Source organism: Primulina huaijiensis, unplaced genomic scaffold, assembly GCF_012295235.1.
Source record: "Primulina huaijiensis isolate GDHJ02 unplaced genomic scaffold, ASM1229523v2 scaffold42537, whole genome shotgun sequence".
NCBI lineage: Eukaryota > Viridiplantae > Streptophyta > Magnoliopsida > Lamiales > Gesneriaceae > Primulina > Primulina huaijiensis.
The window spans coordinates 1-107,177 of record NW_027360215.1 but is presented as its reverse complement, the minus strand read 5'-3'; the positions used below and the strand labels follow the sequence as shown (position 1 = coordinate 107,177).

The 107,177-nt window shown below is 34.2% G+C and overlaps 13 protein-coding genes and 2 pseudogenes across 20 annotated transcripts; 7 read left to right on the top strand and 8 right to left on the bottom strand.

Moving 5' to 3' along the window:
* Positions 1 to 851: 851 nt before the first annotated feature.
* On the bottom strand, positions 852 to 5,571 carry LOC140969698 (alpha-1,2-mannosyltransferase ALG9-like). Its single transcript, XM_073431127.1, has 10 exons — positions 5,212 to 5,571; positions 4,408 to 4,495; positions 4,146 to 4,305; positions 3,702 to 3,919; positions 3,241 to 3,536; positions 2,571 to 2,685; positions 2,348 to 2,486; positions 1,560 to 1,756; positions 1,355 to 1,444; positions 852 to 1,290 (listed from the first exon to the last, which is right to left on the bottom strand). The coding sequence occupies exons 1-10, from the start codon at positions 5,475 to 5,477 to the stop codon at positions 1,156 to 1,158; spliced, it is 1,704 nt and encodes a 567-aa protein (XP_073287228.1). The 5' UTR covers positions 5,478 to 5,571; the 3' UTR covers positions 852 to 1,155.
* A 541-nt stretch (positions 5,572 to 6,112) lies between these two features.
* LOC140969679 (phosphoenolpyruvate carboxylase-like) lies at positions 6,113 to 11,676 on the bottom strand. The gene is made up of 11 exons (XM_073431104.1): positions 11,491 to 11,676; positions 11,028 to 11,235; positions 10,006 to 10,397; positions 9,805 to 9,889; positions 9,133 to 9,355; positions 8,861 to 8,964; positions 8,662 to 8,749; positions 8,315 to 8,469; positions 7,213 to 8,211; positions 6,735 to 7,121; positions 6,113 to 6,655 (listed from the first exon to the last, which is right to left on the bottom strand). Exons 2-11 carry the CDS (start codon positions 11,190 to 11,192, stop codon positions 6,362 to 6,364), a joined length of 2,892 nt encoding a protein of 963 aa, XP_073287205.1. The 5' UTR covers positions 11,193 to 11,235; positions 11,491 to 11,676; the 3' UTR covers positions 6,113 to 6,361.
* Positions 11,677 to 16,178: 4,502 nt separating this feature from the next.
* LOC140969687 (EP1-like glycoprotein 4) lies at positions 16,179 to 16,978 on the bottom strand (annotated as a pseudogene).
* Positions 16,979 to 18,634: 1,656 nt separating this feature from the next.
* Positions 18,635 to 21,544, top strand: LOC140969711 (multiprotein-bridging factor 1b-like). The gene is made up of 4 exons (XM_073431146.1): positions 18,635 to 18,845; positions 19,748 to 19,831; positions 21,026 to 21,108; positions 21,212 to 21,544. The coding sequence occupies exons 1-4, from the start codon at positions 18,713 to 18,715 to the stop codon at positions 21,329 to 21,331; spliced, it is 420 nt and encodes a 139-aa protein (XP_073287247.1). The 5' UTR covers positions 18,635 to 18,712; the 3' UTR covers positions 21,332 to 21,544.
* A 438-nt stretch (positions 21,545 to 21,982) lies between these two features.
* On the bottom strand, positions 21,983 to 26,305 carry LOC140969710 (tubby-like F-box protein 7). Its single transcript, XM_073431145.1, has 4 exons — positions 25,756 to 26,305; positions 25,350 to 25,437; positions 24,402 to 24,531; positions 21,983 to 22,877 (listed from the first exon to the last, which is right to left on the bottom strand). Exons 1-4 carry the CDS (start codon positions 26,302 to 26,304, stop codon positions 22,307 to 22,309), a joined length of 1,338 nt encoding a protein of 445 aa, XP_073287246.1. The 5' UTR covers position 26,305; the 3' UTR covers positions 21,983 to 22,306.
* Positions 26,306 to 36,622: 10,317 nt separating this feature from the next.
* LOC140969694 (protein GRAVITROPIC IN THE LIGHT 1-like) lies at positions 36,623 to 42,674 on the bottom strand. Of its 3 annotated transcripts, none has more exons than XM_073431120.1 (3): positions 42,442 to 42,674; positions 41,877 to 42,000; positions 36,623 to 38,428 (listed from the first exon to the last, which is right to left on the bottom strand). In XM_073431120.1, exon 3 carries the CDS (start codon positions 38,426 to 38,428, stop codon positions 37,067 to 37,069), a length of 1,362 nt encoding a protein of 453 aa, XP_073287221.1. In that variant the 5' UTR covers positions 41,877 to 42,000; positions 42,442 to 42,674; the 3' UTR covers positions 36,623 to 37,066. The 3 variants fall into 3 exon arrangements, with proteins under 3 accessions (XP_073287221.1, XP_073287222.1, XP_073287223.1); XM_073431121.1 differs by having other exon boundaries at positions 42,516 to 42,664; XM_073431122.1 differs by lacking the exons at positions 41,877 to 42,000; positions 42,442 to 42,674 and adding an exon at positions 40,967 to 41,869.
* A 6,522-nt stretch (positions 42,675 to 49,196) lies between these two features.
* Positions 49,197 to 53,767, top strand: LOC140969704 (uncharacterized). Of its 2 annotated transcripts, none has more exons than XM_073431138.1 (7): positions 49,197 to 49,550; positions 49,765 to 49,836; positions 50,342 to 50,509; positions 51,025 to 51,195; positions 51,414 to 51,623; positions 52,262 to 52,350; positions 52,754 to 53,767. In XM_073431138.1, the coding sequence occupies exons 1-7, from the start codon at positions 49,466 to 49,468 to the stop codon at positions 53,408 to 53,410; spliced, it is 1,452 nt and encodes a 483-aa protein (XP_073287239.1). In that variant the 5' UTR covers positions 49,197 to 49,465; the 3' UTR covers positions 53,411 to 53,767. The 2 variants fall into 2 exon arrangements, with proteins under 2 accessions (XP_073287239.1, XP_073287238.1); XM_073431137.1 differs by having other exon boundaries at positions 49,198 to 49,550; positions 52,751 to 53,767.
* Positions 53,768 to 54,076: 309 nt separating this feature from the next.
* Positions 54,077 to 55,135, top strand: LOC140969702 (uncharacterized). Its single transcript, XM_073431136.1, has 3 exons — positions 54,077 to 54,425; positions 54,605 to 54,718; positions 54,794 to 55,135. Exons 1-3 carry the CDS (start codon positions 54,395 to 54,397, stop codon positions 54,976 to 54,978), a joined length of 330 nt encoding a protein of 109 aa, XP_073287237.1. The 5' UTR covers positions 54,077 to 54,394; the 3' UTR covers positions 54,979 to 55,135.
* Positions 54,706 to 59,574, bottom strand: LOC140969701 (uncharacterized). 3 transcript variants are annotated; one of them, XM_073431134.1, is made up of 9 exons: positions 59,412 to 59,574; positions 59,146 to 59,201; positions 58,926 to 59,050; positions 57,856 to 58,015; positions 57,106 to 57,542; positions 56,462 to 56,953; positions 56,258 to 56,357; positions 55,560 to 55,725; positions 54,706 to 54,927 (listed from the first exon to the last, which is right to left on the bottom strand). In XM_073431134.1, the coding sequence occupies exons 1-8, from the start codon at positions 59,478 to 59,480 to the stop codon at positions 55,590 to 55,592; spliced, it is 1,575 nt and encodes a 524-aa protein (XP_073287235.1). In that variant the 5' UTR covers positions 59,481 to 59,574; the 3' UTR covers positions 54,706 to 54,927; positions 55,560 to 55,589. The 3 variants fall into 3 exon arrangements, with proteins under 3 accessions (XP_073287235.1, XP_073287236.1, XP_073287234.1); XM_073431135.1 differs by lacking the exon at positions 54,706 to 54,927 and adding an exon at positions 55,295 to 55,454; XM_073431133.1 differs by lacking the exon at positions 54,706 to 54,927 and having other exon boundaries at positions 55,309 to 55,725.
* A 6,042-nt stretch (positions 59,575 to 65,616) lies between these two features.
* On the top strand, positions 65,617 to 69,338 carry LOC140969697 (uncharacterized). Of its 2 annotated transcripts, XM_073431126.1 has the most exons (8): positions 65,617 to 65,700; positions 65,788 to 66,660; positions 66,858 to 67,097; positions 67,377 to 67,466; positions 67,949 to 68,098; positions 68,331 to 68,455; positions 68,682 to 68,811; positions 68,942 to 69,338. In XM_073431126.1, the coding sequence occupies exons 2-8, from the start codon at positions 66,100 to 66,102 to the stop codon at positions 69,065 to 69,067; spliced, it is 1,422 nt and encodes a 473-aa protein (XP_073287227.1). In that variant the 5' UTR covers positions 65,617 to 65,700; positions 65,788 to 66,099; the 3' UTR covers positions 69,068 to 69,338. The 2 variants fall into 2 exon arrangements, with proteins under 2 accessions (XP_073287227.1, XP_073287226.1); XM_073431125.1 differs by having other exon boundaries at positions 65,654 to 66,660.
* A 3,261-nt stretch (positions 69,339 to 72,599) lies between these two features.
* On the top strand, positions 72,600 to 74,212 carry LOC140969712 (protein trichome birefringence-like 42). The gene is made up of 5 exons (XM_073431147.1): positions 72,600 to 72,871; positions 73,006 to 73,177; positions 73,334 to 73,497; positions 73,578 to 73,736; positions 73,826 to 74,212. Exons 1-5 carry the CDS (start codon positions 72,600 to 72,602, stop codon positions 74,112 to 74,114), a joined length of 1,056 nt encoding a protein of 351 aa, XP_073287248.1. The 3' UTR covers positions 74,115 to 74,212.
* Positions 74,213 to 77,770: 3,558 nt separating this feature from the next.
* LOC140969707 (B-box zinc finger protein 22-like) lies at positions 77,771 to 81,567 on the bottom strand. Its single transcript, XM_073431142.1, has 3 exons — positions 81,255 to 81,567; positions 79,197 to 79,625; positions 77,771 to 78,275 (listed from the first exon to the last, which is right to left on the bottom strand). The coding sequence occupies exons 1-3, from the start codon at positions 81,435 to 81,437 to the stop codon at positions 78,006 to 78,008; spliced, it is 882 nt and encodes a 293-aa protein (XP_073287243.1). The 5' UTR covers positions 81,438 to 81,567; the 3' UTR covers positions 77,771 to 78,005.
* A 1,779-nt stretch (positions 81,568 to 83,346) lies between these two features.
* On the top strand, positions 83,347 to 87,057 carry LOC140969700 (zinc finger BED domain-containing protein RICESLEEPER 1-like). 2 transcript variants are annotated; one of them, XM_073431132.1, is made up of 4 exons: positions 83,347 to 83,571; positions 84,192 to 86,215; positions 86,304 to 86,369; positions 86,879 to 87,057. In XM_073431132.1, the coding sequence occupies exons 2-3, from the start codon at positions 84,226 to 84,228 to the stop codon at positions 86,354 to 86,356; spliced, it is 2,043 nt and encodes a 680-aa protein (XP_073287233.1). In that variant the 5' UTR covers positions 83,347 to 83,571; positions 84,192 to 84,225; the 3' UTR covers positions 86,357 to 86,369; positions 86,879 to 87,057. The 2 variants fall into 2 exon arrangements, with proteins under 2 accessions (XP_073287233.1, XP_073287232.1); XM_073431131.1 differs by lacking the exon at positions 86,879 to 87,057 and adding an exon at positions 86,472 to 86,763.
* Positions 87,058 to 95,125: 8,068 nt separating this feature from the next.
* LOC140969692 (alpha,alpha-trehalose-phosphate synthase [UDP-forming] 1-like) lies at positions 95,126 to 103,897 on the top strand (annotated as a pseudogene).
* LOC140969693 (trifunctional UDP-glucose 4,6-dehydratase/UDP-4-keto-6-deoxy-D-glucose 3,5-epimerase/UDP-4-keto-L-rhamnose-reductase RHM1-like) lies at positions 103,600 to 106,933 on the bottom strand. The gene is made up of 3 exons (XM_073431119.1): positions 106,750 to 106,933; positions 104,419 to 106,003; positions 103,600 to 104,313 (listed from the first exon to the last, which is right to left on the bottom strand). The coding sequence occupies exons 2-3, from the start codon at positions 105,988 to 105,990 to the stop codon at positions 103,861 to 103,863; spliced, it is 2,025 nt and encodes a 674-aa protein (XP_073287220.1). The 5' UTR covers positions 105,991 to 106,003; positions 106,750 to 106,933; the 3' UTR covers positions 103,600 to 103,860.
* Between the last annotated feature and the right edge of the window lie 244 nt (positions 106,934 to 107,177).

Genomic DNA, 107,177 nt, shown 5'->3' with positions numbered 1-107,177 from the left:
TATATATTTATTGAAATGTCAGTAATTTTCTTTGAGAAGGTATTTTATCTTATCCCTTAACGTTTCATTTTCATCAAAAATATTTTGGTACTTTTTAGTAAAGCCAGCGTAGGATTTATATCGTTTGATCATTTTTTTCATTTAAAACGATCTGACGCTTAAATTCTAAATTTGAGACAAAATCTCATTTTCGAGAACTAAATTGTAACCAACACATAAAAGGATTATTCTATGGTTAGACTATATATTTGATTAATAGACAAATCGACTTGATACATATATAGTGTTATTTTATCAATTATTTTCACAATTTGCCACATTATTAAAAACATCGACAATTTCCAGCAATTTTTTTTATCCTATTAAAACATTCATTAAATTAGATTAAAATCTAACTTTTATTTCTAAAATTAACTTTTCTAATAAATTTCTTAATATATATAAAAACACACACAAACCTAAATATATGGAGCAAAGAGAATACGAAAAGTTTAATATGCATAAACATAGCGGTTCAATTACCTATTCTTTGCTCCGTCAGAATGGCGTGCATCAATTTGGAAAGATATCAATTGTCTAAATTAAATATGTAAAACAACAAAAGCAAACAGGAGTATCAAACAATTGATTCAGCCATAGGAGATGCAAGATATCATATTTGGATCACGCAGAATGTGAAATATCGATATTTGGATTGATCTGGACAGGCTTTTCTATAAAATCCAGTTGCAATGTATGAACAATCTATATCTTCATGATTAATTTGATACCTTCTCTCGCATGGTTATACCCAGTGTATTTGTATTATCATTTTTTAGTAATATGCCTTTTGATTTACTGATTAATAATAATAATAATGTTGATGATAGATAGACGGGCAACAGTAAGCCTGCTTGCTTTTTCAGTTTCATAGGATGAGGATTCTTTCAATTTAGTTTCATACTAGGAGTGTCGCCAAATCTAATCCTGTAACTCTAACAACGTCGTACGTTAAATCCCGTAATTCTAAATCGGACACAAATATGCTCATCTGTTAAAGTTTTGACCAAGCACATCTCTTGACACGCAAAGTGCCCAATGACTCTCAACTGCTTCAATGGCATCGTGGCAACATCGACACAAAATCACATATACCTGCAAAGAGGCTGGACCACGCTATGATTTTGGTATTCTCTTGAGGAGTTTGTACAGGCCAAATACATTTTTCTGCTGCCAAAGGTATGGAACAAAGAATGACCGGTACTTGGGAGGTGACAATTCCCGATCTAGATATGGTAATGCTGCAACCACCTGCAGATGAAGTTTAAGAAGATTGGCAAGTGTTTTGAGAGAGAGACAGGAGACAGACTTTTACCTCCCATGTATTCAAGTCACTCCCTCGATAAACATGAGGTCTTTGGAGCTGTAGTTCCACGAGGAAAGTGCATTTATCTAAATCTTGGAGCTGCAAGAATATTGGTAGAATGAACGAGGAAAGAAAGCCATCACGAGTCAAATGAATATGAAGCAAAATGAACCATGAAAAAATGTCAAAAAACAACTAGGTAGAACTGAATTACATATTGTTCGTGCGATGCCTGATTCTTGTTGTTGAAATATGGTGGAGCTGCAGATGTTCCACCCAATGTGGAGTTGAATGGAAAGGGGAGAAGACCTCTGAACCCATCATCAATCCATCGAACCTCTCCCACGTAATCAGGAACAAGAAAAGAAGATGGGAATCGATGCCACTCGCTTCCAACACAGAGGACAGAACCTTAAAAGCACATATAAGTAAGAAATGGGTGTGGATCATAAAATTCATCATTTTAGGATCAGCCCAATCCCAGGACAATACATACACACAGCGGATCTGGACCAGCTGTATGGCACATTCTAGAACTTTTTAACTCCCCCTAAATACAAGGTTGAGAAGCCGCCTTTTTCTTATTCATGATCCGATACTCACCTTCAACTCATTGGACACACATCATGTCAGAAGACTCAAGAGCCCAAAATAAATTTTGGTACCTTGAACACACAAATCAAATTTTATTTCGATGATCCTTGAAAGTAGGTGACAGGACATCATCACATGGATGAACTACCAACACATACATTGGGAAAAAAGATGAACCCAAACCTTGACAATAAAATAAATATAAAGGAAACAAAAGAAAATGAAACTGCAGGAGAGTTAACCCGTAAAAGTTCATGTCATCTCTCTTAGCACACATAAACAATGAACTACATTATCACTTTCAAAATCTGTTCAAACTGATCCTAGTAGACAGAATAATATGATATTAGATAATATATCACCATTTATGATCAGCATTAAAGAATTATGCACATAACTGCTTCTTACCTTCCCCTGCATTATCATGGTGTTCCAAATGCTTATAGATCTCCAAGGGAGCTGAATAACCATTAATAATGGAAAATGTCCTAGCATGGGAGAAACATAAAATGAATCCAAGAACCAGAGGGCGAAGGGTCTTAGCAATCTGCAGAGACAAAGACAAAGTAAGTTCTAAGCAGCATATATCTATTGAATCTACCAGAGACTTGTGTACGAGTATGTAAGTTACCATAACAAGTAGAGAATTATCATCGGGATTGTACTTATCATGAAAAAAATCGGGGAAACTCTCAATGACAGCTGAAGCAGCAACACAAATAAGTGGGTATATAGGATAAAGGAATCTGTAACATCAGAAGATAATAACCGAATTAGCAGCAGCCATTTTCATCTACATGTTATTTCGACTTAGTAATATATCTCTCTTTTTTACGAGTACAGAGTAAATCAGAAGATTTCCAAGAGGTTATCACTGGCATTTGAGATTTAAGACTTTTTTCCAAGTTTAATTACACTGAGAAACCAGATGCACGATTCTCATATCTGGGTTGGTCCAGAAACTTTTCAAAAAATAACATGTCCACCAAATTGAATTAAATAAAAACTTCAAAAAGGCCGTTTGTCATGACAAAAACTTCAGAAAACATATATTGGCAACAGAAAATTTTATCTAACATTTTCCAAATACCTAAAAAATATAAATGATGATGTTTGCATCTACAATTGAAGACATGTCGAGTCCAACACTGCATTTATTTAATCACCATTTATGAATTTAAAAAAGTGATCAATAGGTGTTAGCATTGGCATGTGAATCTTCTAAAAGGCTATATGTTGATAAAAAGTTTGAAACTCGACCGTCAGGACTCTGGGAGGGAGGGAGGAAGAATAAATTTTACCTTTCCTCCTTGTGTGGCTGTAAAGACATGAAAGCTAGCCAAATATAGATAGGTGAGATGATCACCAGGAACTCTGGAGCATACTTCTTCTTTGCAATGGGAAGAATTGCAATGAAAAGCAAAGCAAGAATGAAACATAAGTTAAAGTTATTAAAACCATTCCTCAGGTAAAATGTTGACCCCTCAGTACCATACAAATGACTCTCCCCACCACCTATGACGTTGTATATTAACAGATTGAGAACGGAAGAGGTCCACTTTTTGTAGTAGAAGTGGTCGGCCAACAGAGATAATGCCTGTAACATTGTTGAAATATGTGTTACACAATATGCAATCATACAAAATTTGAAAAATAAATAAATAAATAAAACCATAAGTATGGGATAAGTGCCATATTTGATGCAGGCAGACAGCAAAGAATCCCAAAATTCAGATGCTCCGGTGGTTGATAATTAACTCACCAAAAGAGTAACTGAAGTCACTACACCGGATGCAAACGCATAATTAAGCCTTCTATAGAGAGAATAAATGGTAACTGGAAGAAAGGCCAAGATAGAGAATGGCCAGCCAAGAATAACTCCACCCGCAGCAATAGCAACAGCAGCTGTTGGCTTCTCAAAAAGAAAAAGTGCTGATGATAGAGACATGGCATACATAGAGAACGAACTTGGCAGGAAACCTGCATGTGAAGTCCAAGCAACAAATTTCAAAGATTTAAAAGGGGAATACTATGAGACCCCCCACAACTGCCCCCATAACTGCATGCATATCTAAACTGTAAGTAAGAGTGACTCCTAATCCAAACCACACGGACCCACAACCCCTATTTATAAAGGGGCATGAACAATTGTCAACATCCAGTCTCTAGTGAATTAAAAACAATAAATTACAAAAGATCTACTTACTAGTGCTTGCGAAGAAACAGCCACTGGCTAAGCATAGCATTGCAAGTGTGTATGAAGCCAGACGTTTCCCATACTTCCGGGAAAGGGCTACAACGAGGGCAGCATCTGCAATAACAGAGAGCAGACCGAGAAAAATCCTAATAGCATAGAAGACTCTAACCTGAAATTTTAATTACTTATTCAGCACAATGGATTTTGTGTTGAGAAAATTGAATTTTTTTCAGCTGAAAGAATGAACTGTCAAAGACAAACATGCTCTTACTTTTTCTTCACCAAACCACAGCGAAGCAGGCCAACCAATTAAGTTGTGGAAAACTATATACAAATAGGACCGTAATGCAAACTGGGAGCTGCAGTAGACAGACATCCGATATTAATATTTGACAACAGTATTTTAAGAATCAGCAACAATTATATCAGAAAGATCCCTCACAAGCACTATATAGCTCCCGAAGAATCTGGAGCTAATACTTTAACCCAAGTCCAGTTTAGCAAATATTACTATATAAGCAAGCACAATATAGCACCCCGAGAATCTGGAGTTAAACTTTTAACTAGAGGCCACTTTAGCAAATATTACTGAATACCAACTGTTAGGGTACACAGAACATGCAAACAATGTTAGCTCAAAAAAAGAACATGCAAACAATGTTAACTCTTTGCATGCGTGTTCCACTTGCATATAAATGACACGGCTGGTCAAGTGAGGCTGATGTATTATTCAAGTTTAATGCTATGATGGCCATATAATAACAAGAAACAACAAACTCAAGAGGAAATACAAACTAATTGCACCAATTGGGAGCATAAATGGTGAGGCATCGATCCAAAAGCAATGCGGCATCCATTTATAAACTCTCTACCACATTTTCTTATGGATTTTCAAGATTCTTAGACATTCCAGAAGGCACCTACAACTAGCCTACATCAGACACTAAAAACTTCCAGCTGCAATTGATCAATATATCTTGCACTCGTTCCATAAGTAAACCATCAACGCGGAATTTTACATCATATTCCCACAGATCAAAATCAGAGCTTTAATAGACCAAAAAAACTACAGAACCTGTATTCCCATGTTTGAAAGCCAGACTTGTAGAGGAGGAAATGAAGTGGCTCCCAGTAATTAAAGACCTCGTCGCAATCGTGCAGGATGTTTGATGTGGCGCTCATATACCGCAGCATCCCAAGCGACACTAAAGGCAAAAACCACCTGAATCCCTTTTGGCCGCCCGATTTTTCCGGCTTGTCGAGCTTCGAGTACGGACGAGGAGAGGACGTCGTATGCAGATCCATCGGCGATGGGCGCCGCTGCCTTGTTGTTTGTGCCATATCCTTTCGCCGTTTCTCAGTGAGCAAATTTCTTCTTCAGATTTTCCAATTTTGATTCCTTCTCTTTTGCTTTTCTCTCACTGTACTTTGTTGCCTCCTTTTATGGGAACCTGAAATCAGTCGGGTCATTTGAATTCTATAACCCGCTTGATTTTGGATCCGACTATTTTTTTATATATATTTTTTATAATTAGCCCGCTTGTAAGTTTTTTAATTTTACTGTCAGATCAGTTATAAATCATCGCAATCACACTCGAGTTTGAGTTTGATTTTACTCTCAGATGAGTTATAAATCATCGCACTCGAGTTTGAGTTTTAAGTCAATCTAAACTTGAAAAGCTAAATCAATTTATATTTTGATTCGAGTTTTGATTTAATAAAAATAAGTCAAAAACTTATGTGAGACGGTCTCACGGGTCGTATTTGTGAGACAGATCTCTTATTTGAGTCATCCATGAAAAAATATTACTTTTTATGCTAAGAGTATTACTTTTTATTGTGGATATAGGTAGGGTTGACCCGTCTCACAGATTTAGATATGTGAGACGGTCTCACATGAGACCCGCTCTAAAAATAATAGAGATTGCCATTCTTGGAAAGAAAAATTAGATCATACCGAAAAAGAAAACTGGAACTAAATAAAATGGATACCAATCCACCATTATTAAATCATAGCGAGTGTCAAAAGTACACGACAGTAAATTATTAAAATCTGATCAAAGGGCTTGCATTTAGCATAGCAATGAGATCAAGATTTATATTATAGTATGATCATAGAGCATAGGTGTGTCCAAATTTTCCAAGACTCGGAAGATCACAGCCTCTGTGATGGATCAGTTGGAGAGAAGTGTGGAGCTTAAACGAAAAAAGCGAGTTCGGACAAGTTAACCAGTGTTCTGCAGTCCTGCTGCGATACCCTTCATGGTCAAAATGAGTGTGTCTTCCAGTCCGGGGGCATATTCGCTCGTTGGATTCAACTTCAAGAGGTCATTAGCCGATTTGGATTCCATGTACTCTCTCGAGATATGGGGCCTCAGCTTCACAGGGTAGTTTGGGTCCCGAATTCTTCTCAGAGTGTAAGCTTGGCACACGTTTAATGTTGTAATGTACGAGTCACGTAATCGGAGTCGTTGCTTCAAGTGTGGGTCACCTTCTAAGAGATCCTTGTGTCCAGCAATCTGTGAAAAGAAGATGGTTTGTTTCACCGTATTCAAGTTCAATTTTTGACGAAACCTTAGATAGAAAAGAAGTAATTACCTGGAGAAGAAGAGTCTTTGTCTCCTCGTAGTTGGCCCTCAAACGCTCACCGAATGACCACAAATCTTCTGAAACGAGGAGTTTGTCAAACAATGCAGCAATACCCGGGTCGCCCTTGGCGAAAACCATTTCCATGAGATCGATTGTGACTCTAAAGAAAGGCCACTTGTTATACATTTCCCGCAGCATTTTCAGGTTTTTAACATCCTTCTGCAAGGCATACTTGAATGCTGCTCCAACACCTAGCCAAACAGGGAGATGAAATCTGGTCTGTGTCCAGGCAAAGATCCATGGGATGGCTCTTAGAGATTCAATGCCTCCACTGGGTTTACGCTTGGATGGACGACTCCCGATGTTCATCCGACCATACTCCAATTCCGGTGTGGCCTGCAACGTTTTTTGCATGAATACTTTCAGTCAAACTAATACTAGACCAGGAATAAATATTATTCAATAATCAATATGTTGTAGTTATTACAAGGCGGAAATATTCAACAAATCGTGGTTCTTTGAAGACGATTGACCGATACTCCTCGGTGGCAACAACAGTGATTTCGTCCAAAAGCGCACGCCATTCGGGTTTGGGGGCAACCGGGGGATGCATTCCATGTTCTAGTGTAGCAGCTGTAAAACGTTGAAGTGTTCTGAAGCACAAGTGCTCCTCCCCAAACGACTGCTCAATAACTTCTCCTTGAACTGTAACACGGAGAGATCCATGTATGGTGTCTGGCGGCTGAGACAATATAGCAAGATGAGTTGGACCACCTCCTCGTCCAACGGTACCTCCTCGACCATGGAACATCGTCAGTTTCACCCCGAATTCTTTCGCAACTTCTATAAGTTCCTCCTGAGCCTTGTACAATTGCCAAGCTGCGGATAGCCGACCAGCATCTTTTCCAGAGTCTGAATACCCAATCATGACTTCTTGCTTACCATTGATTCGGTTTTTGTACCAATCAATCGAGAAAAGGCGTGAAACAGCAGCAGGAGCCGCCTCTAGATCAGCTAATCTCTCAAAAAGTGGAACGACTCTCAACGGCTGCTTCACATGGCACTCACGCTGTAAAAGCTCGACTGCTAACACATCAGACGGGGCAGTAGCCATCGAAATGATGTATGCACCAAAGCAGTCAGATGGGAGTTCAGCCAAAACATGGAGTGTGTTCAAAACATCAGAAATCTCTTCAGTTTTTGGAAGATCGTGTCCAAAGAGGGGCCGCTTGCCCCTGAGTTCAGACAGGAGCCAATCTTGTTTACGTTCTTCAGTCCACTCTTTATACGACCCAATATCCAAGTGCTTGGTAATGGCGTCTAAAACGTCTGTATGTCTGTCTGACTCTTGCCTTATGTCAAGTCTCACAAGAGACAGCCCAAAGGTGGAAACTTGCCTCAGAAAATCTAAAAGGGACCCATCTGCTATTGGTCGGTCCCCACAAGCACAAAGAGATCTATAGCACACCTCAAGGGGCTCCAAAAACTATGTAAAAACAAACAATTCAACGTAAGTAGATAACTAACGTCAAGAGTGCTGGTTTGTGTGAATCTTGCTATGATATGATAATGGAAATTACAAAAAATACCTGCTCTACATTGGTGTAGGTTGCCTCCTCTGGGATATCAGATGTTCCCTGAGATAATAAATGGCGAGAACGCTCGCGTGTCTGATAGAGCCTATCCCTCACATCCCCAAGAATGACCCGATAAGGCTCGTTTGGTGGAATTGTTTTCCAAAACTCTGAGAATGATACATTTGAACACATCAAAGAGTGCTTACAAATACATTAATTCTGCAGATTGCATAACAAAGATCTCACGTTCATTTGCAGTTGTAGAAATTTAGCAGAAGTCACTTTATCTATCTCTGGTGCAATTCTAATTAATGAGAAGTACATTGAATAAACTATACAGAAAAGGCATTTTTCGTCACCTATGAAATGTTTTGCATCTCTCCTTGAAGATCTGTGGAGTACATCTGCCCGAACGCGAAGTTCATCATTGCATCGCCACATTGACAACTATAAGAGCCAAAGAAAGTTTGAGTATGAGCCACATATACATCGTACGGATGGATTGATTGTCAACTTAAAAAAGATCAAAAGTTTTAAACATATTTGCAGCGTACGTACCTCAAACATTAAATCCTCTATCTGGGAATAGTACAAGTTAGCAGCCATCATCCTGGCCAATAAGCAAACATCCCTTGTTACCTCAGGCGTTACCCTTGGATTGCCTGCAATAAATTATTAAACAATCACTGTAATCCTTGAAAATAAAGAATATAAAAAATGTACTCTGAAAAATGATACCATTAGTGTATGTATTCTAGTTCCTAATACATAAACTTTTAATCATTGAGTATATAAATGGATCTAAATATTTTGGAAATTCAAAACTATACCATCACGGTCTCCACCCATCCAAGAAGAAAATTGGATTAGAGGGGCGTTGTATGGAACACGCTCATTAATTCCTATATTCTTCAGTGCTGTATCAACACGGCGCAGAAACTTGGGGACCCCTTTCCAGATTGTTTCGTGGAAGTAACTCATCCCTGCCCTCATTTCATCTTGGGGAGTAGGGGGAGTCCTTCGGATTTCATCAGTTCGGAAAGCTGCTTGGATCTGTGGACAGACATGAGACAAAACAAAGGCAACAAAATAAGCAAGGCATGTCCCAGGATAATTCAACAGAAATTACATCTTTGAAATCTACAAACACAATGATAATGGTTGATCGGTTCAGAGAGGATTGTACGGGAATTCAGTTATTTATGCCAAATACTCAAAGCACCGCATATCGTTATTATACATAATAAATTTTGCGAAATGATTATCATTTCCTCTGATTCATCAATATCAATCACCCCAGAATCTAAGATGGAAATGCAGTAAATCATTTGTACTAACTTGAGTGGCATTTGGTTAACCATAACAAGATTAAGTCCATCAAGGAAAAATGTATGAATTCAAATGAAAGGGCTTTATCAGTTCTTGCAAGTCAAGAATCCAAGGAAAATATACTCGGCATACATTAGTGTATAGATATGGATTCAAAAAGAAACGACAAATACCTCCCTCTGTAAAGCCTCATCGAGCTCCTGTTTATCATCAGGCGTAATATCTTTGGCATACAACTGAGCTAAGCAATTCCGAATCCTGACCAAGTGAAAGTCAACACAAGCAGGGAAGAGTTGAACAATTTGGAAAAAGTAGGACCAAACTTAGCTATTTATTCGACTAAAAAACACATAGCAAGTAATTAGAGAACTGACCTTCCATGTTTCTGAAGCAACGATCTTCGAACAGATTGAGTGGGGTGAGCAGTGAAGACCAGATCCACAGTTTGATTCTTCAATTCATCAAAAACTTCTTGAGGAGACTTCTTCAAATCAACGACAAGTCTTTTGAGAGTCTCTTCAATGTCTGATTCAGTAGTCGCCGAGCTCTCATCTGTATAGTCTCCTTTTTTCAGCTTGTTCCTTCGACGATGAGCAATTTGAACCTCCTCAGCCAAGTTGGCCAGGCTAAGCATATGAGAAAAAGCCTTTGCAACGACAATTGAATCCCCGGGATCCAAACTCGTCAATACATTCCCAAGTTCTTCCAACTTTTTAGGATCGCGCTTGCCTTCATACTCGGCGGAAAGTTCATAACATTCTTGCACCTAAAGTAATTATGGAAATTAAAGATACCATTTCTTCTATCTATCAAAAAACACCAACAAATAAATCATAAATCCGATAAGATTCAAATAATGATGTAAAAGATTTATGTTTCTACTCAGTTCAAACTTCAAGCACTATATCAGTCACTTTTACTCGGTGAGTGTGGAGTTGGAGAAAGGAAGCAACCTTTGATCAACCCGCATGGGCATCTTTGAATACAAGTGAAACCCAATTCTACAAGACACGTTTCAAATTACAGTTACATTGACATAAGAACTAATGCAAAAATCCCAACAAGCTCTTCCAGGGGAGTTCAATACAGTGGTAGTGCCAGGAATGAGGATTTGGTTACGCTGCAACTTAGTATATTAAAGGATATCAAGACTTGTGCTTCAACAAAAGCTTGGAACTCAATTTTTTACCCCTGCTTGAACATTATAATATTTGTAGAACATGAATCTCAAGTTGGGTATGTGGTATGCACCAAAATTCAAACTGAACAACGACATTAGTTTTTAATCCTCACATCAAGATTGAATTTTTCACAATAAAATCTAAGCATATACACATTGCACTCCAGAAATAGGATGTCTTCAATCCCACAAGACAATAATTACAGTAATTCATACCGTTTCTCTCAGATCCTCTCCATGCAAATCCTGAAGAATATCAAGAAACCGATCCAAAAGCAAGGCGTCATACTCAACAAGTTTATCATCCTCTGACACTTTTCCAGGAACCAAAAGCCTCAACTGGGCATCAATTGAAGCCAACTTCTCCAAATTCCTTGCCATTAATCCTTAAACTCCCTATCTGAAATCTTGATTCTCAATAACCCTGCAAAAACAATTGAGTCCAAAATCACAACCTTGAATCAATGAAACAAGCCCATAAAATTCTGATCAGGACCCAGAAAATAGGACCATATAAGGATTAGAAAGTGAGCGAAAACAGAAGCTTCATAAAAAGTCCCGAAATCATTTCACATGCAAAAGATTGCGTTTTAAAAAGGATGGCCCTTTAATTCATTTTCGTAAAACAGCCATAAATTGAAAGTTAACAGTGAGCGGTTCGCGTGTTATGACAGTGTACCTGAAATCTGAATCTGATGTCGTTGAGATTTTTGGAGAACGGAGGGGAAGAAAGATGGGGAGTGGGGACTAGCAAAGAGTGAGAGTATTGTGATCCAAACAAATGGCAATAGCCAATCTATATATAGACAAAGCAAGAAAAATGAAAATTGCCTCGAACTCTCTTCATCGAGAGAGCGATTTTAGCATGATACGCTGGACGACGGATGTTACCAAAACCACACTCTAGACTTCTAAAAATTCGTTGGAAAAATAATAATTAAATTATTATTAATACACGACACACTAGATATTATATTTAGGTTTCTTGTGAGATGATCTCACGAATCTTTATCTGTGAGACGGGTCAATCCTACTGATATTTACAATAAAAAGTAATACTCTTAGCATAAAAAGTAATATTTTTCATGAATGACCCAAATAAAAGATCTATCTCATAAAATACGATCCGTGAGACCGTCTCACACAAGTTTTTACCATATTTCTTTGTACAGATTTCTTAGTAACTTAAACAAGAAATTTATATTTTGGCCGCTAGTTTCACTTTACAATGTTTTAAAATAAAGGAACTTTTATAAACATGAAATTAAATCTCTGATTCGTAAAAAATGAAAAAACGAAAAATATAAAATTATAATTTTAAATAATTGAATTTTTAAAGTTAATCTGTAGGTTTAATATATTGTTTTAGAAAAAAAAAAGAACATATTTTTTTATTTTGGGAAAAAATTATATTTATATATTTAACAAAAATCAAAATATACAATATTCTGAAAAATAATAAAATGTCAAAAGGGAAATAACATCAATATAGAAATGTCTAAAACCGTATTAAGTATTAAATATTTCGATTGTATAGTTAGTTGATTGAAAAATTAGGGAGGGTAAAAAGTGGTGAAATTATAAAGGGTTTCATTAGGCCATTGACCTGAGATTGTTTTTGAGAGATTGATTTGAAATACATAGATTTTGATTATAGTTTATAATAAAACTATATATCAAATATTAAATTCATGCATTACTTGTCATACATTAGTAATACAAAGTCGAATATGTTTCAAATGTTATCATTTTCTGAATTTCCGATATTTCTAAAAGTTATAACAATAAGATTATATTCATCGTGTTAAAATTATGTGTTCATGATATTTCTCAAAGTTACAAAAAGAAATAAAAGGTTAATATCATAAAAATAAAATTATGTGCACAAGAGTGTAAGATTGTTTAAATCCATGAACACAACTCTCGATAAATATTTGTAAGATTGTGACTTAGACTTAACTCAACTCAAAGCGTTAGCTCAAATGAGAGGATTGTTTAAGTTAATATATACATCTCCCAATAATTTAATCCAGTTGATGTGAGATATAAAAAACAAATATAGCTCCCAATAATTTAACCCAGTCGATGTGAGATATAAAAAACAACAACAACAAACACGATTTAAATTCAAAAGAAAACGAATAACACATTTGATTCCGAGATGCTGCAAATTACAAGTAAAGCACATTAAATGCTTGACAAAATGCTCCCAACACCACAAGGCTTCGATTAAAGAATAATGATTGTAGGTATAGAACAAGCCATTTCCACTGCATGCATCCCTTTGTTTAATTCTTTCACGGCAAAAAGTAGCGTGATTCATGGGACCTCCACCACGAGCTTTGAATGAATTCCTCCAAATTAATTCATTTAATAAATTGTAGCAAAGGAGAACTTAAACTTCATAAGAAAAAACTCAAATTTTCGATATCAGTCACATCGTCTGTTAATGATCTAAGAACTAAAACTTCATAAGAAAACACTATGAAATATCATTAACAAAAGCTCGTCGATTGAGATCTTCTCCTGAAAGTTACTTATTCTTTATTTATATATGAAAAAAGATATTTGTCGGATAAAAAAAAAAGAAAGAAATAAGTATTTATATTATCCATTGCAGCTTGGTGCAATCCAGCAGTTGACAGTGGCACGTATTCGATTGTGCGCGACACTTGCTATGAGTGGAGCTTTTTTAAAGACAGGTTATGGGGTATGGGATTAAAACTTTATAATATCTACTCTTACTATTAATAATATACGAGTATTTTATAAATTATCTTTTTATTTTATAAACTAAACGTGGATTTACTATATTATCATTTACTAACAAATACACCTCCGTCGTATATATTATTATTTCAATTTCAAAAATCGATTCTAATTTCTTCCATAAATTACATGTATCGTAGAAGTTTTTGTGTTTTTTTTTAAGGACAAATGTTTGTGGCGAACTTTTCTATTTATTCGACCATGTGGTGAATATAATATTCTCATTATATATCCAACGATTTAAAAAATCATTTACGGTTCATACATTTTTTTCATGTGATAAATGCGTTGAACAATTTCTATGAACCATTTGATCCGTTGGTAGTAGAAAATATTCCATTGTAACATCGAATGAACTGACATTGTAATAATAATAATAATAATAATAATAATAATAATAATAAGTAAAACACCTTTGTTCCCTTGGAAACTTATTATCGTAGCAACTCTAATAATTTATTTTTTAAAATTCATTTTCAAATCAAATTATTCCATTCAAATGATTTTTTTGGCATCAACATTATTTTTTAGTCGTCGGTATTTAAGAAAGGGTGGATTTATACTTTTCTTCTAGAAATATTAACAAAATATGGGACGACTGCTCGACAGAATTCCCTTTTAACACCGAGCTATATATTATGCATAATCTTTTAATAATTAAATTGATAAATAATTCATTTATAAGAAGTCAAACAAAAAAAGCCAATAATTTCCAGTGTTCATATCGTTTTTTTCAAAGAAGAATATTCAATCAGCCGATGTAGATTCCACAACAAGATGCTTCTCATGTTGTGAAGTAGAATCACGTAGTTATATCGGTGTGACGAATAGTTTCGTCTATATCTATAATGAAAATTAAAAAAATTAGTATGACAGTAAATCTCTTATGAGACGTTCTCACGGGTCTAAATCGGTCCATATTTTACAAGAAAAGAAATATATCTGACATAAAAGTAATATTTTTTTGATTTTGGTCGTATCGGAAATCCGTCTCGTAAAATTGACATATATGAGACAGTCTCACAATAATTTTTGTATTGGTATATAACATAATACATTTTTATGTGTCGATTGAATAGAAAAGATCCATCTCATTAATTAACATGTGAGAAGATCCCACAAAATTAACAAATGAGATTCTCTTACGTTATTTTTTTTTTAAAACAAAAAAACGTAACAGAATACTGATAAAAACAATTTTCCGAACTTTGAAAAAATCATAAAAAATTATAGAAATTTTCTTCCCATGAAAATTCAAAATTTTCATAGTCAAACAGTTGACGTAATGCTTATTAAAAAAAAAACATAGAGGAAGATTATTATCCTTGTTGAATGAGAAAATGACCAAATACAATTTTCGAATTTGACTTTCAAGGAAAAATAAAAGCTTAAAACGAGACTGAACCGTGGACTTGTGTATTATTGTGGACTTTAAATACAAAGCGTGGCAATGACTTCGACTTTGAAATGTTGATAAGTTAGTGCAATTATTACACGCATGGCTTATTAAATCACCTTTAATCGTTTATTTAACTAATGGCAGAGACACACATGATTGAGTTCATCATCTTTAATTTTCGATATAAATTTTCAGTTTTACACTTGTTTAATAAATGTTTTTATATATTAAAAAAATAATTGAAAGTAGTTAATATATTTAACGATGGAAATTGATATATTGGTAAAAGAATAAATTAAATTAAAAAAATATTAAAAAATAACTAATAATTAATGACTCTACAACATAAAATAGGATATTTTATATTTCAAGAATAATCCATTTTAGAATTTAAATAACTTGACCATGTATAAAATCTGAACGTTTTAAATTATATGGTATTTCAATAAAACGTGCTTTAATTATTGTATCGTAAATAATTTATGATGCAAACACAAACTTATTAGAATATTTTTGCGAAATGTTATACAACAAAACAATTTTAAATTCACACATTAATTTTGACCAACATAAGAAACAAACCAACCACAAAAAACACGAGGTTTAATTAATTCAAGCCTCTTTTATTTAAATAGTGTACATTTATTGGAAGATATTTAGTTTTTTAGACTTGGTCAACATATATAAATACGATTATTTATTTTGAAAAAAAAATTGACCAAATCTAAACAACTAATAGTAGGTTCTACGGTCTCACAAAAATATGTGTGAGACGACAGTTTGACTCGATTTTATATTTAAAGTAAAAAATAATATTTTTGACATAAAAAATTATAAATTTTCATAAATCGATCGGATAGGCCACGTCAATCTTCGTGAACATCTAAATATATATGCTCAGGGACGGAGTCAGGATTCATAAGTACCTAGGGGTGGCTTCATCCTGTGTTAGACAGTAATAGGTTCAGTTAAAATCGAACCGAATTTTCTTAAATCGAATTAACCGAACTTTTTTTCCGACAAACCGAACCGACCGAACTTTTCTATCAAAACCTAACAAACCAAATCGAAAAAAGCTATATTTCCGTAAGTAACACAATTAACCGAAGTTTTAGAATTTTTTTAAAATAATCATGTTTTAAATAAACCAAACCGACTGATATTTTGTTCAGTCATATATTGTAATTGATGTTTGTTCGTTATTTGTTGAGTTTAAAAATAACTTGATATTTTTGATTTTCGAGTTTTGATTTTCGAGTTTTATAAAAGCCCACATGTGGCGCGTTGTCCACCTTGGTGAGGGTCTTTAAATAGTTCACAACCCAGCACCTAGGCTCCGCCTGTTTAAAGAAAAAGCCCGCACACTTGCAATCCGTTGTACATTTTTTCTGCCAATCCGCCTGCGCGATAGGCCCAGTTCCTCAAGTGTTCTTGCTCAAAGAATGGTCAACCCCTTCAATTTTGTAGTACTTCACATCTTTACAAGATGTTATCTTTTGAGGTGCACAAGTCTTTCTCCAACCCAATAGCCCATTGGGGGATGACCAGGCCACACATTGGCTATCCTCGCAAGTCACAAAGCCCAAATTGCCGAGATCTATCAGGTATTTGGCATTCTTCACCGGAATCTCTCTAAAAAAGAGTGAGAGTTTCTTCCCACGCTTGAACTTTTCTCCGACACCGTCGATCCCCAGTCGGAGAAAAGTTTACGGTAGCATTGTCATTAGCTCGAGATAAATACAATCAGTTGGCATCTGGGTTTTCAAGTCTTAGTTCATATGGAAAGCCATCGTACGTGTCGGGATCACTGATGAGTGTCAAAGGATCGATATTTCTATCAGAAGAGAAGGGATAATATAGCATAGGCCTGGGAGAATGTTCGCTTCTGTAATAAAGTGAGTCTCTTGGATTCAAATACCAAACTATAAGGCCCATTTTTATTTTCATTTACCGAAAACCGGCTCACGAAGAAAGGCGAGATGTCCGATTTTATCGGCATTGAATTCTCCGATAATCCTTTTTTTTTCCCTTTTTTATAATAATCTCCAACAGATTTTAAGATTATTTTTCATTTATAGTTTCTCTGTTTCTTCTTCTACTTCTTCCTTCTTTCTTTCTTGTTTCTTTTTTAATTTAAATTTATAAGAATTGGATTCTTGATTCTTACTTCCATGGGTGGGATCCGCCATTGATGTATATTTAGGACGTGGATGGCAACAGATCTTAGTTTCAAGAGTATACTGGTTGAAATTTGAGTAGAGCGTGTTTGATTCCTACACCATTTTTGCAGACTTCAGAACATCAAGCAATTCTCGTTAGGCTCACTTTTTTTAATTTGCTAATGTGGAAAAAATTCCATTCCATATAAGTTGATAAATAACAAGATGAACTTGAATACTCTTTTATACATACATGAATATGAAAGTGAAAATGTAGGTACAAGAAAGCGAATTCGTTCAATGAATGAATCGACTGAGAACTGATATTTGACCACAGTCTCCATTCAGAAAGAAAACTTCCAAGGGTACGTACGATGATGAAGATGACATCGCTGAAGTAAATCTGTACGTGGGCTGTAGTATTTTACTACCCTTGGGACATGGAATGGTGAGAAGCCGAGGCCCAGTCCTCATTTGCCAAACCTGCGAGAACAAGTTTCGTTAATCGGTGCCAATACAAGCCGATGTAAAACCTTGTCCATCACAGTCAAAAAAGATTTTGCAAATATGATTAATTTTGAGGAAATGACATATCAGTATTTTGCAGGTTGTGTTAAAAATTGCAGACGGAAAAAAATGTCATACTCAATTCAACAAATGCATGTGGTTTCACACTTCAAAATTCGATAGAGACACAATTCGATCATTTCATTCATCTTTTTTTCGAATATTCTCTCATCTTATAGCATTTGAGTGCTTAGTTCTATAATATTTGTGAGCTGTTTGTTCTCTTGTATTAAGTGAATATGTGTTCTCTATGGAAACACAGTGAGTGGGTTGTACACCATAAAATATTATAGTGGAATTCTTTTCATCTTGTCCGTGGTTTTTACTCTAGTAATTTTTAGGGGTTTTTCACATAAATCTAGGTGTCCAATTTATTTTTTATTTTCATATTTATTATCTCAAATTGCCGCACGTGAGACCAATGATTTTGAACGGTTTTAGGCGGTTGCGGTCGGTTTACGATTTTTTTAATAAAAATATTAGAACATATATTCTAATTTATTTGAAAACAAAAACACTATAATGTCTTCAAATATAAAATATAATACAAATATAAATAAATAATGTGATTCAAATCAAAAGCGATGTGAACAAAATTAAAAATAATAATTACTTCAAAAAATAATATAGAAAACCCAATTTTACTTTTATTATTTTTTTTTACAATAACTTATTGTAACACATTCTATGTTATTTTAAATTTATTTCTTTATTTAATTTTTTTTAGTCATTTGTATGATTTTATTTTCTTAAAAACCAAAAAATAAAAGTTTTATCGCCATGAGAAAGTCAAAATATACACAGATGATAAAGTCAATATACATTTACATGATTTTACGGATTTATCTATTTAATCATATGAATTCATTTGATTTATATTTAAGTTAAAAATTATAATATTTTTTTAATAACTTAAATCAGAATATTCACCTGTCATCAACGTCTCGGACTGAGTTAGCAGCTAACAAACATAGAAGATATTTTCCACAAGAAGAAATCACTGTACAATGGCAGGAATCTCTCAGGACTGGGAACCGGTTGTTATCCGCAAGAAAGCACCCACCGCCGCCGCGCGTAAGGATGAGAAAGCTGTGAACGCCGCCCGACGTGCCGGCGCTGATATCGAAACCATAAGAAAAGGTTTGGATGAAAGGCACTGATTAAATTATTTATAAATGCGTGAGCTAGGTTTTTATTATTATTATTATTATTATTATTATTATAATTTCTTTAATCTTGTGTAGTTTCTCTAATCTTTTAGGTGAATTATTTTGTATGTGTTTTCTTCGTTGGCGATACACCTCAATCCTTGTTTTGGGAGAATCACTATTTAACAATCGAGTTTGTGGAAACTCCTTTCTCTTTATGCGGTTATGACTATGATCTTCAATTTACATCTGCTCAGTATTTTTTATGTTTCCTTTTCTTTATTGGGGAGGTTTTGTTAGTTTTCCGATCATTTTGACGAGTAACGATTGGTCATTTTGTAAGTTGGTTATGTAATTCTTGCATCCTTTCTATTTCTTCGTAGTAGTGGCTTCAGAAATATTTGAACTGGTTACTGGAATTGATAAAATTAGGCCCATGAGATGCGATTCGGTAGTAGGTTAAGACTAAACTGAGGTCCTGGGAGATAGTGATTTCTCTCGAATTAGATGCTAGTAGCAAAAGCTTTGTAATTTCTCAGGTGGTATTTATGTTGTACCTTGTGTTTAAAATTTAATTAGTTTAACCTTCGTTGCCGTACACAACCATATATAATGTTTACTCTTAAGATTTGCTGAATAAAAATGTTTATCTTTTGGGCAGTTTTTATAGCATGCCATTTTCTTTACAGTTTTTGAGGTTTTCGTGGGATGCAGTTTTGTTCCAGCAGCATAAAGTGAAATGTTTGAACCCTCATTTATTTTGATTGTGTCTAAAATTACGTTCTTTTGTTTCTCTGTCACTGGTGCGCATAGTTATTTGTAAACTATCATCACAAAATTGGATTCAACAGATGAAGCTACTTTTACTGCTAACAATTATATGCTTGTCTGCAGCAAATGCGGGGACAAACAAGGCTGCATCGAGCAGCACATCTTTGAACACCAGGAAGCTTGATGACGAAACAGAAAATCTGGCTCGTGAGTTGGATATTTCCTCTTGTGTTACATTCTGTTGACTAGTTTTATTAGAATACATGAGATATCTACATCAGAAGTTCATTCTCCCTCAGATATTCATTGAAGTATCATGTTGTTTACTTTTCTTGATTGTTCCTCCAGAGATACCATTTGTGTGTTTATCCCACTCTTGTCAAAATTAAGAGAAAGGACCGAGACAGTCTAACTTATTGGGCCTTTTTTAGTCTAGGAATAGGAATTCAAGGGAAAAGGAAACTTAAACCTTGAATTGATGTTATGAACATATGTGCCCTCACATTTCTACCCATGTTTTACACAATCGGGATCGCAATTATGTGTTTTCTTATCCTATCTCTAGTACTATTCTTATGTGTGTTCAATGATTTATCATCTACCGCATTCGACTCTTTAAAAGGATAAATTGTTGATCCCCGCTTAGACATGTTTAGATTACACAATACTTTTTGGCAGAAAGTTGACTGTATGTGAAGATGTTTTTACACTCTTGACAGTTGACACATGTTTCTTATCAAAAGATTTGTATACAATATGGGTGACTGGCCTGTGGAGGTGTTTGTCACTCCACCCAAGTGGGTGAAACATTTTATTTCTATGTAGAAATTGGCAAATATGAGATCATATAAGTCTGACCTCACTTCTCCGTAGAACTTTTCCAGTGAATCACGGCTATCCATGTTACAGAGCACAGAACACTGTTGAAATATGTGTTAATGTCTCTTTTGTTTGATACCGCTTCAATGAGGTTGTGGATAGAATGGCCCTATTGTGTGAAGGATTTTGCCGTAACAGTACCTGGATTTGCTGTCCCAAATATGTGTTTGGGCACATGAGAGAATTATGGGATGGGATTTTGATCACTCAGTGTGCATTGAATTCCCGAAAATGATTTGCTCTTTCATCTTGTGGATAGGTCTTTCCATGTTGTTTATTTAGTAATTATTGGATACTTGAGTTTTGTTTCATAATTGGAAATTCGCTTCTCTGAGTTAGTGTTTGAATTTTAGGCTTTTAGCATGTGCAAGAGCCCTAAGTTTGTTTGTTTCTCCTTAGCATTTCACTACCCTTAAATATGATTATTTATCCATTCATAACTGCAAATTGTTCCACTTTATATTGCCACACGTCTGCGATATAGCTTGAGTTTGTTGTTAGCATACTTTCATTTTATAACAGATGACAAGGTTCCCTCCGAGTTGAAAAAGGCCATCATGCAAGCTCGAATGGATAAGAAACTGACACAGTCACAACTTGCTCAGGTTTGTTATTTCAACCCTTATTTCCAGTTTCTGCAATTTGTGTTCACAAAGATTCACTTTCGTACCTAGATGGTCCTGATACGAAATGACATTCGAATTGCAGCTTATTAATGAGAAGCCCCAAATCATCCAGGAATATGAATCTGGAAAAGCAATTCCTAACCAGCAGATCATTTCTAAACTGGAGAAATCTCTTGGTGTGAAATTGCGTGGAAAAAAATAAAATAAGCGACGAGGAAAGTCGATCTTTGAATTCATAGTGTCGTTTGAGTTCTGAAAGTGGTTGTATAAATGAACCTGTTTTTTCTCTTGTTTTCACCTTTGGCCACTGGTTTTGCTCATATGTCAGAATTCTGGAAAATGGATTTGGCTTTCCTTTTGATACATGAGAGTATTTTGTTGCTTAAAATACATGAACCCTCCAATTCTGATGCTTTCCTCTCATTTGAACCCATTAACGCTCGCTACTCCTCATCAATTACACTTATCCTAACCATGGAATCATCGGAGATGGTCTGGTTCCAATTTAATCGATCTCATTGAAAATTACTTTTTAAAAATATAATGGTACCACGTTCAGGGGTTCATCCGATCCTTGCGTTCATCAAGTTTGATTTTTTGTAGGAAATAAAATTGTGCAAGTTGTTTGTCCCGTGACATTTGAACCATATTGTTCGCTTTCATATGTTAAATGGAAAAACTGGCTGACCTGTCGTGGTTTTTCTCACGTTTAATTTAATCATCGTGCGACCTTCTAGATCTTAGTTTCTATCTGGTCAGGGTACCCGATTATTCATTTTACTCTATTTTGAACCAAACAATTCAAGGATCTTCAAATCTTGAAGTCGTGAATAACTTGTATCAACATTGAACGTGTACGTCAAGAGCATCTCATATGTTAAGTTTTGCTGCCCTTCCAAAATCTACAACTTGCTCATATGTAATTCATAGAACTTACACTTCACGAAAATTACAATATAATTGTATCAGCAAAATTTACATCACAGGCTTTTTTGAAGCCCCCAGAGTAAATTCTACTATTGTCAACTCAAAGCGATCCACTGATTCAAAATCAAATATTGTAACAAGCAATCCACACGACAAGATTAATGTACACGGCATACTTTGACCAATCAAACAAGGGCACGAGAGGAACAATCTTCAACTCATTAGCGGTTTTAGCCTCGAAAATCTTATATTACTCGCACGCCAATTTTGTCCCAAAACTGGTCAAACAAATAGCGAAGGCCTGGAAAGCTGATAGGGGCTGCCTATAATCCATTGAGAAGGTGTCATCACCAACTTTCCCAAACTGAAGCAGCACGGTCTCCTCATCACCCTTTCCTCCAGGCTGACTTTGATCCATAGTAGCAACGAGTTGAAAATTCTTGACCGATGCGACAGTTACTCTGCCATGGAAATTCAAGCACCAGCATTCCAAATGTTCATGCCACCGCGGGGCTTTGTTTTTCAAAACTGTGAGCTCTGGGGTATAGGGCTCGGGCTTCTTTGTTGTAACGTCTTGATTATTATCAGTTGATTTCTCCAAAAACAGGCATTTAAGGGAGCACGTCATCCTTCTAGGACCTCTTGATTTCAAGAGATTGAACTTGTATGACACATGCCCCACTTCAAAGTTACCAGCTGGGACTTGGGGACTTATCTGCTTGCTTGCAAAACGGCGGCCAGCTCTGCTACTTGATGGCTTTGCTCCGCTATGCGGTGGTTGGCTGTCATAGATGGTGAAATTTGTACCAAGGAAATCTGACCTGTGACACAAATATTTTGGTTCTTCAAATATATGAGATGTCACAGATAAGTTGAAAAATATTGAAAAAAAAAAGGGAATAGTTTAAAAGTCCTTTAAGAGTGAGACTTGACACGGATAGAAATTGTTAAGTGATATTAGGTACAACCACTGCTGGTTCCACAATCACCAAATTTGTTGTCACCCAACCTAACCAACAGCCATTCTAGCATGGTTTTGCCACATATGACATACAATTGCAGAGTCACTACTGCCCTTGGCCACAAAATGCCTCCTATTTCTGAGCAATCTTTCACAATAGATGCAATTACCAAGTCGACCTTCTCCAGCTTCTTTATAAAGCCACACCATCCATTTTTTGGAAAATTTCAAATATAATTCAACTAGCTAAGTTGTCTGCGTCTCAATAATACTCAGTACAAAACCCGCATCATCCCTGGTTTTATCAACTAACTCCCCTTAAGCCTCAAAGTTATTGTTATGGTTAGGACGGATTGATATAATGTCAAGGAATTTCCTGTTGAATTAGGGAGAGCCAGTTTGGGTGAAAACGAAGTTGTTGTTGTTTGCTGCAACTGTGCGAGGGGAAGGAGGAACAGTGGTTTTTTTGTACATATGGACAAGATGACAAAGGAAAATCAGAGGTGCCATCTTCACAATAACAAGTGATCCATGTATTTTCATTTTATGACGCATTCTGACACAGGGACCACAAAGATTTCGTTCTCAAAACTAGTTTAATAGAAAATGAAAACTACTTCAGGTCCACAAAGATTTCGTTCTCAAACCAGTTTCATTGAAAATTCCTCCCCGAAAGGTATCAAACGGATCCATGCCTCCCCTTTGTTAATTTCTATCAAATATACATTATTACCACCACAAAATATTTACGCAAATATGAAGCCACCAAGAATTAATCAGCAATGGCATTGGTATGGGTGCCATTTTTGTTGAATATATTTATGTCGTTGCCAGTTTCTAACACAGTTTTTCAGAAATTTTCAAGCTATATGAAATTAAATATTCACCAGCCTCATGCTAACCCCCTTCAATCTCCAAGAATGGCCCAATAAGACTCGTTCTTAAGTAGAAAATGTCATCGCACAGATTAAAGCTCCCATTCCCTAGAAAGATGCGGCCTGCAGTACAAAGAGCCATAACATAAAGCCTCTTCTTCATCCTATTCCATTGTCCTCACTTCTCTTTTAATCATATAAATTTATGTATCTAAGCCTACCCCGTATTAATTTAGAGCTATGTGCAGTGTGCACCACAGCTAAGATAAGCAACTAATGAATATGAGTTCATGTCAGTTGGATCACCCAATAATAATATTGATGCATCCGTTTAAATGTAACTTCATAAACATGTAGTTGAAATCATGTCAATGAAAGCAAGCTAGCTTTTTTTATCAAAAAGAAGTTGTGGATTTTGTTCCCTTTAATTGCAGAAACAATCAACCTACACCCTAGTTACATCATAGAAAAAGTGAGACGCTTCAGAACTGTCAGTTAGGGATTCTAACCTTAATTTTCCAACATAAGCTTTACTACCTTGAGATAGATCGTCAGCATCCAGAGATATAATGTACTCAGTGTGGGCACCATTTCTATGGCGTTGTGCTGCTAAGAGAAACTTGCCTTTGTCCGTAAATGCTGCAACAATACAAGCCTGAAAACATCAGCTTTTAAAAAATTGCAAAGCAGCAAAAAATCAACAACAATAAATAGATTAAAAAAAGAGACATGAATCTCTAGTCTAGAGACCTTTGACTTGAACAGTCAATTTACAGCTATCAAGAGTTTTATTCGTTTAGTGCAATAAGCATTGAAACAACCTTCTATATAGATATCTAAAAGCTAGTGATATTCAGAATTCGATTCTATTCACTTGGGGCATGTTTCTGCAACTTGATATAGGTTGGATTGCGCCTTACATATAATGATACCAGCATTGGAAACTTGCTAAGCCAGGGCCAACCATCAAGATTCAGTGATACCGATAAGAATGATTGATAAATAAATTCCAAAGAACCCACCAAATAAATGGACATAGTGAGTATTTAGATATTCTGCAATCTATATGCCATGACAAAATTTTGAAAAATCACAAACATAGTAATCTTATCTTACAAATTTACTTTAAAATTTATTGACACTGGGAACTTGAATGGTGATGGATTTCGTTGCACTACGTCAAAGAACTTGAATGATTGGCCAATAAATCAGAGATAGGTACAGAGGATAGGTATATCTATCAATCTAAGCGGAGTTGACTTCACAATTTTTAAAAATGATGGCCCTATTTGATTAATCAAGAATAATTCGAAAAAATCATGAAGATACCCTTATCTTGAAAGTCAGTCGAAAGCTATGTTCACTCAGAATTCATAGTTAAACTGCTGGTTAATAAACAATTTATTAACAACTCAAATCACTATGCAGGTTATCTTCAAAAAAGCAATCCTACTTACATGGTGAGAGGGCCAGATAAAGGTAAAATGTTGCATTCTTCTTGTCACGTTTTATGATACACTGAAGCGGAGAATCTCGCGGCCCTGGCTGCAGTAATGCAAAAATTTTACTAAGAACACTCAAAACAAAATTCGAGAAATTTTCAGCACAAAAAGCCAGGGAAATTTTGTCCATCCGATTTGAATGACGCAACGAAACCACTAACGACGTGATCAACATATGTAATCCGATTTTAAATTATAACGCAACTCTTTTACGAGAAATCAGCCAATCCTGATGATAGATGTCGATTTCCCACCATGTTGAATGTTCATAAATCCATGACTACTCAGATCACACACACAAACTATAACAGTATATGCAAAAACCAAATCAATATCGTAGAAAAAGAATTGAAAAAACGACCCTTTTTAGGGAGGAAGGGAAGGTAATTTTCCCGGGGTGATGTACAGAGGTCTTTTCCACCACTTCTTTCGTTGCTTCTCTCCACCGCTTGCAAACGCATCCGAATACGACGACGTTTTGGCGCTGGGGCCATTTGTCTTCACTCGCTTCCACCCTCTGTATTATTTCCCCCAGCAGCTCCGGAAACATACTCGCCCATGTAACCGAGTCCAGACAACCCAATTCACGACAAGCCCCACCGTCCCGCTGATGCTGCTCGTTTCCATCATCACCACCGATCCCTTCCTCTTTTCTGCCCTCTTCCCGGCGGATACCGTTATCCAAATCGCAGATAGATTCGATTTCCGATGACTTTGATGCTTTGCAAGATTTGGATAGTGTGAAGGACCGATGGATGATTCTTCGTGGGAGGAAAGATCGTCTCAATGACATCTCGGTCAGAGATGAGTGAAGAGAGAGAATCGAGGGATCTTTAGAGAGAGAAAATAGCTGGAGTCCATTTATATGCTTTGCAGAGAATTTCATGGACGATTTTGGTTTTACGGACATACGTCTGTGACGGAGAGATTGGCGACAGACGAATGAAAGTTAATGTTAATTTAAACGGGAGACACGTGTATCGATGCTCTTGGTTGGTGTCGATGATTTTGGTAAGGCTTGGTTATTTTTGTCATCAAGTGGCTGGAGACTAGATAGAAACCAGATGCCGTTCTTCTTTTAGTGCACTTTAGAGTTCCAACAGTATATATACATATATATGGGTGTTACATAATTTTCATGTGAAAAATATATTGAGCTAATATTAAAATCAAAAAATTTATTTTATTAAAAAAATTATGTTATGAGTAATATGATCGTTTGAAAATTTTAAAATACAGATAATATAAAAAATCTTATTAAGATATGATAATTATATATAGATAAAAATTTATTAAAATATGTTGTATGATCTTGTCACCAAATGCTCATTAAATGTCCAACACCTTTTCCAACCTATTTCCTCTAATAAATAGAAAATCATATATTTTTAATCCTTGCAATTAATTTAAAATATTCAATCTATTGGCTATTGATATATCCCATGCTTAATCAGTGTTATAAAAGACTTCACTTAGGTATATTTTAATATAATGGATAACAGAAAGATTGATAAATAATCTTCTTTATTCCACATTTAGTATTTTTTTAGAAAGCACATGATAATACCATGGGCCCGTAATAAATAATTTTATATAAAGATAAAATATCTCTTTTATGAGATGTGATAATTTTAATTTAATGATAAAAAATATAACAAATGACTCAATTGTCATCAATATATAAAAATCTTAAATCATATCGTTATCTCATTTCACCGTCCCATCAAATAAACATTTTTATTTATTTATATATATATCATATAATATGATAATTATATAAATAAACTCGATATAATTATATAAATGATTTTTATGAATCTCAATAAAATTATTAGTATCACTTGATTAACCTTAAAAATTAATATTTGACTCGACTCACAAAATCAATGGCTCAATTATCATATTATATAATACATAAAATTAGGTAAAAATAAATAAATCATGCAAGCACTGTCGGCGCATGAACAGATAAGAAATATGAACTAAAGCAACAACTTTGAAATTATAAAATTTATTATTACAAGGTTAATTTTGTCATTACAATATAATATATAAATTTAATCACTCTTATTAAAATCATACCAAACTTTAAATATAATATCATGCATCTTATTTATCCTTAACTTATCTCGCAGCTAGGAGAAAGGATTCCATTGACGCAGCTAAGCCCATGCATATTGTATGGACTTCTGGTCGCACAAATTACATAGTATCATAAATCGCTAATCCGGCTATTACCCATCCGCCAGGAGAGTTTATAAACAAATACAGATCCTTAGTATCATCTTCGATACTGAGACGATACTAAGGATCTGTATTTGTTATAAATTATATTATATATCACATGTTTATCATATCATGTNATTAAAAATTAGTTGTCCCAAATCTATTAATTCAAGTATGTTTAAGTTTCAATTAATAACAATAATAAATAAATAAATAATTTACGGTCAACATGTTTAAGTTTCAACTAATAATAAATAAATAAATATTTCATGTGATTATTGCAGTCTCGTGAATCTAATAAATGTATATGATAACCGTCTGGATATTGCATTAACTAATGATATAACAAATACCAAAGAAGTATATTCCCTCAAAATCGTGCAATCCATACCACCCAAGGCGTTAATACAAAATTTTCTAAAAAACTGAAAATGTAATAAGCTCCAGTAGCTCGACACGCACACTAAAACTTGAATAATATGTGCTTGAGTTGCTCAAGAAACCGAAATTGACTTGAGCTTTTACCGACTGACCTCCAAGCTAGCTACTCACATGCAGAGGGGTTAATTCATTTGCACCCCATGCACCCCTATCATGAAGGCAAGTTCGAAACTAAAAGATTGTTAATTGTTCCAAATCTGGCTACCCTCCACCTCAAGCCAGCAGGCAATGAATGTGCTTCATTCCAAGCTTGCTTATTAGTCTTTGGAAAACAATCCCAATCGATCCTTTGAAGAGTATGTCTGTAAGACGTTGCTCTTTTGTGGAAATGAAAGGAATGCAAATCAGTCCACTATCCAGCTTTTCTTTTATAAAAGTGTTTGTCCACTTCAACGTGCTTTGTATGGTCATGTTGTACCGGATTATGAGTAATATTAATAGCTGATTTTTTGTCACAATAAAGTTTCATTGGGCCTTTCCATTGAACTTAAGTCTTCTAAAACAATTTTCAGCCACAATAATTCATATACCAAGAGTCATAGCTAGCTCTATATTCGGCTTCCGCACTGGCTCTTGCCACAACTTCCTGCTTTTCACTTATCCATGTCACGAGATTACCTCCTAGAAAGATACAGTAACATGAGATAGATCTCATATCGACTATAGATCTTGCATAGTCTGAGTCTGTATTTGCTTCAAAAGCAAACTCCCCTTTCCTGAACAAAATTCACTTTCTCGGTGTGCCTTTCGAGTATCGAAGGATCCAATCATCACCTATCAGTATAATGTCATAGACATAGACAAATAATATGGTCACTCCCCCTGAACTCGAATGTTTTACAGATAGGGTGTGATCACCTTGGCTCTTTTTGTACACTACATTGAGCATTGACTTAATAAATCTCTCAAACCTAAGCTCTTGGGGATTGTTTCAATATATATAGAGACTTCCTTAATTTGCATACTTGTACTGTATTCGAGGCAAAACCCAGTCGAAATCCTTTGCATACCAAAGGTCCCTCTCCGGCAAACTCGATCGAAACTGACGTTGTTGGCATTCAAATGCAATTCCTGTCTAAAACACTGACAACATAGAAATTACAGAAGTAAAACAAATCCACAATGAAATGTATTCTAAACAACTTTTTGTATGAATGTATCAACCAATATGTAATCAAACTTTAAGCAACTTTTCTTAATAAAGAAACGATCAACCTGCGCAGCTCCTTGCATTTCGCAATTCCCGAAAGGGGGAACAATCCAAGAGAAAACGACGCCGCAAAGGATCATTTGACTGAATATATTCACTTTTCTAAACATCGAATTAAATTAAATAGATCGATTCAATATCTACCTTGTAGCATGTTACGTTACGCAACTTTTTCACATTTATACGTTTTTATTATTATATACTATGTAGCATAATGATATGGTTGTGTGCGTTGGCCTATATAATATAAGATTAGACATTATTTGAAATTAAATATAGGATAATAATGTTGAGATAAACAATCTAATATGATAAAATAATAATAATAATAATAATAATAATAATAATAATAATAATAGTTAATATAGTATTTANTATTAATATTTTTGAATACACATCAAAGATATATAAACCATGTCGGCAACTTTTAGATATAACCTATTTAAAATAATATTAAGGATTACTATATTATTGAATAAAAATCTGACATGTGAAAGGATTTGAATGATAAATTTTAAGTGATATGCATATTGGATGTATTATGAAATCAACTACAATTATTATCGATGGTATAATTTGATATGAAGTTGATTTGAAACTAATTCAATTTTGTTTATCTAAACAAATCAAGAAATTCGAAATCAATTAAAAATTAGTTGTCCCAAATCTATTAATTCAAGTATGTTTAAGTTTCAATTAATAACAATAATAAATAAATAAATAATTTACGGTCAACATGTTTAAGTTTCAACTAATAATAAATAAATAAATATTTCATGTGATTATTGCAGTCTCGTGAATCTAATAAATGTATATGATAACCGTCTGGATATTGCATTAACTAATGATATAACAAATACCAAAGAAGTATATTCCCTCAAAATCGTGCAATCCATACCACCCAAGGCGTTAATACAAAATTTTCTAAAAAACTGAAAATGTAATAAGCTCCAGTAGCTCGACACGCACACTAAAACTTGAATAATATGTGCTTGAGTTGCTCAAGAAACCGAAATTGACTTGAGCTTTTACCGACTGACCTCCAAGCTAGCTACTCACATGCAGAGGGGTTAATTCATTTGCACCCCATGCACCCCTATCATGAAGGCAAGTTCGAAACTAAAAGATTGTTAATTGTTCCAAATCTGGCTACCCTCCACCTCAAGCCAGCAGGCAATGAATGTGCTTCATTCCAAGCTTGCTTATTAGTCTTTGGAAAACAATCCCAATCGATCCTTTGAAGAGTATGTCTGTAAGACGTTGCTCTTTTGTGGAAATGAAAGGAATGCAAATCAGTCCACTATCCAGCTTTTCTTTTATAAAAGTGTTTGTCCACTTCAACGTGCTTTGTATGGTCATGTTGTACCGGATTATGAGTAATATTAATAGCTGATTTTTTGTCACAATAAAGTTTCATTGGGCCTTTCCATTGAACTTAAGTCTTCTAAAACAATTTTCAGCCACAATAATTCATATACCAAGAGTCATAGCTAGCTCTATATTCGGCTTCCGCACTGGCTCTTGCCACAACTTCCTGCTTTTCACTTATCCATGTCACGAGATTACCTCCTAGAAAGATACAGTAACATGAGATAGATCTCATATCGACTATAGATCTTGCATAGTCTGAGTCTGTATTTGCTTCAAAAGCAAACTCCCCTTTCCTGAACAAAATTCACTTTCTCGGTGTGCCTTTCGAGTATCGAAGGATCCAATCATCACCTATCAGTATAATGTCATAGACATAGACAAATAATATGGTCACTCCCCCTGAACTCGAATGTTTTACAGATAGGGTGTGATCACCTTGGCTCTTTTTGTACACTACATTGAGCATTGACTTAATAAATCTCTCAAACCTAAGCTCTTGGGGATTGTTTCAATATATATAGAGACTTCCTTAATTTGCATACTTGTACTGTATTCGAGGCAAAACCCAGTCGAAATCCTTTGCATACCAAAGGTCCCTCTCCGGCAAACTCGATCGAAACTGACGTTGTTGGCATTCAAATGCAATTCCTGTCTAAAACACTGACAACATAGAAATTACAGAAGTAAAACAAATCCACAATGAAATGTATTCTAAACAACTTTTTGTATGAATGTATCAACCAATATGTAATCAAACTTTAAGCAACTTTTCTTAATAAAGAAACGATCAACCTGCGCAGCTCCTTGCATTTCGCAATTCCCGAAAGGGGGAACAATCCAAGAGAAAACGACGCCGCAAAGGATCATTTGACTGAATATATTCACTTTTCTAAACATCGAATTAAATTAAATAGATCGATTCAATATCTACCTTGTAGCATGTTACGTTACGCAACTTTTTCACATTTATACGTTTTTATTATTATATACTATGTAGCATAATGATATGGTTGTGTGCGTTGGCCTATATAATATAAGATTAGACATTATTTGAAATTAAATATAGGATAATAATGTTGAGATAAACAATCTAATATGATAAAATAATAATAATAATAATAATAATAATAATAATAATAATAATAGTTAATATAGTATTTAATTTGATTGATAAATAATAATTTGTTTGATTTGATTGATTAAATTTGAGATAATGTGATAAATTACTATCTTGTCATTTTAATAATTAAGGGTAATATTGTAATTTAAATTTAATGATGTGATTGATATAAGATAAAAATAATTTAATGATTTTATTTATGTAAGATAATTAACTAGTATATGGATAAACGATATGACAAATTAAACATGAGATATGATAGATAAATTATCAATTGATTAATAATATGTCACTCTAAACGGTTAGAGTTTTATTATGTTGTCTATCTCTTTCTTTCTTTTTTTTTGAAATTTTAGTTTTGTTATATATGATGATGATGTATTTAGTGATCGCATAAGCATTCTCATGTATAGAAGATTAAAATTGTAAAAAAAAATGACCAAAATCTTCTAAGAAAACAAATTGGAAAAACATAACTAAAACTCATTTTCGATAATATAAAGAACAAAAATCGTAAAACGAAAAACATAACTAAAACTCATTTTCGATAATATGTGTTTTCCGTAACAAGTTTAAATTACTAATGAATGTGGCTATGTAAATTATGATTTTCAATTAAAATAGGGTCGATTTTGTGGTGTATATGTAATAATATATCGTGTTCAATTGATCGTAAGATATGTAATATGAGTAGGTCTTATGTGACACCGTCTCACGGATCCTAATCTGTGAGACGGGTCAACCCTATCGATATTCACAATAAAAAGTAATACTCTTAGCATAAAAAGTAGTAATTTTCATGGATGACCCAAATAAGAGACCCGTCTCACAAAATACGACCCATAAAACCGTCTCACACAAATTTTTGTCATGTAACATATATTTTTATTTAGAATGCAGACAAAGAAATGTCAATTTGGAGTACGGCTCTTTCATTGATAAATTTGCTTATAATAACTTTTTTATATTCGTTTAGAATTTGTTACTTTTTCTAACCTAAGCTTGTTAGGATTTTGAATCTGCCTAACATTTTGTCTTATTTTCTTGTCTGTATCCCTACATATCCTATGCATGAGAAAGTCAATCTGAATCCATCTAATTGTTTTTTCTTCTTTTTTGCTTGCATAAGATGATAAAAATTGTCGGGCGACTTTCTTTTTTCTTTTTATTTATTTTTTATTATGTAGAGATATAAAAGGGTAGACTTCGAATTTTTTTTATTTATTGATTATAAATTTCTGGGAAACGGTGGGTGGTTGTTATTTATTTTATTTTATTTTTATTTTGAGTTATTTTCAATTTGAACAACAGGCGGTCGGTTATAAAAGCATTCATGTGAAAAATAATGTTTGTGGTTTATTTACAAGTGATTGCGTTATTGTCCACGTCACATCTATTTTATTTTATTAAAGTTGAGGACATGAGAGTAACCACCTAAGAAAGACACCAACTTTTTCTTCAAACTTTACCTTTATATGATACTAATATTACACTTTTTTTTGTTTTTTTTTTTTAATTTCAACGAGTACTTTTATTTTTTTTAATTCAACAATTCAAATATCAATTTAGCCCATTTATAATTTGTCAAATTTCACTTTAGTCCATCGATAATGATAAAAAAAAAAACTATATATACACGCATCGCGTGTGCAAAGTAACTAGTATAATTGAAAGCTAGACGACGTGAGGACAAACATTGTTCAAAAGATGTAATTTCCTTGATATCTCCTGACAATGCAATTTCATACAAAGGTTCTGAATAATAATTCCATGTAGAGATGAAAATTTTGGTCGAGAAATTATTCATATTATATTTTTTTTTGAAAAATGAATAATTATAAATTAGGAGAAAAATCAATTAATTCTCTAGACATATTATATATGAGAATCTTAATTTGGAATTCATACAAAATTTTGGCAACATAAACTAATTTTTTTGTTCCATTAACTTGTTTGCTTTCTCAAATTTTGATTTTACTGCACTAACTTTTAATTTTAGAATATTTTGTATGACAATGGAACCCTCAGTCGCTATCATTCGACGTGCACTGAGCAAACTTTTAGATTTATTAGCGCAGCAGCATGCAAAATACGTTAGCTAGGTAAACCGCATTGGAAAATCCTTGTGCGCTCGCCTAAGAAGGTGTTGCTAGGGGAAATCAAACACGTGAAAATTGGTCAAATGCTGATATACTATACTAACTCGGACATTCCGATAGTGCAATTTTCAGCACCACTTCAACATTTCTCGTATTGCGTCAGGACTCCGTCGAAATAAGATTAAAAGTAAAAAAATAAGACCGGGCTTGTAGCCCAATTAAACACAAAAACTTGAATATATTATCTCCATTAACTCGGGAAATGTCACCTTCCTATGGAAGGTAGTTTTCCACTTAGTGATTTAATACCCTGAAAGTTAAGGTCTAATGAGAGTGCATGGATGGATCAAATGCATCGAGGGGCCTTTCCTCCATTGAGAACACTCCCTTTCACTTTCCTTCAATATTCCAAGTGAATTGAATGTGCTCCAAAAATTCTCTGGTGGCGAAGCATTTGAGAGCCTTTTTTATCAAATACCAATTTAATTTGTTTTCTATGTATACTTCCCAAGGAATGGATCGGAACTTATTATATATCCAACACGAGCAAATTAAATTAAAAAATTTCAAAAGTACTCTTGACTCAGCCCTACAAACGTGTGCATACATCTATAAATACAATCATTCCAGTTGAGTTTATAATATTCACACTTGCAACGGGTTTTGAACTTGTATCTTTCTCCATTTCTCAAGCTCCCCCTTCTTCATTTTCTATTCTTTGTTGGAAAAATGGATCGATTCGGCACTCGCTTGCTTCTGGTTTTTCTTGTTTCGATTTGCTTGTTTCATCATTTCTTGGGAGTTAGGAAGCTTTTGAGCAAGGAAGGGGTCTCCAAGGTTATAACATCTGTTAGGGAAAGCTCGGCGCAACCAACGGATTCCCCGAACGATACAATCAATTTTGCCGGTGAAAAAGTCTCAATGAATCAAGAAAAGGGTGTTGATAAACCTTTAGATCGTCGTAGTTTGGAGTCTGTTCCAAGTCCTGGAGTTGGTCATTGAATAAACATAGCTAGAGCATTAGACTACGTACCCTTTTTCCCGACGTTTAATTTCTTGATGGTTTTGTTTATTTATTTATGATGAATGTATAGTATATACAATACGAGATATATTATAAGATATGTCAGTTGAATTTGTTTCTTGATCATGAAAGATGAGGAAAAACTAAGATTTTTGGGTTGGTCTTTTATTAATTAATATAATGTTGGAGTTGTTTTGTTCTATATATATTTTTGGATATTTTTTAGGTGGAACCTATAATTTAATTTATTTGATCACGAATCACCAAGGGAATCCCAGTTCCTTGATTCCTTTCCGCATGCATGACGTACGTGCCCTTTTCTTTCTCTCTTTTAATTTTTTGCACCAAGCTAGCTTTCCAAAAAAATTATTCCAAAAAATTATTATGCAACGTGATCCACGATTAACAATAAATTGTGGAGATTAATTTGTAAAAGCATTAATCTTTTAAAATATTCACGTGTTTGTATATATAACATGCAAAAGATCAGAATGTTATATATAAAAACATGTGAATATTATAAAAACTCCGCAATTGATAAATGAAAANAAAAAAAAAAAAAAAAAAAAAAAAAAAAAAAAAAAAAAACCAACTTTTGGCTTTATATAAATAATCGAAAGCATGCAACCAATTGATCAGCTAAGTTGATAATTAGAAATCCAGACAATCTCGGAATTAAAATCATTTTGTCTTAAAAATCATTCATGCATTGTATGGTTTTGATAGATAGATTTGGAAAAGTCGTAAGCTTTATTTCTTTCTAATTTATCATAGTGTCTATTTAGAATCAGTTTACCTATTTAATATATCATAATATTCCATTGTTCAATGAAGTAAAATTTATAAAGAAAACGGACATTAAAAATTGTATGTATTTGGATGGAAGAATTTGAAACTGAATTTCAAATTCATAATAACAAATTCATTAGTTATTTGATAGAATCAAAATGACAATGAATTTCAAATTCTAATTATTTTGTGAGTTATTGTATGAAGTTATTTCTAATCCAAATCGTTCATTTCAAACGTAACCTAAGAAATTATCATGCATGGAAGAATTTAGAAGAACTCACTTGCATATATACAATGTGATTCTGCACATATACAAAGTCGTGGGAATCTGCTTGAAGTTTCGTTTGATTTCGGTCTATACACGATTTTTATCCAGTTTAATTTGCAGATTGAAATTTCTGAACACAAATAAACCTGAATTGTTATTGTTTTGATTGATAGTCAAGTCCTATTTTCGATTTTGTCTCAGTATATATGGATTTGCCCTCAATATATAATAGGCACAACTCACAAACCACATCGGTCATATTCCCTTGCTTCGAGTCTAAAACTAAGGTAGAATTTGGATTCATGAATTTCAAATGTATTTTTGTCATTTTAGAACTTCAAACTCACCCTTACATATTTATATAGTATTTCATGTCTATTAAAATGGACCAAATTCTTCGAATGATAATATAATTTGAAATTCATTCTAATAAGTATAACTTTTATGTAAATAAATAATATATGAAATATTTATCTTCATATGATGCATGTCATCTACGACTCTATCAGCTTTTCCATGTATAATGATTAAATATTTTTCAAGAATCTTAATAAGTAATACATGGCAAACATACTACATATATATAATATATATGGGTTGAGCCGATCTATATCCTGTGATGAATAGATTAATCATGATCACACATCAAACGATGATTCATCCACTCAACACATGTTAGTGGATTAAAGACACTATGGGTGAAATAGACATTTCACTTATATATGATACAAGATTCAACAAAACTTTCTGAGTAATGAAACAAGCGAAATCATACTAAAGAAAGAAATATAACATAATCTACCATGTGCTTAATCCGAAAAACAAGAAGAAAAAAAAAAAGAAAAAGAGTACAAGAATGTACAGTTTCCATTTCCAACACTTGCCAAATATATTAACACTACTTGTGAGAACTCCCCACGTCCCCTGTGATCTTAAAAGTCACGAAAGGTTCTGACGCCCAGCAAGCCATGTCAATCACTCTCAAGGAATCATTCGGTACCAATAAAGAATAACGATAGTCACAAACCCAAAGATCTCCAATGCAATCTTTGGTGGTATGACTTATGAGCACGTGATCGAATCTTATGGCATCGCACCAGGCGTCATTCCATTCATCATGATCAGCAGAGATACACAAGGCATTGAAGGATAGTATTTCCGATCTTGAATCCTGGAAACACATTGAAACCCACACGCGGATCAGTTTCAGGAGTGCCATCGGATGAGAAGAAAGCCTCCTCATTTACGCTCTCCATTAGAACTTCCGAGAAACGACACCCCTTTTTCACTTGATAGACAGAGACCACGGGATCAAAAGATAAGGCCAAGCAATGAAGGAGCCAAACACGTTTCGCCATTTCACTGAACGCAGAGAAGAATGGCGTCTCTGGGATTTCACCCGAACTCACCAGATTCCTCATGTTCAAATGACCAAAAAGAGAAGCTTCCATTTTGGGATGCACAAGTTTCAGGTATTTTGCACGGCAAAAAGATGCAAACACTGATTTAGGCTTCCAAGCTAAATAATCCGCTGTTCTCACAAATTTCATCTCTAAAAACATGTCGAAATTTATGTTGGGTCGTTTCTTATGCTCGGACAAGGACTCGGGAAGGGTGGAGAAGTTGGGGTAATTGAAGCCATCGAACATTTCTCTACATACAAAAGATTCAAATGCAAAGCATTTATGATTCTTTTCCCAAAACGAAACCCCCGGTTCAATAGAGCTAGCTGCAGCATCCAAATCCCAGTTTGCGGATTCCATTTCGCTTGCTAGCAACCGCACAAAGGCCCTTACCGATTTTATCATTTGCCGAGTATAAGCGATGAAATGGCTTGGCCTTAAGCTTGACAACTGATTATTTTCAAGTTCAACGAACTGCCTGCTTGATTTTATTCTCTTCTCTATTGACTTGTTATCCCCATTCGCTTCCACCAATTTCTCTTTCAAAAAGGTGATTTCAGAGTCTTTAAGTTTAATTTGAGAGTCCAATTTCTTACTAGTAATCTCGTACGTTTTCAGAAGACTGTTCTGCTCCTGGATTTCAGACAAAAGTAGACTGGTCTCTAGAGAAGTTTCCTGCAACTGTTTTTTCAAGTATAATTGCTTCAATTCGGACAAATTCTTTAGCTCCAGTACGATTATTTGATCAGCAGATTGAATCCCCTCGACATCGTATGGAAACTGAGAAAATTGCAACTGAGCATATGCAGCTTTAAAGGAAGATAAACTAGCAAAAAGCTTCGCAAGAAACGCTTCCTTAACTGCCCTCTTCTGCTGTTCCTCATCATCATCATCGTCACTACGTAAAGAAACAGACATATCCTTCTTTGGATTCTTCTTTATCTTTTCATGGGACTTCGGCTTTTGGAATCCATCATCTGATGATACCCCTACCACAGCTCGAATGTGTAAAATCTTGGCGAAAGTGCGTGCCAAACGACCCTTACTCGGGGTGACTGCTGAATGTTTGACCGAATCCATCTGAATCAAGAAAATGAAGACAAAGGCAAAATTTGAATTAAGCATACAACAACCTTTTAAATAACTCAGAGGTGCAATGATGACAAAATGAAAAAGAAATGTGTGATATGATGATGACCACGTAACTATGCATAATGAGTATTTTCAAATAAAAGGTGAAAGCCACAAACTTTAACTCCTCAACCAAGAACATTAAAGGAAAATGGAATTTCTTTTACCTTCCCCCCCTCAGGAAATCCCTTGATCACAGGGAAGAGGAGAAAAAGATGGATAGAAGAATGATGACAAATAAAGAGGTGAAACATGGTCAAACCTTTGAAACGCGATCTCGCACGATGTTTAAAATTACGGTTGTACATGAGAAGCCAAAAATCAATAAACAAATCCAAAACCAAAAAGATCAGTTTGGTTTGCGATTTGTAGATGCCAATCTGTGCTTTGTGTCAAAAAAGAACCATATTCAACTTTTTTCGGTTTAAGCCAAAAGACTGAGCTAAACCTGGACCAAAACTGATTTAAAACAGAATCAAAACCGAAAATTTTTATACCATACACATGCAATAATCTAATTTTTTTGAAGAGAGGAAGTCCAATTTCTTTGATAAGGTTTTGTTTTGGACTTCAAATGAATAAAACAATTATTTAAACCAAAAATCAAAGATTTCAGTTTAAAATAATATTTAATTAAAAATAGAATTCGATTAACTGAAACCAAATTGCAATATTTGGTTTTTCATGCAATATTCTAGTTTGGTTTCCTTATGGAAAATTACTCGATCCGAAACTGATGTTTTTTTTATATTTACGAAACTGAGAACACTGAAACCAAACCGATTTACACCCTAGCTTTAAATTTTGAAAAAGATAGATATGTCTCAGCTAGGGATGTAAATGAGCCGAACTGTTCGCGATCTTTTCGGATCTCGGCTCGTTAAAAAGCTCGTTCGGGCTCGTTCGTTAAGCTTATCGAGCCGAGCCCGAGCCTTATTTTGGGCTCGACAATTTTGTTGAGCCGAGCTTGAGAGTAATGATGTTCGGCTCGTTAGCTCGTGAACATGTTCGATAATAGGTTCGTGAGCTCAAAATTGAGCTCGGCTCGTTTAGCTGGCTCGTGAGCTCGAGCTCGAGCTCGGCTCGTTTAAGTGGTTCACAAGCTCGGGCTCGAGCTCGGCTCGTTTAGGTAGATCGTGAGCTCGAATTTGAGATAATTAATGAGTTATAATATTAAAATAATTATGTATGATAAATAATAATAAATTAAAAATTAAAAATTATATTAAAAAACGAGCCATTAACGAGCCGAGCCCGAGCCAGGCTCATTAAACAAGATAAACGAGCTTGTTTAACGAGCCGAACCCGAGCCAGGCTCATTAAACAAGATAAACGAGCCATTAACGAGCCGAGCTCGAGCCGAGCCCGAGCTTCATAACTTCCGAACGAGCCGAGCCCGAGCTTCAAACCAAAGGCTCGTAACGAGCCCGAGCCGAGCCCGAGCCGAGAAAATATTTTAACGAGCCGAGCCCGAGCCTGATACTGTTCGGCTCGGCTCGGCTCGGCTCATTTACATTCCTAGTCTCAGCAAGAGAGTTCTGTGAGATGGATGTGAAATAAAAAAGAAGTAGCAAGAGGAATAAAGGGCTTGTGAAAAGTATGTAACCATCATTTGAAATATTATATTACAAAGTTTGAAGCAACACATACCCATGCTACCAAAATTCATTCTTTATACACACATGATAACAAAAGAACAATGGGTTTCCTTAAATTTGGTAGAAAAGTTTATTTCGATCTATTCAGGACTACTAGACTCTAGAGCTAACTGTATACAGTATATTCATATATAGTATTTCATCGATTGTACATATTATATTCTGGGAGGTAATGGAGGTTATCCAATATTCATTGTATTACAAAACAAGTGAAGTGAAGTACATTCAGGCACAACTGAGACAAAACTTAATCTCCACTAAGCACCAATAGGTCCCTTACAAGCTTCCATCTAGGTGATGAACAAATCAAATACCTTGTATATTAGCTAAATTAACTAAAAACAGCGTAAGTAACACTGTAATTGAATTGTTCCTACGTTACTTTCACGTAATAAATTATGTCAGAGGTGTGACAAATGCAGACCCTAACTCGCCCCGAGCCCATACGTCCATGCAACAAAACTACACACGACTGGATTCACCAAGAATAGCTTTGCATTCGTTCTAATCTTGTAAAAATAATGAACCCATGGCCAAAATAATCCTACATATGATCTTATAAAACTATCAACACAAGTTCAACAATTCACCGTGGGACGGGATATCACAAAATCAAAACTGAACACGCATAAACAAAAAAAGATGAACACGTCAAAAGACAAGTATCTTAGCCTATTTCGAATGAGTCAATGAGTAAAGTAGAACCGCCGAATGGCGCTGGTTCAAAACACCCAAGGTATATCGAAAAACAAATGACAGAACCACAAGAAAAGTGCGATTCATTCACATCATATAGCGACTCGAAGTTAATTCACATCATATAACTGACTCAAAAATGTTGCAATTGCCCTTAGCACAACCACGAACTAATAACGGGTATAACACAAGTGTCAAACAGAGCTAGGTCATGAAAGTCGCGGGAAAATCAGTTAAATGAGTAATCCAGTTAATTCAGAACAAGCCACAATTTAGAAACGTGGTTTTGGCCACTGGCGCCAATCATATCGATAACGAGGAAAGCACAATTGTCTAACAGAGGAAGTTCAAAAGAGGAAACAGGGCATTATTAGGCAAAAAAAGGTTCGAGTACTCAATAATGGACAGTGCACAATCAAGACTTCACATAATTCATTGGATTCCCATGGCCCAATACACAACACCATAAATCATTCTACAATTACAGGGCAAGTGAAAACACACTAGATGGCCACTCTAAAAAGGAAAAAAAATCAAAAGCGCATACAATCCCCCAGAGGACCCACAAAAATTTCTCGGCATTTATCTTATGTCAGCTATCCAACTGCAAGAAAACAGGTGCCTACAAAGATTTTAATCAAGATTCTTGACCTGCAATTCACATCAACGGTCCAAATACATGAAAAGACGCACAGTGTAACTTGTGCCAACCACATAAAATCATCCAACGGACAAAAACACATCTCCAGAATATCTTTCAACAATGGCAACTTGTGGCCCCACATCATATTCACTCATATTGGTGGTCATTCTCACTCACGTGAAAAATGAAATGGGTACACGTTAGCAATTGCAGGATTGTTTTCCCCGGGTTATAAAAACTCACTGTACTCCCACCAAATGGGCAACACACCATCATCACTATAAGAAACGAACGTCAAAAAATAACCAGTTACTGCTACACGATAAACAGTATTCATTTTTTAGCCATTGGACCAAAAATTACCGTTACCCCATTCGGGGGAAAATGTGAAATACTGTACCTCCGGAAAAACGCAGAGAAACAGCAGATTTAGGCTTCTATTCACAGCAATGTGAATCCCAAGAACCAGTAAAACACCAACATCATTTCATAATTGTTATTAGATCTCTGGGAGACTGGAACCCCTGAAACCAACGAGCAGAAATCCGTTAGCAAGATTTTAAACTTAATAGATATGCAGATTATAGATACACAAGCGTATGGGTTTTTGAAATTTGTCCAAACAGGACGGAGAAAGCTAAAATCTTTACGCGGAATAGAAATGTTAAATTAGCCCAAGGAGAAAACTCAATTGAAAAATCAGAAAGAAAAACCAGAACGCAGAACGCCAAGAGCTTGACTACCAAAAAAAAAACAGATCTTTCGCTGGTTCTATAAATAAATAAATAAAAATCTAATGCAGATGATACATGGTACGAAACAGGGAATAAACAAATAAGAGAGGAAGCTTCTGAACAACGACCATTTCAAATTTTCTACACACAAAATCCCTTAGAAAAAAACACGCCTCGCGTGTGATGAATAGAAACCCAGAACTCGAGCATAACAGAGAAAAGCACGCCAACCTTGGCTGTGGCGTAGATTTCTCAGAAATAAAGAACCTTCAAATATAAGTTTCCAGAGAGAAAAACGACGGAACTTTTAATAAAAGGGTTGGGATTTCCTGGAACTGCTAGCTCGTAAACTGGTTCCAACAAAATGAGATGAGAAACATCAGAGTTTCAAAGAATAGTACTTTTGTTCTTGCAGAGCGGAGAGACGAATGTGACGTGAAAATGCGGGACAGAGGAATTAAAAATACAGGGATTAATTCTTTTTTAATCGTTGTTATCATCTGGACATTTTTGTCATTTGGGTTCGTCAGACGCGACTGTGGAGAGCGGCCGGTTTATGACATATGGAGATTTATTTCTAGTCTGTTTTGTTTATATAAGATGATCCGGGTTTATCGTTTCATTGTAAAATAAAAAATATTTAAAGATTTCATATTTTTATATTCAATTGATATGATCGATGGATCATTTTATACAAACAAAATTGGAAAATCTACTTTTAATGTAACGTAGACTCGACCGAGGAAGAGATGGTCATTTCGTAAGTTCCGATGGCTTTGTCTGAAACACAGTGGGTGCACAATGTAGTCAAATGAACGAAGTGGACGGTGGATATTTTAAGTTTCTCAGTACGGCCTGATTGTGAACCGTTGAAGCAATTGATTGGAAAATGTAGCCAAAAGTTTGTACACGTAAGTGAAGCACGTGGAAACGCGAGGTACAAAAATTAATGATAAATCCAAATAATAGATATATGAGGCGGTGATTATTTTTATTTGGTTATGAAATTGAAAAGAAATGTGATAGAGGGGAGATTATGTTTAAATGTTTTTTTTATAGGCAAAAACTTGTGTGAGACGGTCTCACGGGTAGTATTTGTGAGACGGATCTCTTATTTGGGTCATCCATGAAAAAGTATTAATTTTTATGCTAAGAGTATTACTTTTTATTATGAATATAGGTAGGGTCGACCCGTCTCACAGATTAAGATCCGTGAGACGGTCTCACATGAGACCCACTCTTTTTTATAATGTTTTTTAACCTTGTAAAACAAATACGAGGATATTTATTATATTTTATAAAAGGTTCTGGTTTTATTCTTATACCAAAAGTTAGTCAGTCATCTATCGTAATATTTTTATTCAATTATGTACTTTTTTTTCAAGTTTTACCAATTAAATACACGAGTATTAGTTAAAAGTCCGGTAATGAACATCTAGAATAGTTTATAAACGACTCAATTATAACCAAAACGGGGCTTAACTATGACTTGTCCAATATATGATGAGAGAACTTGAGCTCTAAAAATATGTTAAGATTGTGACTTAGACCTGAAAAACCCAAACAGTTAGCTAAAGCGGTTGATTGTCTGAGTCCATACATGTAACTCTCGTAAATTTTATCCAACGATGTAGGACAACTAACAAACTAACAATTATAAACTTGGCTAGTTCAATTTCGATTCACAAAAATTTCTATTAGATAGTATCACTTGTCAATTTTGTAAGAATTATATCTTATTTGACTCGAGCCATGAAAAAAAATTTATATGCTAAAAATATTGACTTTTACTCAAAATATGAATAAAGTCTACTCATATTGCAGATATAGATCAGCGAGACCATCCAATATGAGACGTATTCATTTCGAGACCACTCTCCAAATTATGGGTGGCATGATCTTTCTCGGTTAAAAGGTTTATGCAATCATTAACTTTCAAATAAATTTGTTTTTTTGTTTATGGAGTTGATCTTTTATGTTATCAAAATTTTTGTTTTAATATGTTATATTTCTTACGATTTTAGTACTTTTCTCGATATGGTTCAGACTTATGTGTGAGACATCAACATTCTGGTAAAAAATAACTAAAATTGTAAAAAATTGAAAATATAAAACTAAGACTTAAATTCGATAAATATATTGCCAAAATTGTAAAGTGGGAAAAATACAAAATCAGAATATCATTTTCCCTGATTTTTTAAACTAACTCATCGCTTTAACTTTATTCTAGATTTCCTTCAAATTTTCAAAATTTCGGTCAAAAATTTTTTTTTTCATTGATTGGAAGACATTAAGATTTTTAACTTTTCTGTTCGATTTTCATTGAAACTTCGAGGGCATTTTGGAATTCCACAACAACATAAACTTAAATAATAAAAACTCGCATAATCTCAAAATATTATTATTTTTTTTACAAATAAAAAATTTAAGATTATTAAGTCAAGCTCGCATTTAGATTTTATCTCTTAATTCCATTTACCAATATATTTATTTTAAGTTATATTTCTTCATAATATTTACAGTTTTAAAGGAAAAAATACATCATCATTTATTTAATAAAATATAATTACAAAATTTTATAAAGGTAAATAATTCAAATTTATTTATATTTCCAACAAATCTAACACAATCCATCAGTACATTATATATTTCTTTCTCAATTTATATATTATTATTTGTGACCTGATCTTACATATTTTTCTTAATTTAATTTAATTAAATTACCATATATTAAATTTTATATATTATAATAAAATTTAAAATATAATAAAATATATACGCAGAATGCGTGTATAAAATAGCTGCTAAAAATATATAAATTACAGGCTTCTCATCCGAATGTACTCAAAGAAAGAAATCTCTAGATTTTGAGACACTGTGTGAATGGGGTATGGGATAATTGACTGACTCTCTGCTCATTGATTTCTTATATTTATAAAAAGAGTAAGTCTTTTGTGATATATTCTCATGAATCTTTATCTGTAAGACGGATCAATTTTACCGATATTCACGATAAAAAGTAAAACTCTTAGCATAAAAAGTAATATTTTTTCATGAATGATCCAAATAAGATATCCGTCTCACAAAATACGATCTATGAGATCATCTCACACAAATTTTTGTCTTATCCAAAAAGGAAAAATATGTTGAGCTAATTATTCATCCATTTAAAAAATTACTTTTTTATATATAAAAATCAAATGATGGCTTAATTATTTTCCAAAAAAATTAAGAAATTTGACTTAAATTGTGGAGTTCAATCTTGAATTACTATGGATGGTTCGATTATTTACTCAAATTGGCTAGACTTGTCGAGTCGAGCTGTATCGCCATGTAAAATAGATGGTTTTGGTCGATAATATATCGCCACGTCACGTCAAAATAGACATTAATTAATTTTATCCCAAACTTTATTAAAATTGGTAAATCAAAATTCAATGTTCCGCGATATTATAAATATTTTGTATACCTCCACTAAAGCTTGTGACAGAGTACAAATTAGAATATTAAAGTCTTATTTTTAATATTTTTATAAATAACAATGTTTTAAATAGAAATATCTTAATTGTTGACATGCAAGTATATTATTACAATTGAGTTAATTAAGACAAATCAAAACTTTGTAACATAAGGAAATTAAGGTAGCCTTGTCCATAAAAATCAAAAAATAAATAAGGATATAATAAATATCTGTTAATAAATTTTCTATATTTTCAAAATAATTAGATTTAAATATATAATTTATGGTCCACGTTCTCCTTTCGGTTCAAAAAAAGAGGTTAGTCATAGCCACTATTATTAAATGAAAATGTTTCTTGTTATAATATCTAATGAATATTTATATTCTTGAGATATGTCCATTATACTCATAATTATAATAAAAATTTATATTTTTTCACGAGTGATTGGATTAGAATATCTGTATTACAAAATCCATCATATCTCAAATAATTAATTCCGTCTTTCTAAAAAATTATTATTATTATGCTCTACTAGTCGATATCTACCAAGAATTTTGTTATTTAAAGACAATAAATATGTATGGCCCTCGTGCAAATAATGGTTGATGTAATGTGGAAAAAAGTTCTTATTATAATATTGTTGAATAAATGGTATATCACTTCATGTCAATATTTTCATGTATTAAATATACGAAGATCAACCAAATGTCATCGGATATATAAAACCGTTCATTTTGTTTCGAATTATAATCATTTGGCCCTCCCGTAAGTTGGAAATCGAAATCGAGATCGAGATCGAAACATCTCCAAAAATTAAAACCATAGCTCTGAAATGGGAACCACGATTAATAACTTGCAGTTTAATGTTGATTTTTCAGATTGAATGAATGAATATAAACGATTTTGTATCCCCAACTGTATATCAATATTAGGTTTAAAGATACCGAAATATACATAGATAATTTAAGGGAAAACTACATTTCTGGTGGTGTATTTTTTTCATTATCTTCATTTAGAGTAGGTCTTTTGTGAGACGTCACACGAATCTTTATCTGTGAGACGGGTCAACCATATCGATATTCACAATAAAAAATAGTACTCTTAGCATAAAAAGTAGTACTCTTTCATTGATGACCCAAATAAGAGATCCATATCACAAAATACGACTCATGAGACCGTCTCACACAAGTTTTTGCCTTTCAAAAACTAGAACGGTGGATTTGAATTTTTAGCCCTACAAATTGTATGATTTTTTTTATATATATTTTTGGTCTTATTGGAGGTGAATTTGTAATTTTAGCAATTCAATTTGCATGGTTTTTTTAACGTTTTTTTTTATCTAAATATGTCGTGTTTTCCGAAATTATTTTATATGTCGTGATATTTTTAAATAGTTATTTGAGAAAAAACATGACAAACTTTGACAAAAAAATGACTAAATTCAAGGTAAAAGACAAAAAATGCAAAATTTTCATTAACGAGATAAAAAAAAATATCTAAGTTACGAGACTAAAAAAACAAATACAAATTTACTATAGACAAGAATAAAAGTGAAAAATGTGTAAATTATTTATTTTTGAATGGAAATATTAAATTATTGGAAAGAGAAAGTTTTTTTTTAAAAAAAAATCATAGATTGCCTAGCTTTGAATATTATAATAACATGTTGACAACAATTTCACCTTTTTCACCTTATCGGTGAATTTGAATTTTTAGCCCTACAAATTGCAGTTTTTTTAAATATTTTATGTCTTATTAAAGGTGAATTTGTAAATTTAACAATGTAATTTGTATGTTTTTTTCATTTTTAATTTTTTTTTGCCTAAATCCGTCGTGTATGTCGAAATTATTTTATATGTCGTGATTTTTTAAAAATATTANATTATTTGGAAGGAAACATGACAGACTTTGATAAAAAAAAAAAAAAGACTAGAATGCAAGTTAAAAGATAAAAAAATTCAAATTTATCGTTAACAATATTAAAAAAAAAAATTTAAGTTACGAGACTAAAAAACAAATGAAAATTCACTATTAACAATGATAAAAGTGAAAAATGTGCAGATCATATAATCAAATATGTAATTATCCCAATAATTTAATTTAATCAAATTTAAATGTTTGATTTATATAGATCAAAGTTGGCCATAATTTATTTTTGAACAGAAATAAATCTTTATGATATTTTATAATGCAACTATTAAATTATTAGAAGAAGGAGGTTTATATGTTTAAAATCATAGACTGCCTTGCTTTGAATATATTCTAATAAAATGTTGACAACAATTTCATCGAACTGTCGAGGAGCAGTTCGTGTCACATAAATAGTTCAATTTTATGTGATGACGTTCACTTCTAGCCAATCGAATATCTCCAGGAACTCAATAATCATGCGATCATTTATAATTTATATATATCCCACCCAAAATGTAGATGATTGGGATTTAAAATACTTAATATCAATTAATATTACTGTATTAAAACTTAAATATCATGCTTAAATCCCAACTCAAAACTCGAAAAATATTTTTCGCCCTCAGAGTTAAACTCAAGTTTTAATCTGAATCCGAACTTGAGAAATTTCCTCTTACATGAGCTAATAATCGAGTTTTATATTGTTAAAATTAAACAGTGAATTATATAAATATGTTGATCGTTTTTTTTTTAATTTTGGGAAAAAATATTTAATTAACAAGACACAGAAAAATAAATAATATCATGCAATAATTACAATTTATATATTTCCATCTCTATTTGCATTTATGAAAGTGGAGCCCCGAATAAACACACCTCAATGTCTTGATACAATATATTTTTTTTAATTTCTGAAATACCCTTTAATAAGCCAACGACTTATAAGATCTTATATTTGTGATTAGATATAACATCTTCGTAACTAAAAAAATTATCTACTTTGTAATTATAAATATATTTTGTTAATGTTTAAAGTTATTAAGTCATGTAGTATAACATTTGTATAATGAAACATTATACAAGTGTTTTAAAAGGCGTCGCTTAAGATCCGTCCACACGGTCGTATGTCGATTCATTTTTTAGAAATGATGCACCTGGTTGTAAAAAAATAATCCGTCTAAATTAGTATAAAGTTTTTTATTTTTAAATTTTTTGTTAAAAAGATTGTTCAACATATTTTTCAATAATTTGTATCAGATAAAGATGAATAATATGTTTTTGGTCGAGTTTTGAATCTGGGAAAAAAAAATTTATTAAAAAAATATGAAGATGAATAAAAATAATTAGATTTTTATCTAATAAAAATTACGTAGTTGGTGGTGAGTAGTCGTCCACCTACCACTTACCTATTTTTCACTCAAACAGAATAACAACGATAATAATAAACCAAACCCCCATCTAATTTAAATGGGCTGGACCCTTTATTTGGGCTCATTGATGAGATAATTATGAGAACAAGATTTGGGCCAACATTGTTTTCTGGGCATACCCGAAAGTTCTTGTTTGTTAATATCATCAGCGGAACTGTGGCACAGTGCGAACTGAGTAGATTTCGTACTGTTCCCCGAAAGATTCACTTACTTTCTGTACTGTGTTTTTCGAAAAAGAGAGAGAGAAAAGGCAGTGTAAAAAAAGATAAATGCAGGTGTTATAATTTCCAAACTAACACCCAAATCATGACGGATTGAAGGGTTCAAGCTAAATGCAGGATTAATTAGTTGTCTTTAATCTCCGTAATTTACTTGGGCAGAGAAAATCTAAGCGGTCGCTTTTTCGGGGATCTCCTAACTTTTGTGGGAAGCTTTAACCAGGGTGAAAAAGTTATGGGGTCTGCCCTTCTTTTTTGCTTTTCTTTAGCTTCCATTGTTGTCTTCGTGATTCAGTTCCAAGCTCATGCTGCTCCTGCGGGTACTGATTTGACCCACGTTTCTTTTTTTGTTTAGCTCTGATTTTGGTTTGCGCTTCTAAGTGGAAAATCGTTTGCTCCCTAAATTTGCGAGAAGGAAGTTCGAACATCTTGATTTTAGTGATTTTTGGTGGGATCTTAACGTGTTTATGATGGTGGTGTGGTGTATTGTATAGGTTGATTGTTATTTTATTTGGTTTGTATCAAATATTTCAGGGCCATTGATAAAGCACTTATCCTCTATTATGAAATGGACCAAGTCCTCATCCAAAACACAACACCAATCGGGTAAAACTATCGGCGCCGTTGTTTTTTTTTTTATTTTTTTATTTTTATAATTCTTATTTAAATAGTTAAAAAATATTTAGGGCCATTGTTCTATTTTCAGTCTCTGTGTTGCATATGGACATTTTTTTAAGAAAGAGAGACGCATGTTGACATTTTAGGAAGCAAGAACCATGTCTAACTTTGCTTCGACATGGAGGAGTATAAACCGGGGATTCTGAAAGCTAATTCTAATGGTTACTTGAAAGTATGCTTGAACATGAAGCATAAACTAATATTTTAAAGGCCAATCCTGATTGAAAACCTATAGTCTATAATTACTTTCTGCTTTGTGGGATTCCGCTATCCTCAAAAAAGAGAATATTATTAATTTTTCAAATTTAATATCTCCATTTATTGTATGGTTGGAACGGGACTTCTTCTCTTGTTTGATATCATAAATGCTAGTTAAAAGGCAAATATAATGCCTGTATGTGTACATTATCAGTTTATTTTGGTCTTTTTGCAGATGTCAGTGTGCTTCAATTTGAAGATGGATATCTGGTTGAGACAGTTGTTGAAGGGAGCGAGCTTGGGGTTGTGCCATACTCCATCCGAGTCTCACAAGATGGAGAGCTCTTTGCTGTGGATGCGGTTAATAACAACATCATGCGGATTACAGCACCACTATCCCAATGTGAGTGAACCTCTTGTTTTCCCCCTATTGCAAAATTCAAAGCTCTCCCTATCCTAGATAAGGAAACAAGACAGCTTCTCTGTATTATAATGTTTCATCTCTGAGAAGCTGACGGTTCATTGTCTGTTGCGGTTGTTGCGGATGTATATATTAGGAGAAGGGTAGTTTGTTCTTTTGTATGGTTGCCTTCTCCTTCCAAGGTTGACTGCATCAACACCCTATCAAGTAGACATTATGGAAGTACAATTATGTTGGTTATAAAAAAAATTCTTTGTTTATTTTTACTTGCTATTCTCATTCTCTTTCATTGCATATAGAATTGTTCTTGGTTAGGATTATGCCTGAGACAAGGGCTGTGTGTTGCATCTATGTGAATAATAGCTTTTATTCGACACTGATAAATGAGAATAGTACTTGAACTGAATCTTTACCTTCCCTTGAAAAAATATTGAACTGTGTCTGTAAAGTGATTCTTGTTATCTTAGTTTCACAGATCTATTTTTCAATTGATGCAGATAGCAGAGCAAGATTGGTTGCGGGATCATTTCAGGGTCACACTGGCCATGTGGATGGAAAACCAAGTGATGCTCGTTTCCATCATCCAAAAGGAGTTACTATCGACGATAAAGGGAATGTTTATGTTGCTGATACGTCAAATCTTGCCATTAGAAAGATTGGAGAAGCAGGTTTATGCAATGTCAAGTTATTACCTGAGTTTGTTAGAGTTTTTTTTAAAAGACAAAAACTCGGGTAAAAGGGGGACCCATTTGGGATCGGAAGATTACCTGAGTTTGTTAGAATTGAATGTTTACCAACTATTGTGGTTGAAGTTTTATGTTATAAGATTGCTTCTGAAAGAAAATTGATAGACCTTAAGAAAAGCTAAGTGGGATTGTTACTACAGGTGTGACAACTATTGCTGGAGGAAAATCAAATGTCGCTGGATACAGGGATGGACCAAGTGAAGATGCAAAATTCTCTAATGACTTTGATGTCATATATGTCAGGCCTAGTTGTTCTTTGTTAGTTATTGACAGAGGTAATGCTGCTCTTCGCCAAATCTCTCTGAATAAGGAAGACTGTGATTACGAGAACAGCTCTGTTTCAACTACAGGTTTGTGGATTGCTTCCAAATATTTGTGAGCCCAAGTGTTCTTGCTTTTTTTTTTTTTGGGTCAAATGTTATATTCTCTCTATATTAAGTTTTATTGATCTCTGTTGTGTTCTCTCTTTCAAAGTAAAATGAAGGAAGAATTACTGCACTGGCAGAGTTAATGCGGGATGGGCAGGGGAAGTAACCCCCAACCTCATAATATTTTCAATAGATTCATTTTTTAATATTATATGTATGAAAATATCATTTCATCAGTTAATGTTATTCGAAATACTGAATCACTGTCATATTACTAGTAGTGGACAAATTCATTCTGTGGACAGCCTTATTGCTTATCAAGGCTGCCGAGTATGGAGAAGGATACAGGAAGGTTAAATATAGAGTCATAATATATATATTTTGTCAAGATGCTTGCAAATAACTAGGTATTTCATATTTGTACCATGATACCAGCATACGAGATAGAAATAGCTTGTGTATAAAAGGAAAAATTTATGTTGCAAGGAAGTCTTAAATGTAGTTAGGAAAAGAATATATTTCTTCAAGTTGTGCTTATCATCATCAAGCTAGTTGTTTCTAGTTATGTTTTTTTTGTAAATTTTGCACATTATATTCTGACCACATGGTATTTCATGCAGATATTTTGATGGTTGTTGGTGCTATCGTAGTTGGGTACACTTCATATATGCTTCAACGAGGATTTGGCTCCTCAATATTTTCCAGGATGGTACATTCTTTAATTCTCTCTTTGCTTTCCACTTATACTTGGTAATTAGAATGGGAAAAGAAACATTTTTTCATATATTCTTGTTAATCTTCTCTAAGTTGGGATGGTTTTAGCCCCACCTACTCCTCTGCTTAATGAAGGATTCATCTTTCTTAGGCTAAATCAATGACTCCGTGGAGTATTGGTTCCATTTTTATGAATTATGGTTTGTGGAAGGTTTAATTAATGTCCATCACTGTATATTTTAAGAAAATTGATTTTGAAGCCCATCTGACAGCTGTCTAACTAAGTGATCGAGTTTTCTGGGGACATGAATTTATAAGACGTGTTTTCTCTCCATGTGGAGGTATATCAGTTGGTATTGTTTTGCATCTGAATCTATCATTAAATCTAACTGCAGCAGTGGACTAGCGGAACCACACTTGAAGAGCAATCGGAAAGCCAGGAGTTGTCAACTCCTGTTGCCGTGCCCGTGAAGGATGAACAAGAAGCCGGATGGCCGTCTTTTGGACAGTTATTATGGGACCTATCCAAACTTGCCCTGGAAGCACTAGGTGGCATTTTTGTTCAATTCAATCCATTTGGCTCGAAACGAAATAGTTCCAAAAGAAACCTTACTCCATTGAAAGACACTCTTATCATGCCTGAAGATGAGGCCGATCCATCTTTAGCTCGAAAACAGAGAACTCCAACTCCCCTTTCCGAAACCAGGCAGACTCATGTTCCGGTGCCTAATGAAAGAATTTCAGAAGCAAAGCCTCCTAAAACTCGCTCCACAAGCTTTAAAGATCCAAATTCATCAAGCAAGCACAGATCTTCAAGGAGACAAGAATATGCTGAGTTTTACGGGTCAAGTGAGGTTCCACAGTATGGACAAGTCAGGCCTAAGAGCCAGAAAGAAAAGACAAAGCATCGTGTGAGAGAGAAAGGCATAGAGATGAATTTCGGAGCATCCGTGTTGGAGTCAAAGCCTGCTGAAATCAGTGCAACCACCTATGAACGTACAAAGTATGATCCTTTTCACCTCAGGAGCAAATATGGGGATTCATATCGTTATTGACATAGATCGTTGATGTATATGCCTACCTATTTGCCAACCCTCTAATACCAGGAAGAGCTACATCTTCTGGACGTTGCATTGGAAAAAACAAATGTTATAAGCGCACTCAGATGTTTGTTCAAGATTTTCTGTGTTCTGCCTGTGCTGGCTATGTACCTTATTCCTGATACCTGTTTTTAAAAGAATGGTTACGAGAGTTCCATTTTGACAGGTTCAGTTTCTTGTAAACCCTGTGTCCTGGTCATGACGATCCCTTGTGAAAGTTCAACCTAACTAATTGCGGGAAATTTTTTCCCAGAAAACAATTTTGCATCGGTTGGCCTCATCGTTTAAAATGTGGCGACCGCTGTTCCTTGACTCCTGTCATAAGTTTTTGTTTTTGTTTTTGATTACTTATATTATGACAAGTTAGTACCTCAAGAACTGGAATTTTTTTCAAGAACCGGATCTTTAAAAAATGGAACATTTCAATTTTTATTTTTTTCAAAGAGAAAGTACTAGGACATAATATGTGGCAGACCTAGTGAAAGATGATTGTATTAGACCACTTCCAACAAATACGTTTTTTCATGCTAATTTAGCATCTAAAAATACATTCGGTTCTGTGTCAAAATTCGTAAATCCGACTTTCATGAGCTAAAATTTCTATCAAATAGAAGTGGCACATTACATAATATTATTTAATAAAAATACATCATTTTGTCGACAACATGATTCGTTTGCTTCACAAGCTTCCCAAATTCAACCGAGACGGATAGATAACATTAACAATTGTTATCACGAGAGTGAAATATGACAGCCAACCAACTATTCCACAACAAGAAGCAAATTCAATCAATGTCTTCACATTTGGCCTTATCAACTTAAATTCACACGTACTTTCCAAGAACACTCGCTGCAGCTTTCTACGAACTCCATAGATACAGCATCCATTACTGTTAATTTCATTGAGATTCATTTGTAATTCAAATTTGATCCTATCGCATGGGGTGTGCCGGATCCAAGCAAACTAAAGGTAACGATGCTGAGATTCCTTCAATTTAAGCACATTTCTCCTTAATTTTCAGTTGCTCACTTGTTGTCACGACAATAACTTTAGATTAGATATAATTTATTAAAGGAAAAGTCTACATATCTAAAAATATAACAAATATAAGAATTGGTATTGATACAATTTTTGTAATTTTACAACAGGAAGAGTTAGAAAGCCGAAACCTTGGAAGCATCCACAAAAACTTACAAAGACTCAGCTTATACAGCTTCAAGAAGAGTTTTGGCATACTGCTCCTCATAATGGTGGCACCAAAGGTAAAGTTAGCCATGAATTAACAAATTGTAGAACTCTTACCCCATTTTAAAAATCTTATTATTTGTGTTTGATAGAAATTTGGGATGCGCTCAGAGAAGCTGCAGAAGCTGATCCAACTGTTGCCCAGGCAATCTTAGACAATGCAGGGATCATAGCTCATAATCCTAATATGACAGTTTGCTTTGATGGAGAGGGCACGAGATATGAGCTGCCAAAGTATGTTTTGAGTGACCCAACAAACTTGATACGAGATAGATGAAATAGTTAAGCAGACTTGTATTCAAGATGTAGAGAAATTTGTGCAAATTATCAGTGTAAGATCTACTTTCATCTAACTACACAAGCTTTACTGATCACTTTATGTTTCCGCACAATATGCACTGTTTTTCTAACATGTGTAACATATAATAAGTTTATATTTGACAACGCAATCTAGATTCTGGAAGATATTTTTATTTCAACAAATATAACTTTACAAGGACCAAATAAATAAAAGAACCAAAATTAATTTAAAAAGGGCTCAAAAGACAGCAGTTTGTTCGATTCTATGATCAAGATTGCAATTAGCAATATTGTGTTTTTTTAGATTCACAACTCAAGAAAGGGAAAAACATAGTTGATCGCATGAAACCACAGGATTACAATGATTTGTTGAGCTGTGCTGCAGATTTCATAAATCTTTAGGTGGTCTCAAATTAGATGGTTCAAAGATGCAGGTGGCCCAGTTCAGTAGAACTGAAAGGAGCAGTTTTCAAAAGATTTAAATACAACAACAAAAGGCTACTTCTCTAAATAACTAAAGAACTTGTATACATGAATATGAGAGTTTTGCAAATCAACCTGCGATTTGATATGGATAGAATTGTTTCCTCAAATCTTCTTGAAAAATGAGAGCATATTTCCTTGTTTAGGATCCTTATTTGCTGCTTTTTTGTTTCCACCTTTCCCTGCTTTGTTTGCTGGAACATTGCCTACCACAGAAGGTGACTTCCTGGCCACATGTGGCCTAGAACGCCACAGTTGACATGGGAAATCAATCAGCATCACAAGGAAGAGATTGTATTAGCAAAATAACACCAATCAATTGGCAACAAGGTAGAACTTGAAGGACTTCAAAGAGGCTAGAATATAGTACAGGAATTTGAAATTATAGAACATTACACATTTTCCCCATAGATTGTCGAAGTATAGTTTCTGTCAAGACCTTAAATCATACACATTGCGGTGATTTTCCTTATGGGGAAGATGAGGTAAAGATTCCATGAAAGAAAGTTCGACCTTTAAACATAGTTCGTCGATCAATTTAAAAAGGTAAAATGAAATCCATGCATGAGGGCACTCGACATAAATAAATAATTAAATCATACATCATCTCCATGACCAGAATTCACCATATAAAGTAAATAATTACTGAACAAGATGGGGACATCTAATGTATGTTACCATAGCAATGCACACATATTTAATCTATAATCACAGAACATGATTAAAGCAACTGAAGACACGAAAAGAAAAAGCCGAAAATGTGGGTATTCAACCTGTCAGTAGAATTATTCGCTGCAACATTTCCCTCTTTCTCGACAGATTTATCATCAGATTTTGATTCTGGCTCATCACCTTCCCAAACAACTTCGCAAACTGGAGCCATAAGTGTTATAGGTCAGATAGTATAACATGGATACAATAGCAAGGAAATAAGCTTAATTGTTTATACAGTATCCCTAAAAAACAAATAGAATTACCTTCTCTTCCACGTTCATCAATCCGTGTCTTCAACACTTTTCTTCTCTTAGATGCAGCATCAGCCACTTTATCCCTCATACTTACATCAGCCCCGCGAACATGGCTTACGGTCTTCTTCGATATGGGAGATTCATCCTTCTCGACTTTGACTATAGTTTTATCATCCACCGGCTGTTTAGGTTTTGCATCAGCTTCTCTCACTTCCTTGATTTTGGGTTTATTTTCCTTCTCATCAAAACTTAAGTTGCACTCCATGCCTGAAACGCTTGACCCCTGCTTTGAACCTAGAGTAGAATTTTTTGGAGAATCAGGAGCTGCCAGGCTAATTGTATCTTGATACTCATCTTCTTCATCTGACATATCAAATACAACTCTCCTCTTTCTATTTCCTTCACCATTAGAAGTTCTCTTTACATTAAAATCTTGGCAATCGTCATCACTGCTCGCATGTTCTTCTGCTTCACATTCACAAATTTGAGCCTCGGCACTAGCTGATTGCATTGAAAATAACAAAATTGAGGACATTAGAAATAGTCAGATAACACCAATAAAGGCTGTTAAAAGAATAACCAGTAGTTTAAGTGTTCTTACAAAGTAAGAATCAAATTTTACTATTCAAATGGATAAAAATAAACAGGTTTACCAGCAGATTTTTGCTTGGCGCTGTCAGCTTGTGCCAAGGTAACATCTGGATTTGACTTTGCAGATGCACGCCCCCACATGCTAGCCAGAGAACCTCCTGTTCCAGAAGAATTTTTATCATTTGGATCCTTTTTCTTTTTAGGAAGCAGCTGAGGAACTTTTTCTTCACTTGCAACAAGCTGCGGATCCTGTACCGGATCTAGCTTTACATCACTTTCACTTTTAACATTTTTTACAATGCCAGGAGATGTCATCCCAACATTAGGACTTGAGTGCTGGACCTTTTTCTGCTGAGGGCGTGGAATTTCCGCAGTACCATGCGAAGAATAACTCACAGACAACCCTGAGATTTTTGCTGCCTTTGACTGCATGGAAGCAGAGGCCAAAGGTGTTTTCCCAGCATTTCGCTTAACAAAGGAATTTGAAACACCGGAAAACCTATTAACCAAAGTTCAGTTAATTTAGAAACACCAGAAAACCTATTAACCAAAGTAATGTTAATTTATAAATAATACAGGAACCAATCAGGTGCTGCACATCTCATCATTGTGAAAAAGTAGAGCTGCAACAAGCATGTATAATAATTATGAATGAGACCATAAGGCGATGAAGTATGAACGCCATTGCAATTTATAATTCATCACAATGACCGCTATTGCAGTTTATATTTCATCATGGCAAAATTGTCAAGGCATTTAAACTTTCAATGTTTCAAATAACGAATGTCAGAACAAGTGCTGCACGCCTGCACCTATTATCTCGTAGACAATTATCATCTTCCAATGGCTGCGTAAAAAAATCCTCAGCTTGGACAAACTCATGGTTCCAAAGGGTAGCTGGATCCTTAGGAAGGCAGGCTTGTACACTGTAGACATGAACAGAGCAATGTCCATCGAACTCTTGTTTTGCATCTGAAAAGTTGGCAAAAGTGTCACGAAATGAAAAACAAACGCTTGAAACAAAACATGAGAACCAGGTTAACCAAAAAATGGGGGGTACTTCCAGAAATAACTAATAATCAAGGGTAAAAACTATTGGTAAATAGTTAAAATTGTTTCCATGTTTCAACTTTTTCCACAAATAAAATAAAGCATCCTTAATGATAACAGGAATTCACAAGATAAAAAGAAAACATAAGTATTAACTAGTACAATAAACACAAATGTTAAGATCATTGATGTTATATAGGTCCCGTTTTGTTGAAGGTAGATATCAGACCATAAGGCTTCCATACACAAATGCACATTGGAACATTATCAGTGGAAAAAGTTCTGTTGGAACAAGAAAGAGTAGCCATAATGGAGAAAGTTGTGATAAACTGTCAACCAGTTCCCTAATTAATAACAAAATACAAATATGACTTTGGTTAAAATTTGATAAAAATGAAATAAGAGCACTCCAATAATCACTCACATACGCAGATAAAGTAACATATCCAACAACCCCCGTCCACAGGAGTACGAGTACGATCAACTTTCTTGCACGTGGGTAATAAAACAATCATTAGCCACATGATATAAAGTTTTTAATCTCACTGTGTACATGGAGGTGCATGTTATCAGCATAGGATGTCTGAAACACCATACAAATTAAAACGGAGACACCCGGTTAGCCATAACCATAAATATAAATAAATAGCAAATAAGCCACTGCAGATTAACAGAGAACTTGCAGTTGATTGACTTCTGCGTTTCATCTTGTTGCAAACTTTACTTATGTGCTCTAGTAGGTGAAAGTTAGAAAGTCGGCAATCAGTTGAACGAGTTGGTGAATTACAATTTCAGTCAACAAAAATCTAGCAACGTGTTTCACAATAGGAACCTGTCAGCGTATTCTTGGAAACGAGCTTTATGTGGTAAATAGAGGGTTTATCCTTCAACCACCCCGATAAAGAATATACCACTTCTAATTCGCTTGCATATTTCTCAACGAAGTCTTGTAGCAACCTACACCCAGAAATTCACAACCAAGTTAAAGAACGGACAACATAAAAAACACTAAGAGAATAACGATGGTCACTACACCGTTTGATCATGGTTACCTCTTTGCAGCATTAGAAGACACCAAAAAATTTCGACTAAGCCATTTGTAGGAAACCTACGAGAGAAAGGAACTTAAAAGCAGCATCGACAAAAGTGTTTTTAAGTAATTTAAGCTAATTTCGGCAGTCGATCTCTTCTTTTGCCCTTGAAAAATGAGTATTATCATATAAATACAGCCCAATCATGTCAGCAATTACCCTAAATATTAAATCTCCGGCTGATGTAATAATTTGGATTTAGATATAGAAGAGAGAGAAGGATTTACCACTTGAAGCTTGTCGGAGACGATGGATCGAACCTCGTCGAGGATACCTAGGGTTTCGATCTCGGCCATTTTTGTGTCAGAAGAAAAAAATGAATCGGTATTTTTCTTCCATCTTATTTTCCCTCACAGAAAAGCTTCCCGCCACCAATTTGGGACTTTGGTACGGTGGACAAATATTTCAGTGGTGTATCCAATTCAAAATTTTGATGATTTTTAACATTTTTTTAAATGATAGATTTTTATGAATTTGATATATTTTTATTGATTTTTAAAGAATCTCGTATATTTATAAACAGATATTTATGTGGATTCATGAAAATTTTTTTACAAGATTATTATAAATTTTTGTGAATTTTTTTTTAGAATTTTATAAATTTTGTATTTAATTATAATATATAATTTTTTTTAATAATTTCTTTGAATCAATAATTAATTGACATATATAACATATTCAATTTGAAATAGTTTTTCAATATTTATATTAATAAATAAATTTACTTAATTAAAAGTTAAATCTTTTAATCCTTACATGTGTATATATGTGAGTTTGTATGCATGTTTGTATGTTTTTTAAAATACATCAATTGATTAATTTGTAACCTTGTTTTTAAATTGATAATATACATGTGAAAAGAATATTATCTAGCATAGTGTGGATATAATTTTGTATAAAAATATAATAGCTTACATATTAATTGAAAATGCTAAAAAAATTAAAAAAATCATGGTTGTTGCGAGACTATTCAATTATTAAGAATTAAACGACTTTTTTTGGATCATCTTTCATTATTATTGAATATTAAATTAATTTGAATAAATCATAAAATCAATTCTAGAATTCAAAATTTCGATATTAAAATAAAAAATTATTAAATGAACAATCAGCCAAAAAATGAAAATTTTTAAAATGAAAGATGAAAATATATATAGAGATACATTTCGAAAATTTGAGAGAGTGATAGAGATAGATGAGAGAAGAGAAGATAACAAGAAAGATGATGTGAAGCGACGGAGAGAGAAATAAATAGGTTGTGTATGATTTAGAAGTTTTAAAAATCCATCCAAATCTTTGGGTTGAACCAAATACAAATTTTGACAATTTATAGTTGTACCTTATGCTTTAATGTTGGACAAATCTATCCTAATCCAGGAGATTTACTCCCTGTTATTAAATAATATATATGTGTCAAAAAATTTTATTTTATTATCAATTTATTTTGGTTTAATTCCCTCTTTTTATTCCCGCCACTAATAATTATTTTTGCCACTAAATCATTTTTTCTTAAAATATATCACTAGTTAACATAAATTAAAAAGTTCGGAGATTTTGAACCACAATGCTAGAACATGTCTTTTGTTGATTCCAGATGAAAAAGTTTTGCAATTTCAATTATTTGTTGAGAGAGATATCATGTCTTTGGTATTTCATTTATGATTTGTGATATCATATTTTTACGTGATTTTGATACACATGCTTTATACTTTATTGAAGAAACATAATGTATTTTCTGTGTATGCTTAAAATTTTTATATTGTTAGAATGAAAGAAGCAAGAGAGAAATTTTTATTTATTTAAGTATAAGCTTTAATCTTATTAGCATTTATAAATGGGTAGAATATTTATTTTTATATAAATTTGTTATAATAATTAAATTTTAAAATATTTATTTTTGACGTTTTATATTATTCTACCACAAAAATAATAATAATAAAAAACGAAAATTTTAAATCTCAAACGTAAAAGTTTTACTATGAAATAAAAATTTCATGTAATTTTTAAATATAAAATATTAAGTTTTAAAATTTGAGAATAATAATAATAATTTAATAATAATATGACACATGTTATATACATGAAACGAAATTAGTTTAATGATTTTGTGTGATTATGGTTAAAGTAGTGTCAAATACAATAATAATTAAGAAAAAGAAAAAGAAAAAAAGACACGTGTAATGAAAAATTTAATGAGGTGTAATTCACCTGGTGTGGGATAGAATTGGCCTTTAATGTCTGTATGTTAATGAATTACATTTAGTTATTAAAAGTCTTTTGAAATTTTGAATATTTTTAGACTTTGATAGAGTTGTTAAAAGTCAATGTTGAATACCACTTAACTTTTTAAAACTCTATGAAAGTTTATTTTGAATATCACTACACTTCTATAGAGTATGTAAAAGTCTTAATTGAATACATCTAGACTTTTAAAATCTACAAAAGTTATTAAAAGTCAATAAATCTCCTACATTGAATACACCATCGATGACGATAATGAGGAAGGTATTCTCTCTAAGAAAAAAATGGTCTATATCAAAAGAAGAATAAACGTGTAGAAAATAACGACAACCATAAGTTTGCATTTTTTGACAAACGGTGCGTACATCGCCTCAACTTTAAAAAATTGAGACACGCGTATGTCTCTTCTTTTGACTCTCGAGCTCCCGAACTCATTGATGCTATGAAAAATGTTTATAAATAGCGGTGATTTAGGTCCCTAAACACACACCTCATAAAAACATAAATACACCATCTACAGAGAGTTTTAGTGCTTAGAAGGTTTCGATCGAAGGAAAACAAAATACTTACTAATTATTCGATGGTCGGAGGTGACACTCTATCAGTTTCCGCGTAGGGTTTATCATATTCATAAATTTGTAGAAACATGATTTTGTTGAAAAAACTTTAACATTCTCGCCCTCGTCCCCGTTCCGTCCCATTGTCATCTCTATGTGTAACAGATGATATGTTTAACATAATTTTATACATAAGAAAGCATGAGTTTACTATTATGATTTTTTTAATAATTTATATTAGAATGAATTATAAAAAGTCAAAATTAATCAAATAATAATTAATAATTTCCTTATTTTAATTGATAATTAGATGAAAAAGTTTAAGTATAATATATAAATTTAATATGTTTGTTTTATCAATATATTCTACAATAATTTGCAACTGTTGGTAAAATATATCTATTTCTGTTATGAGGGGAACTGATTTTTAGCATTGAGAAAATCTGGTCAAACATGACGAATGAATGGTTCATTCGATTTCCTAAAATATCTTTTGCAGTATTTTGGTTGAAATTTGTAATGATGTTGCCTATATAAACATCTTCAGCACCATTTGGTAGCACCAACTTATAATTAGAGTAAACCAAGCAAGTGCTGCACTGGTGTAGTTTCATCCAATTACTTCAGTTCATGCACGCACCAAATTCGAGGGAACAATTTTAGGTAAAATGTAAACTTCATCGAGCTTGAAGAACTCGACTACTGCTCAAGGTGTCACCTTACAAGACAGGCGGTTTTCTTTTCTTTTCTACTTTTTTCGAAATAAAATCTTTTCTCAAGAGGTTTGATGAACTGAGGCAGAAGTGATTTAACTAAACAAGCATTGATGAAAAAATGTAATTTAACTTGTAATGTTTGACAGACGAAGATGAAAAACTAGAAATTACTATATTCACCATAATTTCATAGAATGACAATTAATACATCAGCTTTGATTAGAAAATTACCCAATAAAAAATTTGCGACATGTTGAGTCGCTTGAATTGTTGCTTCTGAGTGTGGAGTAATCGATAAGCCCCATTCAAAACATTTTTCTGTCACAAAGCAGGTCTGTAAAAGCCAGGATTTTGATGTATATGAAGGAGAGGAAATATGACCATGTCTAAGGAAAATGGAGTACTTGAAATGGTAGGGAGAAAAAAATAGTCTCTCGACTTTTTATCGTGAATCATGAAGATAGTCTACATGTCATTTAGATTGTATTAGCCGAAGGCTATGAAATTGTGTTTATCGTGTTTGGGGTATTGATGTCAACTACCAACCTAAATATATATTCAATTCATTAATTTCTGATAAGCTATATGTATTTTTATTTTTTAACATTTGATAAATAAATATTTTTACATCAAAATCAATAAAATTAATGAGAAATTTCTTTTTTCAAAATTTATTAACTTCGTCAAAATCTTCATTCACAACCAATTTTGTGACAAGCTACGTGTTAGACACATTTAGAAAATAACAACAATTGCTTGATCGCTCGATATCTTTATCCACAAAATCTACCTACGATGTACACGACAACATGTTATTCCTAAATAAAAATGAAACATGTGATTATAATAAATTATATATAAATCATAAAAGTTATTTTATTAACATTTACTACGTGTCTTCCGAAACAATGCCAATAAGTCAATAAGATGTGCACTTTCTTTATAACTGGTTTAATCATTTCCTTTATTAAACATTTTATACTACTATTATCAGTGAACCTTGTAATATATAAGAAAATTATCACATTAACAAATGTATAATAGTTTAAATTTTGTACAGATAGGACTTAGGAGAATAATATATATTTTTTACTTATTGATCATGAAAGACACATTCCAAATTACTCAATGTCTCGTTGATTTTCACGTTGTTTTCATATGTAGGTAGTTTGTAACATCGAATAAATCTAAGTTTAAACGTTCATTGCATATTGGAAGTATTCAACTCACAGATGGTGCTAAACAAAATAACTTTTTTAGAATTCAATTTTGGAGTACAAAAATTTAGTAAGATAAATAGAATAAAATTGGTTTCCAATATGATATGCAACATTATTTGAATATGCTGGGCTGCATTATTTATAATTTAAAATTCAAATAAGTCAGCCTAATTGACAAACATTATATGACATGTGCTTTTTATATAATTATATCATGCATTAATTCTTTCGAATTATGGAAATCTCCAATATTGCATGCATCGAGTGTCAAACATTTCTGATTATTGAAGGTAATTTAATGTTTATTTGAAAAGATTTTGAATCTCCCTCTTTTAAATCTTTAAGTTGTTTTATTTGAATTTTAAGAAGACAATTCAAAAGATACAACATACAGCTGGTTTTAGAAGAAAACTATTATGCATTAACTTTTTCAAATTAAAGTAATCTCGAAATAACATGTATTTTAAGTCAAACATTTATGATTACTTAATGATAAATTTAATATCCACTAGAAACCTATGTTTAAGTGATAACTTTTAATATTCAACAAATATTTTTTAGGAAAAATCAAATAAACTAATTAAAGATTGTATTTCATTTGTAGTTAATAATTTGTACAGAACATTTTCTATTATGTCAAAAACTTAGCAGTCTAAATACATGATAAGCGAATCATTGAAAATCAATAATTTTTTATCACATACATCAAACAATGCTTACTCCGCTCAATTTTAATCTATAAAATGAAACATATTATTATTCAATATTCCTCAGTTCATCACACCATTTCAATAATCATGATACATTTATCCGTAAATGGTATCATTGTACACGAAAACCTAATAAAACATACAAGTGCATTATATCAATGCATGCAAATTAATCCTGTCAATTATATCAAATTTAAATGAAATTAATGAAATGTAATTTAAATTAATCAACTATAATTTAACCTTATGGTTATTAATTTGACCATTTCTAATTAAATTGCCAAAAATTGGTCCCGCCGATACCTACCCAATTAATATATATCATCTTTTTTTTTAAAAAAATATATATTAATATTAATATTAATCTTCCAAACATAGATGTTACCCAACAGAATTAAACTGGAACCAAATGAATTTTATATGATATCGGATTATGAATATAACCCGAAATCATATTGAATTGGATTAAAATATAATTGTAATCAATATTTTATTCTTTTTCTAACAACTATTTATATAAAGAAGTTATTAATGACTGGGTTAAAATGAGTCGGTTCGTCCTTGTTAGTTTTCAATCAACCAAATCCAATTCGATATTAATGGATAAAAACTTATGTGAGACGGTCTCATGAGTCATATTTTGTAAGACAGATCTCTTATTTAAGTCATCCATGAAAAATTATTACTTTTTATGTTAAGAGTATTACTTTTTATTTTGAATATCGATAGGGTTGACCAGTCTCATAAATAAAGATTCGTGAGACCGTCTCACAAAAAATCTCATCAATTAAGTTCAATCTCGAACTACCACCAAAAAAAAAAAAGGTTCAATCTTGAACCCCATTAAATTAAAAAAAAAAAAAAAGTTCAATCTTGAAACCCATTAAATTGGATCGGATTTATTTGTATCGGGCGGGCCACGGGGGACCCGACTTCATAATTTTATCTTGATTCATGGCCCTAAGTACTTAATGACCATCGCGCTCGGCATCTCACGCGCATTTAACCACGCAAAGTGCGATTGAAATGGCTCACTCACCGCATTTCTTATTGTTCGTTCGCACGCTTTTCGGTAATAATAGCTATCTCTCAATCTCAAACCCTTGATCGACGGATTCCATTTTATGTTTCTTTTTGCTTGTTTTGTGTCGTGTTTCAGTTAATCGGATGAAGTAGATTTTAAATCCCACAAGTTTGGTTCCGTTCTGGTTACGGATAGATTAGTCAAACTCAGGATCTGGCGTAATTGCTTAAAGTTTATGGGGAAAGCTTTGCGTGTGTCTGTGTGTAGCAGTGGTGAATCGATCTGTACAATTTGGCTGTTCTGTTTAGGTGTATTTTTTAGCGTGAATACTTTGAGTGACTTTTCGTGGTTCTGCTGTTGATATAGTTTCCGTTTTGGGATTACCCGTGAGTGATTGACAGAGTTTAGAATTGGGATTGAGAGTTTTGAAACTATAATTTAGTCCTGATGTTGTCCGTGGAGAGACCATTTGAGGTCTGGGAGGAGGTGCAGAAGCAAGGGCAGGATTTAGCTGACAGGCTAGCTCAGGGTTTTACGGGTCTGATTCATACTCATATCACTCCACCCTCGTTTTCATGGCCAAATCCTCCCACGCCGAATCTATTCGAAGTTGATTTCCAGCCGCTGAATTTCATGAAACCAGAGTTTCCACTTGCAGTAGATAATTCTGCAATTAACGGCGTGACTGCGATTTTTGATATTGGGAACAGAATAGGACAGGTGGGGGTTGATTTCGGGGCATGTGTGAACGGTGTGGTTCAACAGTTTTTTAGGCGTTTGCCTGTGCCTTTTTGGCACGATGAAAATACCGGGATGCCACTTGGTATGGAGGGTAATAGTCCGAGGACAAATATGGGTATTGCTCTGCAGGAGGATTTGGGATCGTTGGCGGAAAGGTTCAAGGATTATGGACTCCAAAAAAACGATGCAATGGCGGTAGATGAGTCAAAAGAAGATGAGAATTTTGGTGTGACTACCAAATCATTGAAACATTTGGGTCAATCGCAGGTGAAATTTGGATATCACGAATCTTTCGTTTTTGTTTATGCACCTTAACCCAACCTAATGCATAAGGAGCAAAACTTGACCATAAAAAATCTAAAAATAATTGTTTGATATTTTTTTAAGACGAGAAAGGCCTTTCATACGTCCCCCCCATCATTCTCCATATATGTCTTTTGAATTTCACTGTTCTGCACATGCAGGGTACTGTCAATGTGTCGTCAACCTATGACAGTAGAACAAAAAAAGTTGAAAGTTCCTTGGTTGCTCGAGGAGAGTTATGGAGAGTCGAAGCATCGCAAGGAAGTTTCACATCAGGAAATGAACGTTCATCTCTGTTCCTTGTCCAGCTTGGGCCTGTATTATTTGTTCGCGATTCCACATTGCTTTTGCCTGTTCATTTGTCAAAACAACACCTATTGTGGTACGGTTATGATAGGAAGGTATGACAGACCTATCGAGCCTATGTACTACGTGAATACGATTCAGAAATTTGTATCACTTGCGTGTTTGAACATTGGTTGATTGAGTAAATGAGATTTCCATGTTATAAAGGAAAATTTGAAACTCTGAGAAAAACATGTTCATAACATTCCCATAGAATATTAAATGGCCCAAGAAAGACTGAATGACAAAACAATCTTCTGAACATCAATAGCTACTAATACATATCCTGTTTTCTGTAATGCAAAATTGATCAGATTCTTTTTTATTTTGTACAGAACGGAGTGCATTCCCTTTGTCCAGCAGTGTGGTCGAAACATAGACGGTGGTTGTTGATGTCTATGATATGCCTTAATCCTTTGGCTTGTGTAAGTATTATTTATTATATAAACAGCGTCACTGTTATCAGAAGCTGTGGCTGTAGACATGTTGTTGAGTCCCCAAGTCATTTTACGGGGAGAGTAAAGCGAACTGATGCAAATTTGGGGAGAAAATAACAGTTTACATTGAGGAAAATTTTCAATTTGTTGGTTATGTGCCTGAAAATGCATCGTTGGGGAACCTCAGAATCTTATATGCTTTCTCTTAGTTTATTTCGATTTAATCTCAGTACGGCTTCCTCATGTTTCTGATTGCATTAATCTCAGCTTTTTAAATGAATTGGAATTGCCTAAAAGAGAGATTTTTTAAATTCCTTAATTGTGCTTTTATTGGTATCATGATTCTTTTATTTATAATTTCAATGAAATTCTTCCATAAACAACTTGCCTCAGGTTATCGTGGTTTATCTAAATTTTCCACTCTCTTGTGCTGGACCGATTCTTAATGTCGTCATTTCTTATGTATGCAGTCATTCATGGACATGCAGTTTCCAAATGGCCAGGTCACATATGTATCTGGTGAGGGTTTATCCACCAGTGCTTTCCTGCCTCTGTGCGGGGGTCTGCTTCAAGCCCAGGGTCAATATCCAGGAGAAATGAAGTTCAGTTTCTCTTGCAAGGTGAAACTGCAGTTATCTATTGAGAGATTGATTATGTTGCCAAAATTTTATGTTCCTTGTAAGCTCTTATATGTATCCGTATTTTAATAAGCCATGGCATCATCATGAAATGAGTCTTCGCAAATATTGTTGAATATATGGACTCTCGATTCACGTGCCCAATGATTAAACAGTAAAAGACTTTACCCGATTTATTGAGCTTCACTGCTGATAAAGTCGTTAATTTATGAAGAATAAATGGGGAACACGCATAACACCAATGTTGCAGTGGCCTGAGAAATCATTTGCCTTGGGCCTGGAGCAGGCCTTAGCTTGGAAGCGATCTGGCCTTCTGGTGAGGCCAACAGTACAAGTCAGGTGATATTGATTACTTATCTTGTTACTCCTTTGTTTTCCTCTCACTGTTTTCCCTTTCTGTTCTTTTTTAAAATGCTTCTATTCGTCCTGGATATCAGTGGAGCAGCTGAACTTTGCTGTGTTAGGCTGAATATTATGGATCTTACTTTCCTTTGCCTACCATGTGCAATCTGGGAACATTGGGATTTACAGTCGACTTATTTTTACTTGTTCCCTTTATATTCAGCGTATGTCCAACAGTCGGTGGTAGCTGTCCGGGTCTGCGGATAGAACTTACTCGTTCAGTTAAGGAGCAACTGAATCTTAACCTTGGTTGTTCCCTTGTCGCCAATCCCTACGCGTTTGCATCTGTATCTGTAAGTTACTTGTTCTTTATCTCGCAGGTGTCATAAGTATGATGTTCTTACCATACTTGTGCCAGTTTCCTATTTTCTGTTTGAAAATTCCAAGTAGTTTCTTACGCCCTCTCTCAAATTCCAAATTAAGGTTGGAAGGTCCAAATGGAATGGAAATGTGGGGAACGCAGGTGTAGTCCTTAAAGTTGAAACTCCTATTGGCAATATCGGCAGGCCTTCTTACTCCGTTCAGTTCAACAGTGGTATCGAGTTTTAGCCGTTTGTTTTTCGTGATCCTATTTTGTTGACACGCTGTGTTATTAGATTGTTTATAGCCTTTAGCTAAATTTGTGATCATTGTACTGACTTTCCAATGCGGCTTCAGCACGTTCCGCTCTAATTGCAGTTGTTTCGGGAAGTCATGTAAATGGAAATATATTTGGTCTATAACTCGAAGGATTTCCTTTTCCGAGAAAAATGGGGAAAAGGAAGAAGGAACAATGGGCTTTTGTAATTACGAAATCAGCTAATGTTTTTGCTGTTGTTTATCATGATTCCATATTTCTATGCGACACGGGTAGAATTTCATGCATTTGTTGATTTTTTTTTGGACATCAATTAATTTTTTAGTAGCACAGCGATAACTAACGAAATTTGGTGCAATTCATTGGATGTGACATCAAAATTCCAAAAAATTCTTTAGATCATGGAGTTATTTTACACGAGGGTTGGGATCTGGTTTTAACCCAGCAAAAGGAATCAAGAAGACTGACTAGCTCTTACGACTTTTCGAGTTAAATTTGTATTGATTGAGCGGTCGCCCAAGATATCGTGTTTCATGAGTTATATTTAGTATTTTCCAATTCAATGGGGCTTCTTCGCACTTCTTTCAATTTTGGTGATAAGGTCAGTCGTTTACAAATTTCTAACATTGTTTTCAAGAAAATTAAAAATTCAAAACAATATTTTGTGAAAAGTGAACAATGTAGTTTGGTGAATTCAATGTTTTCAGACTTCTGTTATTCTTTGAATAATAATGTATTGTATCTTCAGGCAGTCTATTTGTTAAATTAAAAACCATAAAATTACAACTCATTTTCTATTCTTGGTTAGTTATTTACTTATATAGCTTGCAAAACTCTTCAATGTGGAAATTTACAATCCTTCAAAAAAATTTGCAATTTTTTTATTGCTAGTGGTTGTCTATAGTGTGTTTTAGTTACAACCCCATAATTTTAATAAGATTTCTTTTCAGCATGCGTGTTTTACATTCTGATTTATGGTGTATGGAATTTATCCAATAAACATATAAAGGTTTTGAGTGAAATTTTAACTAATATAACATATATTCGTATTTATTTTGAGTTCTATTATGGATCAATTTCAGTCTATGTTATTTACGTTGAAAGTAAAGGATAAAAATATAACTTTTTCTTATGATTACTAAGCTACATCATTTTTCAAAATAAAAAGTTGTCTGACTACAAACTATTATGCACTACTTTAGTTTATCGTGATCAGTTCGTTATTTTGAAAATTCCAAATATCTTTACAAAATATCTAATATTAAAACTACAATAATAATAATAATAATAATAATAATAATAATAATAATAAATATGAAAAAATATCAGTTAAAGCTAGAAAGACGTTTAAATGGACAACACCACACGTACGTGTTGATTCTAAATTCATGTCTAATTATGCAGCGGTGCATACTGGAATGCAACAAATGTTGGAAACTGCAACGGAGAAACCAAAGCCCAAACCAATCACCGGTCCGGTGTACCCCCAGGAGGAGCACCGCCTGCTGTGGCGGTGGTGAAGGCGATGTTGAGCAACATGACCACGTCGGTGGGTTTGCTCGACGTGACAACGCTTTCGCAGTTACGAAAAGACGGGCACCCTTCAATCTACGGCATCGGAGCGCAGAAGGGGAACGACTGCAGCCGCTGGTGCCTCGCGGGATTGCCAGACGCCTGGAATCAATTGCTTTATGGAGTTCTAATCGCCTGAATAATCAAACATCTAATAGTTTCCAACACACAGAATTATATACACGTTTACTTGAAAATTCTATAAACATATAGGAGACATTTAATGAATCTCGCGTGATATAAGAAAAAATATATTCTTGTTTGTGTGTATTTTTAATATTTTAGTAATTATTAAATAAACAAATTATTAATTAAAAATGTAAATTAAATAATGATAGATTGATAAAAGAGTAAGAAAAATAATATTATATATAGATATTAGATTATATATTTAAGACAAACGAAAAAAAGAAATTCAACAATTAGATATAAACTTGGGATAGATTGAACTCTTTCGAGTTTTTGTTCAAATCTATGTGAAATTGGAAAGGTATGATGCTTTGAATGCATTTACATCATCATTAAATGCAACTTCTCTTGTAAAGTATAAGTTGGGAGTGGTTGAAATTTTATTGTTGGGGTATGACTCTCCATAAAAATTTTGATATCACGTATGCATATAGATGTAAATTATCCAAACAAAACTAAATAATAATAGGCTTGAGCTTGGTTGGTTTAAGATTGATAGATGCTCGAACTCGGCTTGAGCTTGATTCAAGCTTTTATAACAAGTTCGAGCTCGAATGGTCTTGAAATTACTAAGCTCACGAAAAGCTCGAGTTCGGCTCGTTAAAAGCTCTTTTATTATGTCAATCAAGCTCGAGCTTGAACTTGATTCATTAATAGCTCATTTATCATGTTTAACAGGTCTGGCTTGATCTCGGTTCGTTTTCGAGTTTTTAAAATGTACAATTGAGCTCGAGTTTGATCTTGATTCGATCTTAGTAAAAACTAAGTATATCTATGAACTAATTTTAAATTACATATAAAAGTGTAAATTTTATTAATACTAATATTTTTATTTGTTAACTCAACAACAAGACGAGCTCGAGCTTATGAGCCACCTAAACAAGCCGAGCTCGAGCTCCCGAGCTTATTAACGAACATCTTTGCAAGCTCACGGACCGAATATCCTTAGGCTTGAGCTTAGTTTGATTAAATTATCGAGCTTGAACTTGGCTTGATATGATTAACAAACGAATTCTATTGAACCAATTTCCGAATAGCTCGAGAACAACTTGGTTCGTTTACATCTCTATTATGCACCAAATTAAACCTAAGTTTTGAACTAAGTTGAACTCGAATGTGTCTCATTGAAATAAAATCACAATTCAAATGAACCAGTATTTCCAAAATCTGGAATCGACATTTACTAGGCAGAATTATGTCGTCACAATCTAATATTAAATCGAGATCCAAGCATTAATGGACAAAAAAAATGCAGGTCTTAAATGCAACGAATAGAATTAAAAGATTTGTTAGCCCACAATGAGTGAAGTTTAAGTGGATTTATCGAATAGTTTTGTGAATATGGGCAAATCTTTATCATAATCAAATACCATATTACAATTACAAAAGGTAAAGAAATAAGAAGAGAGAGAGGGGATGAAATTGCAATTTCATCCTGTTAGTCATGGGCATATGCAATTTAGCCCTTTATATTAATTCCCACTTTAATTTCATTTTTAATTGTATAGATATAGATAGATATGAATTTTGACAAGGGAAACATTTTGTTAATTTTTCGAGAATTGTTTTTTTTTTTTTTTCACATTTTGACCAAAAATAAAATGTTAAGTTATATAAAAATTAATTTGAAGGACTAAAATTACAATTCCTGATAACTAGCAGATCCAAATTATAATTTTACAAGTTACGAAAGGTGAATTACTTTATAAATACCAACATAACTTGGATACTCTCCCATACAGAATGGGTTTCAAGCCTTTGTCGTCCCTCTGTCACTTGTTTGCCATTGCTATCTCTTTTCTACCGACAAAATATGTAGCTTTCGAGGAAGAAAAGCCACTGAAAAACTGTGATTTATTCAAGGGAAGCTGGGTTTTTGACGATACTTATCCACTGTACGATGCATCGACTCAGTGCCCTTTCAACAACATCGGACTCGATTGTCTGAAAAACGGGAGGCCTGATAAAATGTACCTTAAATATAGATGGAAGCCGATTGATTGTAACATTTCCAGGTACATTGTTGTATCTGAATTTCTAGGAGTAGAAAATCGAAGGAGCCCATATCGAAAAAAGGAAAAAAGAAGCATGTTTTTTAATTGGATTATATATAATTTAACAGATTGTGTACATAAATTTGGGATGACAGGTTTGATGGTAAGGTGTTTCTGGAAAAAATGAGAGGCAAAAAGATAATGTTTGTGGGGGATTCACTGAGTGCAAACCAGTGGCAATCACTGGGGTGTATGCTTCACTCAGCAATCCCAAATTCTAATTTCACCTTAGACTCGCGAGGATTGATCACTACTCTATCCTTTACGGTAATTTCCAATTTCTTCCCTTAAGATGATCATGCATGTGGGATTTATTCATATTTGGATCGCCACGAATCTTTATGTTTCTTGGTTGCTAAAACTTTAATTCCTAGGACTGGAGATTAGCACTTATTGAACCTTTTATCTTTCAACGAATTAAAGGAATATGGAGTTTCTATCATGTTCATGAAAAATGGATTCCTGGTAAGCCTAGTGAACCGCACACTCAAGCTCGATACACTCAGAGGCAGCGACCTGTGGATCGGAGTCGACGTCTTAATCTTCAACAGCTACCACTGGTGGACACACACCGGCCGCTTTCAGACGTAGGGATCGAAAATATATTCAAATTAAATTTTAAAAAAAAAAAAATGAAGTAACTAGACTTAATATTGGATGGATGCAGATGGGACAATTATCAAATTGGTGACAAAATAATCCCGGACATGGATCGAATGGTGGCATACAAAATAGCTCTGACAACTTGGGCTAACTGGGTTGATTCCAACATCGATCCCACCAAGGTTGCTGTTTTTTATCAAGGAATCTCTGCGGTTCATTACAAGTTAAGATCATGAAAAGCAATCCATTATCATATACAACGCCATTCGATCATTAATTCTTGGCACGACTTAATACAATCGTGATGATCAGTGGCAGCGAATGGAAGGAACAATCAAAGAACTGCATCGGGCAAACGTCTCCGGTTGAAGGGGGGGCCTACGGCGGGGAAAGACCTCCGGGTGATGCGGTGGTGAGGAGCGTGCTGAGTAACATGAAAAAGCCCGTATCTTTTCTGGACATCCTATGGCAGACTCAATTGAGGAAAGATGGGCACCCGTCGGTGTACGTGAGCGGAGGGGTGGATTGCAGTCACTGGTGCATTGCTGGTGTACCAGATACATGGAATCAACTTCTCTACACTATTCTTTTACAGACTTGAATATTATAAGCAGGAGAGCACAACTAGTTTAACTATGGATTAACTATGGAGGTGTTTGTTGATTAATTTCTGCTCAGTTATTGTAGACATGGTTTTAATAAAAGATATGGTTAATTGACGAGTTCGATTATATTTTTTTGCATGTCATTGGAAATTTAAAATAGGTACAAATTCTCTCAATTTGTGTCATATCATATAATCTATTAAAAGCAATCGTAAATATATCCAATTATGTTTATCATAATTAAAAAAAAATTTAACTAATTTTGAAAATTATATATACATTCTCACATTTAGTATCAATCTTATATTTACATTCTTTAAATTTAAAATTTACATATACTTCCTCTGAGATATATGTCAATCTTATAATTACCTCTCAAATATGGGTATTGAAGGAATGAGTTCAATTTAGTTTTATTTTAATATATTTAAAATAAAAAAACAAAAAATTAAAAAGTTCAATTATAAATATATTTTGTTTTGGTTTTATCTGTTTTATTTTTAAAATACATCGAGTAAATACAATATTTTGAGTTCTAACATTCACAGCCAAAATAAAAGTTTCATTTTTTTTTAATTTTATTTTTTGTTCTTTTTCCTTAAATTTATTTTTTAAATGTCCATAATCTTTAATAGTATGAACAAAAAGTGATAATTGTAGGGTATATAAAATACTATGGGGATGAATTTGTAGTTTTAAAGTTAACCGGGTATAAATGTAAGTTCGAGACAAACTTAATAGGAGGTATGTGTAATTTGAGTAGGTCTCTTATGAGACGGTCTCACGAATTTTTATCTGTGAGACGGGTCAACCCTACCGATATTCATAATAAAAAATAATACTCTTAGCATAAAATGTAATACTTTTTCATAAATGACCCAAATAAGAGATCCGTCTCACAAACTACGATCCGTGAGACCGTCTCACACAAGTTTTTGTCGTGTAATTTTTAAAGTTAGTTAAGTTTTTTTAGTAGTTATGATAAACAGAAGAAAATTAAAATTAATACTTAGGATCAATTATTGAAATATATGTGGATATAGTGTGTTTAATGCGTTTCGGTCTAAAGTTTTGAAAGTATAGTAAATCTTTTGTGAGATGATCTTTCGAAATTTTTTTATGTGAGACATGTCAACCATATCGATATTCACAATAAAAAATAATAATTTTTCATGGGTGACCCAAATAAAAGATTTGATCCACGAAATTGATCTGTGAGACCGTCTTACAAGAGTTTTTGTTGAAAGTAATCTTCTAGTTATGATACTAGAGATGGAGTGATTTAAAAAATTTTGTTAATTCATTTGGTGATTTTTTTTTAAAATCTAATATTAGGTTTTGTTTGGATTAAAGGGTTCGGATTTGAGAAAATTTTCAAATCAATCAAAGAATTTGAAACTCGTGTATGTCAAATGATTAGATATTTCAAATGATTAGATTAAAGAATGAATTTGAAATCAAAGGAAAAAAATATAATTGGGTAATATGAGGGATTTCAAAATCTTTTACTATACTTTTCAATCAAATAGATTCGGTGAATTTGATGCATGAATTAGAAATCAAATCCACTCAAACATTTCAATTCATACACAACTTAATGATTTTACACAATAGAATTCGATGTATAATTGCAAATTGGGAAAATGAATCGTGAGAAATTAATTTGGAAAGTAGAAAAACCAGTCACATAAAGAAAAATTCAATGACATCGTCTAAGTTAATATAGGAAAAAGATATTATCGAGATAGCATAATCAAATCCAAGTATGTATTAAAAATTATAGAGTAGGTCTCTTGTGAAACGATCTCACGAATCTTTATCTGTGAGACGGGTCAACTCTACCGATATTCACAATAAAAAGTAATACTCTTAGCATAAAAAGTAATACTTTTTCATGGATGACCCAAATAAGATATCCGTCTCACAAAATACGACCAGTAAGATCGTCTCACACAAGTTTGTCAAAATTATTTCATCAAACCAAATGAGAAGAACATATACGAGTGAATAAACTCGTGAGTGACTTTTCTCAAATAAAATAGAAAAACAACTTAAATTTTCAAACATCAAGAATATAGGCGATTGAGTAAATAGTGATATATAAAACAAATTATGTCAATTGCAAATGTTATATCAATAATATATAAAAAAGAAAATTGTAATATTAGTTTTATATATTTGTTTATTTGTAATTTAATATTATATCTTATCATATTACAATATTGATAATGTATATTTTTTATTTTTTTAATTTATTTTTTTCGACGTGACGTTAATTTGACACTTCATGACACTGATATATAAGTGTCATATCAGTATTTTCGATAAAAAATGACTAAAATTGAAAAATACATTGATAGGATTAATATTTGTATACATAAAATAACTAAGACAAAAACTTGTGTGAGACGGTCTCACGAGTCGTATTTTGTGAAACGGATCTCTTATTTGGTTCATCAATGAAAAAGTATTACTTTTTATTGTGAATATCGGTAGGGCTGACCCGTCTCACAGATAAAGATTCGTGAGACCGTCTCACAAGAGACCTACTCAAATACTAAAATCAAGATATATAAAACCAAAATTACTGTTTTCCATATATAAATTTAGTTATCATTTGAATTTTGGGTTAGCTAAATTTAGTTATTATTTGACTTTCTAAGAGAATAAGAAAAAAAATAATGGAAGGACACTTCAGATTACCCTTTGACTTATATTTTATATGTTAAATTATAAAAATATAATTGAATCAAATTACATTTCTTTTTTTTCTTTTTTTTTAATATAGAAATTGCTGCGTGATTTTTTCCATTTTCGAAAACGGAAGTTCTGTTTTTCAACGCAAACCAAATCTATTCTATTTTACTAAAATTGAAGACATGATAATAACAACCTAGAAAAGACACCAACTTTTTTTTCCAACCCAACTTATACATATGTTATCGACTTGAGTTTGTGCGGTGAGGAACTGGGTGACTTCAGAATGAAGAAAACAAAACTAGACACTTTAGAGGGTAATGTACTTCATGGTTATTGTTTTCCGTTGAATACAGAATGACAAAATTTACAATGACGGATTAATTTATCTAAATGTGGCAAATTGATGAAGAAATGGTAATAAAAAATCTTGCATAGGAACAACAGATTCGAGATAAGTGGTTACTCAGCAACTCAAATGCATAATTGACGAATTAGCATCCAGAGGTTTAAGCTTATAATGCTTGCATAGATTGAAATATCTTTGACCCCATGAAGAAGGATAGAGAGTATAGGATATCACCGTGCGACAATCTCATTTTCCTCGACACATGTTTTTAAGTTAGAACTCTACAACTATTATGTGTTTACTTTTCGTGATCGGATATCTCGTTCCTTCGTTAGTGACATTACACGATTGAATTCAATAATATTTTGAACAAATGGCGGAATTCGCTCGTCCAAGATGCAGAAAGTGAAGGTTATCATTGATATAGCTGTGGTGTTAGAAAGGAAATGCTGCTAAAAATGGACAAAGCAGAACATCCAAGATTTTTCAAAATGTTAAGCTTATTAGCTCAAGTTACATCTAACTAGCAAGTTAGAGAGAAGTAAAAAAAGTTTTGGATATTTTATGCAGCTTTCCATGGTTTCCAATTTATAAATGACACCAGCGTTTTCAGAACAAACCATTTTCATCCCATTAGTCATATTAAGTTGCAAATACCTACTATCCAACTTGATTCCACAACCTTCGACACTAGAACAATAAAAAGAACATCAAACTTACAGACCAAAGCAATCATCACACAACTAATTGTCTGCAGCAACAGAATGAGGCGAGAGGCAAGAATTCTATGCATCCCTATGAGCTGAATATCATGGTAGGTGTGAATGTTTCTGTGTAGATGTCAAAACTGCCGCCTCCGTTTTGAGTTAGCACGATGATTGAAATTCTGCAAGGTTGAGGAGCATATGTCAGGAACAAAGGCAGCAGAGTCGGAAGGATCCTGGTAAGTTTTAGGGCATGAAAGTCCAGATGCTGTTGGTGGAGAAGGAATCTGTGGCACTGTCCAAAATGTATCCGAGACATGTTCTATATATTCATCACCATCAAATTCTCCATCAGCAACTTGTACGGTAGGGGAGTAATCTGAATCTCCAAACTTCCCACTATCTGCCTGGAGAAATTTGGTCACAGAAAAATAATGTTAGGCTCTGAATCACCCCGTTCCTATGTATTAGTTAAAGTCATATTGCGAAAATTATAAAGAAAGAGGGCAGAAGTAGCGTTTGATCCTTGCAAGATGATACTGAGTTAAAACCAGAGGTCAATCCCTTTAAACTAGAAATACTTATGAGCGAGCTATTAACATATATGAATTCCAATTACTGGGGATGGGAATTACCATAGCAAATATATTGGTGGGAAAGCAACATGGTCGAATGCTATGTTAGGGGTGTTTGAGCCTCGATTCACATTTTTTTAAAACATGTTAGTTAGAAAATACTGCGGTGAAAAAAACATTAAACACATGAACCATGGTCCGTGGAGACTGCTAGAGTTCAAGGTTTTTCATTTTTTGATGGCGTGATCTTGCAGTTGTGCGAAAAGCAACATCACAAAGAGTAAAAATGGTTTAAGAATCGAAAATATATCACAAACCTATGCAAATATAATCCTGAAGCCCAACATGAATGCAGTGGTATGGAAATTAAAAGCCCAATTTTGATTACATCCTAAACAGATGCCATCAGAAGAAACTACTTTGAAGATGAACGACATCATCCAAGAATGTAACCAAGAATACTCGATGAAGGACACAACACGAAGAAAAAGTTGCTAAAACTAAGAGTTACTCTCCAAGCCAATTGACTATCTTATAAAAAACGCCAGCATCAAATATTACTAATAAGGATTCTCAAGAACCAACAAGCACTATTGCCAGAGATGCAAGTCAACTAATGCACCCATCAATATAGGCCAACAAAGGAATATGTGTGTGATCAACATAGACCGGCGGAAGTATGAACTGCATTGTATATATGTAAGGATATCTAAGGACATGGTGATGTGGAGATAGATTATGCAAAAAGCATACCTTAGATGAGCCATTGTCCATGAAATTGTAACTCTGATTGAAATCACCAAATCCAAGAAATTCATCCAGCTGCCAAGGTGAAATATTTCCAGTTGCAGAAACACCAGCATATGGAGGCTTTAACGATGAATCCCCACCTATGCTAACTGGGACAGGTAGATTTTTACTGGATTGACCAATTGATGAGACTTGGGTGGTCCTCTGCCTCTTTGGAAGAGAAGATTCCGGTTTAGAGTTTTTTTCATTCGATTGAGCCTTCCCCGAAGATGGAGATCGACCAGGTTCAGTAGATTCAAGACCTACTTTCACTCCAGTGAGCAAAAACCTCTGGTGCAACGACACCAAGGAATTTGCAGTATGTATGGCAACATCGCATTTTCTACAAAGCAGAGCTCGGTCCTCCAGACAAAAGAAATAGCCAATAGCTTCCTGCACAATAAATCAACATCAGAATAACATGGAAAATCATAATATCCATTGATCAAAGTCAGTCCAAGGAAAAATATATTTCATCTGACACCTAGAAATGAAAGAAAAAGAGTGTCATGTCATCTTTTAATTACAACGGTTCGAAGCGAATGCACCATTTCCATTATTTTACACTTTCAAGATAGCATTTTGATCTCCAGGCATGGAAATAGACTGTCAATAATTAATAGATTAACCTCATCAAGAAATAGGTCTTGCATCCAAGCTACATGATTGAAGCAACAGGCCAATCGGACCTAGCGGACATATATATATCTCTAACTTCATTTATAGGTTGGTTAATTGAGTGAAGAAGACATATATCATTTATCAAACATAGTGCATAATTATCATCACGTAACTTTCACGTGATAAGAAAAGTAAAGAAGATACAGTTAGTCCATCCCACAGAGCCAGTTATACGACAAGTCAGTTATAATCTGGCGACACAAGAAAAAGGACAGTAGACATCCATCCCGATCAATGTGAGTTTATTCGCCTTCCCGCTCTCAAATGGTACAATTCAATGATGCAAAAAGGACCAAAAGAAATTTATTCTAAATATTCTTCTCCTTTCATACACTGCAGAGATGAAAGAGGACATAAGACTCAATTTCCATAAGGATTTAAACAGGGTCTGCACAAATCAAATTGTGTGTCCTAAAATGAAGTGTCAACGATCCTGAAGGCAAGTGTGACCTGCAAGAAAAAAAAATATCTGTCCACCAACAGGTAACTGCTGAGTTGAAAGCATTGAACACCTAGACAATAGTCAAGACGGCTATGCTAGGACTTCAATCATCATTTTTTACCGTACATACAATTTTTTGTAAAAATAGAAATGGTTCAAGATTTGAATATGCCAAAATTATTGGAAGTAATTTTAACTAATGAGGTTAGTAATGACTAAAATTGTGGATATTTATTCAAATGAATTGTTATTCAAGCATTCCAACACCATAATTCGATAACACAAGATATCATGGAATCAGGAGCAGACCCATGGAGGTACCGAAACAAAAAGAAGGGGCTGCCCAATTAAATTTGGGAGTCAGTAGGTATGCCACTGTATGAAATGGAGTTCACCATATTACACAATGCGACTCAATTCCACACACATTTTATCTACAAATGGAAAAGGACAGATAATCCCATGTTTTTCCTGACCATGCTTATCTGTGGAAACCACTTATTGTGATTTCTTTTAGAATTAGACTGAAAGTCAATAACCACAGAAGAGAATAAATAAAATCTGAACCGAATAAAATATCTGAACAGCTCACCCCAACTAGCACCAAACAGTATTAAAAGAATCTCAAATACACCCATCTCTCGATGCCCACAGACAAAATATCACAACTCAACAGCTGAGCACTGATTATTTCAATTATAACAATTCCAGGATAGTTATCAATAAGAGTCGACCTTCAAACAAAAATCCAACATCCACACACCAAGAAATAATGGTAATTCAATTAATTGTCACCGCCTAAACACAATACTATGTACTGATTATAACAACTCTAAAAAAATTCAGAAACCGGGAAACACGGTCCTCAAAAGTGTAACACACCACACTAATGATCGAACCTGGCAAATATCACACTTGGGCATCTGGGTATGCGAGCCAGTGAGCGGGACCCTCTGGTGCTTACTGACGAGCTTGTTGGCGCTGTGAACTTTCTGATCACAGTCCCAGCACAGCGCCGCCTCGTCCGAACAGCAAAGGACGTTCGCCTCCGCCGCCTCGCAAACGTTGCACTGTATCTTCATCCTACTTTACCTCAAAACTACTCTAAAAGCGAAACCCACACCCGAATTCTAAAAAAAACATCAAAACGAAACGAAAAATCTAAGGTTGGTTTTGATAGATGAAGCTCCTTCAACTGAGGGAAAGAGAGGGGAGGCTNTTAAGTATCTATTAATAAAACAAGATACTCAAATAATAACAATTTTTGGTGAATTTTTTTATAATTTCAAATTTGTCTTTTTAGACATTTATTTAGTGTGATAAGTGTTTTTGAATTTTTATTTTTTATAATTATAAAAAATACTAATACTAAGTTTCATGCTCTTTTTAATTTAATTTAATTTTTAAAATATTATAATTAAATAGAAAAACTTTGAGAACAAATTGTGTGCAATATTTAATATTCGCGTTTCAGATCATACACGTCGTATACGCGCAATCGCTTATCTTATAAAAACTTAAAGCCTTAATAAAATTGTTTTGATATGTCATATGACATAAAAAATTTCGTTCTCTTTTTATCCCAACATCAATTACATATTTCATTTTTTTATTACTTTGATTTTGTAATTTTCATGATAAATTTCAAAACTCCCACAACTTCTCTTACTATTCTCACATTTTCGTAGCCTCTTCTCATTTAACTGCTTCATGATATGCTTTCAATCGTCGTATTTGATCGTAATTAATTATTTATAATCTATTTTATTTAAATTGACATGATTTTTTTTTTAATATTTCTCATTTATGAAAATTACTTTATTATATAATTTTAAAAATATATAAAATTTGAACCAAAACATTTGGAATATAAAATTGTTTAGTGTATTATTGTATAACTTATATCGTGATTCGTGTGTGGGTGTCAGTGAGTCGGTTAGCCAAATAAGCTCGTGTGGGGTTACGTGTGCATGTCACCTCAAAATTTATAGATATTTATTATTAAAATAAATATGGTTTATAAAATTCACTATAGTTTATTATTATTTTGTTTTTTTGAATAGGTTTATTATTATTATTATTATTAAAAATCCATATTACTTATTATTATTATTTCATAGCAAAAAATCCATATTACTGAATTATTTGCTACAATAGATTCGATGTGCCAAATATTTATTATCTTTAAATAACTTTTAATTGAAATATATATATTTTTAATCATTGTATTTAAGGTATGAAAATGAAAGTATCATGCTAATCATTTGCTTCTATACTTCAGACAATATTTGATGCGAATGATAACTCGTCAAATGATTACATATATTTGTTGTATTTAATAATCGCTCTAAATTTTACAAATAATCAGAGTCATAATTTATTATGTTATTCATATGCATATAATAGTGATATAATTTAATTAAATATTATAATAAACATAAATATATTTTTGATGTAATATTAATAAAATTTGTACATCCCAATATTTTATGTATCTTGTAGAATAAAAAGTTAACCAAAATTTTATATATCCCTACAGAAATTTAAAATAAACTTTTTGTTATTTTATATTTTATTTGTGATAGTAGAAAATTATGTCAAAATTTTAAAATATCAAATTCGTAGTTGTTTTTTTAAAAAGAAAATTTGTAGTCGTTATGTATTTATGAGATTTTTTTTTTGTCATATATATTTGTTTATTTACGATTTTAGTTATTTATGTTGTAAAATTTCAATTTTAGTATGTTATCTTAGTTTTTTCTATAATTCTAATTTTTCCTATTACGTGGAATCAATACAATGATAACACTCTCGATTAAAAAAGATTAAAATTGTTATTAAAAAAAATAACATACTAAAATTGAAATTTGACAACATAAAAAATAAAAATTACGAAACTAAAAATATAATTTTCTCGACATTTTGTAATAATAAAAATGTTACGAAATAAGGAAAGCAAACATAAATGGTATTCACACTCCAAACCTTTGACCCAACCCGATTTGATAAACTCGGGTTTACGTCAGTTGCAAATCTCGACAAATAAAGCGGATCCAGTTTTTTGGGGTGTAATTACCAAAAGAGAAATTGGTTTCAATCAAATCCGAAGTCCATATCTGAACAAATATTCCAAACCCTAGCCTTTTAACCTGTTTCGGATCCTCTCCCATCGGACTCTGCCGCTTAATTCGCCATAAGACGGAATATCACCAGCAGGTACGATTACGCCTTACATGTTTGGCCCGACCCGATTTCACTTTATGTGGATCCGGATCTAATACTTTTCGTGTTCTTTTATTATTCGAATTGTTTTCCGTTTATGCGCCTTACTTGGGAAGATTTGTTCATAATTTTTATTTGATTCCGTGCTATAGTGCATGGATTTATTTGGAGTTGTTTGTTTTTGGATCAAATTAATCGAAGGAATGTGATTTTTATTTGGGAAAAAAAAAAGGAATGTAACTCCTGAATTGCATATGGCCGGAACTGGTTAAGTGAAAATTATTAGTTTTATTACCTATGTGCTCACGGCTCACCTTTGTGTGCATGCGCGCTTGTGGATTTGTTATGTTAGAGAATCTTCATTGATTCGGCTTCAATGGCAATTGACGATCTTTATACCCTTTTTTTCCACAAAAGTTTGTGTGAAGGCTACATAAAAAAATATATATAATTTTTTATGAAAAAAATACATCTTGCAATAGAACTACTGTTTTTTTTATGCATTCGGTGTGAGGTGTATTATTAAAGAGGAAGTAAAGTTCTTTAAAATGGCCGTCGTTTGTCTCTAAAATGAGGTCGACGGTGACTGAAGCTCATCTCAAAATTGATGCCAGATGAAATAGATATTTCTGGTACAAAGCCCGTTTCATGGAAGTAACAAATGAGATCCCTGCCAAGAAAACAAAAAGGTTGACTTCTGTGGTGTGGAATCACTTTGAAAGAGTGAGAAAGGCTGACGCTCAATATGCTGTTTGTCTCCACTGCAAAAAGAAATTGAGTGGATCCAGTAACAGTGGTACGACTCATTTAAGAAATCATTTGGTGCGATGCCTGAAGAGATCCAATTATGATGTTTCTCAAATACTTTCCGCCAAGAAGAAGAGAAAAGAAGGTAATCTTGGTCAAAGCAGTCTTGGTCTCGCAACTATCAACTATGAAGAAGGGAAAATAAAAGATGAAATTTTAAGTCCTATTCCTCTCAAGTATGAGCAGGAGCAAATGAAAGATGAAATTAATCAATCAATCAGTCTAAGAAGTATTAGGTTTGATCAAGAGCGTAGTTGGTTGGATCTTGCTCGAATGATTATGATACACGGTTATCCCTTGGCCATGGTGGATCATGTTGGATTCAAGATATTCGTCAAGAACCTACAACCCTTGTTTGAATTTAATAGCAATGCCATTGAACTTGACTGTATGACAATCTATGGGAAGGAGAAACAGAAGGTATACGAGTCCATTCATCAAATACATGGTAGAATAAACCTTTCAGTTGATATGTGGGGTTCACCTGAGAGTTCTGAGTGTATATGCTTGACAGCCAACTACGTTGATGAGGACTGGGTGCTGCAGAAGAGGATGCTTAACTTTGTTTCACTAGATCCATCTCACACTGATGATACAATTTCAGAAGTTATTATTAAGTGTTTGACAGACTGGGTTATTGACCATAAGCTGTTTTCAATGACATTTGATGATTGCTGGGCTTATGAAGTTATGGTTTTCAGGATTAAAGATTGGTTATCTCAAAATAGACCTCTTCTAAAGAATGGAGAGTTATTTGACATGCGATGCATTATACATCTTTTGAAATCCACTGCCCAAGAGGTCATGGAAGAATTCCGGGACGTGACAAGTAAAATTCGAGAGAGTATAAGGCACATTAAAAGTGAACAAGCAATCCTTGTAAAATTTAACGAAATTGCTCACCAAGTAGGTATCAACAGTGACAAGCGATTAATTCTTGACTGTCCAGGGCTTTGGAATTCAACATATATGATGCTTGATGCAGCAATAGAATACAAAGGTGCTCTTTGTATTATGCAAGAGCATGATCCTGCATACTCAATGGCTTTATCTGAGAAAGAGTGGGGATGGGCTAATTCTATTGTAGGTTACTTGAAATTTCTCTTTGAGTTTACAAATGTTTTTATGGGGAACAGATGTCCTACTTCGAACATATTTTTCCCAGAGATATGTGATATGCACATTCAGTTGATTGAGTGGAGTAAGAACCCTGATGATTTTCTTAGTTCTGTGGCCCTGAAGATGAAGGAAAAGTTTGACTGGTATTGGAGGAAATGCAGCTTAGCTTTAGCCATATCCGCAGTTTTGGATCCTCGTTTTAAGATGAAGTTGGTCGAGTACTATTATAGACAGATTTATGGAAGTAATGCTCCAGATCGCATCAAAGAAGTTTCTGACGGCCTTAGGGAGGTTTTCAATGAGTACTCGATGCGCTTAACTTTGTTCGAGGAAGATTCAGCCAGGCTTGGTGGCAGTATGCCCAGTACTAGCAATGGTACTAGAGACAAACTCAAGGGCTTTGACAAGTTCCTGTATGAAACATCACAGAGTCAGAGCACGGCATCAGATCTCGACAAGTATTTAGACGAGCCTGTCTTTCCTCGTAATTATGATTTTTGCATACTGAATTGGTGGAAAGTTCACACTCCAAGGTATCCTATCTTATCAATGATGGCACGTGATGTTCTTGGTATTCCTGTGTCCACTCTTGGACCAGATGTAGCATTCAGCAACATTGGCAGAGTGCTTGACCAGTATCATGGTGCTGCAAGTCCTGATATTAGAGAAGCTTTAATGTGTGGGCAAGATTGGTTAAAGATGGAACCAGAAGGTTTTGAAATTTCCATATTTATTATGTTACAATATCTTCTGTCTTTGCTGTCCCGAGTAATAAATAAACCTTTTTCTTTGTCCTGCAGTCACTGTAACTTTGAGCAGTTCTCCGTTACCACTTTCAGTGGAAACAAGTTGATGTACAATAAATGGTATGGTTCATTACTTCTATTTTTACTTTTATATTTCCGAACGCCATCACGGGCGAAATTCTGAATTTGTAGTAATCCGTTTATTCTTGAATTCTTGTGAAGATTGTTTGACAGTGAAGAGAATCATGCCATCTCTTCCACTTTTAGTAGAGATATTGTCATATGGACTGCATGAAGTTGCTTTTCTTCTCTAATGACTTGGTATATTTTTTGTAAAACTTAAGGGCATTGGTTAGGGTAAATGCAAATCTTGATTTGAATTTGACTGACAGTTTTTGTATCACTTATTTGTATTAACAATGCCATAAGTTTTCAGGAAATGGGGAGATGTATATTATGCTGTATCTTGTTCGTACGCGCGTGCATGTATGGCTTTGTATGCAGTAGTTCGTCATTGGCCTGTGTTTGGACCTTAGATTTAGATGAGAAAAGAACAATAACTGTGAATGTACTGAAACATATACCAACTAGAAATGGAATTTATCGAATTTTACTGCCACGAATTGCAGGCTAGAAAGTAAATGTGGTATATAGACCATAGAGGATGTATTCAACCTTATTGTCAGTATCACTTTTTATTTCAAAAAAAAAGAATGGAGATTTCATGTGGGTATATCTCGACCGGGAGTGCAGCTGAACAGTTGGGAGCAGCGTGAAGAAGTTTTCAAATTTGGAATGTAGTTAAAGACCTCGATAACCATTGATCAGAGCACACTTGGCTAGGCATCAGTGGAGTTGGTCAGATTTCATCACTGATTATTTAAATATTTATTTAATTGGTATTGTTTTCGAGGTTTATAAATATCTAGTTTGAAAAAATGGGTATTTTTTTAAAGCGTACCATGTTTTTGGAAAGGAAAAAAAATAAAAGTTACCATAGTGCTCAGTAATGGAAACTTTTATTTGATAATTGATTTTTAAATATGGTAGAGCGGCATTTAAGATCTTCAAATAATATTATGTTGCGTTAATAACGAACAAAAAATGATGAATTAGAATAAATTCCTATACTTAGAGATTTTAAATAAGTTTTTGAAGAGAGAATAAAAATGAGATCAGGATAATCTATATTTTGGTATGTACGATAAATTAGTTTCAAATGGCTTCAAAAAAATTAATCAAAATTCTCTGATTTATGGTTGTAGACCTCTGACACATGAAATTTGCATGCATGAGAGAAAATCTGAGCAGAGAGAAAATCTGCATTTTTCCACCATATACAGCCACATAGGAAAGAAAATCTGAGCAGAAAGAAAATCATCGATTTTCCACCATATACAGCCACATGGGATGATAACATGTTTCATGCACGTATAATAATAATTTTACAACTTAGATGTGACACTTTCTCAGACAATTCTTTATTTTGTCTTTCACCCGATGATTGTGTTCACCAAAATTCGAATAATGGGCTCCACTCAGACCAATTCAACGGGTGAGGCTATGCTTTGTCGACTGTAATACATCCGAAAGGTCACGACCATTGATCTTTCATGTAGGATCCATATGGATTCAAAGGCTATACTGCACCTGGAGTAGACATGATGCGAAACAAATACAAAGCTTGAGGTTGATCTAAAGCAAACGGGCCGTTTATGTGTCAACTGATCATTGGATTCGATTACATCTTGTCGGAGACCAATTGAATCAGATTTCAATGAATTCAAAGTCATATTGGCGTTCAAACTCATGTATTAGTTGTGGGTGGGTTTTAATTACTCACTATAATTTCCAGAAATAGATGAAAATAACTGATATTTTTTTTTTATAAATTTTGTGAGTTATCAAAAAATGTCGGAAGAAAATACCTATTCTTAAAATTCACAAATTCTACCAAATTACCCATGTGTAGATAATCGTAAAAAAGCGTTAAATGTTTACTCCACAGTCTATTGATCAACTTGTTGGCATGCAGAAGGCGAGGAGCTCGGAGTCGTAGGTAAGCAACACCTCATTCAAGTATGCACGTAAGCCTAAACGAAGAATAAACTCGTCAAACGAGCTAAAAGGAAACAAAAAAATAGGAAAAAGACAAAATAAAATTGAACATACAAGAATTAAAAAGGTTGAAATTGAAGTGAAACAAAAACAACTCGAATTAGAGAAAATCAAAGCAAAAGCTGTTTTAGACAAAGTTCAACAAAATGAATAAGCAATACTTTCAAAAGATACTTCACAAATGACAGACGAACAACTTATCACCTCCGAACTTCTATGTCAAGATATTAGGGAGAGATGAAATATGTAGTTTTCAACTTTCAATTATAGTACTTTTCAGTTAATGTAATTTTTATTTCAATTAATATAATTTCGATCAATTAATATAATCATTGCAAAGTAGCCGTTTCAAATATAATTGTTGCAAAGTAGTCGCTAGAATATAGTCGTTCACAAGAAGAATATATAGAGGCACTTTGTGCTCTACAATTTACATACCATTTGGAAAATACATAGACTTGAATTCGTTTCCTCCAAAAATTATCAATATTCCAGTAGCACCAGCTCTAGCTCTAGAGGTTGAAAGAAAATAAGTTGAACAAGCATTCTGGGCGCTCAAAGCTCGATGGGCAATTGTCAGTAGACCATAAATAAATTTTTTTTTTCTAGAAATTTTATAAATGAAATCTACGTTAAATCTAACTGGATAATATTTTTGTCATGTCGATTGTTCATACTTTAATGTTAAAATCACTAAATATACAAACCACGATAAGTGAGTGTTTGTAAAAATATATGTTTTATGATGGAAGCGATTATAGATTATGAAGAAATGAATAATGTTTAAAAATAAAAATGAAAAACTGAAAAGAAGACAAAAAAAATTAAGGTAAGAATTTAGTAAATAAGTTATGGTGATACTAGTTTTTAATTAAAATATCAAAAACACATTTATTCTCTTTGCAAAACATTTGCAAAAGATATAGTTGTATGGTGTATTGTGAATAGTAAATGAATGTAAAAGATAGTTTTGGATTAGAAAAAAAATTAAAGGTGTAAATATCAAGAAAGTTTTCATTTATTTACCAAAATAACATAATCACTTTTAAAGATTCAGAATCAACATGAGACCAACTTATGGATTAGAATTAAACTGAGCATAAGCAAAAAAACAAAACAAAAATCTGTGTTAGTCAAATGATCATAAATTCTATTTTTTCTATTGACATTTTATAGGTCAAGCCTATCGCACAAATTTTGTTGGCCTGGTTTACAGGCCACGTGCTACAAATAAGCAATGAATTATAATGAAGACTAGGCAGCTAAAAAAAATAATCTTGGTCAAATAATTTGTTTAAAAATGACACTCCCGTGTGCATTTAAATATATTCAATCAGAAGCAAAAATGAAAAAACTAGGTTATGGCCTGTGACCAAATGGTCAAAAGTTTAATTTTTCCTAATAACATTTTTCGATCAAGCCTATCGCACAAAGTTTGTTGGCGTGGTTTAGAGGGCGCTGTGTAAAACTCGATGATTTACACAATACACACTGAATGACAATGATTGTTAGTTCAATGTAACTAACAAAATAACATTGATCAAATATTTTTTAATAGAATAATTTTTAATAGAACGACCCTCTCTATACATTTGAATATATTAAAATCATTCAGGAGAATTATTTTTAAAAATGAAATTTGATAAAGATTATTCCTCGTATTTTCCCTTTGGTTCTTCATTATTAAAAAACAAAATTTCAGGTAAAAAAACTTTTTTTTAAAGTGAAAACTCCCTAGATAGTAGAGATCTTCAAGTGATTTAAAATTTTAAAAATATTATGTTATAAATACAATACTAATAACTCATGGTGAAAAAATAAATGTTTGGAGTGGTAAATGCAAACAATAATTATTTTGAAATAAAGAAGTTGGGGAATAAATTCCCTCCAAATGATTGGGCAACGCAGGTACAGTTGTCTTTCACTATCTCTGGCATGGGATAGATGCACACAAACCCCAACCTTTATATATATGTACGCGCATCACACACACACACGCATATTTTAAAGCGAACCTTTTGATTCGACCCTTTTCTCGCTTTCTTCTTCTCGAAACCTCTACGCCTTCTGCCCAGGCCAAAAGCCACTGCAACTGACAGAGTCGAATGGACGCCTGACGTCAGCATTTCTCCCATTTCTGGTCAGTTTTCATTGCTTATTTTTGTATTCACGCACTGCGATCAATTGGTACCTCTGAAAATAGAACACGATCGTTTGTTGTTTTTTGCGCTCTTGAAATTGTCTGATTGGTGGTTTGATGAATGCTTGTTCCCGTGTGAATTGTTGTTTCACGGAGTTGCGATCGGATTTAGCTAGCTTTTGGTTTGCTTAGAGTTTGTATCAGTTTGGAATTTGACTGAGAGTATTGTTGCTGTTGCGGAGTAGTGGTGTTTCTGTTTGTAGATTTTGTTCGAGGTCCAGGAATGTTGGAGTATATTATAACTCCCTTTCTAATCAACAATTTCACTTATAAGTAACAAAATCAATGAGCAAAGAAGGAGATGGATTATAATCTGTCTTGAAAATAGAGTAGTCTGCGGATCAAATAAATGGTGCCATTTGCCAAACAAAAATTCAAATTTCTATTGATTACTTATATTATATGGAGAAAGCTTTTCCAGTATTTCCGATTGGTTTAACTTGATTTGAAGCGGAGTGAGTGATATTTAGCATCAACTGATTATTTTGACCATGGAGATATGAGGCTTATAATATGGTTTGATTTCCTTCTGCAATAGGTAGGGAAACTTAAATGGTTATTAGTTTATTGCAAGCTAGGGATCTACTCAGTATCTTTTTTCTTTTGGCGATACAAATGGGTTAAGAGGAATTTCCTATCTAAAATACTCGAGTCTGAGTTAGAAAACATGATAGAATTGCTTTTTATTCGACTGAATTTAGATCTTTCTTTCTGTTTTTTTCGGGGGTGGGGTTTTGTTTGAAGTGATCATGTTAAATTTTGTGAAAAGATGTGGAGCTATGAATCCTGTTTTAAATGCAATGAATTCCCTCTAAAGCCGAGTTGATCTAGCCACCACCCATGTAATGCGTGAGATTAAGGCAGCCAAGAAAAAGACATGAAGGAGGATACACGAATTTACTAGAGGATAGGTAAATACACACATTTAAGTATTCTCAAGGATTGCCCGATCATAGAGGAATTTTAAGAAAACTTTGGTTCCATAAGGTAAATATGAGAAGGAGCACATACAAGCTCGGGAATGTTGACCTGAAGAATGTCGATTGGAATGGCTCTGTCCTCTTGAGTTTTTACAACCAAATGATGGAAATAGAATATGTTCTGCCTGTGTGTAATCTTGATTATTGGATCAGTGAAATCCCATTAAAGACTTAATTTCACAGATATATGAAGCAACGACTTTAAACTTTTGAAACCAAAGTAGGGGTTCCCCAGAGTAGCATAGATTCGTGAAGAATCGTAGCCCTTCGGAAACAGTCTGATGACTTCTTGCCAGCCACATATATTTTATCGTGGCAATAGGGTTGCTTCAACAAAAATGAAAGCGATGAAAAGGTCGAACACTTCTCTGAATTTCAAGGTTTTCCATCTCCTCAAAATCATCATTAACAGTTTGCCCGCCAAAGCCTAAGACCACACATCCAGATATTTTCTCAAGTACGATTTTTGATGTTAGGATTATTTCTATGAATAAGGCACTCCCAACTCCCGTCCACTTCTTTTTGTACCCCGTAAGTCGTAACATACATTTTATTGGTATTCAAGTAATCTAGTGCACGAATAAAATATTTCTCCACCTCACTCTGCTTGGCAGGAAAAAGAACAAAAGGTACACGAGGGTCTTCTCTGTCCCCTATAATATATCCATTTCAAGATGCTTGTCGATGAATCAAGCTTAGATAAGATTTTTCCTCCATTTTCTTGATTCTTAAGCTGCATCATAATGCAAAAGTAGGTAGGTCACTAGGATAATGTAATGATATCCTATTCTTGTGAAATCTGATCAAAGGGCTTGGATTTTGTTTGGGTGCGTTCCACAAAGTATTATACATCTCCTGAAATAAAATAAAATTATATTCTTTTGAAAAATATATAGGTTTATTTCATATCTTCCACAATATCATTACTTTTGATTAGTTTTTTTTTTTTTAAATCTCAATTTTAAAAAATATATATTCTATTTTAATATTGTACATGCACTGCATTTTAAAAATTTGACGTATTCTACAAAACAATAGAAATTAAATAACCCAACAAAATCCTAAATAGTATTATATTCAATAAATTTTCCTCCTGAAAGTAAAATTAAGTATATCACATTATTCTATACATCATCAAAAAATATATTTCAAAAAACATTGTCTCTAAAATACCAAAAATAAAACCAGACACTTCCTTGACGTTATAAAATGTAGCATCCGTACGTTCACCTTTGCGAATTGGTAACTTTTTGAAGTCTCCACACGATTTCTCTATCCGTTTATATATATGGTACGCATAAGCACTCACAATATGTGAAGAACGCCATCAGCCTTCATTTGTAGAGCTTAAATCACGAGTTCGATTATGTCGGTCCATTTTTTTTGAAAATAAAACCATATATTACAGATAGATCATTTTGTTAAACATAACAGATTTATGTGGCTTTATATGGACCAAAGATTGTTCTGCGTAGGTTGCACTTCGGCCATAGCCAGGTTCATTATACCGCGTAACTTTTCTCAAATGGTAGCTTACAGCTGTTCGTATAGAAGTATTTACGCTTGTGCTTCACATGCTATTTTCCATTTAACCATCCTTCCTATGGATTATGACTTTGCCTTTTTTTTTTTGTAAAAACTCCTGTCACCTAGCATAGTCGCTGTATTGTATTCATGAGCTAGATTCGAAGATTCAAATGCACATTGCATGTATCTACGTCCTCGAAACATGGTCATTCTGGGATATAATTTGTTTGTAACAATAACTGAAGTCCACTTCTTATTTGTAGCAAGCTGTCATTGTCTGTGTATAAGTATCAGGATCAAATTTCGTCCACAAATCAAAAGCTTTAAGAATTCCCACTTACTAAATGCTGCATGGAAATGTAAATTTTTTTTCTAAATATGTATGTTTCTCTTCGTGTTTAACTTTTTAATTACTTTTGAATAGTTTAGCTCAAAAAGACTGCTAGGGGGGACCGTGAGTTATTGTGAAGTACAGTATTATGTTTTGAAAGAAACATTTGTCAGCATTTCTATCAAAATTTGTGATTATTTTATGTGGTGGGAGTATCGATTTTCCCGTGTTGTTCGATAATCGATTGCTACTAGAGAATTTAGATGTTCATTTATCATTTTGTTTTCTTTTTCCTTTTTGGGCAATGGTAAACCAAAATTTGTATGTGAATTTTTATCTTCGCAAAATGTCCTTTTAATTTTCAATTCTTTGTTATATTGATTTGAATTTTAGAGTATGAATACATCATAATAAAATATGAAACACCGAATTTAGCATACGATTGAGACATATGACCTTGTCATTCACGTGAATTCGGTGTGCACTTGCTTGAATTCCTTTATGGACCGTAATTTTATGGCCATTCATTGTTTCTAAATCAGCCAGTTTCTTAAACGACGTTTGACGTACAATAAATCTCATATCTATTTAACTTCTGGAAGAAGAGAAAAAAGAAAACTTAAGTTGACAGTAAAATGCGAAAATTCTTGCACTCCATTTATTCCTATTTTATAACTACCTTCACCCCTTTTTTGTTGCTTCATGTGGTTGACTTCCGAACTTAACTATTTTTTCAAGTGTGATAAAGAATTGGGTTAATGTATTTATAAAATTCATATGTACTTGTGAAAAAAAAAAGTTTTAGTGTATGAAATTACATTTTGAACTTCGAAAAATATTTGACTGTGATTTTGTATCTCGAGATGTAAGCGATTCGATTGAAGCTCTATAATTCATATAAATCTATATCCTTGTTCGAAGTAAAATAGGACCCGCTGGCTAAAAGGCCCGAATCTGTGCGAGCGTTCCACGGATGATAAATCTACGCGATTAAATTAATTACAGCTGGAGCACCACCGTCATCGTAGAAATGCATATAATTGACTCATATGGATGATGAGTCAATTGCCAAGCACACGCAAAAGCAGAAAGTTGGCTCTTTTCTCTCTTGCAATCGGTAAACTATAGCCCCCAGGTTTTCAGCTATTTAACTGTCAGCGATAAAGATTTAGGACGTCAAAATACATAATCTTTTTTGGGAGTAACGTCTTTTTGGTTCCATCTGCATGGCGGTGAGGCTCTACATATCTTGTAAGCTTACACGAGGATGCGGCTTCACTTCCTCTTTATTTCCCTGCCACCCGGAGAATATTTCAACCACCATCCCTTTACTCTTGTCTCTGTATATGTATCAATCCTTCTTTGTCAAATGTCAATTCGAGCTGTTGAAAGTTTAGCATACTTCTCAGGAGCTTTGTTCAGAGGATTTTGAACCGAATTGAGTAAGCGCCGTGGCTTGTTCTTGGCCGCAGTCGTTGCTTTTGCAGTCTGGTAGTTATTTTTTTCTTTTTCCGAAAGCTTTCTTGGTCCGATGTTGATATGGGTTTGCGAGTTCTTACGTGGTTTTACTGGGAAATATTTTTGTATTTGAAATTGATATTGAACTCTACCTCTCAGGGTTAGAGCTGTCCTTTTTTTTTTGCCCAATGTTGTTGTACTTCGAGGGTGAGTATATGCTACGAAGATTTATTTTCCATTTTTCGATTTTATTCGGATATTACACCAATTTTGACCGCGTAGGTGAATATGAAACGAGTTATTGATGCTGGAGACTCCTCTTTGTCCTCATTTCCCCCACACAATTCTGTGGATCCCTTTTTCTTTGCTATCTCTTTCTCTGTCTGCCCTGTAGTTGTAGTTGTGATTGGTGAATATGCAATTTTTCCTTCGCATCAATGTTCTGCGGGTAGAAAAAATCCTCTACTGATATAAATATGTAATCTACGGTTTGTACTGAAAAATTGTGCGATTGAGAATTGTCCCGAGTATTATGGTATTGGAGAATTTATCTGGAATGATTACTTCTCAATCTGTTCTAATCAAAATGCAGGGCAGTTGCTTTCTGTCTGACTTGAACTGTAACAAAGCCCATTTTGGAAAACTGCCAATATGCCTGGGAACAAGTATAACGACAACTTACAAGTTCCCAACACTAGAGTTGGGAGGCTCTTGAGAGAAAGAGAACTGAGAAGAAACAACAGATTTCCGTCTGTAACTGATAGCAATGGAGGGATTGAGATCTCTGATCATTATAGCTCAGGATCTCCCTATGTTGAACCATATCAGGAAGTAGCTGTGCGACTACTCAATGAAGGGCGGGAAAGGCCTGACGTGAGGTCTATCAAACAGAGATTGTTAGTCGTTGCTAATAGACTTCCTGTATCAGCAGTAAGGAGAGGTGAAGATTCCTGGTCATTGGAGATAAGTGCCGGCGGTCTAGTAAGCGCTCTTCTAGGTGTGCGCTTATTTTCTTATTCCCGCCACTTTTTTATTTCACAGTATGTTCATCAGTAAGTAGTTTGTATTTGGTTTGATTTATGCAATTACTTGATGTAGGTGTAAAGGAATTTGAGGCTCGATGGATTGGTTGGGCTGGTGTTAATGTGCCGGATGAGGTTGGGAAGAAGGCTCTTACTAAAGCCCTAGCTGAGAAGGTGAAATACTTACGTGATTTTGGTCTAGCTTGCAAAACTTTTCCGACTTGCTAAATATTTGAACTTTTTGGTTCTGAAGGTATACATTTAAGTGTCTAACAGTAAGCATGCAAGATCTTGCTATTAACTTATTCTATTCTAATTACTGCAGAAGTGTATCCCTGTTTTCCTGGATGAAGAGATTGTTCACCAGTATTACAATGGCTATTGCAACAACATATTATGGCCTTTGTTTCACTATCTTGGACTTCCACAAGAAGACCGTCTTGCAACAACCAGGAGTTTTCAGTCGCAGTTTGATGCCTACAAGAAGGCAAATCAAATGTTCGCTGATGTCGTTAACCAACACTATGAAGAGGGGGATGTTGTTTGGTGCCATGATTACCATCTCATGTTCCTCCCCAAATGCCTGAAAGAATATAATAGCAGGATGAAAGTTGGGTGGTTTCTACATACCCCTTTTCCATCTTCTGAAATCCACCGGACTTTGCCATCTCGATCAGAGCTACTTCATGCAGTGCTAGCTGCTGATTTGGTTGGGTAATATGTTTGTTTCTCTTTACAAATCATAATACTTATTTGTTTATGCAAATTCCTTACTGTTAACTACTGCAATATTTCAATGACGTAATAATTAGTTTTAAGTGTGTATTAGTTATAACGAAATATTCCATTGTATCTTTTATTTTTTATTTGTCGGGTTTCTATGCTCGTGGATGTATATAATGGCACGTTCAATGGCGCATGTTGTTTTCTTGATACCCCGACAGTTTCCTCCGGATTTACTTCTGTATGTTATTTCTGTCAGACTTCTGTGTAAGCACATTTATTTTACCTATTTCCACAAGTCCGAAATTAAGCTTTCTTATAAAGTAAGATGTGGCTCCCATATATTTGTTCCAGGATTTCTTTGTTTGCATTTTGTGATTTTACTTATGCCGTTTTATTATTGGAATTCTTTGCATAATTTACTAACTTAGTTTTGGGGGGGGCTTTGTTTCCAGTTTCCACACATATGATTATGCCAGACATTTCGGTAGTGCTTGTACTCGTATTCTTGGACTTGAAGGTACTCCTGAAGGTGTAGAGGATCAAGGAAGAGTAACTCGTGTGGCTGCGGTATCTCCACATGATTTTATCTAGAATGCTCCGTATATGTTTAACATGCTTTTTTATTGCCCCATACGTTACTCTTTCATAACTTGGGTCATCTGTTTATCTTTTGATGCAGTTCCCCATAGGCATTGATTCAGAAAGGTTTATCCGTGCTCTTGAAGTTCCTGAAGTCCAAGAACACATCAAAGAATTGAAAGAAAGATTTTCTGGAAGAAAAGTTTGTTCCTTATCTCCCTTACTCCAGACTGAACATGTTAGGTGTTTGGAAGTGTATTCTCGCCTACCCCGAGTTGACTATCACATTTGATCTGATTGTACTTTGATCACTTCCCTTTCTATATTAGTGAATTTAAGAATAGGTGATTAGCTAACCAATCTGATACAAATTTTTCAAAGAATTTATGCTAGCCCTTTGTGATTTGTTTAATTTTTTGCACAAGTTTATCGGTTTTTGCTGATTAGTTTTAAACTATTTATAATCTTACAGGTAATGCTTGGTGTGGATCGCCTTGACATGATAAAAGGAATCCCTCAAAAGATTCTAGCATTTGAAAAATTTCTGGAAGAGAATTCATACTGGCGGGATAAGGTGGTTTTGCTCCAAATTGCAGTGCCAACAAGAACTGATGTTCCCGAATGTATGGCCTAATGTGGTTTCACCTGCTTCCTTCTAAAATTTAATTTAATTTTAGCTTATGCAAAGGTCATATGGATTTTCTCTCTGCATGACGACATTTCATTTTGTTCCCCTCTTTTGTTTTACCTAGATCAAAAGCTTACAAGCCAGGTTCATGAAATTGTCGGGCGGATCAATGGCAGATTTGGAACTTTGGCAGCTGTTCCAATTCATCATCTGGTTAGCTTTCTTCCGTCATTCACCCGACAATTACAGTGTTTACACTGCCCACACATGCATTTATAAGCACATAGATATTTAACCACAATGGATTTCTCCTTTCTGCTGAATTTTCATATTTGCCATGTTTTCTCTCTTTTTTAACTCTTCACAGTGTGTCCAGCATCTAATATCTATGATGAATTATTATTCAGGAATCTCGTGTTTCATTTCATGGCTACAAATTTCCTCATCTACCAGCATTTAATTTTTCTGACAGTCTAGTTCTAAATAACATGATTCTAGAATCTATTAAATTGTTAAATGGAAAAAAACATATCTGAACTTGAATATGGCACACATTAGAAGGATCTAAAATCATGCTACATGCCATGCTAAGATATCAACTTCTAAGGTTCTTCTTTTTATTATGGCATGCTGGTAATCTGTCCAGACACATGCATACATGATGCTGTTAATGTTTTAAATGTTTTTATAGTTTTTAAAATATCCGATGCAATATCTTTTTTCCCATTATGCAGGACCGTTCTCTCGACTTCTATGCTTTGTGTGCACTATATGCTGTCACTGGTAATAATTGATGTGGCTTGATTATCAATTCCTAGTTTCTCCTTTTATTTTAAGATATCAAATGTCATGCCACCACATATTCTTGACCACCTTGATATTAAACTATGCAACTGATAGCTTTAATTTGCAACCACCTTGATGTTAAACCATGCAACAAATATGCAGTTAATTTTGATATGTTGTGTGTATTTCTTTAACCATTTGAAAGTGGTAGACTGCAAATTTTGACGCCATGATACATTTAAAATAACCTCTCTTCTTTAAAACTTGGTGTATATGGAAAAAGAGTTGGATCTTCAATACAGTGATACTTCTGGTACAGTATTTCTGCATAAGTTCAAACTGTAAGCAAGAGGAACTTAGATGAGATTGAATACCACCTCAAATTTATACTGCACAGCACACTCCTATTCCTTGCAGTAGCAACATTGTCTAACTACTGAAATGTGGGGTTGATTGTTGCTGATTTGATGCTATCTTCTGATAATTTCGGTGGTTGACAGACGTGGCACTTGTTACTTCTTTGCGGGATGGAATGAATCTTGTCAGTTATGAGTTTGTGGCTTGCCAAAATTCCAGAAAAGGGGTTCTCATCCTCAGTGAAGTAATTCTCAAACTCCACACTTCTTTTTTTTTTTTTTTTTCTAGTGGAGCCACCTTTCTTAGTTCATTTATTATCGGGAATTTGTTATCGGACCATGAATTTTTTTCTTTTCGACGTTTTATTTATTTATTTATGTAGTTTGATTATTCTTTGCTTTTGCCACTGTGATAAATCCTTTTGGGTATTATTGTAGTTTGCTGGAGCAGCACAATCGCTGGGTGCTGGTGCAATTCTCGTAAACCCATGGAACATTACAGAAGTTGCACAAGCTATAGGCCAAGCTTTGAACATGCACACCGATGAAAGAGAGAAACGCCACAGGCATAACTTTGAGCATGTGACAACTCATACTGCTCAACAATGGGCTGAATTCTTTGTGAGGTGTGTAAGTTATCTAGCTGTTTTGAATATACATCATCTGAATTGATAGTGTACTATATATAGTAACTCGAGGACTGCCTGGGTTTTCTGTCTTTCAACATCCTCTGTCCAGAATAATATTATAATTTCTAGGATTGTGCATCTCATTTTCAGTGACCATAGAGCAACATCTTTCTCATTTGAAATAGTTTGAAGATTTTCAAGTGGAACTGTAGTTAAAGTGAAAACTTTTCTATTCTTCTTCCAGTCTTACAGACGTCTCTCTTTATCCTGCAAAATGTCCAACCATTAGCAGTTCGCAGGATGTTGCATGGTATTGATCAATATGTCAGCCTCTCTAATAATTTACATCGGAACCCTGCTGATTTTTTTCACAACTTACGCTGGGTAAGACTGATTAAAGAAACTAGTGTTATCATCATTCATTTTGTCACCACATACGCCCCTGTTGGTCTCAAAATGATTTAACCAAGAGGTCGACACTCAGGCTATTTGGTCATCATATACGCCCCTGTTAGTCTCAAAATGATTTATTCAAGAGGTTGATACCCAGGCTTAAATTTTGGTACATTCCAAATATATTGTCAAATCTTTTGATTTTGCATGAGTGTTTTTTCTTCTTCTTTTTTTTTGGGGGGTTATACATTCCAAATATATTGTCAAATCTTTTGCTTTCGCAGAGTGTTTCTTCTTCTTCTTTTTTTGGGAGAAATATGTGGATTTATTTCAATTCTTCTACGTACGGTGATACAATTGTGAAGTGGGCACAAATTTACATAAGAAATCAATGTAACTCTATTTATGTTCTCCCTTGAATGAGCACATGAAAATATCAGGTAATGTTCAACCACGATGACGCCGTGCCATAGCCTCTAATCAGGTGATAGAAGACGTATGAGATCCAACTACATGTCCAAGTTATCTTACTATTTCAAATCATTCATGTCACTTGGAATTGTCTATTTGGGTGAAAATACTTTATACTGGAAAATGTAAATCTGAGAAATTGCTCTATATGAAAGTAGCAATTTTATGTGTTGGCATTGGATTTGATGGGTTTGTGTTATACAGTTGCAGCTCCTTTTCGTTTCATACCATAGTGTGACAACCAATGTTCGTGTTTGAATTTAACCAAGTTGATTTGTTCACTGCTTGATTTGAGTTCTTAAAGAGACGATTTGCTTTAAGGTCTTTTTTTATGCTGCTGTAGAATTAACAGGCCAACACGTCCAAAAGTAGAAATCTTATAGCTACCGATCAGTGATCACCCAAAGCCTAACCATTATGTCATTGACGCTTGCAGTGAACTGAATGATACCGTTATTGAAGCTCAGCAAAGAATAAGAAAAGTTCCACCTCAACTTGTCGTCAGTGATGCTATCAAGCGTTACCTGCAATCTAAAAATCGGTTACTTATACTGGTATGCTCCTTGTATTTGTTGACTTTTGATATTCACATTAATCTTTAGGTGTATCCTAATTTTTAATATCTGAAAATACCAACGGTACATGGTTTTTGTTAATGAAAGGGGCTAAAAATCTGTTATGTGGTGCTTGTTTATTATTTACTATTATCCATAGGGCTTCAACGCTGCACTAACTGAACCAATCGACACTCCTGGAAGGAGAGGGGATCAAATCAAAGAAATGGAGCTTAAGTTGCATCCTGAGTTGAAAGGACCTCTGTCAAGACTTTGCAGCGATCCAAATACAACAATAGTGGTCCTCAGTGGAAGTGACAGAAGTGTCCTTGACGATGTAAATATATCTATCTTGCCTTGTTTGTTACTCTATATACCTTCTGAAATAAATCTTTTGCAGAACTTTGGGGAGTACAACATGTGGTTGGCAGCTGAGAATGGGATGTTTCTACGATCGACAAAAGGGGAATGGATGACAACGATGCCTGAACACTTAAATATGGATTGGGTGGACAGTGTTAAGGTAATTGTAACTTTACTAATATCATCATAGTATTCTGCATCCAATTATTGCATGATTTGGTGCTTCTGACGACCATTTCAGCATGTTTTTGAGTATTTCACTGAAAGAACCCCGAGATCGCACTTTGAACGCCGTGAAACTTCACTTGTATGGAATTACAAGTATTCTGGTAAGAAGCTTAGTGTGATGTATGCTAAGAAGATATTCTCACGCCTTACCTTTTCTAACTGCTCTTACTCCAGTTTACTCACTCCGCTGCAATTTTAGATGTTGAATTTGGAAGACTGCAAGCTAGAGACATGCTACAGCATCTCTGGACTGGTCCGATTTCTAATTCATCTGTCGATGTTGTCCAAGGAAGCCGCTCCGTTGAGGTGCGAGCAGTGGGTGTCACAAAGGTAGCCGTATTACTCGATTATTTTAAATGTTTGACCGATTACAAGATTAAAAGATGTGCTTCTTTAGGTTCTGGTTTTACGCATTAATATTCGGTCTTTTCCTCCCTTCTGTGGACAGGGAGCTGCTATTGACAGAATACTGGGAGAGATTGTTCACAGTAAAGCCATATGTACACCCATTGATTATGTCTTGTGCATTGGGCACTTCTTGGGAAAGGTATATATATTGTTATTTTTTAAAATTGAAAATTTGAAAAGAATCCTCTGGAAACTCTAAATTTCATTTCTTCGACTTTTTCATATTTGATCCATCTATAAACAATGTAATTTGTGACATGGTGATTCTGTTTCAATGAAACTTAGAAATCTATCAGTAAACTCATACTTTGGGCGTAGTTTCCTAGGATCTTTACTAGACGAGTTGCCGAGTAATAGCACCAACTTTAACCTGTCGAAAAGCAATTGACATTATAAAATCAAAACACCTGGTAATGGTTAGTAATTAGCATAAAAATCTCACAGGCGGACGTTCTACACATGTAGAGCACATCTGTCCCAGTAATTCTTTATCTGCTTACAAATGGAAATACAGGGGCAGATTTGAAATATCGATGATGGGGGAGACTTGGGGTAATTAAGCAACGGCCAACCCAATCTAGCTGAGAGATGTCGATTGAGAGCAACTTGAAGGTTCATTTTGGGTATGGCTGCCAATCCTAGGGTCCAACTCTAGCTGGGAACAAAACCTACATTTAAAAAAAGACTACTAATGATGCCGTACCTCCTGGCTTTTATAACGGGCAAATAAATGCCAATATTTATCTATGTGATCTGCATAACTTGTTGCAAAGAGAATAACAATTACTAAGCTCCTGCAATGTTTATTCAAATTCCCTCTGACCTCGTTTTTCTTTGCTTCAGGATGAGGATGTTTACACATTTTTCGAACCAGAGCTTCCCCCCGATGTCATGAATCTACAAAGAACAAAACTAACAGATACAATGAAGCCCGCTGTCGAGAAAAGGCCAAGTCCAAAGCTTCCAGCCAGCAGAAGCAGCTCCAAATCTCAGAGCAGCATTCAGCTGAATGGTCCAAATTCAGAAAAGAAATCAAATGGGAGCTCCTCCAGGAGCAGCCGGCTGGCATCACCAGAAAATACTTCTTGGAACGTGCTTGATCTGAAGAAGGAAAACTACTTCTCTTGTGCTGTTGGCCGACCTCGTACAAATGCTCGATATCTTCTCAACACCCCAGACGATGTGGTTGCATTCTTGAAAGCGATGGCGGAGCCTTCCTTCTTGAACTTTTCTTCATCTTTACATTGAGTTCGTGATGCTAAAGAGTGATGATGTTCTGGTGTCCAATGTGGTGGTGTGAGCCTGTAAAATGTTAAGTTTTGTTTTAAATTTAGTAGTACTGCTACTTTTTCCAGTTACCTACATCTCTAATTTGTATTTCATTCTCTACATCGTATTAGTTTGAGGGTAATATTTCATTCTCTACATCGTATTAGTTTGAGGGTAATATTATGGTAATACCCACTAATTCATTGCTACAAAGTGCAGTAAAATAAATGACGGTGGTTGGCCGACCCCAGTCAACTGAGGTAGCTTTGAGGATTCCCTTGCGCGATTTTGATTTGTCCCCTTGACTCTAGAGTAACAGCTAGGTTTAGGGACGAATTGCAACGTCACGAATAAATTCATTTTAAAGTTCACAACTTGCTACACCTCGGAAGAAATGCAAGAGTAAAAACCAGACTAGCCGCGTCTCCACGCAACTGATTTATTTGTATCTAACGAAAAAAAAGGGACCTGAAAACTACCTCTAACTAAAAAATTGGTGAACTAATCAAACACGTACGCCTAACCACCAATGCCACATCAACGGATACAACATGCAGAATTATCCCAAAGGTTCATATAGTTATCTTACTCCACCTGAGTTTTCCGGTTGGGTTCAAAAACGCACTTGATCAATGACTCCTTGATCGATAGTAACTCAGGGAACTCTTTCTTCAGCTTAGAGGCATCCATTTCATTATTACTTCTGGGAGCAACGATGACCTTTGCTTGCTCTTCAAGCGTAAAGTTCGCCCACTTGAAATCCGGATCAATATATTTCTTATACATTTCCAAGATTTCGTTGTGGCTGACAACTCCAGGGTTTGTGAAGTTCCATATGCCTTTAAGATTTCTCTTCGCCATCTCAATTGAAATCGGAAGAAGCTCATCCAAGATCGTCATACTGTTGGGAATGTTGACCACCTTGTTATACCGAGAAATCTTGGTGATGAAATTTCGCGGGTTGCTCAGGTCAGAAGATATCGGCATTCGAACTCTGAGCGTGCATACATTGTCATATTCTTTCAAAAGCTCTTCCACCTGATTCACAATGCATAAAGGAAATATTGAAAACCACGTTGAGGCATAAACCAAAAAAAAAAATCATGCTTAACATTATTTTGATTGATGAAAGAAGAAAATTACCATGGCCTTGGTCTTTGAGTAGAAAGAACCGGTGAAATTGGGTGTGTCTTCCTCCTTAAATCCGATTCCAGACCCTTCAGGGTGTGAATCGTTGTACTCAAAAATACACCCAGTGGCGAAGTTCATCATCAGGAGTCCATGCTCTCTGCATACATCTGCCAAGTTCAGTGTGCCAGCAACATTGGTTCGAATTGTTTCAGTCTTGTGAGATTCACACCAATCAACATTGGGTCTACCTGTTACCCCTGCGGCGTTAAAAACATGCGTTGGCTTAACAGCTAGGATGTCTGCCAAAAGCTGCGAGCGATCCTCCAGTCGCCCCTTCCCATATTCATATGGGATCCCCTGTTTCTCGCACAATTTTCCCAGCAAACCACCAATCCACCCAGTTCTACCAAATATCAAAAACTTTGAGGCCGGGTTTTGAGGTGGACTGGTTTTGGAGACCGGAACCAACATCTTTGTCTGATTAGAATTTCCAGAAAACTCAGACTTACCAGATTCGTACTTCTCAGCTTCATCAAAATGTCTTTCAATTCCACCAGGCATCATCAGCATTCTAGGATGAGGAAGTAGTGCACCGGATACATCGCCCCACCAATCAGGATTGCTAGCATACCACTCTATGGTCTTTTTCAACCCCTCTTCCCATGTGGTCCTTTCAAACCAACCCAAATTCTTTAGCTTCTGGTCATCAAGGAAGTACCTCTGATCATTGAATGGCCTATTCTCTACAAACTGAATGCTCTTGTCCGGATCCATGTTAAACAAATTGCAGATGTCTTTGGCCACATCAATGACTCCCCTCTCCTTCTTTGTTCCGATGTTGTAGACATGACCAACCTCTCCCTTGTGAAGAATGACTTCAAATGCCTCCGCAACATCCTCACAGTAAAGGTAACTTCGTACATTAGAGCCATCACCGTGAATTGGGAGAGTTTTAGCTTTCATGGCTAGAAGAATAAACTTGGGGATCAACTTTTCAGGAAACTGATTTGGACCATAAACATTGTTACCTCGTGTAGTGATCACAGGCAACCCATAAGACCTGCCGTAAGCCATGACAAGCATTTCAGCCCCAGCTTTTGTGGCTGAGTATGGATTTGTCGGCAGGAGCTGTGAGGCCTCATGATTTCCAACAACAGCATCCTCGTCAGTCTCACCATAGACCTCATCCGTGCTAACATGGATAAACCTTCTTATCTGGCCAGTAACTTTGCAGGCTTCCAGAAGCACGTGGGTGCCATAGATATTGTTTTTGGTGAACTCAAAACTGTTTCCGAAAGAATTATCAACATGGGTCTGGGCCGCAAAGTGCATTATAGTGTCAATGTTCTCAGCAACGAGAAGGTAGTTGACAAGGTCGGCACTGCCAATGTCACCCTTGACAAACTTGAAGTTGGGAGAAGCTTTGGAGGGGAAAAGGTTTTTTAGATTGGAACAGTAATCAAGTTTGTCAAGGACAACAATCTTGTAATCAGGGTAGTTCCGGATGAGCCTGTTTGCAACATGAGACGCAATGAATCCTGCAGCCCCAGTTAAAAGGATATTCTTTGGGGTAAATGTTGACATCGCAGCTTAATATCTGCAAGGAAAAACAAATAAGGAAATAATCTATATATTACAATCAATGTCCTATAACCAGAAAAGCACGAATTTAAACTGAAAGACAGGAAGCTCAGACAAACAAACAGTAAGTTACGGAAAGATTTCTATCTTCTAATTTTCTTTCCCCCCTTTTCGGATGAATATTACTGAGTAAATCAAGAAATTCATCTAACTAGGGCCTACACATACTATTTTTAATATCAGTCGATCGAACCATTATTAAAAAGAGAAAACACCTTTATCCCTTCCAACTTATTTTATCCGATTCTTGTCTCACGTAGAACGTAACTGGAGGCCCAAACAAATATCCCAATCCAGATTCATATCATCGAACATGAAAGCTTCGTCATTAAACAAACATGTCGGTAATAAAATATCAAACCGTTGCTCAAGCAATTAACATCCTAACTTAAAAGCTAGCTAAACCAACACGATCGCACTCAAAGCTTTAATAGAGATCGTCAAATGTCCCAATTCCAATTAAACACGCACAACAGCAATTCTTTCTATCAATAATAATCAGTAAATATCCAGCTTCAACAGCACCGACGATAAGAAACACCACATCACACGCACACAAAGCAACTATAAACACATAGAACTTATATAAGAGCATATGCGATGTTCCGAGAAAATGACAGCAAATCAACAACAAATACACCGTAATTTTGATCAGATCTACAGAATTCAGGTAAACAGAACTGGATCTTTAAATGAACTCACGAATTTTCAATTATCCAGATCAGTATTCACCGACAAAAGCAAGATACCGGAGAAGATCTCAACTTCCAACTCTAGAAAGAGCAAAATCTCAGAGAAAGTAATTAAAATGATGGAAGGAAAACAGAACGAAGAAGAAATGTTTGAGGTGCCGCCTTATATATAGCACGCGGCGCGTACGAATTCATTTCCGAGATAATATTTCATGTAATATCAATGATTACACGATTTATTCNTTTGATATGCTGCACACCTATCGTACACACCTATGTGTGTATATATGATATTTGATATGCTGCACACCTACCGTACACACCTATGTGTGTGTGAGATTTGATATGCTGCACACCTGTACAAGTCTATTTGTGTGTTTGATATGCTGCACACCTATCGTACACACCTATGTGTGTATATATGATATTTGATATGCT

Bases quoted from the DNA above. Each gene is read 5' to 3' on its own strand.
- LOC140969698 (XM_073431127.1), bottom strand. From the start codon at position 5,477: ATGGCACAAACAACAAGGCAGCGGCGCCCATCGCCGATGGATCTGCAT. The intron at 3,537-3,701 runs GTGAGTTAATTA...ACAATGTTACAG, and splicing joins TGACTTCAGTTACTCTTTTG to GCATTATCTCTGTTGGCCGA. The intron at 1,445-1,559 runs GTAATTCAGTTC...ATATTCTTGCAG, and splicing joins AGGCATCGCACGAACAATAT to CTCCAAGATTTAGATAAATG.
- LOC140969679 (XM_073431104.1), bottom strand. From the start codon at position 11,192: ATGGCAAGGAATTTGGAGAAGTTGGCTTCAATTGATGCCCAGTTGAGG. The intron at 9,890-10,005 runs GTCAGTTCTCTA...TCACTTGGTCAG, and splicing joins TTGCTTCAGAAACATGGAAG to GATTCGGAATTGCTTAGCTC. The intron at 9,356-9,804 runs GTATTTGTCGTT...GTCTGTCCACAG, and splicing joins ATGAGGCTTTACAGAGGGAG to ATCCAAGCAGCTTTCCGAAC.
- LOC140969711 (XM_073431146.1), top strand. From the start codon at position 18,713: ATGGCAGGAATCTCTCAGGACTGGGAACCGGTTGTTATCCGCAAGAAA. The intron at 18,846-19,747 runs GTTTGGATGAAA...GCTTGTCTGCAG, and splicing joins TATCGAAACCATAAGAAAAG to CAAATGCGGGGACAAACAAG. The intron at 19,832-21,025 runs GTGAGTTGGATA...ATTTTATAACAG, and splicing joins CGAAACAGAAAATCTGGCTC to ATGACAAGGTTCCCTCCGAG.
- LOC140969710 (XM_073431145.1), bottom strand. From the start codon at position 26,304: ATGTCCGTAAAACCAAAATCGTCCATGAAATTCTCTGCAAAGCATATA. The intron at 25,438-25,755 runs GTCGTTTTTTCA...GCATTACTGCAG, and splicing joins TCCCTTCCTCCCTAAAAAGG to CCAGGGCCGCGAGATTCTCC. The intron at 22,878-24,401 runs GTTAGAATCCCT...TTTGTGTCACAG, and splicing joins GCTTATGTTGGAAAATTAAG to GTCAGATTTCCTTGGTACAA.
- LOC140969694 (XM_073431120.1), bottom strand. From the start codon at position 38,428: ATGGATTCGGTCAAACATTCAGCAGTCACCCCGAGTAAGGGTCGTTTG.
- LOC140969704 (XM_073431137.1), top strand. From the start codon at position 49,466: ATGGGGTCTGCCCTTCTTTTTTGCTTTTCTTTAGCTTCCATTGTTGTC. The intron at 49,837-50,341 runs GTAAAACTATCG...GTCTTTTTGCAG, and splicing joins CAAAACACAACACCAATCGG to ATGTCAGTGTGCTTCAATTT. The intron at 52,351-52,750 runs GTACATTCTTTA...ATCTAACTGCAG, and splicing joins CCTCAATATTTTCCAGGATG to CAGTGGACTAGCGGAACCAC.
- LOC140969702 (XM_073431136.1), top strand. From the start codon at position 54,395: ATGGGGTGTGCCGGATCCAAGCAAACTAAAG. The intron at 54,426-54,604 runs GTAACGATGCTG...ATTTTACAACAG, and splicing joins CGGATCCAAGCAAACTAAAG to GAAGAGTTAGAAAGCCGAAA. The intron at 54,719-54,793 runs GTAAAGTTAGCC...TGTGTTTGATAG, and splicing joins TCATAATGGTGGCACCAAAG to AAATTTGGGATGCGCTCAGA.
- LOC140969701 (XM_073431134.1), bottom strand. From the start codon at position 59,480: ATGGCCGAGATCGAAACCCTAGGTATCCTCGACGAGGTTCGATCCATC. The intron at 59,202-59,411 runs GTAAATCCTTCT...TTTCTCTCGTAG, and splicing joins TCTCCGACAAGCTTCAAGTG to GTTTCCTACAAATGGCTTAG. The intron at 56,954-57,105 runs GTAAACCTGTTT...CAATGCAATCAG, and splicing joins CGCCAAGCAAAAATCTGCTG to CTAGTGCCGAGGCTCAAATT.
- LOC140969697 (XM_073431126.1), top strand. From the start codon at position 66,100: ATGTTGTCCGTGGAGAGACCATTTGAGGTCTGGGAGGAGGTGCAGAAG. The intron at 68,099-68,330 runs GTGAAACTGCAG...TAATTTATGAAG, and splicing joins AGTTCAGTTTCTCTTGCAAG to AATAAATGGGGAACACGCAT. The intron at 68,456-68,681 runs GTGATATTGATT...CTTTATATTCAG, and splicing joins AGGCCAACAGTACAAGTCAG to CGTATGTCCAACAGTCGGTG.
- LOC140969712 (XM_073431147.1), top strand. From the start codon at position 72,600: ATGGGTTTCAAGCCTTTGTCGTCCCTCTGTCACTTGTTTGCCATTGCT. The intron at 72,872-73,005 runs GTACATTGTTGT...TTGGGATGACAG, and splicing joins ATTGATTGTAACATTTCCAG to GTTTGATGGTAAGGTGTTTC. The intron at 73,178-73,333 runs GTAATTTCCAAT...AACGAATTAAAG, and splicing joins TCACTACTCTATCCTTTACG to GAATATGGAGTTTCTATCAT.
- LOC140969707 (XM_073431142.1), bottom strand. From the start codon at position 81,437: ATGAAGATACAGTGCAACGTTTGCGAGGCGGCGGAGGCGAACGTCCTT. The intron at 79,626-81,254 runs GTTCGATCATTA...TTTATTGTGCAG, and splicing joins CCAAGTGTGATATTTGCCAG to GAAGCTATTGGCTATTTCTT. The intron at 78,276-79,196 runs GTATGCTTTTTG...AAATTTCTCCAG, and splicing joins TGGACAATGGCTCATCTAAG to GCAGATAGTGGGAAGTTTGG.
- LOC140969700 (XM_073431132.1), top strand. From the start codon at position 84,226: ATGGAAGTAACAAATGAGATCCCTGCCAAGAAAACAAAAAGGTTGACT. The intron at 86,216-86,303 runs GTTTTGAAATTT...TTTGTCCTGCAG, and splicing joins GTTAAAGATGGAACCAGAAG to TCACTGTAACTTTGAGCAGT.
- LOC140969693 (XM_073431119.1), bottom strand. From the start codon at position 105,990: ATGTCAACATTTACCCCAAAGAATATCCTTTTAACTGGGGCTGCAGGA. The intron at 104,314-104,418 runs GTAATTTTCTTC...ATTGTGAATCAG, and splicing joins ACTCAAAGACCAAGGCCATG to GTGGAAGAGCTTTTGAAAGA.